This window comes from Panicum virgatum, chromosome 5N (genome assembly GCF_016808335.1).
Source record: "Panicum virgatum strain AP13 chromosome 5N, P.virgatum_v5, whole genome shotgun sequence".
Lineage (NCBI taxonomy): Eukaryota > Viridiplantae > Streptophyta > Magnoliopsida > Poales > Poaceae > Panicum > Panicum virgatum.
In genome coordinates, this window is record NC_053149.1 from 52,494,896 (window position 1) to 52,635,625 (window position 140,730).

General features: G+C 48.4%; 9 protein-coding genes across 25 annotated transcripts; 5 read left to right on the forward strand and 4 right to left on the reverse strand.

The window, feature by feature from the left end:
- Window positions 1-22,259: 22,259 nt before the first annotated feature.
- On the forward strand, window positions 22,260-28,516 carry LOC120675324 (putative clathrin assembly protein At2g01600). 2 transcript variants are annotated; one of them, XM_039956507.1, is made up of 15 exons: window positions 22,260-22,477; window positions 22,600-22,669; window positions 22,834-22,931; window positions 23,806-23,944; window positions 24,036-24,163; window positions 24,301-24,399; window positions 24,540-24,590; window positions 24,836-24,901; window positions 24,992-25,057; window positions 25,162-25,242; window positions 25,337-25,414; window positions 26,431-26,610; window positions 26,683-26,758; window positions 26,858-26,985; window positions 27,848-28,516. In XM_039956507.1, exons 1-15 carry the CDS (start codon window positions 22,388-22,390, stop codon window positions 28,199-28,201), a joined length of 1,704 nt encoding a protein of 567 aa, XP_039812441.1. In that variant the 5' UTR covers window positions 22,260-22,387; the 3' UTR covers window positions 28,202-28,516. The 2 variants fall into 2 exon arrangements, with proteins under 2 accessions (XP_039812441.1, XP_039812443.1); XM_039956509.1 differs by having other exon boundaries at window positions 22,262-22,477; window positions 24,307-24,399.
- A 2,304-nt stretch (window positions 28,517-30,820) lies between these two features.
- On the forward strand, window positions 30,821-59,395 carry LOC120675434 (phosphoethanolamine N-methyltransferase 1-like). Its single transcript, XM_039956655.1, has 14 exons — window positions 30,821-31,202; window positions 31,331-31,477; window positions 32,773-32,910; window positions 33,033-33,170; window positions 34,111-34,254; window positions 34,423-34,533; window positions 34,627-34,768; window positions 34,856-35,136; window positions 35,397-35,449; window positions 56,752-56,836; window positions 56,953-57,006; window positions 57,117-57,191; window positions 58,760-58,787; window positions 59,054-59,395. Exons 1-14 carry the CDS (start codon window positions 31,200-31,202, stop codon window positions 59,119-59,121), a joined length of 1,467 nt encoding a protein of 488 aa, XP_039812589.1. The 5' UTR covers window positions 30,821-31,199; the 3' UTR covers window positions 59,122-59,395.
- A 1,779-nt stretch (window positions 59,396-61,174) lies between these two features.
- LOC120674923 lies at window positions 61,175-65,555 on the reverse strand. The gene is made up of 2 exons (XM_039956021.1): window positions 65,462-65,555; window positions 61,175-62,166 (listed from the first exon to the last, which is right to left on the reverse strand). The coding sequence occupies exons 1-2, from the start codon at window positions 65,553-65,555 to the stop codon at window positions 61,442-61,444; spliced, it is 819 nt and encodes a 272-aa protein (XP_039811955.1). The 3' UTR covers window positions 61,175-61,441.
- LOC120675331 (phosphomethylethanolamine N-methyltransferase-like) lies at window positions 65,398-69,788 on the forward strand. The gene is made up of 12 exons (XM_039956515.1): window positions 65,398-65,708; window positions 65,879-66,006; window positions 66,962-67,099; window positions 67,228-67,365; window positions 67,568-67,711; window positions 67,875-67,985; window positions 68,066-68,207; window positions 68,293-68,573; window positions 68,838-68,999; window positions 69,098-69,151; window positions 69,239-69,313; window positions 69,395-69,788. The coding sequence occupies exons 1-12, from the start codon at window positions 65,663-65,665 to the stop codon at window positions 69,488-69,490; spliced, it is 1,515 nt and encodes a 504-aa protein (XP_039812449.1). The 5' UTR covers window positions 65,398-65,662; the 3' UTR covers window positions 69,491-69,788.
- Window positions 69,789-89,807: 20,019 nt separating this feature from the next.
- LOC120675343 (putative D-cysteine desulfhydrase 2, mitochondrial) lies at window positions 89,808-106,421 on the reverse strand. 13 transcript variants are annotated; one of them, XM_039956535.1, is made up of 6 exons: window positions 106,028-106,420; window positions 105,903-105,945; window positions 105,018-105,335; window positions 104,585-104,714; window positions 103,894-104,070; window positions 89,808-89,862 (listed from the first exon to the last, which is right to left on the reverse strand). In XM_039956535.1, exons 1-6 carry the CDS (start codon window positions 106,349-106,351, stop codon window positions 89,823-89,825), a joined length of 1,032 nt encoding a protein of 343 aa, XP_039812469.1. In that variant the 5' UTR covers window positions 106,352-106,420; the 3' UTR covers window positions 89,808-89,822. The 13 variants fall into 13 exon arrangements, 11 of the variants coding, with proteins under 11 accessions (XP_039812469.1, XP_039812468.1, XP_039812470.1 ...); XR_005675291.1 differs by lacking the exon at window positions 89,808-89,862 and adding an exon at window positions 100,411-100,877 and having other exon boundaries at window positions 104,596-104,714; window positions 106,028-106,406; XR_005675290.1 differs by lacking the exon at window positions 89,808-89,862 and adding an exon at window positions 100,584-103,356 and having other exon boundaries at window positions 104,596-104,714; window positions 106,028-106,406.
- On the forward strand, window positions 92,815-100,547 carry LOC120675347 (glycosyltransferase BC10-like). 2 transcript variants are annotated; one of them, XM_039956545.1, is made up of 11 exons: window positions 92,815-93,084; window positions 93,208-93,324; window positions 93,419-93,519; window positions 94,084-94,155; window positions 94,236-94,317; window positions 94,407-94,487; window positions 98,397-98,438; window positions 99,037-99,069; window positions 99,276-99,341; window positions 99,438-99,584; window positions 100,192-100,547. In XM_039956545.1, exons 1-11 carry the CDS (start codon window positions 92,830-92,832, stop codon window positions 100,387-100,389), a joined length of 1,194 nt encoding a protein of 397 aa, XP_039812479.1. In that variant the 5' UTR covers window positions 92,815-92,829; the 3' UTR covers window positions 100,390-100,547. The 2 variants fall into 2 exon arrangements, with proteins under 2 accessions (XP_039812479.1, XP_039812480.1); XM_039956546.1 differs by having other exon boundaries at window positions 99,925-100,542.
- On the reverse strand, window positions 101,900-103,299 carry LOC120675348. The gene is made up of 2 exons (XM_039956548.1): window positions 102,388-103,299; window positions 101,900-102,333 (listed from the first exon to the last, which is right to left on the reverse strand). The coding sequence occupies exons 1-2, from the start codon at window positions 103,192-103,194 to the stop codon at window positions 101,947-101,949; spliced, it is 1,194 nt and encodes a 397-aa protein (XP_039812482.1). The 5' UTR covers window positions 103,195-103,299; the 3' UTR covers window positions 101,900-101,946.
- Window positions 106,422-112,033: 5,612 nt separating the features above from the next.
- Window positions 112,034-120,591, forward strand: LOC120675294 (ABC transporter B family member 4-like). 3 transcript variants are annotated; one of them, XM_039956432.1, is made up of 12 exons: window positions 112,034-112,409; window positions 115,225-115,279; window positions 115,522-115,697; window positions 115,831-116,052; window positions 116,142-116,380; window positions 116,514-117,036; window positions 117,121-117,394; window positions 117,520-118,159; window positions 118,248-118,476; window positions 118,688-118,954; window positions 119,041-119,304; window positions 119,825-120,591. In XM_039956432.1, the coding sequence occupies exons 1-12, from the start codon at window positions 112,152-112,154 to the stop codon at window positions 120,467-120,469; spliced, it is 3,792 nt and encodes a 1,263-aa protein (XP_039812366.1). In that variant the 5' UTR covers window positions 112,034-112,151; the 3' UTR covers window positions 120,470-120,591. The 3 variants fall into 3 exon arrangements, with proteins under 3 accessions (XP_039812366.1, XP_039812365.1, XP_039812367.1); XM_039956431.1 differs by lacking the exon at window positions 112,034-112,409 and adding an exon at window positions 114,426-114,770; XM_039956433.1 differs by lacking the exon at window positions 112,034-112,409 and having other exon boundaries at window positions 115,249-115,279; window positions 115,422-115,697; window positions 119,825-120,584.
- A 2,771-nt stretch (window positions 120,592-123,362) lies between these two features.
- Window positions 123,363-137,943, reverse strand: LOC120675295 (ABC transporter B family member 4-like). Its single transcript, XM_039956434.1, has 13 exons — window positions 137,415-137,943; window positions 137,239-137,293; window positions 136,779-136,954; window positions 135,891-136,112; window positions 135,680-135,796; window positions 128,912-129,033; window positions 126,477-127,002; window positions 126,110-126,381; window positions 125,381-126,013; window positions 125,060-125,288; window positions 124,689-124,955; window positions 124,337-124,600; window positions 123,363-124,136 (listed from the first exon to the last, which is right to left on the reverse strand). The coding sequence occupies exons 1-13, from the start codon at window positions 137,688-137,690 to the stop codon at window positions 123,495-123,497; spliced, it is 3,801 nt and encodes a 1,266-aa protein (XP_039812368.1). The 5' UTR covers window positions 137,691-137,943; the 3' UTR covers window positions 123,363-123,494.
- Between the last annotated feature and the right edge of the window lie 2,787 nt (window positions 137,944-140,730).

Consider the following 140,730-nt stretch of genomic DNA (forward strand, 5'->3'; position numbering starts at 1 on the left):
TCTGAAAGATTTTTCTTCCCCACATTCCACTGTTTGAGATTCGTGCAAACAACCACAGCCCTTGGATCCCCTCCAAACCCTATCTTCCTCTCTCACCTTCTCTCTTCTTGCTGTCGCCGTTGTCGGCCCCCGCCGCTGCCCGTGCCCGCGCCCCGTCGCGCCTGCCGTTGCGCCGCTGCCGCGCGCCTGCTCCGCTGCTGCCACCCGCCCCACCACAGCGCTGTCGCCGCCCATGCCAGCCCCCACGCCAGCGCTGGAGAAGAAAGTGGGAAAAATGTTGAGGTTCAACACTTTCAAAATATTGGTTCAACGTTTTCAAATACCGTTTTCAACATTTTTTCTAGTAAAATGTTGAATGGACCATCATCTGGGTCTGGTGGGTTTTATAGGTGTATTGCTTAACCATCTTCCAGGAGAGATATATAGGAGCCCCTACGCAGGCTCCACGTTTCCGCTTTTCAGAAGCTTCATCTAGTTATCATTGCTCACCTGGGGCACCGATCCTCCCAAACTCCAGATTTCCGGCACGTTCATCCAGTTACCATTAGCCTCATCCTTCTGCTGCCCTATGGATTTTTATAGAGATTTTAATTTGGAGATCCACAGCAACTAGGAAGTAGAGGAGGTGGTCATGAAGGATGAAGGAGAATCCAGGTCATACAGCATGGTAGAAAGCAAGAGGCCACGACCAATGCAACTGATATAGTCATGTGTGAAATGTTACCTTTGCTTTGTCCATTCCTACGCCTAGCACATTCCATGTATTTCATCGGATGTGTGCGAGTACACTTGTATTAATTGGCCCTCTGATCCCTTCATTGTTTTATACAAACGACATTTACCATTGCATTTCCACTACCATAGCAAGGTCATTTTTCTACATCGCGAATGGTATTAGTATATTAAAATGTTTTACGTATTATATTTCTTTATATTTCTCTAGTTTCCATTGTAATTTTTCGCTAGAGCAATGGATTTTATAGCACAAAATTTATTAGCAGTTGGTCGTTACATAGATCCCCCTTTTATTTTCCCAAAAATATGCATCAACATCAATACTTCCCAATCTTTGAGTCGTCATGTGCCAACTGCCAAGGGCGAGCAATAGCTATTAGCCTTTGCATTATTAGGCTGCATTGTAGAGGAAATAGGGCAAGCATATATTTTAGTATACCATTTTACTTAGTTTTCCTCATAAGTCTTAGTTTTTGGATGGTTTAATTTTATTAACCCATGAACTAGAAATATATGGACCAAAAGGATTGCCCATACTGGACCTTACTAGCATACGGAACTTGCAGACAAAAATGAAAGAGGTAAAGCAGAAGGCACTCCATATGCAGATGATGCATTACTAGAGTCCTCAAGATATCAGATTTGCACAGATTCTGATGACACCAAATAGAAGCAATTGTGGTCTTTTAGATTTTTTTTTTTGCGGGTGAGTGGTCTTTTAGAAGTTTCGACCCTTTTCATGCTTCATTTGCCTTACTGCAGAAACTGAAGGGGTGGAACCTTACCATGACACGAATTCATATTGTATGACAGAGAGCCTAGTTTAATCGTGGGCTTGCAGTGGTGTTGTAATACCAATGCCTCCAAGAGCTTATCCATGGAGACTCTTGTCCTACTAGAGAATTTGTTATTTTCCTACCCTAATTATTTGAGTTCATGACATTTATTTGCCTTTCAAAAGAAGCAACATTATATTCTCCTGATCTAGAAAACTGTGAACCCTTACTTTGCCGGCGAGGAGTTTTTTTTTTAAACTAGTCCCGCAAATGCTAGGTGCTGCTGCTCTAACCACTAGGATAGAGGAATTTTCGCTTGGTTTGGAACAACAAAAACCAGTCTAGAGAATAAAGCTGTGAATCCGGTTAAGCAATGCACTAAAAGAAGAACATGGCTGGTATCAATTATGAAATGATACTTTGAGCTACACATCTTATGGATCAAGTTAAGTAAAATGCTAAATCTTTGTGCCAATCAATGGGTCAAACTTTACTTTATAGAAAATATATCGCTTGGAATGAAAGCATTTAATCTTACGATTATTAATTAGAGAGTCTTTTGAAGCCTCCACGTGAAGTCACTTATCATCCTAGATGGACACTCTAAAAAAAATAGAGCAATCCTAGAAATTTTCATAAAAATCAGAAACTTCCGACCATCAATCCGACCATTCTGATCATAATAGTCATTGGTTCTGTTATTTTTTCTAATAAATGATACACTTCTATCAATATAAAAATAGATTTAAGTAACCAATTAAATATGTATCTAAATTACCCACCTCTACCATTATAAAAAATTAAAGTAACCCGTAATCTTACACTACCCACCTATGTCAATATAAAATAATACAAATAATCCCCTAAATTTGCATATAAATTATCTGATTATGTCATTATTAAAGTAACCCTTAATCTGAATCTAAATTATATAATTATAACAAAATATCAAAGTGCACCAATATAAATTTTAAATTACATCATTATTAATATCAAAGCTCACTAAAAGTGTTGACCTTGAACATCGCCAGGTGATCCTGGAGCTTACTGCTAAACCCTGCCTGAAACACGCCTGCTTCTTTTTATCAGTATCCACGTGATAACCGGCGTACTGTGAGAGCGTGTTGAAGTTCTGGGCATATTGCATCACATTGTTGTTACCCTGCTTTAGGGCCAGGAACTCGGTGAGCTTACTGCGGATGACCCCTGCAGGGATATGGTGTGCTCTAAAAGCTTCCTTGAACTCATTCCAAGAAAACCGAGTGCCAGCAGGAAACATAGCCACGTGGTTGTCCCACCACGTACGGGCGGGACCCCTGAGCTGCTGTGCTGCAAAAGACGCCTTGTCGTTGTCATTGTAGGGGTACAGCGTGAACTTGGACTCTACGGTCTTAAGCCAGCTGTCGGCCTCCAACGGCTCGTCGGCCTTGTGAAACAGCGGCGACTGGGTCCCCAGGAACTCCTGGTATCCAGGAACAGGCGGCTGGTGGTGAGGCTCAGGCTGTGGCGCTCTGCCCTGCTGCACGAGCTCACGGAGGAGTGCGGTCTGCTCGTCGCGCCCGGTGAGCATGGCCGCAATGGCCTGGGCCAACTCAGGAGGGTTCGGTGGTTCTCCCATTCTGCATTCAACAATGACGAGGTTAGTTCCATCTTCCAGATAAATTAAAACAAAACCGATAGTAACTAATCCTTTCTATTCATGACACAATGCAGAATGTAGAGCTTCCAAAATAATTCTGAATGATACTTGCAGGCGGGGCCAGGCGATCGATCGGCGCAACCAGCCGGTCTGACCGATCTGCCCTGGTCCAGCCAAAAATGGTATGGCGGACCGTCCGCAGTACATGGGCGGACCGTCCGCTTTACCACAAATCCAGCTAACCGGACCGTCCACTGAAATTGTGCGGACCGTCCGCTGTACATAATGTCAACCCGACTCAGTTTCAAATGGTTCTGGGAAATTTTCCTTAATGTCCGACGGACCATCCGCTTGTCATGATCGGACTGTCCGCGCAACACATTTGAACTATTTGACGGTGTTCTCCGGTTCGACCGACACGCTTTCACAACCCATTCGCGCCGCGCCTATAAGTCTTACGACCCGAACGTCACCTACAAAGGTCCTTAAGACCTTAAACTCACCCCCTTCAACTTTTACGGAAAAATCTCAAAATCACTATACAATGAGATGCATGCTCGCCCTACGTTCTTTCTAATAAAAAATTTTATAATTTTGAAAAACTTTGAAACTAGTCATGCCCGTACCACCCTCGGTGCGTTTCGGCTCTGATACCAGCTGTGACGGAACCGCCAAATTAAAACTCTAATTAAGCGTAATGGCCATCATTTGAACACATCGGTCTCATTAGCTTAACGGCTTACTTTGACGATCCTTTCTCAACCCACGTCCCGATCGAAACATCACCGATAGTCCCACGCGAAGGTAGGCGCAGATGGCACAAGCACGACACAAATTCAAAAATACAACAGATATACATAAGACTTCACCTTAAGTTTTACAAACCAGGTTTGAATAAATATATAATTTACAAACTTTTGCATTACTGAAATCCGGGTCCGACTAGAGGAAAGGGGCCTACAACTATCAAAAGTGTGCCCTAGGGAGATCCCTAACTAAACGTCTGGCTCCACCACCTCCCATCCCTCTGCATCCCGGCGGATAAACTTGACGCAGCAGGGACAGAAGTCTACATCTGCGTGTCCTGAAATAATTGTGGCAACAAACCCTGAGTATACTAATACTCAGCAAGGCTTACCCGACCAGTGGGTATAACTTAGCCCACATATCTAGACATGCAAGGCTTTTAGCTGGTGGTTAGCTTGCAGAAAACAGCGACTAAAGCAATTTTTCACTTTCCTTATTTTGCCCAAGTTCTATATAAATTAACATATTCTAATATTTGTATAACCAAATCTAGAGCAAACAAGGGGAGCAATAAATAATAATTCATATGTTCATCAACCTAGGTACAACCATCATTCCTTCACAACACTACGCTGCGACGCAGTGACCAAGGTGCTCATATCCGAGAGCGACTGACGGCGAATCGATTCGATTTAACCTTGCAAGGTGGACCTAACCAACACGACACGCATTAGCCCCGTCGGACCACGCGCACCAACTTTTCCCCTCCCTGTCTCGAACTACAGAACCGCCCCACCTGCATATAGTCAGCCGAGCCCTACGAGAGACCACCAAAAGTAAACTCGTGCATCCCGATTCTCCGCGGCCCCTCGACTCGCCCTAAGGGGTGGGTAGAAGTTCTGTACTTTCGAAGCAAGGCAGTACTCGGCTTACCGGTTTCGACTACCTCCTACTCCCGGCATGCGGTTAGTACAGTTCAAACATGATCAGCAGGGCCAACAACGGCTCGGTCCTTAACCGACACTAGGCGGAACTACATCTCTTCCGCCCGGTCTCAGATTCTATTCTTTCTTTCTTTCCAAGACTTTCATCCATATTTAGTAACTCATATCTGGAAACATAAACCATCCTATATCTCGCGAGTAACCAAGAATTACTCGACTTCTACCGAACCCTATCTAGCATAGCATTTCTATCGTCCTATACATACTAGTACAACTCAAGAGAACCTAGGGTTCATGCAACTAGGGTTTCAAACAACTCCTAAACATAATGCACAAGTAATAAATAAATATCTAGGTGTCATAACTAAAATTAATAGGATGTGCACCGGGGCTTGCCTTCGGGCTGCTGCACAGAACTGGGGTCAGACGGGCCTTGGGCCGGGTGCTCACACCTCTCCTCCTGGGCTTGTGTCGGCTGCTCCGGCGGTGCCGCAATCACCTCAAATACGGCGCCCTCAGCTGCGGATGCTACACGTATGCATATGAAATAAATGAGTGCAGCTCAATGATGTAACTATTTTACTTCAACTGGAATACCCTGCGGACTGTCCGCGCCCAAGTGGCGGACCGTCCGCCGTTCCATTCTACCGACCCACCAGAGACAACAACGTCTCTGGAACAATTTCTAATCCTACATGCGGACTGTCCGCCCCCCTTGGTGGACCGTCCGCAGTTCACGTATTCAATCCACCAGAGACGGCAACGTCTCTGGACCAAATCCTAGACTGTACTGCGGACAGTCCGCTCTCCAATAGCGGACTGTCCGCAGTTCAATCCTGCGAACCCCACCAGAGACACCGTCTCTGGACCAACTTCAAGTTTCACGGCGGACCGTCCGCTCTCCTATAGCGGACTGTCCGCAATACACCTATGCTAAACCACCAGAGACAACATCGTCTCTGGACGAAATCTAGTCTGACCGGCGGACCGTCCGCGATACATAACTTCTGACCTGCACCACAGGCGGCAGCAAGTGCGGCGGCGACGGTGGCGGCCGTTCACCGGCACCGGCGACACACCACGGAAGGGGAAAAAGACCGGGGAGCACGGGGAACTCACCACGAATCCATTCCCGCGGTCGGTTCGAACGAAGGACGACCGGAGAGGCGGATCGACGGTGGAGCAAAGCTTCAAGCACCTCCAATGGTGACCGGTGGTGGCGGGGGTGATTCCGGCCGTAAGAAGCCGGTCTAGGGGTTTGGGAAGGTGGAGGAGGTGCCGAGGAAGGTTCCCGCGCAAGGAATCGAGGTTTGGTGGCCGGAGGAGGGAGATCGACGGAAGGGGGCGACGACGGCGCTAGCGCTCGAGCTCCGCTTGGCTCTGGACGAAGTGAGGAGGAAGAGAGGAATGACAGGTGGGTCCCACGACCATCCAGATAAATATCTGGGCGTTGCCTGGCGGACTGTCCGCTGGTCCCGAGCGGACTGTCCGTGAGGCAGGTGTTACAATCCTACCCCCTAAAAGAAATCTCGCCCCGAAATTTAATGAATGGCTAAAGGGAGAGTTAGAAATTGGTGTGTACCTTGATAGGCTTGTAGCAATTCCGGACATTTAGCCCGAACAAATTCCTCTGTCTCACAAGTAGCTTCCCGCTCTGAGTGATTACTCAATTGCACCTTATAGAAGTCACTGGTTTGATTCCGAGTGACCCTGGTCTTGTGATCAACAATTTTGATTGGGTACTCCGGATAGACAAGATCGGGCTCCAGTTACAATTTTTCTATATCAATCACTTTTTCTGGAACACGGAGGCATTTCCGGAGCTGAGAGACATGGAAAATATTATGAACCGCGGATATTTGGGCAGGAAGTTCCAGGCGATATGCTACCGGCCCACACCGCTCAATGATAGGAAAAGGCCCAACATAGCGAGGGGCGAGCTTTCCCTTCATTCCGAATCGCTGGACTCCTTTCATTGGAGATACCCGCAAATAGACATGGTCTCCTACTTGGAATGTGACGGATTGACATTTCTTGTCCGCATAACTTTTCTGTCGAGACTGGGCTATTTTCAAATTCTCATGTATGAATCGGACTTGTTCTTCTGCCTCACTGACCATCTCAGGGCCGAACACACTTCTTTCTCCGGCTTCTGACCAATTCACTGGAGTTCTACACCTCCGCCCATACAACGCCTCAAAAGGAGCCATTTTGATGCTTTCCTGGTAACTATTGTTATAAGAGAATTCCGCTAGAGGTAGGCATTCATCCCATTTCTTGCTATAAGAGAGCACACAGGCTCTAAGCATATCCTCCAGAATTTGATTGATTCGCTCAGTTTGACCATCGGTCTGAGGATGATAGGATGAGCTGCGAATAAGCTGAGTACCCAGAGATGCATGCAACTGTTCCCAAAAGCGGGCAACAAACTGTGTGCCCCTGTCGAAATAATTGTCTTGGGTACACCATGAAGACTCACAATCCGCGCCATATATATCTCAACATATTGATGAGATGAATAACGTGTCTTGACTGGAAGAAAAAGAGCGGACTTAGTGAGGCGGTCAACGATAACCCAAATAGAATCATATCCCTTTGACGTGGGAGGCAAATCAACAATGAAGTCCATACTAATATCCTCCCACTTCCATGAAGGAATATCCAATGGCTGTAGCATACCTGCAGGTTTGAGATGACTTGCCTTGACTCTTCGACAGATATCGCACTCGGACACATTTTGGCGACCTCACGCTTCATCCTGGTCCACCAGAACCGCTGCCTGAGATCGTGATACATTTTGTTACTGCCCGGGTGAATGGAATGCCTAGAAAGGTGAGCCTCATCAAGAATTTGTTTCTGGAGCTCAAAGTTCTTAGGTACTACTAACCGATCTTTAAACCAAAGAACCCCCTCACTATCTCGGTGGAAACATTGCACCTGAGGATCATCCTCACTGAGCCGTTGCCTAATCTTATCCATACCCACATCATTCTTTTGAGCAGCAATAATCTGATCTCGAAGTGTAGGTGTGAGGGTAATATTAGCAAGTGTGCCCTCAGACACAATAGCCAAGTTCATCTTCTCCATCTCTTGGCACAAGGTTTCATGCAGAACTGTAGCGGACACACAACTACAACTTGCCTTGCGACTTAAGGCATCGGCTACAACGTTAGCCTTGCCCGGGTGATAATGAATCTCCAAATCATAGTCTTTGATCAATTCCAACCACCGTCTTTGGCGCAAATTTAGCTTGCTCTGGGTAAAAATATACTTGAGACTCTTGTGGTCTGAGTATATGTGCACTGGATTGCCCAAAAGATAATGACGCCAGATCTTTAATGCATGCACCACTGCTGCTAATTCCAGATCATGAGTAGCATAATTCTCTTCATGCCGTCTGAGGGCTCTGGAGGCATAGGCAATCACTCGTTGATCCTGCATAAGGATGCAGCCTAGGCCCGTACCTGATGCATTACAACAAGTATTAATGGCCGAATAATATCCGGCGAAGACAAACAGGGATGAGAACACAGCCGAGATCCGTACCTGATGCATCACAATACACATCAAAAGGCCAGGTGATATCTGGCTGAGCAAGGGACGTCAGAAGCCTTCTCAAAGTCTGAAAGGACTGCTCACATTTGTCGTCCCAACTAAATCTCACCCCTTTCTTGAGTAACTCAGTCATGGGCCTAGCAATTTTAGAGAACTCCGGTACAAACCGGCGATAATAGCCTGCTAGCCCAAGGAAACTCCAGATCTCTGAAACAGACTCGGGAGTCTTCCAATTTAGGACATCCTGAATCTTGCTAGAATCAACAGAAATCCCCTTGTCTGAGTTGATATGGCCCAAGAACTGGACTTCCTTGAGCCAGAAATCACATTTACTGAATTTGGCATACAGCTTGTGTTCCCGCAGGCGCTGAAGCACAATGCGAAGATGTTCTGCATGCTCTTCTTCATTCTTGGAAAATATCATAATGTCATCAATGAAAATCACGACGAATTTATCTAGCTCTGGCATGAACACCGAGTTCATGAGATACATGAAATGAGCAGGGGCATTGTTTAGCCCGAAAGACATTACCAGATATTCATAAAGCCCATATCTGGTGGAGAAGGCCGTCTTGGGAATATCTTCAGCTCTAATCTTTATCTGATAATAACCCGAGCGGAGATCAATTTTTGAAAATACTCGGGCCCCGAATAGCTGATCAAACAGGATATCAATCCGGGGATGTGGATACTTATTCTTGATCGTGACGGCATTCAAAAGTCTATAATCCACACACAACTGGAGGCTTTCATCTTTCTTTTTCACAAAGAGTGCAGGACAGCCCCAAGGTGATGTGCTAGGACGGATATAACCTTTATCCAGCAATTTTTGTAATTGTTTCTTTAACTCTGCTAATTCATTAGGTGGCATCCGATATGGCCTCCTTGAGATTGGCGCCGTGCCCGGTTTCAGTTCAATAGCAAACTCCACAGCACGGTCAGGTGGCATGCCTGGCAATTCATCCGGAAAAACATCCGGGTATTCACATACCACTGGTATATCCTCTAGCTTCTTGCCCTCGGCGTGGTGCACCGCATGGACCAACGGGGTGGAGTTCATAAGACTTAAGGTCATCGAACCATGAATAGGAGAGTTGATGTGCACAGATTGAGAAACAGTGCCAAGAACGACTTTGTGAACTCCCATCCAATTTATGCCAAGAATAATATCCAGCTTCTGGGGTGGCAACACTATAAGCTGGGTGGCAAAAATCCTTCCCTGTAACTGCAAGGGTACTTGTCTAACAAGTTGATTAGTAATCAAGTGTCCCCCAGGTGAGTGAATATTATATGGCCTGGATATGCTCTCCACTTCTAATTCCAGTCTGCTTACACATTCTTTGCTAATAAATGTGTGAGATGCCCAGAATCAAATAGTACAGTAATGGGATGTCCGTTAATAGAGAACGTACCCGACATAATTGGTGCTCCCTCAGGAATATCCTCAAGGGTGGTGTAGTGCACCTGCCCCAGCTTGAAGTGAGCCACTTGCTGTTTCTGGTTCTGCTGGCTCGACTGCTGGCCTTGCTTAGGTGGCATTGGGCAGTTACGGGCGAAGTGTCCTGATTGCCCATAGTTGTAACAAGGGAACAAATTGGGGCGCACCCCCGGCTGCTGCACCCAGACCTTCTGCTCATTCTGCTGAGGGGCAGGAGGTCTGACTGTCCCCTGTGGCTGAGTGTACGGAGGGGGCCTGTATCCCCACTGCTGCGGTGGCTGGTGCTGAAAGGGGGCACGCTGTGGGCCCGACTGCACCAAGCGAAACCTCTGAGGAGCAATGCTAGAAGACCCCACAGCCGGTGACTTTCTCTTCTTTTCTGCTTTATGAGCTAGATGGGCATCCTCCTGAACGATAGCCCCATTGACTAGCTCACTAAAAGTGTTGAACTTGAACATCGCCAGGCGATCCTGGAGCTTGCTGCTAAGCCCCTGCCTGAAACACGCCTGCTTCTTTTCATCAGTATCCACGTGATAACCGGAGTACTGTGAGAGCGTGTTGAAGTTCTGGGCATATTGCATCACATTGTTGTTACCCTGCTTTAGGGCCAGGAACTCGGTGAGCTTACTCGCAGATGGCACAAGCACGACACAAATTCGAAAATACAACAGATATACATAAGACTTCACCTTAAGTTTTACAAACCAGGTTTGAATAAATATATAATTTACAAACTTTGCATTACTGAAATCCGGGTCCGACTAGAGGAAAGGGGCCTACAACTATCAAAAGTGTGCCCTAGGGAGATCCCTAACTAAACGTCTGGCTCCACCACCTCCCATCCCTCTGCATCCCGGCGGATGAACTTGACGCAGCAGGGATAGAAGTCTACATCTGCGTGTCCTGAAATAATTGTGGCAACAAACCCTGAGTATACTAATACTCAGCAAGGCTTACCCGACCAGTGGGTATAACTTAGCCCACATATCTAGACATGCAAGGCTTTTAGCTGGTGGTTAGCTTGCAGAAAACAGCGACTAAAGCAATTTTTCACTTTCCTTATTTTGCCCAAGTTCTATATAAATTAACATATTCTAATATTTGTATAACCAAATCTAGAGCAAACAAGGGGAGCAATAAATAATAATTCATATGTTCATCAACCTAGGTACAACCATCATTCCTTCACAACACTACGCTGCGACGCAGTGACCAAGGTGCTCATATCCGAGAGCGACTGACGGCGAATCGATTCGATTTAACCTTGCAAGGTGGACCTAACCAACACGACACGCATTAGCCCCGTCGGACCACGCGCACCAACTTTTCCCCTCCCTGTCTCGAACTACAGAACCGCCCCACCTGCATATAGTCAGCCGAGCCCTACGAGAGACCACCAAAAGTAAACTCGTGCATCCCGATTCTCCGCGGCCCCTCGACTCGCCCTAAGGGGTGGGTAGAAGTTCTGTACTTTCGAAGCAAGGCAGTACTCGGCTTACCGGTTTCGACTACCTCCTACTCCCGGCATGCGGTTAGTACAGTTCAAACATGATCAGCAGGGCCAACAACGGCTCGGTCCTTAACCGACACTGGCGGAACTACATCTCTTCCGCCCGGTCTCAGATTCTATTCTTTCTTTCTTTCCAAGACTTTCATCCATATTTAGTAACTCATATCTGGAAACATAAACCATCCTATATCTCGCGAGTAACCAAGAATTACTCGACTTCTACCGAACCCTATCTAGCATAGCATTTCTATCGTCCTATACATACTAGTACAACTCAAGAGAACCTAGGGTTCATGCAACTAGGGTTTCAAACAACTCCTAAACATAATGCACAAGTAATAAATAAATATCTAGGTGTCATAACTAAAATTAATAGGATGTGCACCGGGGCTTGCCTTCGGGCTGCTGCACAGAACTGGAGTCAGACGGGCCTTGGGCCGGGTGCTCACACCTCTCCTCCTGGGCTTGTGTCGGCTGCTCCGGCGGTGCCGCAATCACCTCAAATACGGCGCCCTCAGCTGCGGATGCTACACGTATGCATATGAAATAAATGAGTGCAGCTCAATGATGTAACTATTTTACTTCAACTGGAATACCCTGCGGACTGTCCGCGCCCAAGTGGCGGACCGTCCGCCGTTCCATTCTACCGACCCACCAGAGACAACAACGTCTCTGGAACAATTTCTAATCCTACATGCGGACTGTCCGCCCCCCTTGGTGGACCGTCCGCAGTTCACGTATTCAATCCACCAGAGACGGCAACGTCTCTGGACCAAATCCTAGACTGTACTGCGGACAGTCCGCTCTCCAATAGCGGACTGTCCGCAGTTCAATCCTGCGAACCCCACCAGAGACACCGTCTCTGGACCAACTTCAAGTTTCACGGCGGACCGTCCGCAATACACCTATGCTAAACCACCAGAGACAACAACGTCTCTGGACGAAATCTAGTCTGACCGGCGGACTGTCCGCACCTCCCAGGCGGACCGTCCGCGATACATAACTTCTGACCCGCGCCACAGGCGGCAGCAAGTGCGGCGGCGACGGCGGCGGCTGTTCACCGGCGCCGGCGACACACCACGGAAGGGGAAAAAGACCGGAGAGCACGGGGAACTCACCACGAATCCATTCCCGCGGTTGGTTCGAACGGAGGACGACCGGAGAGGCGGATCGACGGTGGAGCAAAGCTTCAAGCACCTCCAATGGTGACCGGTGGTGGCGGGGGTGATTCCGGCCGTAAGAAGCCGGTCTAGGGGTTTGGGAAGGTGGAGGAGGTGCCGAGGAAGGTTCCCGCGCGAGGAATCGAGGTTTGGTGGCCGGAGGAGGGAGATCGACGGAAGGGGGCGACGACGGCGCGAGCGCTCGAGCTCCGCTCGGCTCTGGACGAAGTGAGGAGGAAGAGAGGAATGACAGGTGGGTCCCACGACCATCCAGATAAATATCTGGGCGTTGTCTGGCGGACTGTCCGCCGGTCCCGAGCAGACTGTCCGCGAGTCAGGTGTTACACTGGTAAGGCCACAACCATTCTTCCCTTGGCTCATGGCATTTTTCATCCTGGATGTGAAATCAGGGTGTTTCTCGCAAGGAACGGGCAGGCCTTTGTTGAGCCAGTCTATTCTTTTGCTATATTAAATGGCTAAGTGTTTCTGCTTCATTGGCGGGCGGTCTTTGTCCTAGCATCTGGTGCACCTATATATACGGCAAGAACCGGGGGGGGGGGGGGGGGGATTTTTTCTAAAGAAGAGAAGGCCTCCTATTGCTTAGTTGTAACTCGTAAGCTTGTGATACTGACATATTTAGACCTGTTTGTTTCCATCAGTTTTTTTAACCACTGTTACATCAAAATAAATCTTACCATTTATGAGTATCAAATAAAATATGTTTATACAATTTTTTTGACAGTTGGGTGCTTATTCATGAGACGAATCTAATGAGCCTAATTAATTCATGATTTGTTACAGTGATGCTACAGTAACTATCCGCTAATTATGGATTAATATACATCATTAGATTTGTCTCGCAGTTTAGCTCCAGGATTCTGCAATTAGTTTTGTAATTAGACTTCAGTTAATACTTCTAAATACTAAGATTCTTTTTTGATGTGATATGGTCTAAAATTTAGCTTTTGGAACCAAACACCCCCTCAGTCCAGTTCGATGTCGCAGCACACTTCTCAAAACACATGCTGCAGTTAAACTTGACAAGTTGCACTCGGGCGAACTTTTATGCAAGTTCTAGGGTGGCAATGTATCTAAAATTTGTGGACCATGAGTCCATGATGCCTCATGGATCGTTCTGATTCCCAGGAGACGCACATCTCTGAGCTTCATTTAATGGCCTAAACATCCATGCTTCTCTGACATCAACTTGGCCATGTCTGGCCCTGGGCATACATATCTTAGTTTCTGTCAGAGTTTGGAAGATCCTGATGGGTTGGGATCATAAGATTCCCTTAAATAATGCTTCCCAAGGCTTGCTTAGACTATCAACGATCTCACCGTGCTATACATTTGCATCGAGTTGTACAGACATGTGCACAACAGTATATTTCAGTATCCATTTCACTATTTGCGGTCACTCCTCGCGTTTCTCATTCTTTTTTTTTAGAAAAAAGTTGCTAACGATTTGTGACCACAGATCGGAGATCACGCATGTGACCACATGATCCTATAGATTTTACGAATTCCACTGCACTGTTATTTATGACACCTATGACTGGGACGCAGATTTCAACAACCAAGGACTCTTCTCTCTTCTTTTTGGGGTTTGGGCGGGTCGAATTGCCAAAGCTTCTGATCCTCAACATGATGATCGTCGGAACCATCTATCTTCAGATGAAGTAACAATGGCTGAATAACCAGAGAGAGCCTTGCATTTGCAGCTGCGCATTTCGTTTGTGTTACCTCCAAGTTTAGGCACTTTGACTGAATGAATACTTCAAGACAGCTAATGGTTTCCGATTGCATCAACCATTCGACCGCCAGCTTCCGTTTGACCAGCATAGATGGCCGCGCCTTTGTTCTGCCAACGTTAGCGTTTGTGTCCTCCAAGGTTTTCAGTCAACTCAACTGGCTTGGGTGCCGATGTAGCGAACGTCTCAATCGCGTAGACGAGTAACCTGCGATGTTTGAGCTTGGTTAACCTTTACCTTCATAAGCAAGTCTCGTCCTCGGTCGTCTCGATGCCCTGAACCTTGCAAATGCAGGTCTTCAATGTAATGGATCACACTGCAGCCGTACCTCAGATCGTCGGATCGGATCTTGCCCCCATACAGGAATGGATCGATGTACCGACCTTCTCTGACAAAGTTAGCATCGACAAGAGACGCCAATCCCCGCCAGATAAGCGAAGCTTAGCGACTCCGATCCTCATGATAAAAGTCCCCATGATTAAATTGCTTAGCCTACTAACCTGCACTCGCACTCGAGATCCTCGGAAGAAAGTTCCTTTGCTCCTGTATCCAGGTGACGCGAGCAGACAGGAAGTATTCGCAAATCTCCCAAGAAACGTCAATGGCTCGCCGCACGACGCACCGGCGATGACCAGCCAGCAAGCGTGGCCGGCCGGCCACACCGCTCTCGCTTTCGCCGCGGCACGGTCCAAATCGTGATCAGGCAGCGGACGTCCGCGCTGGGGTTACCTCGCTCGGATCATCTGGGTCCGCGCGCGCATGTCGGAGCGCCGCCCCCGGTTGATCGATCCGAGAGGTTGTTGGCGCGTCCGCCGGGGAACCCGCCGTCGCGCCGGCCAAATTCCTCGTACGTCCTCGTACGGTGCGGCCGGGGTAGTTGTACCTGGACTGTCCGCGCCTCTGCGCAGCTGCGGATGGGGAGCGGGACCTTCCCCGAACCAACCAGTACCCGAGTGCCGAAGCGACCAGGCGCACGCTTTCCTTTCCACGGGCCGTGCGCGGTGCGCCGGTGCGCGCGGCGGCATCAGGTTGATAAGCGCAGGGGACAGCAGGCAGCAGGTGGTGCCGGCATCACCGAGCCCGGCAGGCGCTCGCCGCCCACAAGGCCATTGCCGCTTTGGCGGCAACCTGCTCGTGCTTTCATGCTCTGGTCGTGTGCCCGTGCCGCCGTGCGTGCGTCGGCAAGGCCTCTTCTCTTCTCCTTTCTTCTTCTTTCCTGACGTGGCCGGCTGCTCCCGTGCGTGGTGCGTCGGCGCGGGCATGGTGTTGGTGTTTCGCGGCCACGGTTAGTATCGAAAAATTCTCGTAAAGGAGGAGATGGCGAGGCGAGGTCTAAGCGGCTGCCGCGGCTCCGCGCCATCTCAAGCTGCGTCGCTGAATTTGGTTTTTTCACGCAAGGGAAACTAAAATCTCGAAAAGCAGCCAGCCTTGTTCGCTCTGACGAAAAGGCGGCCTTTAGAGCAAAGATGACTGTTACTCAAATTAAGCTTTGCAATTTGCCAAAAAAGAAACAAGACAATGAAGTGCATTTTTTATGACTCCAATGAAGCGCGTCGGGGCATTTTTTTTATAGCTAATCATTTTAGTCCATGACATTTGTCTCATCGTTAAATTAGCAGCTCAAATATAGCACGGTTCTTTCTCGGTGCAGTAAATAATTTACGGCCTGTGGTCAAGACCAAATTCTAGTGTTAGTCTGTTAGAGGAATATTAGACTCTTGGATCAACTTTCAGTGTGAACCAAAACTTCAAGGAAGTCCAAACAATTTTTTTTATTGTCGAAGTACATATTCTTAGTAGAGATTATAGGGATGCACCTTCGGTTTTACAGTACAAAAGGCTGGTATGGTGTCTTTTAGTTCATTGATCTTTCAGAATCCATATACACATTGACTAGCACCCGAAACATTGCAGTTAAAAAATACAATGACAGATTCAATACAGCCGTGCAGAGATAAGTTCAGATGGGCACTATTTAGATCTTGGCGTAGAATTAGCGGAGCATACTACGAATGCCGAATGCTCGCTCAGTGAGAGAGCTCTGCGTTTATCCTTTGAGTGGTCATTCAGATACACAACAGGAATTTCAGAACCGACCAAGAAGGTCAAAAAACTTTATGTTAAAGGGTGAAAGAAAACAAGATAAATAACAGCCAACAACATTTACATCAAAGCTTCCTAAAGAAAGTATGCACACCAAAGAATTGCTGATCCTATATTCTGGCGCTAGAAACCAGAAAAAAAAAATGGATCTGTGACGAGAACAGAATGCAGTGATCAGTCGCGATGGCAGAGAAGCATAGCGACGCATCTTCGAATGATGTACAGCCTCGACTTCTGCTCTTTCAACATTCTACCAATGCCGCTCCGGCTACTCTTCTCTTGTCTCGCTGCTCCGCCTTGTTCATCATTGGCTGTCAAGACTAGGAGGGGCTTCCTCTTAATAGTGGGCAGACTGTGTATGTGTTGAGTTGAATCCTTCACTGTTTGCCAATGGGCAAGTGCTTATGTGCCTACATATATAGGGGAGAGAAATGAGATGGACCTTCGCTTTGCCACATTTTTTAAGAGAAGACTTTGTATTGCTTAGTTGTCAGCTAGCTTTTATATAATAGTAACGCACCTCATTTTAATGTGGTAATATATGCCACGTCTCTAGAGTGATCAGCTGCATGCCAGTCCAAAGCACAAAGATGCAGTTTGGCAACTTGCGGCCGGGACCCTTTGACTCGAGTTCGATCTGGGGGACACAATGCTTCCAAAATTTGTGAACTATATAATGCCTCGTGAATCATTCTGATTCACTGGAGATACAGAGAGATCTCCGCCAGGGTTTTGTTAGGCCACATGTAGGGGTGGTAAAGGGCCCAACATTTTGAACTAGAAAATCCAAGAGCCGGGTCTTAAAAGGGCCGGACTCTAATCTTATACTCCCTCCATTCACTTTTGATAGCTATATTTCACCTTGACACAATGACCAAGGAAAATAACCTTACTTATCATATAATAAATGCAACACGAATTTTTTTGTTGGTCCTCCAATGCTTTAACTGGAAACTCCTCGTTACTAATGCTACTTATTGCCACATCCCATGCCAATAGCAAATATAGCTATCATTTATGAACATTTGAGTTTTTGAAATATAGCTATCAAAAGTGAATGGAGGGAGTATAATTTTAAGCTAAAAAATTTAAAGGTCTTGTTGGGCTGTGAAGAGACCACTAGGGCCATGGCCCATTACCATCCCTAGCCACATGTAGGCATACATACATAATCTTAGTTTCTGTCGACGGTTCGAAAGATCATGGAGAGTTATTACTTATTAGGACTTAGGACAATGAGCTCTCTCTAAAGTCTAAACAATGTCCTCAAGACTAACTTGAACCCGTTCACTGATATCTTCTGCCGATCTGCATCGAGTCGTACAGACATGTGTATACCACTCGATCGCCATTTGTTCGATCGGCATCTATCTGCAGAAACTCCAAGCATTTGGTACCTTTTCTGAAGAAAAAGCCAAAATGACTGAAGCGAACCACAACGCCATAGCTGCACATTTAATTTGCATATTATTGTTGATGATGCATATGACCAGTTTGCACTTTTGAATGCCATGGCCCATGGCGTTCTGAACTTCTCATAATCCATGAACATGACGCTCGGTACCTGACAATTAAGTAGGTTTGATTAGCAAGAACCTCGATCGGAATCGGATCCTCACCATGACGGCCTAAATCTTCATCCTCAGACGAAGCGATCGTTGACTAATCAGCGAAGCTGCAAGTCTGTCATGGCCCCCAGGTTTAGAGGCTTTGACTCGAAATTTTATAGGCCAGTTATTAGTTTCAGTCTACATATCAACAGCTAGCGGTTGTTTTGACCGGAATTTAAAAACGGATCCATGTGGCTTTGTTCCGCCAACGTTAACGGCAGGGCACCCCAAGCTAGGTTTGGGTCAACTGGCTTGCGCGCCAATATAGCTGCGAGCCTGCGAGGTGGATCGTGGCGTGGTACAGGTGATTCACGGTGTCAGATCAAGCCGATCTGCAGATGCCAGCCGCCAGCGGCCAAGCAGCGTCGGCAGCCTGGGTACATACCATGCATGTATCCATGCTCGCCCGGCCGGGATGGACGATCATGCATGCACAGATCAGCACAGTAATTACCTCAGGATCGAACAGCCAATAGAAACCCATGGGAAAAACCTTTCTTGAAATGACTGCCGATCCCTGGCAAGTCGATCTGTATCAGAATATCAGACATCACTCTACATTATCCCCTTGTTTAAATGTTTTCAAAATTCCAAAACTTTACAAGATTCCCCATCACATCGAATGTTTGAACGCATGCATGAAGTATTAAATGTAGCTAAACAAAATAACTAATTACACAGTTTGTCTATAATTTGCGAGACGAATCTTTTGAGCCTAGTTAACCTATGGCGAGACAATAATTATCAAATACAAATGAAAGTGCTACAGTGTTTTACAGGCAAAACTTTATGCATCTAAACAAGTGCTGCATTTTGATATGAGACCACAAACTTTTTGCGAGGCAGAGCTGCAGCGAGTTTTCCCGGACGACGTCGATGATGCTAGTCAGACGATTGCAGTGCTTTGCACTACACCACCGAGCGAAAGATTCTTTGCTCCTGGGTCAAGACGGTCAGAGGAAGCAGCATTTGCAAACCCACGAAAGGTAAGCTGGCGGCTCGCGATACGATGCCGTCCGGCCCCGGCGAAGCGGCGATGACCGAGGTCAGGCCGGCGGCCGGACGGCCCCGTCCATACCGCCCGGGCGCCGGCCACCGGCGGGGACCATCGGCCAGAGCTCGCAGCTCGCAGCTCGCACACGTCACACGGGTCGAAACCGCCTAAGCGCCGTCTCCCGGGAATCGCAAGGATCAAGGCATCGCCCCGGACGGATGGTCCAGGTTAACTCGCATAACAACCCGACTTGCAGTTTTTTTGACGTACTGATCCGGGTGGTTCGAGTAGAGGTTGGCGCAACCGCACTGAACTGCCCGCGTGTGCAAAGCGAGCGCGGTCAAGTCGTCGCGCGTGCAGGCACAGCCAGGGAGTACGTTGCCGTGGCTGCGCAAGGAGTGGAGTGGACCGCACCTAGCGCGACCTACATTGAACCATTCCCAGCATCGCTCCCACCGGCCAACCGTCGCCGCGCGTGCAACCCAGGACCAGGAGGAGTGTACTGCTCCTATATAAGCACGGCAGGAGCGAACGCGGAGCGCCACCGGCCCAAGCGCGCTTTGCGTCCGGCCGTCGTGTAGCTGGGATCCAGCTGACCAGCCCGGGCGATCTCGTTGGTTCTCGCCTCGGACGCTCCGGGGCCCGGCATCCGCTGCCCAGTCGTCCCCGTCCCCGGCGCGGCGCGTCCAGGCATTTTTTTCCGCTTCGCGGCTGCGCTAGCTCGAGGCAGGATGGAGCTGGTCGTCGTGCGGAGCCAGCGGCGGGGGAGGCGCGGCGGGGCCACCAGCACCAGCAGTGGTGGCCTCCGCAGGGCCGTGAAGGAGCACCGGGCGCGGCTCCGCATCATCTGCCGCTGCGTCGCGCTGCTCGTCTTCCACCGCGACTGACTGAAATCCGCCGCGCCGCACGGACGAACCGGCATCCGCCTCCCGTAAATCCTACTGATACCCCGTATGTCTCTGTGCCCTTTGCGATGGGCTTCTTGTTTCTGTGTGTCACGGTCGCTGGTGTTCTTGTGTTTGCTCTTTGCTGGCCTGGTGAGTGGCTCGCCTCTCTCGTTGGTTCCTCGCCGAGGGTCTCTTCGTGGTCTGTGCCCACGGTTTCCGTTTTTTGGGGGCGCTCGTGGAGTGGACGAAGTGGGGAGCGTGTGCCGCACCAGGCGAGAAATGCAGAGCTGGTTTTCGTGATATGTAGTATGTATGTACTGTGTTGTTTTCGATTGGGGGGATAGAAGTTGGAAGAAATAACAGGTACTTGAGGTAAAACGAACTGTGGCTTCCTGGTTGATGCTGTATGCCTGTATGCTGTATCTGCTGGAGTTCTCGTCTTATAATAAGTGGCTGTGTCTGTTATATAAGAGTGTGTTGCTGAAGGCTTTCATCATGTCGACCATGACTGGAGCCTCAAGGAAGGAGATGACAAGGTACGGGACCAAACTAAATCGACAGGCCCAACACAGCACTTCTCACCGCCTTCTTCCTCCTCGTTGTTGGGCAGAGCTGCCTCTCCTCCTCCGTCCCAGCTCCACGTGCTGCCATGGGCCTCTTGAGTTCTCTTGGCTCCGCCGGACTTCTTCCAACCAACCTGTCCTGGACACGGGCTGGGCGAGCCGGCCTTCCAATAAATAAATAGGGCCGGTCGTCGTCGTCGAGCCGAGTTTTGACTGCGTGGCCGCCGTCACCTCCCATCGGTTCACGTCTTTGGCCGGACATCTTCCGTTCGTAGCGGCGATGTGCGTGAGCGCCGCGCCGGCGCCTCTCGCCCTTACCTAGGTCCTTTATTTCTCCGTATGATCCGAGTCCGACTTCGTGATCCCGTCACCGTGAGCTCGACGGCTATCGCGGCTGGGACTCGATCGACCCCGGCTCAATGAGAGCGAGGTCCGAGGTAGAGGCGCGGAGGGGCCCCGAGGCGTGCACCGCATGTGCTTGAATTGACCGTGAGCAGCAGAAACATTCGGCGCCAACCGTCTGTTTGCTTCTCACATCCAAGTACGGTGGTGCAGAGCTGGCGGCCCCGGGACGCGCCAGCTACTACCCTGAGCTACCGAAAGAGAGAAGCCACCTCTTTCGTTTCGCTGTTTTTCTTTTAACCATTTCCTTTCCTCTTGAGTCCTGCCCGAGAGGCGAGAAATCTGGTGCTGCTCTGCACACTGCATATGTGGCATGGTATGGAGAAGAGAACAATTACCAAACTCATTTGCTTTGGAAAAAGAATCTGCAAACGCAAAGCGGTTTCAGTCTTTCAGAGACCAACGTCTGTCTGCCACGGGCGAGACGTGCTTGTCAGCCGGCGCCTCTCGTCTCCTGCCAGACCTTTCTCTCTTCTCCCTGAAGGGACCTAATAAGATGTAGGACCATTACATTGAGGACATCAGACTTTTCAAGCGTCTTTACAGCCAAACCACAGCATAGCTTCTTAATTGTGTATGTACAACTGCCTTTTCCCCGGCATGCCCCGATCGATCAACTTAAAGATCGGCCTTCTGCTTCATCACTGGCACCCCGCTTCTTATTATTGGAAACAAGTGGTATCTCAGATCAGGCTTGGAACACTTGATAATCTTCTTAATTTTGTGAACATACAACGTGAAACTAGCTCATCCACGCCATTGACATCTCCAGGCCACATCTAAAACGAATGAGCCCTGCATGTGCAACGGATGAGATTCCTAGCAGGCTACCCACTCATCCTCTGCGGAGTAGGCACCGATATGGCACTGATCTGCAGCCTTGGATGGGAGTTATATAATAATCCAACGAAAAAAGGCCGGCGTTGTATTATAATATAGTCGGAGCCTCGGAGGATAGGAGGAAAATTAAATCTAAAGAAACCTCACATAATCACGATCAACCACTCGTAAGTTCCACTGGTGTGGAAGGTGAGGAACGCGCTCTCTGCAGTCGGCCCACCTCTGATAGTCAAGCGGGGACCCCTATTTTGTGGAGGACTTGGGTCTCGTTTGGTTTCTATTCTAGGGGGATCCTAACACAGCTCTTCTAGCTTCCGCATGAAGGACCAAATGAAATCTATTTGCAAAATTTTTTCAGGAATAGATGTAATTTTTCGCGACGAATCTAATGACAGTAATTAATTGATGATTAGATACAGTGATACTACAGTAACCATTCTCAAATCACGTGGTCAAAGGCCACATTAAAATCTTCAGGGTTCTTAGTGCGGAGATTCTGAAATTGTTTTTATAAACTGACTTTATTTGATGCTGTAATTAGCGGTCAAAATATTACTATTCGCTAGCATTCTATAAACCAAAGCCGAGGGAAATGTTGGCATGTTCGTGCCCCGCGACGCGAGCCCGCGGCCGAAATTTCACGCAACCAAACCAAACCCCAAGGCCCAAGCCAAACCGGAGGAGAGGTAGCAGCAAAGCGAGCGCGGGGCGAGGGCGGCACCGGGCGGCGGCAATGTCAGCGCTGCAGAGCTGGCGCAAGGCGTACGGCGCGCTCAAGGACTCCACCACCGTCAGCCTCGCCAACCTCAACTCCGACTTCAAGGTCCGCCGTCGAATCCTCCTGCCCCCACCCCTCTCGATGCGCTCGGATCTACGGCGGCGTGCGATGCTCGCGCTGCATTGGGACTTACGGCTTCCTTCGGTTTCTGATGATCCTTTTTGCAGGATCTCGATGTGGCGATCGTGAGGGCCACCAACCACGTGGAGAGCCCGCCCAAGGAGCGCCACCTGCGCAGTGCGTGGATTCATCCTTTATTCTCGCTCCCGATTTTTTTGTCGCTTAATTTAGCGGGCGACGAGATGAGGGGGACTAGCCGGATCGTCGAGCGCCGTGGTTTCTCCCCCCATTTCGCGGTTCGGGTTTGGTGTCTGATGGGTCTGTCGGTGGTCGTGTTGCAGAGATTGTGGCGGCGACCTCCATCGCGAGGCCCCGGGCGGACGTCGCCTACTGCATCCATGCGCTTGCTCGGCGACTTGCCAAGACACGGAATTGGATCGTAAGCACTGTTGCTCTCTGGTTGAGATTGTTTGATTCGTTCTGTGTATTCGATGCTTTGGTAGTTGCTTTAGCTGCTGATTTGCTGCGGATGCTGTATTGGGGCTGGGTAACTAAATAGTCTGATGTAGTTTCGTTCAGTAGAATTGTCATCACACTGAAAAATTGAATGCGGCCTAAAGCTCTACTGTTTCATGTGATATACGGATGATGTAATTGTACATTATGTTGTGAGTTTGGCATTGAAATACATATTAACCCTTGGTAATCTCGATTTGCACCAACTTTCGAGTGTATGTAAGGGTTAATTTGGATTTTGAAGCAACAGTCAGAAGTTCTTCCTGCAAGCCTGCAACCTACATTTTGTTCTCTAGAGCTGCAAACATGATTTTATACGGCATCAGAAGTTTGTCCTACAAAACCTGCAAACATGATTTTATATGGCCAAGCTGATATTTCTTTGCATAGCTTAATGAGCTCGGCTTACAAAGGCACCATGAAATTCTATGTTTGGATCATTCTTTTTGTCTTTTACGATAATTTATTTTCTGAAACCTGAGAGCTTTTGATTTAGGTTATGTGGTTGCTTGTCCTGGAACCAGTTTGACATACTGATGTCAAGTTCTCATATTAAATAGCTGCTTTTGATGATTCCTTTTGGGTCTTGAGCAACTTGTTTGGCGGAGTTTAATTGAGATGGAATGACTCTGAATGTGTTTCCTGATTCTTTTCCTTTTCGTTTTCTGGCAGCTATTCGAGCAGTAACCATTTCAAAGTTGCTCCGTGTTTTTGAATTGTTATTCACCTGCTTCCTTTTGCAGTCCTTCGTCTTAGAAGCCAATTAATATAGGATGCGCTCCTTTTATGTTATGTAGGTTGCCCTGAAGACACTTGTGGTGATTCATAGGCTTCTCCGCGAAGGTGATCCTGCATTTCGTGAAGAGTTTCTTACATTTACGCAGAGAGTGCGGATTTTGCAGCTGTCAAACTTCAAGGATGACTCCAGCCCTGTTGGTCTGTATTTCTTTAAACAAATTTCACCTCGTGTTTTATTTGGCCCATTAATTTTCCTTTTTACGGCCTTCTAAATTTCCTGTATATGCAGCTTGGGATTATTCTTCATGGGTTCGCACATACGGTTTGTTTTTGGAGGAAAAACTAGAATGCTTCAGGGTCTTGAAGTATGACATTGAAGCTGAGCGTTTGCCCAAACAAGGTCAAGGACCTGAAAAGGTCTGGACTCTAACATGACCATTTCGTATTTTTATTTTATTACCACTTTCTATGAGAGCGGTTTTGTGTTATCAATTATTTGTGGCTGTATTGTTGATTCACTGGTGCTACTTTAACATAAAATTAAACTACTTTAGTTCCAGGGCCACAGTAGAACTAGAGAATTAAATTCTGAGGACTTGCTGGAGCAATTGCCGGCGCTGCAGCAATTATTATATCGACTTATTGGATGTCGGGTGATTCTCTCTTATGCCTTGCAACTACGAATTAAAATTAGCGAAACAGATGTATTCTATAAACATCTTCATGTTTTCTGGTTTGTATTTATCTTAACAAAGGCAGAGTGACACTGATTTTGATTCCCCCCCTCATTCAGCCAGAAGGAGCTGCAAATAACAATTATCTGGTGCAATATGCTCTAGCTCTGGTAAGCTTTATCTTCAATCATTCTTTTTCCTTCAACGTTTTCAAGGTGATCTCTATATTTTGTTTAACAGCAAATTGATCATTTGTGAATCTGTTTGGTCTTGCCTTGCATTTTATTACCCATTCCGTGGAGGGTTATTTTTGCTGTTACCATTATTGAGCAGTTCAATTCCTCATATGGACTGGTTTTCTCTTAGAATTGGACATGTTTTATGCAATTTGAGTGGATCTCCTGGTTCTATACAGGTTCTTAAAGAAAGCTTCAAAATTTACTGTGCAACAAATGATGGAATTATAAACCTTGTTGATAAGGTATATTAATTTTCAAAATTTTCAAAGAATTAGCGATTTTTTCTATGTTGCATTTAGCTATGTTTACTTATGCTCCCTGTTTCCTGTTAGTTTTTTGAGATGCCAAGGCACGAAGCACTCAAAGCTGTTGACATTTATAGGAGGGCTGGCCAGCAGGTAAACTCTACAAGATAGCATATTTTAACCTAAAGAAAATCAAGATATAACAATAATTTGTGCTTAGTTGCTACTTCTACTGAGGAATATCTTTGTTAATTCAGGCTGGAAGCCTATCTGACTTCTATGAAAGTTGTCGGGGCTTAGAGCTTGCAAGAAATTTCCAGTTTCCCACTCTGAGGGAGGTGAGATCATTTGCCTCTGCATTCTTCATTTAAATTTTTACTATGTACTACCAGATATATCTTTGTAGTGATATTTGATTTATTTCATTTTCAGCCACCACAAACATTCATTTCAACCATGGAGGAGTATGTGAAGGAGGCTCCACGAATGGTACCAGTTACAGAGCCACTGGTTAGTTCCTGGGTTCTAATAAGGAAGAAGTTCAATTTACTCCTTTCAAGTATAGTCAAAGTCTGTATAACCCCTAAAACTATAACTTGGTTCAATTTACCCCCTAAACTATGGCATTTAGTTTATTTTACCCCATAATGCAATTTTTCTTTTTTGTTTCTCCATACACAAGTTGAATTTTAATTTCAAATTTTGCTGGGTAGTAGTGGACATCACAGTGCATATTAAAAAAATGTTATAATTTTTCATGATTAATTTTCAGATGATTTTGAACTCCAATGATTAATTTATTATTAAATATCCTAACCTATCAAAATAATGATAAAAAAATATGATGTATTTTTTCTAGGGAAAATTCGATCCATGCCACCACAACTCCGTGAAATTGGGTGTCATGTTGAAAATCATGCCACTCAATGGCATGGATTTCAACATGAGATCCAATTTCAAGAAATTGGAGTGGCATGGATCCAACTGACCCTTTTTTCTAACATGTGTTGTGATGTGCACCATCATCTTGTAAAATTTCAACTTAAAACTCCACCTATGCATAGTTTGGAGGGTAAAATGAACCAAACGGTAGTTTAGGGGTTTACCGAACTTGGCTGGAGTAATTTAGACTTTTTCCTTCTAATAAACCATTTGGATTTTTGCACGTCACCTGTACAATTCATACTAACAAGTAGAAACCTTGATAAGTGGTGTCTCTATCGTACTTTCTGTGTGTAATGGCATGCTAAAGTAGCATCTCATAACTTCAGTCTTTTATATCTAACATCAGCAAACTACCTGGTGTAAACATAACTGAAGGAGACAGTTAACTTCAATATTTCTGTCCAAATAATGAACAATTTATCCTCTTTTTTCTTTATTATTTTCTGATAATTATGTCTTCAGTGTGATTGTGGCATGTTTTTTTGGGAGATAAATAATTACTATAAAGTTTGTACCACTTAGGCAATCAACTGGTTGTGGAATGGATTCTTAGACACAGGCTATCCTTCTTATTTCATCAGGAGCTTCCTGAACGACTTCTTCTGACATATAAACCCGAAGAAGCAGAAAATGCTCCTGAGCCTGTTCCTATTGTAGAGGAAAAACCACAAGTTGTTGAAGAACCTGCACCAGTACCATCTTCTTCTGAAATAGTGTCATCTCCTCCCAAGCCTGAGATCGCAGATACTGATGATTTACTGGTAAGTAGGGAGAAATTCAGAAAGTGAGTATGACATGAATGTTTTTTAATCTAATATCATATTTTCCCATAGGGGTTGAGTGATCCAAACCCATCTGTGTCGGCAATTGAGGAGAGCAACACTTTGGCCTTGGCTATTATTCCAACAGGTAATTAGTCAAACTTTAATTTGTAGTTTTTTTGTTATTAATCTCTACTATCTATTATGTAGTTCTAAGATGTGTGTGAAACTCTGCATACATTTGCAGGCGTTGATAATTCAACAGCAAACACAGCTACACAGCAAGATAATGGATTTGATCCAACAGGATGGGAACTTGCTCTTGTTGCTACTCCAAGCAGCAATACGAACCCACTGGATATGCAGAGTAATTTGGTGGGTTTCTCAAATCTTTCATTGAGGATATCTACCTTTTGGTGGTTGCCGCAATTTCCCAAATCAAGATTTGGGAACTGCTATGCTGCTACTTACTGGTTTCTTGCAAGTTTGTCAAGCTCCTATACTTCTATAGTTATGCTTCACTCTGTTGCTGTCTGAAAAGTGAAAAGAACTAAGCTAGCTCCCTGCTGTTGAAAACTACTAGTAGCAACAACTTACTAATTCCTATATTACCGAAGTGCATGCGGACAAAAGAAAAATACATTTGCATAAAAAGCAAAACCTTCTCACCGTGGTGTGAATGGTGATTGGTGAATATATCTGATAACTCAATGTAGCACCGCACGCCACTCCAACCACTCCACCGCCAGAAAAAAGGCACCTCAACCTGAAGTTATATTTTGCCCTTGCCACTTGTCAGCCACTTGGGGGCTTATTGACCTTTCTGGAATCTTCCAGTATGGATAATTTGCAGCCAATAATATATATCTTGCACATGTAGTAACTTAAATGTTCCGAATACCAAAAGTTCCAGAAGCGATGATTTTCACATGCATGACAGTTGGAATTTGCTTCCCGTGAATGTTCAGTTTATAGTTGACAGTTAACATATAATATTATAGACTAGGGAAAATTTGGGATTCACAGCACCATTTCTTGTCATTTCATGATTTGCTTGTTGCCACTTGCCAGTTGCCACCCATTGTATCATTGACTTATGTTGTTGCTAGTTTTCTACCTCACTGCATCGTTGTGCTGTAGAAAGTACAAAGTAGACAAAATGGTTACGTATGCAGTTGGTTTCCTCTTTGGGATCTTACTGATGTGCTACAATGTGGGATCTTATTTGCATTTGCAGGGCGGTGGATTTGACAAGCTCACATTGGACAGCCTATACGATGAGGGATCCTACAGGCAGATGCAGCAACAGCAGCTATATGGCTCAGCCCCTCCCAACCCTTTCATGGCAAGCGATCCGTTCGCAACGTCGAATCAAGTAGCTGCCCCACTGTCAGTTCAAATGGCCACCATGGCTCAGCAGCCCCAGCCCCTGATGATTGAAGCAAATCCTTTTGGACCGCCACTACAGCCACAACACGCCGGCATGGCTCCCGCGGCAAACCCCTTCCTCGACACGGGGTTCGGTGCGTTCCCAGCAGCAAATGGGATGCACCGACAGGCCAACCCCTTCGGAGCGGCACAGCTTCTCTAGGCAGACAGTACGTACGAGATGTGGAATGTGTAGAAATCCATACCATACGAGACGAGCAATCTGCTTGCCCAAGCGCGGTTTTCCTTCGTGATCAGTGAGGCTAATCACCTGCCATCTTTGTGTCGCCATCTCTATAGGCTTTTTGGCCGCTTGGCCATTCATGTGTAGCTCTCCGTTTTGATGTGCATTGGTTTTTAACCATCTTAGGAGCGGCCCATGGGACCCCGGGCTCATCCTTGTAAAGAAATTTGTTTCTGCTGATGTATAAAACTACATGTCAATAAAAAGTAGCAGTCCAGGACCCAGTTAACTCGTTCTTTCTCACCCGTTCAATGTTTATATATATTTTTGAGTAAATTACACCGACCATATAATATAACATATAATATAACAGTGGGTGCAAATTGACCCAACAACTTGTAAAATGCTCAATTTAGTGCAATAATTTGACAGGTGGGTGCAAATCGGTTCAACAACTTATAAAATGCCCAACTTAATGCAATAACTTGAAAAATATGTGTATTCACAGTTCAAACATTACACGGTAATGTAATTAACGCAAAGTCTCAATAAAGAGTATATTCATATTAAGACAAATTATTAAGTATTATTTGACCATTGATTTTTGTGCTGCGCCTGCGTGGCAATGTATTTGGCAAGGATAAAAACCCTCACTGTTTAGAGATTAGTGTTATGTCTTTACATTAATTATTTTTGTATAGTGATTTAATTTTAATTAAAACTATTTAATTTGATAGTCAATATTGAAAAATTCACCCTCACTGTTTATGATTTGTTTGATTATATGCACTGTTGAATTAAAAAAAAGTCAATACGTTGATGCAAACTATTGATACCTTTTAGGATCTTAGTACATATATTTTTAAAGTCTCATATATTTGTTAGAAAGGAAAAATGAGCTAAATAAACAGAAACAAACATGAGCATTGTTGAATACATGAGCAAAAAGCAGAAGAAACCTAAGGTTTCAGGGTCTCTCTTATCAACTTCAGTATTTGGGTGATGCTAATGGTGTAATTATAAATTTTTATGCATTCGAACTAATAAAAAATTATACATAGTTGAAAAGCAACAACCGGATCACCATCAATAATTTTCATTTATAAAATTTAAAAATTATTAACGTTCATCTACTTTACTTAATATGTTGCTGTTGTAATGGTGGTTAAATAATATATTATTTTTTAATAAAACCATAATTAATTTATTTTGAGAATAAATTTATTAGTGTCCATTGCGACACAAAAATCTACGGTCAAATAGAATGTTCCGATGTGAATATACTTTTTATTGTGACTTGACGATAGCAAAAATATTGTTGTGTAATGTTTGGACTATGAATGCACTGATTTACCAAGTTATTGTACTAAATTAAGCACTTTTAAAATTGTTGGATCAATCTGCATCTAGCTATCAAGTTATTGTACTAAATTAAACACTTTACAAGTTGTTGGACCAATTTGTACTCACCTGCCAAGTTGTCGTTTGATGGGTGCAATTTTTTTTACACAAACAGGGTAGCGTTTTTGTTTGTTCTTTGCTCCCCAATGCTCGCGAGGATATTCTATACGCACTAAGCCCTTCCATCATAAAGGTATTAGATTGGGCTTTGAGGTTGAAGATTCAAGCAGCGGATTCTTCTAGAATTTATTGTTCAGTGATTAGATTGTATTTAGGTTGCCAATGCCAGTCCAAGGTTATATACGATCAGATTGTCATTTGGCAAATTCAGCCTCAATTTATTGCGTCACGCGACAAGTTGAGACAGAATTTGCCGACAATTTGATTGTGGTCAACTCTTAGCGCAACTCCTTCACGAGTCACATCATGACGCTTGGTGCCACAAGCTGATGCAGAATTTGCCCCCGGACATCATCATTGTCAATCCTCTGCGACTCTATCATGAGTCACGCCAGGTGCAGCTCAGGAAGGAGACACGTCAAGGCACCCGGCGCGACTCACCTTAGCCACATCAACTATGTAGGTGGTACATGGGACCAGCGTGACAGGTTGGTCGCCCGGAGCATGTGGTGTGACCCTTGACTAAAAAGACTATTTTTTTAAAAATTTAGATCTCCACACATTATTATTAAAATACTAGATTAAAAAGAATTAAAATAAGAAAAATCTTGGAACCAGCGACGTTGATTTGGTAGTAGCTGATGAGATATTGTAGAAAGATCGAAGGTCAAAATATACCTCTAAAGGTTTTTGTACATCCTAATACAGTAATACTCCTGCTGAAAATGAAAGGAGGAAGCGTGTACAATTTTCATCAAGTGAATCGGATTTTGGGCGGCATACAATACGTAACGCTACGGAAGTAGATGAGGACCACTGCTGTTTTTTTTTCAAAGAAAATAACAAACGGGATATGGCACATATTTCTTGGTAAATAGATAAAGATACCCAATGAACGATGACATGATACCAATAAAAGTGACACGTATTATAAACGACACGCGGGTAGGGACGTAGGGTGAGCAAAATTAAAAATTTCCCAACGAATCCAGCGATGTTGACAATAATTGCAATCGACAATCGCGGAATGCTGGAAATAGAAAAGGACGCGGACGCAGTGGAGCATCCACTCGGCGAGGTCCCATCGATCGCCCGGCCGGCTCCGCCTCCCGCCTCCAGCCCACCACTCCACTCCACTGAGCGCCTCTTCCCTCCCCAGCGTTCCGCCTAAACAAACGCCTTCGGGCCTAGGCCTTGCCCACTCGCCCCGGTTCACGCTACGCCGCCTTGGCGCCTTGCATCTCTCTTCCCCCCCAACCTCGCCGTAGTCCGCCCGGTTCTGAATGCAGCAGCGCGGCCGCTCCTACAACCGCCGCGACGGGAGCTTCTCCCGATCCCGCCTCGCCGTCGAGGGGTATTAACCTCACAACGCCCTCGCGCCACACTAATCTGAACTTGATTCCGACGAACGATCGCGCGGGCTCGCCCTTGATGGACGCCGCCGCCGCTGCTGCGAATGGTAAGCGATCGGCCCGCTGCGCGCTCATTTCGTCCTTGATTTTCGGTCGGGATAGGTGTCGAGCACGTGGGGCGCGGGTCTTGTGTGCGAAGGCTGGCGTTGACCGTGGGGAGTGATGGTTCTTCCAGGGTGTGTCGGCGTCGCAGGGGGGGGCGGAGGCGGAGGAGAGGAAGGCGCAGAGGAGCTACTGGGAGGAGCACTCCAGGGACCTCACCCTCGAGGGCATGATGCTCGACTCCCGCGCCGCAGAGCTCGACAAGGAGGAGCGCCCGGAGGTGATGCTGCCATTACCTTTTTTTTTCTTTCAATCTTCATTCTGTTTGTTTAGTGACTCTTTTCTGCTTGAATCTGGAGAGCATGAGCGTGTGTCATGTATTTGCCTTTGCCTCCCAAATATCTCGGTGGCAGTCTCTAAGAGGGACGCGTGGTGAAACAACTGGTCTCTGATCTGCGGCGGTCAACGGTTGGGTGCTGTGAATGTAAAATGTTGACGCTGACAGAAGATAGATAGATACACTTCAGATTTTGCGACTGAAACGTGATCTGCATCAAGGAAATTGCGTGTCCATGGGAGGTGACACCTGGTCTTTAACTTCAGTTATGCACTTGTGCTAATATACAAATTTTTAAGTTAAACGGTAACATTTAGCAAATCTGTCTGATGCCATTGGCACTGTTGCCCTCTTGGTGTAAAAATCTAGTTTGCTGCCTAGGACCTAGACTATAGGAAATACGCCCTTTTACTCTGATCAAGTGTGGCAGGATGCAGGAAGACTCGTTTCATTTTGATCAGTAACCTGTTTGTTGACATTTTTTCCTTTTTGCTGTTCACCTCAAGTGTGAAAAAATTATTTTGGAAAAAAATAAACACTGAAGGTAGTCGAACAATACTAAAACCTTTTTCTGGGAGATGATCATTTCCCTACAATGTCTAAAGAAATTCTGAGCACTGTATTTTGATTTGCTGTGTGAGATGGTATGAAATAAATAGAGATTGAGAGCAAAACTACCTTAATAGAAAATTTATTTGGCTACCCTCACATGAAATATTGTAAGCGAGGGACCCCCATAATTTTTTTGTTTCAGTTGTAAATGCTTATTTCTCACAGTCTGGAGGCTGGACTATCAATATTAAGGGACATGGAAGAAGACATAATTTTTCTATAAATCCAATTGCAGCCCGAATTTCTTTAACTTTGTTATGTTTTGGTTTGTTTTATGATAGGTACTAATGCATCTCCATCTTTTTAGCATAATGTTTGAATTTCATGTCTGAAGAAATTCAGATTTGTTTGGCGTTGTGAACCTTACAGGAAGCCTGTGTTGATCTGCCCTGACTTATTGCAGCTACGATATTTCTTGTTTCATGTGGCATCTGTAACCATAAATAAAGTTTTGAAGATGAGAACTAAAACTTGAAATCATACTATTCTTTAATTTGCAATTGAACCATGCTGTATTTGATTTTGAACAACAGTCTGATATATGATAGAATGTATACAAGGCCACTGAGAGCTATGAATATGTGGTTTTTGTGATATTTTGATATACTGGTTCTTCTTTTCTATAGGTACTGGCTTTACTCCCTTCATATGAAGGGAAATCTGTGCTGGAACTGGGAGCTGGAATAGGTCGCTTTACAGGTGAACTGGCTAAAACAGCTGGGCATGTTCTTGCACTGGATTTCATTGAAAGTGTGATTAAGAAGGTAATGAAATTTGCAATTTCTTATGATTATTTTCGTGCTTTACATGTAAATATGCTTTCTTTTCATCTCTACATGTAGATAAGCTTTCTTCATTGATATCTTTTCTGCATTTTTCCTTGTAGAATGAAAGCATAAATGGTCACTACAAGAACACATCCTTTATGTGTGCTGATGTTACATGCCCAGACCTCATGATCGAAGCGAATTCCATTGATCTGATATTTTCAAACTGGTTGCTGATGTATATTTCAGACGAGGAGGTAATTAGGGAGCCATACATTAGAATTCGAGGTTCATAGTTAAAAAAAGGAACAAAAACTCCACTGCATTTTTTCTTGCGTTGTTAGGGTTATACTTTTCATTTGTCCTGAGTTGGGGATATGTTTCGATTACATATCTCATTTTTTCTAACTTTATCTCTTATTGTGTTTCAGACTTTGTAGGACCAAGACCGAGTACATGATGTGCGATTTCAGCGCATCTAGGCATAAGGGTGGTGACGTTAGTCTCGATGGGCAAGTGGTGGCCCATAAGGATATTTTTCGGTATTTAGGTTCGATGTTACAAAAAGATGGCGACATTGATGAAGATGTTAGGCATAGAATCTCAACTGGTTGGTTGAAATGGCGTCAAGCTTCTGGTGTCCTCTGTGACAGGAGGGTGCCACAAAAGCTAAAAGGTAAGTTCTATAGGACAGCGATTCGCCCGGCGATGTTATACGGTGCTGAATGTTGGCCTACAAAAAGACGACATGTCCAGCAACTGAGTGTAGCAGAGATGCGGATGTTACGGTGGTTTTGCGGGCACACAAGGAGGGATAGAGTCCGGAACGAAGCTATTCGGGAAAGGGTAGGGGTGGCACCAATTGAGGAGAAACTTACTCAACATCGGTTGAGATGGTTTGGACATGTCCAATGGAGGCCTCCGGAGGCGCCGGTGCGTAGTGGGGTGCTAAAGCGTGTTGATAAGGTAAAGAGGGGTAGAGGTAGGCCTAAACTGACTTGGGACGAGTCGGTTAAGAGAGACCTTAAAGATTGGGATATCTCTGAAGAGTTAGCTTTGGATAGGAGCGCTTGGAGACTAGCTATCAACGTGCCTGAACCATGACCTTTGTGTCTTTTAGGTTTCATCTCTAGCCTACCCCAACTTGCTTGGGACAAAAGACTATGTTGTTGTTGTTGTTATCATCTCTTACTGTAGATCGACAAGCTAGTAGAAAGAATGGTAAAATGGCTGAAGGTTGGTGGCTACATCTTCTTTAGGGAATCTTGCTTCCATCAATCTGGAGATTTAGAAAGGAAAGTGAACCCGACACACTATCGAGAACCAAGGTTTTATACCAAGGTGAGAACTGAGAATCCAAACTCGCCTACTGCCTTCCCCTTTGCCTCTATGGCTTCAGTATCAGACTCAATGGTGGAAGTTTTGAGTTCTTACCTGCTCCACTCTTTAGTTTTCTTAGTTTGAGTACCACTTCCTTTGAAATAGTTGATAATATCTTTTCCCAAATAGGTTTTTAAAGAGTGTCAAGCCTTTAATCAAGATGGCTCTTCTTTCAAACTTTCTCAGGTTACTTTCAAGTGCGTTGGAGCTTATGTAGACATCAAGAAAGATCAAAACCAGGTACTTCTTTCCTCTCACATGCACATAGACATGCATTTCCGTTGTTGTGAAATTAGTGATGAACATGACTCCATGATGAACATGCCCTTTCAGATATGTTGGCTATGGAAAAAAGTAAATTCATCAGAAGATGGGGGCTTTCAAAGTTTTTTGGACAATGTGCAGTACAAAGGCAGTGGAATTTTACGCTATGAACGTATCTTTGGAGATGGTTACGTGAGCACTGGTGGAGTTGGTGAGTGGTTGCATCCACTTTTGTCATTTTTTTGTGCGATTCTATTAGCAGTGCCCTTAAATGTTGTTATTTATCACTATCCACCAGAGACTACAAAAGAATTTGTGGATAAATTGGATCTTAAACCTGGGCAGAAGGTGCTTGATGTTGGATGTGGAATTGGGGGAGGCGACTTTTATATGGCTGAAGAGTATGATACTCATGTTGTTGGCATTGATCTTTCCATTAACATGATACTATTTGCCCTTGAGCTTGCTGTTGGGCGCAAGTGCTCCGTGGAGTTTGAAGTTGCTGATTGCACCACGAAGACATACCCAGACCATACATTTGATGTCATCTACAGCCGTGATACTATCCTTCATATACAGGTACGTTTTACACATACCATGCATGTACTGTCCATTTGGAGTGTATTTTTCCTCCTAGATGATAGAGCTACAGCCTGATCATAAAAAGTCATGGAAATTATCTCCCGTTGGAGACGACTGGAAAGTTCTCTATTTTTGGAACTTTAATTCACCATCCAACATCACATATTAGGGCATACCTTTTTCAGTGGTTTGATAAAAATATATTTTGTTGCTTTTGCTTCTGGAGGATAAAGTGATAAACCCTCCTTGTTCAAAAGTTTCTTCAGATGGCTAAAGCCTGGGGCAAGGTCCTAATCAGTGACTACTGCAAGTGTAGGGAAACGGGTAAGCTACGGTAGCATCACTACCGCATATACCCAAGATGCTTGCGAGTAGAAGATCATAGATCGTTACCACTAGACGCGCAGCGCAGCGGAAGAAGTCGCGCGTCGATGTAGAGGAAGTAGTCGATCACGTCCCACGAACCGAGCTCCTCGTACTTGATCCCAGCAGCCGATCAGCGCAGCAGTCGCAGCAGCGCCTCCACAGAGTCCACACGTACAGGGATGAAACGCCGGGTGTCGGTGTGCTAGCACCGCACGCACGGCATGGGCGGCGGCCGAGAGAGAGAGGGAGGGGCGGCGGCTAGGAGGTGGCGCGGCTCACAGGGGTCTCGCCCCCTAGCCCCTCCCTCGTATATATAGGGCGTATTAATGGGCTTCTATCTCATAGGCCCATTAGTAACCCTAATCCCTCTTGGATCAATATCCTCTTGGGTCTTTAAACCGTATTGTGATGATGGGCTCTTGGGCATATCACCAACAATCTCCCACTTGTACTAGAGACAATCATACAGGCAAACTTTCCAACATTCCAAAACCCCTTAAGTGTGTGACCCGTTAGGTTCATGTGTAGGTGGTTGTGATCGGAAATCATTTCCGAATCACAAGTCAATAGCGGCACCTAGCAGGGCATAGTGACTCACAAATACACATAAAGATCATATCGGCCGAACCTTAGATATACTCATACACCGATCCCTTTGCCACACGATACCAGTCAAGCTCAAAGCGAGATGCGTGCCACCTTTGTGATAGCTCGACCATTCTCTCGATCTAATAGTGAATTCTATTCATAACTAACCTTTAGTCATCATGATTAACTCTTTAATCACTTTGGCATGGCCATGCACTTTCAAATCCAACTATCTCGAGGGGCCCAGAGATATCTCTCCCGTTATCTAGGAGGGGCAAATTCCATCTTGATCCGCTCACATCCCATTCCATGTTTCATGACACACCTGTAAGTTACTTTTGTAACTACCCAGTCACGGAGTAGCGTTTAGCAGCCCCAAGATGCACCACTACACACAGTGAGAAACAATGACGATCTCAGGTCTAAGGATCCAGTAGGTATAACACTCAAGAACAACTGATGGCACATACAAAATAACAATCCCAACATTGTCTTGGAGTGGGTCAATCCAACACCATGTTCACCAACATGTGTCCACATCATTAATCCGATATCTCCATATCCATGATCCGTGAAACATGATCATCAATTAATGCATGTGCTAGTCTCAACGTTGTTGTTGTCCCACACAACTGTCGGGAACCACGATTAGGGACACCCTAATCGGGGTACTAAGACCACTCAGAAAAACACAAACACATGTTAAGCGACTGAGCCCACGAAGGCCCACGGCCTGCTTCCCATCCAGAAGAAAGGAAATGACTCAAAGAAGCCCAGCGTGCGGCCCATTCGCATCCCCCTCGAACCCGCGGGACGATCTCCGCCTCGCTCGAGGGTCCCCGTCGAGACCCCTCGACTGCGCCCAGCATCTCCGACTCGCTCGAGGGTAGCGCACCTACCCTCGAGCGGGCAAAACATCTCCGCCTCGCTCGAGGGTAGCAAACCTACCCTCGAGGGAGTAACTCATCTCCGCCTCGCTCGAGGCCATCTCTCAGCATAAGGGACAAACGGCCCTGCCGCTCACCCGCCCGTCGTACGAAGGCATTAAAGGCCAGCCACTCCGCCACGGCACCTAGGACAGGCGGCGTGGCCGCCATTCCCACAGTGGATGTGACCGGGGTCCCATCCGCTGACTCCGGTCACCGCTCCGCCATACCGGATGCTGTAGCAGCACTGTGGGACCTGCGACGCGGGACAAGACAGGCTCGGCACTACTCCCGTTACTATTCTGCCAACTCCGATTGACCGGATTCCACCTCATCATACGCACGGCTCCGGACCCGCCTCCTGCTTGGGGAAGGGGCCCGGCGACGCCACGTACCCCTCGAGGGATGCTCAGCACACGCGGTTAAGGCCCCTGACCCCCAGTGGTCCGGAACCTCCACGTGTCCCCCGGACCCCCCCGGTGTGCACGCGGCACGCCCGCACTCCGACCAGGGGGTCCAGGGCCGCCGCGCGCCCCGCTACCGCCACCGCTACCGCTGGAGCATACAGGACCCTAACCTGCAGGGCCCACGGAACGCCATATCAGGAGGACAGTACATCTGATAAGCGGCGACCATGCCACTTGCAGGGGCTGGCAGAACGACCGACGCAATTTTCGCAGCACCAAGGACGATATCCAGGACAACTGCGACGCCCGCCGCCATGCCCCACATTGTACTTCCTACAGTGTCCGACCACTGTACCCCCGCGATTCGGGGGAAAATGACGACTTCCACGACCCCACTCATGTGCGCCGCCCCTCCTTGTGACTATAAAAGGAGGGGGCAGGCTTCCTTTAGACTCTCTCTGGTTTTTTCTCGCTCGGAGGACGCTCAGCACTACTGAGCGCGCATTTCAATCGACTCCACTTCTAGCAGAAACCGGGGAGCTTCCCTCACTTTCTCGCCTTGCTTGTACCCCCTACTACAAGCCCTCCGGGTGCAAGATAATACAGTGCTCTCGCACACCCCCTTTGCTGGACGTACGGCCCCGCGGCCGGAACCAGGATAAACCGTGCGTTACTGTGTTGCCTCTTGCATCATCATTTGGGACGAGGAAACACGCATCATTTACTAGTTGGGATCCAGGCCCCCGGGTCGGGACACCGACAGTTGGCGCGCCAGGTAGGGGGCGCTGCGTGACATTTTCTCTCTTTTTCCCATTTGATCTCCAGGGGATGGCGGGCAGATCCAACCCATACCCCATGGGTGTTTCGGATCCGCTCCCCACAGGACGCGTGATTTGGTTCGGGAGTCTCGAGTTCAGAGCAACCGGTAATGGTTACCTCATGCAGCTCCTCTCGCCCGGACGCAACCCAGTTACTCCGACTTCACCAGCCCGGCGCAACAGGCGCTCGGGCCAACGTTCGCGACAAGCGCGCGCGGAGCGGCGTCGCGCGGCACGCCACAACTCCCCCATGTGGGTCGAGGCTGGCATGTCGCAACTCAGCATCACGGCCAACGAGGCACCACATCGTCATCACGTGCTTCGGCGTCGTCTGCGCCGGCACCAACATCTGCTGCAGCACCAGTGCCTCCCAGGGGGGCTCGACCTCGCCGTCGCCCTTCCCTTTCGGGATGCGCAATGCTGCCGCCTACGTCTCTTCAATCAGCACTAACTTCACCAAGCGTGAGGATCTGCCGGGTCATCATCTTCTGTCGATCCGCAGCCTCGTCGCGTCGTCTCCTGACGAATCCTACCCCGAGATGGCGAGCTCAATCGCCGACGACATCAACTTCTTCATGAACAACTTCACGGCCGAGAAGGCCGAGGACTACTCCGGGGTCCGCGACCTCGATGCTCTTCGCTCGTTCCAGCTGTCGACGGCTTACTGCCTCACCTGTTCTGAAGATTCCAGCGAGGGGGATTATGATCCCGCCCGGGAGTGCTTCATGGCAGATCTTGCGGACGAGCAAAACGACAACGCCCCGAGCAACGACGGGGACGGCGGGGCAGACGCGCAGGCGAAACAACCGGTGGTGCCGCTTGCAGCCCCCTCTTCTTCGTCAAGCTCAGCGGCGCGGCAGGCTCAGCTCGCGCAGCTCAAGGAGCTTCAAGCCAAGCTCGACGAGCAGCGTCAGCAAACCCAGGAGCTGCGCACCGCGCTCGAAAAGCAGCGTACCGCGCGTGGTGCACATGCCCAGGCGGCGGGGCGCGTCGCTCGGGAGCGGATCCTAGCCAACGACAACGTTGACAAACCTCCGGAACTGCAAACGGCCGGCGAAAAACTCGTCGCTGTGGCCTACCTACTCCAAGCTATGCCCGAGCCATCAACGCCCTCGGGCCGCAACCTGCGCCGCGAGGCACAGGAGCTCATCGAGCAAGCTGCCGTGCAGCAGGCCGAGAGTTCTGCGTCTCGTATGCGCTTGAAAGCCCCGGAGCAGCCTGGTGGGACTGCGCACCAGGACCGCTAGGTTTCTGTGCACACACCACCAGCAGGGAAGGGCAAGGCAGCCGTAGCGCCCGGTGCGAAGGCACCCTCGGTGCACGAGCGCATCGGGAGAGTTCCCGCAAGGGAGCGAATCCGTGACATGCGCGGGCATGCCGGCGACGGCGACGCCCGCTGCATCATCGGCGGCAGGAGGTACACCCCTCGACGAGGTGGACGCTTCGACCCCGAGCAAGACAGGGGTGAGTCACCGGAGCCTCCGGGCACCCGGGTGTTCAGCCGGGAGATCCAAACTGCATCTTTCCCCCCGCGCTTTCGACAACCCAACACCCTCGTCAAGTACTCGGGCGAGACTGATCCTGCAGTCTGGCTCAACGACTACCGCCTAGCGTGCCAGCTAGGCGGTGCGACGGAGGACGCGGTCATCATCCGCAACCTTCCTCTTCATCTTGCTGACGCCACACGAACGTGGCTTGAGCACCTGCCTGCGGATCAGATCCACAACTGGGCCGACTTGGTCCATATCTTCGTGGGCAATTTCCAAGGCACGTACGTGCGCCCTGGGAACTCCTGGGACCTCAAAGGGTGTCGCCAGAAGCCCCGCGAGTCCCTGCGTGACTACATGCGACGCTTCTCCAAGCAATGCACCGAGCTCCCCAGCGTCACCCATGTCGAGGTCATCAACGCCTTCCTCGAGGGTGCGACGTGTAGGAACCTGGTGCACGAACTTGCGAGAAGCCGACCCGTCAACACCGGCGAGGAGGCTGTTGGTGCCATCTTCGACGACAAGTCGAGCAAGCGCAAGGACGATACGCCCGCGGAGGGCAGCAACGTCATGCCCAACGCCCCCGCCAAGAAACAGAAGCGGGGGAGGAAGGGAAAGAAGCCGGTCCCACCGAACCAGCGTGGGTCGGGGCAGGCAGAGGACTCCGAGGAGGCCTTCGCTGCCGCCCCAGACCGCAAAGGACCTTGAGGCCCCCCTCGAGGCGGTGGTGGCCAATTCGACGATATGCTTAAGAAGCCGTGCCCTTACCACAAGGGCTCGGTCAATCATACCCTCGAGCAGTGCGAAATGCTCAAGAAATACTACAACCGCGTCGCGCATCGCGACGAAGACAAGAAGAAGGATGCTGGCGACAAAGGTGGAGATGACGAGTTCCCCCCAGTGGAGAAGGCCTTCTTCATCTTTGGGGGGAGCAACAACGAACATGACTTCTCGGCAGCGCAAGCGTGAGCACCGGGAAGTTTTCTCCGTTACCAAAGCCACGCCATCCTACCTCGATTGGTCAAAGGATACCATCACCTTTGGCCGCGAGGACCACCCCGACTACGTCCCACATCCGGGACGGTATCCGCTCGTTGTCGACCCCATCATCGGCAACACCCACTTCTCCAAGGTGCTCATGGACGGAGGCAGCAGCCTCAACATCATGTACGCCCACACCTTGGAGCTCATGGGGATCGGACTGGACAAGCTTCGCCCCAGCAAGTCGCCATTCCATGGCGTTGCGCCGGGGAAGCGAGTCCAACCCCTCGGCCAGATCGATCTGCCTGTGTGCTTCGGCACAACAGCCAACTTCCGCAAGGAGGTACTCACTTTCGAGGTGGTGGGGTTTCGAGGATCCTATCATGCCATCCTTGGTCGTCCTTGCTACGCCAAGTTCATGGCCGTCCCCAACTACACCTACCTCAAGCTGAAGATGCCGGGTCCAAAGGGCGTCATCACCATCGGCTCTTCGTTCGAGCACGCCTACGAGTGCGACGTCGAGTGCGTTGAGCACGCGGAGGCTCAAGCGGAGGATGAGGCCCTCGCAGCCACCCTCGACAAAATGGCAAGCGAGGCCTTGGACTCCACGCACCGACACGCCGGGAGCTTCGAACCCGCCGAGGGCATCAAGAAGGTGCCCCTTGACCCGAGCCAACACGACGACAAGGCGTTGCAGATCAGCGCCACCCTCGACAGCAAGTAGGAAGTGGTGCTCGTCGATTTTCTCCGCGCCAACGCTGACATCTTCGCGTGGAGCCACTCGGATATGCCTGGCATACCGAGGGGGGTCGCCGAGCACTCCCTTGATGTCCGACCCAACTCCAAGCCGGTGAAGCAACGCCTGCGACGCTTCGACGAGCTCAAGCGCCGGGCGATCGGCGAGGAGTTGCAAAAACTTCTGGCGGCCGGATTCATCAAAGAGGTATTCCATCCCGAGTGGCTAGCTAATCCAGTATTAGTAAAGAAAAAGAGTGGAAACTGGAGGATGTGTGTAGATTACACTAGTTTAAATAAGACATGTCCGAAGGTTCCCTTTCCTTTGCCACGAATTGATCAGATTGTAGATTCTACTGCGGGGTGTGAGCTTTTATCCTTTCTTGATGCTTACTCCGGTTACCACCAAATCAAGATGAAAGAGTCCGACCAGCTCGCGACTTCTTTTATCACACCTTTCGGCATGTACTGCTACGTTACGATGCCCTTCGGCCTCAGAAACGCTGGAGCTACATATCAACGGTGTATGCTCCACATTTTCGGAGACCATCTCGGGCGCAGCGTAGAGGCATATGTCGACGATATCATTGTAAAATCCAGGAAGGCGGACGACCTGGTTGCCGATATCAGGATCGCATTCGATTGCCTACGGGCCGAAGGGGTGAAACTCAACCCCGAGAAGTGCGTGTTCGGGGTACCTCGAGGCATGCTCTTGGGCTTCATTGTCTCCCAGCGGGGCATCGAACCCAACCCTGACAAAGTCTTGGCCATCACTCGGATGGGACCGATCCGAGACCTAAAGGAGGCACAGAGGGTCATGGGATGCCTAGCGTCCCTTAGCCGGTTCATCTCGCGTCTCGGCGAGAAAGGCTTACCCCTGTATCGACTCTTGAGGAAAACCGAGCGCTTCGCGTGGACCCCCGAGGCTCAAGAAGCCCTCGAAAGGATGAAGGCATCGCTCACTCGCGCCCCCATTCTCACACCACCCACGGACGGCGAGCCCCTCTATCTGTACGTAGCTGCGACAACCCAAGTGGCCAGCGCGGTGATCGTGGTCGAAAGACAAGAGGAGGGCCATGCTTTGCCCGTCCAACGACCGGTGTACTACATCAGCGAAGTGTTGTCTGAAACTAAGACACGCTATCCGCAGATTCGGAAGCTGCTCTACGCAGTGGTTCTGGCTCGGCGCAAGTTGCGCCACTACTTCGAGGCCCATCCCGTCACCGTGGTCTCGTCTTTCCCCTTGGGAGAGATAGCCCGCAACCGGGAAGCCGAGGGTAGAATTGCCAAATGGTCTGTGGAGCTGATGGGAGAGACTCACCTACGCCCCTGTAAAGCAATCAAGTCACAAATCTTGGCCGATTTCGTGGCCGAATGGACGGACATTCAGCTGCCCCCACCGCAAGTCCAGGGCGAATGCTGGACTATGTACTTCGACGGTTCGGTGATTAAAACCGGCGCCGGTGCCGGCCTCCTCTTCATCTCACCCCTCGGAGAACACATGCGGTACGTGATACGCTTGCATTTCCCCGCGTCGAAAAACATGGCCTCACGAGGCCCTCCTCAGTGGCCTCCGCGTCGCCATCGAGCTCGGCGTCAAACGCCTCGACGCGCGCGGCGACTCTCAACTTGTCGTCGACCAAGTAATGAATGAGTCTAGCTGTCACGACCCGAAGATGGAGGCGTACTGCAATGCAGTGCGCCGCCTCGAAGACAAGTTCGACGGCCTAGAGCTCAATCACGTCTCGCGCAAGTACAACGAGGACGCCGATGAATTAGCCAAGATCGCGTCGGGGCGAACCACTGTCCCCCCGAACATCTTCGCTCGCGACATCACCAAGCCCTCCGTCGAGTTCAAGGATCCGACAGAGTCTGGCCCCTCGTCCGCTGGGCCCTCCGGTGGGAACCCCCCGGCGGACAAGGTCGAGCCCATGGACATTGACTTCGGCACCACCTCTGCGGACGAGGCCGAGGCAATGGAAGTTGACGAGGCCCCCATTTCGCAAGATTGGCGCACCCAGTACCTTGACTGGATGATTCGAGGGGTCTTACCCTCGAACCGTGCTCAGGCGCGGCGCCTCGCTAGACGGGCCAAGTCCTTTGTTCTAATCGACAACGAGCTACACAAGTGCAGTCCCTCGGGTGTCCTGCAACGATGCATCCCCATCCCCGAGGGCAAGGAGCTGATCCGCGATATCCACGCTGGCATCTGTGGCCATCACGCTGCGCCGCGCACCCTCGTGGGTAACGCGTTTCGGCAAGGTTTCTATTGGCCCACCGCGGTCGCCGATGCCACCGACGTCGTGCGGGCCTGCGAGGGTTGCCAGTTCTACGCTCGAAAGATACATCTCCCGGCCCATGCTCTGCAGACCATCCCCATCACATGGCCGTTTGCCGTGTGGGGACTGGACCTCGTCGGTCCGCTGCAGAAGGCGCCTGGGGGCTTCACACACTTGCTGGTGGCGGTTGACAAATTCTCCAAGTGGATCGAGGCTCGACCCATCGGCAAGATCAAATCCGAGCAAGCAGTTCTATTCTTCACCGACATCGTCTTTAGGTTCGGGGTCCCGAACTCGATCATCCCCGACAACGGCACCCAGTTCACAGGCAAGAAGTTCTTGGCGTTCTGCGACAGCTTCCGCATACGTGTGGACTGGTCGGCTGTGGCACACCCGCAAATGAACGGGCAAGTGGAGCGTGCCAATGGCATGATCCTCCAAGGACTGAAGCCAAGAATCTTCAACAAGCTGAACAAATTTGGCCGGAGATGGCTCACGGAGCTACCTTCGGTCATTTGGAGCCTAAGGACGACACCAAGCAGAGCCACGGGCTTCACCCTGTTCTTCCTCGTCTATGGCGTCGAGGCCATTCACCCCACTGACTTGGAGTACGGGTCGCCAAGGCTCAAGGCATACAAAGAGCAACAAAACCAGCGAGCTCGCGAAGACTCGCTGGATCAAGTGGACGAGGCTCGTGACGTGGCACTCCTACACTCTGCGTGCTACCAACAGTCCTTACGAAGGGGACTTGGTGCTGAGGCTCCGACAGGACAACAGGGGCCGCCACAAGCTCTCACCTCCATGGGAAGGACCGTACATAATCGCCGAGGTGCTCAAACCCGGCACGTACAAGCTGGCGAACGAAAACGGCGAAGTCCTCACCAACGCTTGGAACATACAACAGCTACGTCGCTTCTATCCTTCGCATTCCAAGCTATTTGTACATTGTTTGTACTTGCATTTTCAATTTCCCGAAATAATAAGGAAGTTCGCTTTACTTATTGATTTTTGGGAACCTTCCGGACCCTCGAAGGCTCGGATGCGCACTAACACTGAGGTACGCTCGATTTTACCCTCGGCAAAGCCGAGCCTCCCTCGGGGGCTACTACGGGGGGAACCCCCGAACGTCCCCAAAAATCGCCAATGTTTTTTCGAAATATTTCCGTCTCGCCCCAAAGCTTCTCGTATCCTTGGAAGAAACGGACGCGAGGCGTAAGTAACTACGGTACGGGGCCGGCCGAGTCGCGGGGCCGCCTACGCCTCCGGGATACGACACCCCCCTCACCACCCCACGCCTACGTTGCTTATGAACGCAAAATTCCTCGCAGACGTTCATCTAAGTCGCACACGAAGAACACGGAAATAAAGTAAACAAAACATAGGCTCGAACGCACAAGGCCTCGATGGGCCACACAGTCGATTCAACGAAAATAAATCTCTTATATTCATAAGATGCGATTACAAAGTGTGATTACGATAAACACTAATCCATTACATGGGCTTCGAGGCCCAGTTTTCCTACAGGCTACCATCCCCCCTTGCGGGTCTTCAGTGGCGTCGAATTCGGCGATGGGAGGGATGTCTGCCTCGAGCTTCTCGGCGAGGACGGTGGCGAACTCCTCCGCGGCTGCGTCGGCTTCGTCCATGATGGCCGACGCGGCGTCTGCATCAGCATCATCGGGAACGACGTACCCAGACGACACCCTCTGGAGATCCATGAGGTAGTGTGTCGAGGCCACGGCGAGGGCCCGCAGGACACCGAGACGGAAGGTGCTCTTGGCGTGTTCGGCAATCCGACCGCCCAGCGCGCGTAGGCGGCTGAACACTGAACTGCCTGAGACGGCACCCTCCCCCTCGAGCTCTTGACACACGCTCACGGCGGTTTGCTCCAGCTCAGCAAACTCCATTTGCGCCGCCGTGAGTGCGGTGTGGACAGCTTCTTTCGCCGCGGACTCGTCCGCCACCTTCTGCCTCAGCTCTGAGTAAAGGAAATCAACGTCAGCTACGAAAGAAACAAACCGACGAAAACTCGAAGGTACTCACCCGTGATACTTTTCTGTGCCTCCTCCTTCTGAGTCCGGGCGGCCTCTTCAAGTGAGGATAAGGAGGCTTCCTTCTCCCTAAGGGCGCCCCCACATTCTGGAGGGCCACCTCCTTCCCCTCGATGGCCTCGCCCATTTCCCGGAGGGTCCCGGTGAGCGTAGCCACGACCACCTCTTTGTGGAGGAGCTCGGTCTTCTGCTGCTCGAGCGATGTCCCGAGGCGCTGTAGCTCGGCGCTCTGCGCCTCGGCTTCCCGAGCCCTCTCCTCGAGCGCCGTCCGGAGGCAGTGCAACTCGGTAGCTTGCGCCTCGGCCTCCCGGGCCTTCTGCACCGCTGCCGCCTTCTGGACGTCCCGCTCACCGGTAACCCGCGCCAGATCCTCCTCCATCGCCTGTTGACGCGCCACCAGATCCGCCATCCTAGTGTTGGCCTCGATGTTCTTGAGCACTAGCTCGGCATTGTGCTGCCCAAGCTGGCTCATCTGAGAGTACATTCGGGACATCTCGGCGCTCTTTTCGCGCGAGATCTCCCTCAGCCGCTGCGAGTGGAAAGGTGTGGATAAAAACATGTCAAGGATGAATCGAATCCGAGCAATTTTCAGGGGAAAGCATTTACCTGGCTGACCTGGTAATCCGCCCCCTGATGGAGCTGGAACGCGCGGTCAAGAGCCTGTAGGATATCGCGGCAGACGCCAAGCTGCGTGTTCCAGGCATCCTCCTCCTCTTGCTCCTTGCGGAGGAACTCCGAGGAGAGCTCGAACGGGACGATCGCCCCAAGATGACGCCCCTCGGACGTCCCCGCCTCGAGCACGCCCGCACTGGCCGACGCGAACTCGGCAATTTGCGCGGCGGCGCTAGCCGCAGCAGTGGAGTCGATGTCCATCGAGTCCCCGTACTCCTCGTTACTGTCCGGCAGCTCCACCACCGCCGCGCTCCCTTGCGCCGTTGGCGCGGGCACCACCGCGCCGATACCCTCGTCCCGGGCCTCGGTGGGCTCCGAGATGGGGTCTCCTTCCACCACTGGCGCCTCTAGCGCCGTCTCCTCTGCGACACCCTCGACCTCAGCCCTCAGGGGCTCGAGGACGAGGGCCTCCTCTTCCACATGGTCGGCGGGGCGCTCCTGTGCGTCCCCACCAGTTTCTCCTCCTGCATCCAGTCGGGCGGCGCTGGCCGCGTCGCCCTGACCGGTCACAACGTCGACGTCCGGCCGGGCGGCGCCATCCGCACCGCCCCGGCCGGTCTCCTCGGCGTCGTCAGCCTGAGCGGCTGCTTCAGCATCGCTCTGGCCGGCGTCGCCCTCCTCCCCCTGTGCCCGAGCTTGCTGGGCCGCCTGGGCCCCTCGTGCCATGGCCTCCCGTAACTTCGCGGCCGCCGCCACGAGGTCCACGGCAGGCAGGGGCTGCGGCGCCCTGTGCGGTGTGCTGCGTGCCCCGGTCTTGAGGGCCTTAGCTGGGGCAAGCTGCACCGCATCCTTGGCGGCGACCCCGGGGCTGAAAATCGAGGAACACAAGTTGAGGACGACGGGATCGAGAAATCAATTAAACATGCAACTAAAACGAAACCCAAGTTTACTTATCCGGATCGAGCACTCATGCTCCGCTTCCTCGTGGCGCTTCTTCGGGCCCGCGGCACCGTGCCGCCCCTCGAAGATTGCCCCGAGGGCACCCCCCTCGTGTCGGTCTGGTGACTCGAGGCTGCCAGCACGGACGACTCCGTGCCCGCCGCAGACTCGTCGCCACGGACAAGCACCTGGGGTGCGGGCGTCCCCTCACCCGCTGTTGGAGGGGATGGCTCCCGCTCTGAACCCTCGAGGGACGGACCCGCTGATGGCTCCGCCACGACCCTTGTCTCTTCTACCGCTGCCGACGCCCGCTCGTCGGCATCCCACTCATAGGTGGGCGGGGGGCTCGCGCCCGCAGCTGCCTCGTCGCTCCTCAGAGCGTGGTCCTCGGCGTCCGAGGCCTCCTCCTCGTCCTCCTCCGAGGACTCGGGCGTGGCGGGACACGGCTTCCCCTCCGCGCGAGCAAGCTTGCACGCCTTGTCGTGCCTCGCCTTCCTTTTCCTCTTCCTCTCAACCTTTGCCTCTGCCGCGTCCTTCCGCCTTTTCATCTTCTCCGCGTGGAGGCGGTTGATCTGGTGTTGTTCCGGGACTGGGGACTTCGAGGTGCCGCACCTCAACCCCTGCAAAGCACGCCCGAGATGGAGTCAGGAAAAAGGAAGCTACACAACACGCAGCGGATTCGGAATCTAAACTTACCAGAGAAATGTACCCCGGCTCGGGGTGCATCTTGATCCTCCAAAGATCCTCGGGATTTTGGGGGAACTTCGCCACCGCGTACTTCGCCCTCCGGGCGGCGGTGGTGCGGGAAAGCAGCTTGTACGACGTCCTCGAGCCCTCGACCTGGCTCCCGGGGGTCAGCTGGAAGATCGGCAGGGCCCTTTCCACGAGAGGAATCACCCTCTGCCGGTGGAAGTTTGCGATGACGGCCGCTGCCGTCAACCCCTTCCTCGCCAGATGCGCCAGCGCGTCGGTGAGGACTTCGAGCTTGTCTTGTTGTGCTGGGGGCGACACCCCCCAGTCCCACTTCGGTAGACGCTCCCGGAGAACTCTGTTGGTGAACGTCGGGAGCGCGCCACGGTAGTTCCGAAGATAGAACCACCCTCGGCTGCACCCGGCGTTGTTTGTCGTCATCTTGTTGTGGATGTAGAGGTTCCTCCGAGAGTGTCGCACGTGGAACGTCAGGCCGCCGGCGCACGAACCGCCTCGGTTGGCCCCGCCCGCTCTCGACGAAGAGTTCACCGCGGAACAGGTGGATCCAGAGATCCCAGTGCACCTCTATCCCAAGGTACCTCTCGCAGACGGCGACGAAGACCGCCACCTGCGAGATGGCGTTGGGGCTGAAGTTGTGCAGCTCCGCTCCGTAATAGTCGCACAACGCCCGCATAAACTTGCTGACGGGGACACCGAAGCCTCGCTCGTGAAGGCGCACAAAGCTCACGACGTAGCCCTGCGGGGGCTTCGTCTCGGTCTCGTCCGGATGCGGGGAAATCCACGCCGGCGCCCCCGAGTCGGAGATCCTTGGCAGCAGTCGGTCGGCGACCAGCTGCTCTAGGACTGCCACGGTGGCGGAGGACTTCCCCCACGGCAAAGGCTCCTGGATGTCCGACATCTCTTCGATTCAAGGGGGAATGTGGAAGCAAAGGCTCTGGGATGGCTAAGGTGCGCTTTCTCTCTCTCTCTCTCTCCTTCCTCTTCCTCCCGTTGCTCTTGGCTACGGGCTCAGGATGCAGGGGAGGCGGAGAAGGCAAAGGGAGACGGAGGCAAACAGCCAGGTAAGACCAAACACCCCCTTTCTCTTCGTTTTTATTCACCATGACGGGCGAAGCCGCAGCCACAGTGCGGTAGATTTCTCTATCACTGACGGCTGGGCCCCACGACCGTGGAGTCTCCCACGCGCGCACGAAGCAATAACTGCGACGCGGTAACCGGCGGGCGCGACGCGGCTGTTGCGCTATCCCATCCGTCAGCCGCCGCCCACGCCGCTTCGTCTGCCCGAGGCTGCCGCCTGAAAAGGCGCGCCCGCACCGCACCGCACGAATCGGGCCACGTCGCCCACCACCAGCGGAAGACCCGCGCGCGTGACTCGCGACCTTGCGTCGTTTTCGAATCAAGACAGAATATTCCTTCAGGGGTCCCTTTACCCTCGAAGGAATCGCATTTCGAGGCCTTACTGATCAGGGGTTCGAAGCCTGGCCCTTCGGAGGTTCGACAGGCGCCCCAGATCACTAGAGTCAGGGACTGCAGGGATGTGTCGTACAAGCCACCCTTGAACGCGGAGTTCGAGACATCCTACGCAGTGTTCCAGGCCAGTCGAGGGTGCCTAGAAGGGGGATCCCATCGAGGGAGAGCATAGAGCCCTCAGACCCTATCGAATGGGTCTGAGCCCCGCCTAGCGAATCCTCGCGAGCGCTTTATGAGACGTGTCCATGGACCACGAGCTGACCCCTATCGAACGGGGCACGGACGTCCGCTTGAACTACCCGCTAATAGCTCACCGAAGCAGCCATTGCTCGCGGCCCGGGCATGGGTAGCATGGTGCGCTTCACCCCTCCTCCCTGCGGAAGGGCGGCGAGGGTCGTAATCAAAGTCGAGGGTTCCCCTGAACGCCTTGACACGGGCCTAGGCTCGGGGGCTCCTCGCACACCACGGTCCAAACCGCACCCTCGAATAAGTTGACGACCGTCAATTGTGAAGCTCCACGTGTCTAACCAAACCCTCCGCTGTTAACGTGCACTCTCCTGATGGTTAAGCTGAACGCCGGGCCGCTGTACCAGCACTGAGAATTCCGAGGACGGCTGAAAGAGTGCCAATGCCGGCTGAAAAAGACGCTGGACGGTCACCCCAGTAAAGCTACCCAGTGGGACAACGTTTATAGCCCTTGGACGAGCACAAACTCTCCCCCAACGCCTCGGGGGCTACACCCGCGGGTGCGCTGACGCGCCCCCGCGAAGGAGACTTCACACATATTCGAGGGTCGTAACTCTCTGTACACCCCCACACCCTCGGTCATCCTCCCCGTGGAGGGGCAAGGGCACTTTATTGCTCAATGCAAATAAAGATTACAAAGGGTTACCGGCGCAAAGCCATCGAAAGATACAAACACATTGCCACCTACGTGGCAATTTTTCCTGTCTTGGGGAGGAGCGGGCGACGAAGAAAGGCACCGAGCCCCTGGCTGACGCAACGGCCAGGCTGCTAGGAATGTGAGGAATAGCCCCCGGATCGCACGGGTCCAGCGGGATGCTTTCCTCGCAAGCCTTCTTCTAGCGTCTCCTCCACCAAAGACTATGCGGGGGGTCGAGCTGGCAGACAGTGCCCTCCGCACCGTCTCCCCGAGAGCAACCTTGTCGCCGGGGGGGGGACGATGCGAAGAACAGCCGCCAGACCTGGCGCCAGCGCCATGGTCAGGCGCCTCCATCCCCATTCAGGCTAGGGGACATCGCAGGAGCAGGAACCCACGGGCCCAATGCTCTTCTGCGGATCCCCACTTAAGCTGAGGGATGGTGCGCACGCCCACTCCGGTCTTCCCCCACCGCTCGCAAGCATTCTTCTAGCACCAAAGCCTAAAAAAGCCAGGCCACCCCATCTGGGGGCCGGTCACGAAAGGCAAAGGAAAACATTACAAGATTTAGGCAATGCTAGAAGACAGAGCTGGGAGGTTGGAGAAGAAAGGGAACCCCACGACCCTTATTTATAGCTGCGCCGGGCACAAAGCTTCAAGCTTGTCGAAGAGCGGAGGCTTGTATCGCCCGTGACGACGCGGCACTCCACGAGCAAAGGATGTCCTCGGTCACCGCGCCGAGACGCGACCGAACGAAATAAAGCGGAGCAGAGCCCCTGGATGCTAAGTGGTGCAGCATCGGCTCTGGCCGACTGCCCTCAAACGGCGCGCCGCAAAGCAACCAGGAACGCCGGGGCCAAGGCCCTACGTGCGGGACAGCACGATGAAAGCACCAGCTGCCAAGCAGCGGGCGCCATCGTCGACCTGGCCCCCCTCAGTGTGCGGACACGTCTCGTCCTTGAAATAAACAAACAAAGAGGCGCGCGCCTCGAAGTACTCCCCCCGCGCGCCCACTACCCCGACTGGCATGTTGTCACATCCGCCGGGCTGGCGCTCAGGCGCGTCTGGCGGGAGTGCGGCATTGTCTGATCACGTCAAGGGGGAAATCGCCAAATCACCCTTTGGCCGAATCCCCTGACTCGACCAAAGACTCGGGGGCTGCTGTCGGGAACCACGATTAGGGACACTCTAATCGGGGTACTAAGATCACTCTGAAAAACGCAAACACATGTTAAGCGACTGAGCCCACGAAGGCCCACGGCCTGCTTCCCATCCGGAAGAAAGGAAAGGACTCAAAGAAGCCCAGTGTGCGGCCCATTCGCATCCCCCTCGAACCTGCGGGACGATCTCCGCCTCGCTCGAGGGTCCCCGTCGAGACCCCTCGACTGCGCCCAGCATCTCCGACTCGCTCGAGGGTAGCGCACCTACGCTCGAGCGGGCAAAACATCTCCGCCTCGCTCGAGGGTAGCAAACCTACCCTGCTACCCTCGAGGGAGTAACTCATCTCCGCCTCGCTCGAGGCCATCTCTCGGCATAAGGGACAAACGGCCCTGCCGCTCACCCGCCCGTCGTACGAAGGCATTAAAGGCCAGCCACTCCGCCACGGCACCTAGGACAGGCGGTGTGGCCGCCATTCCCACAGTGGATGTGACCGGGGTCCCATCCGCGGACTCCGGTCACCGCTCCGCCATACCGGATGCTGTAGCAGCACTGTGGGACCTGCGACGCGGGACAAGACAGGCTCGGCACTGCTCCCGTTACTATTCTGCCAACTCCGATTGACCGGATTCCACCTCATCACACGCACGGCTCCGGACCCGCCTCCTGCTTGGGGAAGGGGCCCGGCGACGTCACGTACCCCTCGAGGGATGCTCAGCACATGCGGTTAAGGCCCCGGACCCCCCAGGGGTTCGGAACCTCCACGTGTCCCCCGGACCCCCCGGTGTGCACGCCCGCACTCCGACCAGGGGGTCCGGGGCCACCGCGCGCCCCGCTACTGCTGGAGCATACAAGACCCTAACCTGCAGGGCCCACGGAATGCCATATCAGGAGGACAGTACACCTGATAAGCGGCGACCATGCCACTTGCAGGGGCTGGCAGGACGACCGACGCAATTTTCGCAGCACCAAGGACGATATCCAGGACGACTGCGACGCCCGCGCGCCATGCCCCACAGTGTACTTCCTACAGTGTCCGATCACTGTACCCCCGCGATTCGGGGGAAAATGACGACTTCCACGCCCCCACTCATGTGCGCCGCCCCTCCTTGTGACTATAAAAGGAGGGGGCAGGCTTCCTTTAGACTCTCTCTGGTTTTTTCTCGCTCGGAGGACGCTCAGCACTACTGAGCGCGCATTTCAATCGACTCCACTTCTAGCAGAGACCGGGGAGCTTCCCTCCCTTTCTCGCCTTGCTTGTACCCCTACTACAAGCCCTCCGGGTGCAAGATAATTCAGTGCTCTCGCACACCCCCTTTGCTGGACGTACGGCCCCGCGGCCGGAACCAGGATAAACCGTGCGTTACTGTGTTGCCTCTTGCATCATCATTTGGGACGAGGAAACACGCAGCATTTACTAGTTGGGATCCAGGCCCCCGGGTCGGGACACCGACAGTTGGCGCGCCAGGTAGGGGGCGCTGCGTGACATTTTCTCTCTTTTTCCCATTTGATCTCCAGGGGATGGCGGGCAGATCCAACCCATACCCCATGGGTGTTTCGGATCCGCTCCCCGCAGGACGCGTGATCTGGTTCGGGAGTCTCGAGTTCAGAGCAACCGGTAATGGTTACCTCATGCAGCTCCTCTCGCCCGGACGCAACCCCGTTACTCCGACTTCACCAGCCCGGCGCAACAGGCGCTCGGGCCAACGTTCGCGATAAGCGCGCGCGGAGCGGCGTCGCGCAGCACGCCACAACTCCCCCATGTGGGTCGAGGCTGGCATGTCGCAACTTTTCAAACGTTTCAGACTTGTGCCTCATTAAGTAGATATAGTCATATCTACTAAAGTCATCAGTGAAAGTAAAGAAGTACTGAAAACCACCTCTGGCTATTGAGCTCATTGGTCCACATACATCGGTATGTACAAGTCCCAACAAGTCACTCTCCCTCTCACTATGACCAGTGAAAGGCGCTTTGGTCATCTTTCCAAGCAAACAAGACTCACATGTGTCAAATGATTCAAAATCAAATGAGCTTAACAATCCATCTTTATGAAGTTGTTCAATGCGCTTCTCATTTATATGACCTAAGCGACAATGCCAAATAAAAGTGGGATTTAAATCATTTGGTCTAAGCCTCTTAGTATTAATGTTACAGACAGATTTATCCTCAAGATCAAGAACATATAATCCATTCACCAATGGACAATGAACATAAAAAATACCATTGCAAAAAATAGAACAACGTTTGTTCTTTATTACAATCTTAAAATCATCAACTTCTTCCAAACATTAAGAAGAAATAATGTTCTTGCTCAAAGCAGGAATGCAATAACAATTATTTAATTCCAAACCTAATCTGGAGGGTAAAGACAAGTGGTAGGTGCCGACCGCCAACACCGCAACCTTTGCGCCATTGCCGACACGAACGTCCAACTCGCCTCTTGCAAATCTTCTAGTCTCACTAAGACCCTGCAATGATTTGCAAGTGTGAATCATCGATCCAGTATCAAATACCCATGATTCACTGGAAGATAATGCAATATTAATTTCTATAACATTTATACCTGAAGTGGAAGTCTCACTTCCCTTCTTCTTCTTTTCTTCCAAGTACTTCTTGCAGTTCCTATACCAATGTCCCTTTTCATGACAGTGGAAGCATTCATCATCAGAAGTAGGGCCAGATTTGGCCTTAGGTGCTGGCTTTAGCTTAGAGCCCGAGGACTCACCACTGGAACTCTTTTCCTTGCCTTTACCTTTGGGATTAGGAGGCGTCCAACGCTTACTCTTTTTGTTCCCCTTCTGAATCATCATCACATGATTGGGATTCTTCTTAATGCTCTCCTCTGCTGTCTTTAGCATCCCATGCAACTCACTCAATGTTTTATCTAAGCCATTCATCTGAAAGTTCATGATAAAAGGCTCATAGCTCGCTGGGAGCGACTGGAGAATAACATCAGTAGCCAAGTCTTGGTGAAGTTCAGAACCAAGTCTGTCCAAAGTCTCAATGTAACCAATCATTTTGATCACATGAGGACTGACTGGGCTACCTTCTGGCAGCTTGCACGCAAACAAGGACTTTGAGATATTGAACCTCTCAGTCCTGGCTTGGTTCTGAAACATCCCACGCAGCCCCTCGATCATGGTGTGAGCATCCGCATGCTCATACTGCTTCTGCAGATCAGGGGACATGGTGGCGAGCATCAGACAGCTGACATCAAGTGAGTCATTGCAGTGTTTCTCATAAACTCTGCGATCAGCAGCAGTTGCATTGTCAGGGAGATCATCAGGATATGGCTGCTCAAGAACATACTCCTTTTTCTCTTGCCTGAGAACAATTCTCAGGTTGCGGTACCAATCAATAAAGTTTGTTCCATTCAACTTTTCTTTCTCAAGAACAGAACGCAAATTGAAAGCGGAATTGTTATTGGCAGACATGATCTACAACATTAAAGTGAAGCAAGATTTCAACACTAAGTTTATGTAAAGACTTTCATTAACTAATTTAACAAAAGACAACCTACTATATCAAAGTCATCTTCCCTCTAATGACATATAGTGGTTCAAGATCCATAATCACTAAAATCCTAGTGAGCTTTAGCATCACGGCTAGAAAAGTAGTGATACAGGTAAGCAACAAATTACTAATCACATCTCTATGCGACTCTTGTTTGTTGGGTGGCATCTAATGCCCCGGTCCCAATCCTATGCCTTAAAGCCCAAAACTGTTTTGATAGCTTTGTTGAGTAAACCAATACTATGCTTGTGAATGTCCGACATCCACCCTATACAAAAGTGATAGCTGAGGGTACTCTACTTTGGTAAACCTACCACACAACGATCAAAATTTATAGGTGCAGCTATTGGTAAAAGGCATAAAAAACTCAACCTTTTCTGAGGAAAGCTATTCTATCATGATTGAAACATCCACCATATGTAAAAGCATGAAAGAATAGTATGACAGGAAAATAAAAATCACAGGCATATAATCATATTATATTGTGAATAGTATGGCCTCTTGCATCACAATGGGCTCCATCGCCATGGCTCCAATGTGACCTCCATTGCCATCCGTCCTGTCTTGTGGTGATCATCATCGCCATCATGATTGAAGCCTGCATGAAAAAATACTAAGCTACTACATCAAATAGCTAGTGAAATAATTACATGAGGATTCAAACATCACAAGTCGACACGCAGGTTGTTATGCAATAATTGTGCAACCTCAACCCGGTTGTGTTAACTTGCGACACACAGGCCGCACAAATCATCACATACATCATCACATGACATTGAGGCCATACCATTCACATCACACCCTGCAAAAACAAGTTAGGCGTACGACGTGTTCTACCAAAGTAGCGCTTAGGAAGCCGCTATAGCGAGAAAGCAACGGCGGTGCAAACTTTGCACTTGAGAAGACTGCATCTACACATGACTTCGATCTGTTGGTTCAATCTGCTGACTATGCACACAGTTAGTCCCTGATGGTGATTCCAGCCGGTAGGGACATGTCGTATGCATAACAGAGAAAGAACACGAACTAATCTTTTTGTCACATGCCGCGCAATCAAATCGCTACAGTTTTAACCCCTTATGACCAATTGATCTAATCAAACCGTGCAAAAGTAATAGATCCAATCTAATACAACAACATATCACCTATATGCTAATGATTCAGACCAAAAACTACGCAAGATGGCTCTGATACCACTGTAGGGAAACGGATAGGCTACACTAGCATCACTATCGCATATACCCAAGATGCTTGCGAGTAGAAGATCATATATCGTTACCACTAGACGCGCAGCGCAGCGGAAGAAGTCGCGCATCGATGTAGAGGAAGTAGTCGATCACGTTCCACGAACCGAGCTCCTCGTACTTGATCCCAGCAGCCGATCAGCGCAGCAGTCGCAGCAGCGCTTCCATGGAGTCCACACGTACAGGGATGAAACGCCGGGCGTCGGTGTGCTAGCACCGCACGCACGGCATGGGCGGCGGCCGAGAGAGAGGGAGGGGCGGCGGCTAGGAGGTGGCGCGGCTCACAGGGGTCTCGCCCCTAGCCCCTCCCTCATATATATAGGGCGTACTAATGAGCTTCTATCTCATAGGCCCATTAGTAACCCTAATCCCTCTTGAATCAATATCCTCTTGGGTCTTTAAACCGTATTGTGATGATGGGCTCTTGGGCATATCACCAACAGCAAGAGCCCTGGGGAACCATCAGAAGAGTTTGCGGCATATATTAAGCAGAGAGGTTACGATCTCCATGATGTGGAGGCGTATGGACAGGTGTATCTTCTCACCTGATTTTCTTTTGTGGCTAATGCTTAATACAAATGCACACTTTGACTTGTATGAAGAACTCCTGCTACTGAGTGCTGACTTCTGTTCATCAAATAATCCAGATGCTCAAGAATGCTGGTTTCAGTCATGTCATAGCTGAAGATCGAACTGATCAGGTTTGCCCCTCTTTCTGTGCATTGCGCACGCCCATGTTATTTTCCACTAGGACGTTTGGATCAAAAAGCGGTTTCGATGATACTCATCAGTGCTCTGTGTTGCATTCCAGTTCCTCGGGATTTTACAGAAGGAGCTGGATAAATTTGAAAAGAACAAAGACGGTTTCCTTTCTGACTTCAGCCAGGTGATTTGGCAAAGGCCTCAAGAAGTTCAGAGATGAACTGGCCGGCAGTTTAGAAGCCTGCCTGCATTCTCTCTGCAGCTTTCAACTCCTAAGAGCATCTCCAGCCGGAGACCTCAAAATGAGCTCCTATTATTATTTTTTAGAGCTGATTTGCAAAATTTAGGTGCCAAAATTTGTCATCAACTCCAGCAGGAGCTCTCAAACCTAGCATGCATATGTGGGAGACGCTGAGACGCGGCGGCGGGGAGCCTAGTGGGTGGGCGAAACATGGCCGTGGCGGGCGGCGGGGTGGCCGCGGCGTCAGGCGGCGGGCGGCGCGTGGACATGGCTGCCGGTGGGGCGGAGCGCGGCATCGTGCAGAGAGGGGTCGCGGCGGCGGGGAGAACCGGAGAGACGAGGCCGAGGCCCGCAGCCGCGCCGTGGCCGGCAAGACGAGGAGGAGGAGGGAGCCATGGTCGCCCCGCCGCGCCCCCTCGCACCATGGCTGCCGCACCCGCGCACCGTGGCCGCCGTCTCGCACGCGCCATGGTTGCCGTCGACGAGGGGGGGCGTGGCCTAGCTCGAGGGGGGCCGGCGCGCCGAGGCCCGCCGCGCAGGCTGCGCGCCGCGCAAGCCGGGCCGCCGCGCTCGCCATGGCCGCCGCCATCGAGCCGTCTCCGCCATCGCCCGCCACCGAGCCGCCTCCGCCGACCACGGGCTGCCGATGCACGCCACTGAGGGCTATCGCACAAGCCATGGGCCGCACGCCGCCGCGGCCGGCGATGTGCACCCGGCGGTGTCGAAGCCGCGGTACGACGCGACGAACGGCCCCCGAGACCAGTCCGTCCTGACGCGGCCGCCCTGCGTGGCCCACTGCTCGGCGTCCCACACACTGACGTAGACCCGCATCGGCTGGCTCGCCGGGAATGGCACCCCGGCGGCGGCGCGGGCGCGGAAGTCGCGGATGGGCACGCCGTCCACGTAGAAGACGATGTGGCTGGGGTTCCAGACCATGGAGTAGGTGTGGAAGTCCGCCGTGGGGTCGAACCACACTCGGAACTGCTGCTCGCGGCCGCCCTTGCCCTGGGTGTACACGTTGGTGTGCACCGTGTACGGCTTGCCGCTCGCGTTCCCCAGGAACTCGAAGTCGATCTCGTCGTGCTGCGACCCCTGCGACGACAACTGCAAGAAGGCCATGGCACCATGGGCTAGCTTATTATCACGCACGCCATGGGCCGCTCGCCGCCGAGGTCCTCCCGCCAGAGCTTGGGGCGGGCGGCGGGGGCGCCGGAGCGCGGGGCCGGCGACGCATGCCGGGCGGTGGGGAGTAGGGAAAGTGGGGGTGGACCCACATATGAGAGGGGGATAGGAGGATTTTATTCTTGGGGGCTTGAGACTATAATTTGAGAGGACGTGAAAAGTGAGAGCCCATTTAGGAGGCCCACTGAAGTTGGTTTTTTTTGCCTAAACTCTTAAAATTTAGAGTAGGGGCTCAAGTAAAGACTTGGGCTGCAGATGCTCTAAGCATCTCTAACTCTGAACTCTCCCCTCAAAAAAAAACTCTGACCTCTTCGTTCACTCTGTTCCAGGGGGACTATGACGATATCGTGAACGGATAAACCAAATTCCAACTATAGAACTATGACACAATCAAACCCGAATGAACAAAATGTTGAATTAAATCGTACCAGTCTATACTGGGGTTTATTACTCATTTTTGTACTTGCTGTTTTATTTTCCAATTACTTCTTCAATTGAGAGAAAGAAAGAGAGTAGTAAGAATTCTCTTATCCCATTTGGAAGGATACCATCCTTATAACTATCCATGACTGTTTTTGTCTCTAGCATGACCACTTGAGAAAATGTGGAGGAAAGTAGGGGAAGGAAGGCAAAACTGCAGAGGAGCTCCGCTGGTGAGCAGAGGTGGGGCCTGTTCATTGCGAGCCAGTGATGTTGGCCCTGATGCCCGTGTGGGCTTATTACAAATAAAGTGGCTTTCACCATCACCAGAATAAATAAATAAAACAGAAAAAGTTGCTCGAGATGCCGTTGCATTGTTTTTCTGATCTTGCATGGTGAGCGCTAGAGCCTAACTGCCTATCATGTTCCCTTTTGTGCCTGGGACTGGTCCAGTGTCACGGTCCTGTGATTGCAGTGTTGCATTGCATCGTGTGCCGTAACGAGGTCACTTCCCTGTGAAATCTAATAAAGCAACTTTCATAGTATGCGGCTGCGTGGGGGATGCACTGATGTATATGTTCTATTTCTTTTTCTCTAATTCACTCTACTAATTTGCTGTGCAACTTTACAGGGCAGCTAGATATGTTGCTAAGGCTGTCTGTACTCGTCATACTCTAAAATCATTCTCTAAAAAAATATTTTTATCTAGTTATCAAAATTTTCTACTCTATATTCAATTTTGCTACATCCATCGTCCTCTATATTTTATTCTCTATATCCACTACCAGCCGTAGGACCCGCATGTCAATTTTTTTTTATCTCTTTTACCCACCCCTCCCTCCCCCATTCTCTCTCTTTCTCTCTCCACACCTCGTCACCTCTGCTTCTCCGCCCGCCACCCCGTCGCCTCCACTCTCTCTCCCCAGGCCGGCGGCGGCCCTCCAAGCCCCCCTCGCCGGCGGCGGGCTGGACGGCAGGGGCGCGGCGGCCCTCCTCTCTGGCCGTGCCGGATCCCCCTCCCTCCTCCCTGCCTTGGCGCGCGACATCCTCCCGTCTCCCCTCCGCTTCTCCTCCCCTGCGCGCGGCGCCGGCTCCCTCCGCGGCCGCCGCTCCCCGGCACGGCGGAGTTGGCCTCCCTCCCCGGCATGGAGGTCCGCGCGGCGGCGGCGAGCAGCGGCGTGGCCGCTGCGGGGGCTGCCGCACCGGCGACACACTCAAGGCAGCGGCGCGCGGTGGGACGGAGGGCCTTGCGGAGGTGGCGCGCGGCCGGAGCGAGGGACTACAGGGGCGGCCGGGTCCGGCGCCGGCGAGCCCTCAGCCCGGCCTCTCCCCGCCCTCGAGCTCCCGGGCCGGCGCGCTCGACGCGGGGCCGCTGCCCTGCTCCCTCCGCCGCGCGCGGGGCAGGGGCGCGCGCGAGCCGGCGCGTGGCGGGCGGCGGCGGGTGGTGCGTGGCGGGGCGACGGCGGGCGGTCTCCCTGCTCCCTCCGCCGCGCGCGGGGCAGGGGCGCGCGCGAGCCGGCGCGTGGCGGGGCGGCGGCGGGTGGTGCGTGGCGGGGCGACGGCGGGCGGTCTCCATGGCCAGGCGCGCAGGGGCCCCACAAGGCCTCGCGCGGCGAGATGGATGCGCGCGCGCGGCCGCACGGCGGAGGCGGGCTGCGGAGGTGCGGCGGCGAGGCGTGCCGCGAGGCGCGCGCGGGGCTACGGCGGGTGGCGGGCCAAGCGCGACGACGGGCGGGGCGCGCGGCGAACAAGAGCAACGGCAGGCGGAGCGCGCGGCGGCCGGGTGTGGCGCGACGTCAGGACCGCGGCGCCGTTCGCGCCCGCGCCGAGCAGCATCATCACGACGCGGCCCAGGTCTTCGGCGACACGACGCGGCCCGGGTCCTCGGCGACGAGAGCAACGACGAGCGCTTCCTCGCGGGAGGGAGGAGAGCGCGTGGGCGGCTACCCTGCTCCCTCCATGCGCCGGCTCCCCTTCTCCCTCCCCGGATCTGCGCGGGGTCCTGGCGTTTTTATATTTTTACCATTATAACGAATTGCACTCATCAAATTATCACTATTACGATGCCACCTACATCTATACCATAAAAGAGAAATTTGATTTATAAATTTACCACATTTGAGGATGTGGCAGCCACGAGACCGGTCCACGCTGGCGCTGAGTCAGCAGGCACCGACGCCGTTCGGCCCCGTTACTGCGCGCTGGGCCCGGTTGTATTCATGCTTGCACGCTGACAAGTTAGCAAGAGAAGAAACACGCAAGACAGAGACCCATTCTATTAGTGCGGAAGGGAAGTCCAGCAAGCCTTCACTGAATATTCATCAGAACTCAAGTGGCAAACAGGGACTAGCTTAATTCATTCTCATGGTACAATCAAAGCAAGGCAGCTTCCGACTCAGTACACTACTGCAGCGATGACACAACTGAGATCAGAATTTGTTCATCCGCATTTCGAATATTCATCGTATACCAAATCACAAAACCAACTCGCCCGATACATCTCAGATTTCTCCCCCGAAATGCCAGAAACCCAATTCGTCAGACAGTACAGCCAACGAAATTGGAAGCAGTAGCAGAGAACATCTCAATTCTCAAGTGTACAACGCATCCAGCTCGGCCCGGCCGGAGACCCTGGTGGCGATCTTGTTGGTGTCGACGCCGAGCTCCGCCGCCACGCGCCGCATGACCGCGAACTTCGCGGGCCTCGCGCCCGCCGGCCACGTCACCACCATGCTAGCCGCCTTGCCCCGGATCTCGCACTCCGCGAGCACCGCCGCGCCGAGCCCGTCCACCACGCTCCCCGGCGGGGCCAGCGCCGCCACGCCCCTGGCCGCGCCCACCCCTCCTCGCGCGCGCGCCGCGCGGGTCTCCAGCTTCCCCTCCACGGGCTCGTCGGCGGCGAGCCGGCCCCTGTACGACACGCTCCAGACCGCGTCCAGGACCAGCACCTCCGCCGGCTGGAGCTTGGAGACGAGGGCCTTGGCGGTGGCGCGCGCTCGGTGGGCGGGGACGGCACCGTGCGCGGCGGCGAGGAGCGCGGCTGAGGGGTGGAGGTAGACGCGGATCGGCGCGTGGGGCTGCAGGGGCAGGTCGGGGAGGAGAAGGGACGCGTGGAGCGGGGGCGGGGAGGCGAGGAGCGAAGAAGGAGCAGAGGAGGAAGAAGAAGAATGCAGCGGAAGGAAGTGGGAGGAGAGGGGGGATCGATTCGGCCGGATGGGGTTAGCGGCGGCGGCGTCAATCGGGTCCAGCGCGCAGTAACGGGGCCGAACGGCGTCGGTGCCTGCTGACTCAGCGCCAGCGTGGACCGGTCTCGTGGCTGCCACATCCTCAAATGTGGTAAATTTATAAGTCAAACTTCTCTCTTATGGTATAGATGTAGGTGGCATCGTAATAGTGATAATCTGATGAGTGCAATTCGTTATAATGGTAAAAATGTAAAAACCCCCTCGAGCTGCGGCGCGAGGCGGCGGTTGACCGTAGGGAGGGACTGCCTACAGTCGATCTCCCGACCGTTTGTTTTTTTCCATTTTTAGTAATTTTTTTTGTCATTTTCCGATTTTGAAAAAAAAAATTGTAAGAGAAATTTTGGAGAGAGAAAATTTTTTGACGAAAAATTTTGGAGACCAAAAAAAATTTCAAGCAAAAAAAAGGAGAGCAGAAAAAATTCAAGAATTTTTTTATCATTAAAAAAATATTCATCCGAAAAAATCAAAGGAAAAAAAATTGTTGAAAATTTTTGCAAAAAAAAAACTGGATCTAGCGCGGCGATGGGCGGTGGCGCCTCCTCCCCACCCGCCGCCTCCCCTCCACGCCGCGCCTCCCATCCCTGCCGCTGGCCCGGCGCCGCGCCACCCCTCACCTCCTTGCCGCCGGACCGCCGCGCCTCCCCTCCCCGCCGCCGGCCATGGAGCAGAGAGAGGCTTGCTATGCCTCCCCCTCCCCGCCGCCGGCCATGGAGCAGAGGGGCCCGCCGCGCCTCCCCTCCCCCGCCGCCGGCCATGGAGCAGAGGGGCCCGCCGCGCCTCCCCTCCCCCGCCGCCGGCCATGGAGCGGAGAGAGGCCCGCCGCGCCTCCCCTCCCCTCCCCCGCCGCCGGCGACGGAGCAGAGGGGCCCCGCCCGCCTCTCCTCCCCCGCCGCCGGCCATGGAGCAGAGAAAAAAGGAGGGGGAGGAGGACGGCTGGCCATGGAGCAGAGGAAGGGAGGGAGAGAGAGGAAGGGGGAGGCAGAGGGAAGGGATGGGGAGGAGGACGGCCGGCCATGGAGGAGAGGAAGGGATGGGGAGGAGAACGGACGGACAGCACCGGGCGGCTCGCCTGGATCCAGATCTAGAATGAGAAAGAGAAAAAATGGATAGAGGAGGAAGGGAGCAGGTGGGGGGAGGGGATCACGTGGTGGGCCATGTCGACCGTAACTTTTCCTTGCGTGCGGTCATCCGGAAACTCAGCATTGCGGCAGCTGCGGCGGTTAGGATCGGGCGCAAGGACAAAGGGGACCCACCTCCAACAGGATACAGCCTCGTCCGTACCGCGCTGTATTTTCAGTGTCGTGGGCGAGACGGTAAGGTAGCGTCCCTCTTACCGTAGCCCGCTGCGGGAGATTTTAAAAACGCCCTGTAAGATGCCGTAGCGTTCCGGTAGCGGACCCGGTGCAGATAGTCTAAGCCTGCTATCAGTCGATTTCGGAACAAGGGTGTGAGATCACCCGAGCAAATTGTTGTAAGCAAAGATACAGGAAGATTCCCTCGTAAAAGTTTGCTTGATCCCTTGTTTCTGCTACATCTGCTCTGCTGTATGTCCTGCTATAAAAAAACTCGATAGGAAAATGAAACCCTGCGGCAGATACCGAGGTGGATCCAAAGCACATGATCAATGATCTACCTTTTGTAATGCATGATCCATGATCTACCTTTTTGTACTGCCACTTCTACGTCTTGTGCTTGATCTTTTCTTCTCACTCCTCATGAGAAAATAAAAAGAACCCTCACAGATCAGGGGGGTTATTATGTTCGAGTTGGATGCTCCCTGTCGCTCGATCTTCAGCGTGCGCACGTGGGCAGCGGGCGTTGCTCATCCAATGGAGGTGGGGTGTTTTCTATGCGCTGATGGTGAGGTGGATTATGCTTGGATGCATGCATACGCACACGTGAGCGAATCTGCAGCTAGCCTGCTACAGCGTACTACTAGTTCTCTGCGCCTCTACCGCTCTGCGTGGAGAGTGAAGAAGACGTGGATTTCAATCGCACCACCCATGATGGAATCTACTACCGCTACCACTTCTTGCCTTTTGGCCCGCCTCAAAAAAGAAAAAAAAACCGTCACCCCACAACTTCCACTGCCACGGAGGGTAGCAGCAGCTAAGTGGTTCAACGGGGCGGTACCGACTAGCCGGCTACAGGTGTAGCGCGGACGCGGGCGGGTAAGACGTCCAGAAAGGAGGGGCTCGACAGGTATGGGCGAACTAGGTACGACCGGGTCCGCGGCTGCCACATGCGCTCGTGATTGGCAACGGTACCACGTCGTGCGTTGCAATAGCCATCGCAAAAAATAAAAAATCCAAAAAATACAAATTCGTCCCGATTTATTCGAATTTATGTAATTCCGAATTTTAAATTAATAATGGTATTGCCATTAAATTATAAAGAACGGTTATGAATGGTTAAGCTGGAATGAAAGGACGTGGCGCTGATGGCTTGGGCGACAGGCTATGATGGAGCCTGGTCCGAGGGGCTGGCGAGAGCTGATGTGGCGTGATCCTGTGGCCGGCTGGACTGAGACCACTGTGGAACACGCAACGGTGTAGGACGCAACGTCCAGGACAGGCAACTAGTGCGTCCTTCCACTGTGCGAGCGGCGCATATGAATCTCTTCTTGTTGGCGAGCCATCTACATGTTCTTACGCGTGGACATGCAGGACGTGCACGGTGTCGTGACATACCTCAGTGCTTCATAGGATTTGGGCTCTACGTGTGCGAAGTTATACCAAGAACAACTCCAGCAGGGTGACTAAATGGGCTTCCATCTCCACATTTGCTCGGTGGGTGCAAAAATCTGATCTCCAACAGGAGAAGCAAATGGGCTGTCATTTTGGTAGGCTTTCCAAATTTCTCCCTCCACCCTCCTAATTTGGTCTGGTGGCTCTCTATTTGGACTATCAACTATGGGCCCCATCAATTTTTTTTTTCCAACCATTTTCACATAACTGAAATCTGAAGCCGTCTTCAACGGAGGTTGCAGTTCGTGGCCACAATTACCATTTTAACTTTTCACGCAAATGTTGGAGACCGTCATTTTGCCATACGAAATGGTGACTCCCATTCCGGTTGAATCGTCAGGCAGGGCATGGGCGCATGCATCCAATGAGCGCCACGAATCAGCTCAGCAAAACGACAAAAATTAAAAACACAAAAATCCCACGCCGATCGATCCCCTGCGGGTGCTGCGGGAGGAGGCCCCCGCCCCAACCCCGCACAGATCTCACGGTCGATCGCCCGCCCGCTCCCGATCGATCCCCTCTCGATTCCCGCCTATAAAATCCCTCCACCCTCCCGTTCCCAGTAGCCACCACAGCCACGGTTCACGCATCCTGCCTCCCCTCCCTCCTCTCCTCTCACCAACCACCAACCTCGCCGCGATCCGGTGGATGCAGCAGCGCGGCCGCTCCTTCAACCGCCGCTCCCGGAGCTTCTCCCGCGCCCGTCTCGCCATCGAGGGATCTTAATCTCGCGGCCCATCTCCCCTTGACCGGTCCTCTCGGTTCTGAGTTTCCGCCCGACCAACAACGAACGAACGCGCGCACGCATCGACCTGCCGTGATGAACGCCGCCGCCGCCAACGCCGCCGCTGTTGTTTCTGTTAACGGTAAGAGATTGGGCTCCCCGCGCGGGCGGACAAGATCTGCTCTTCGCGTTTCCCTTCTGGTCTCCATTTCGTCTCGTTAGTTTGGCTGGGGAGAAGCGCCGAGCACATGGTGTGCGGGGTCCCCGTTGTTCGTGGGGATGATTTGCTTGCGGATTGTGTGGGCGTTACAGAGAAGATGGAGGTGGAGGAGAGGCATGCACAGAAGAGCTACTGGGAGGAGCACTCCAAGGACCTCACCGTCGAGGCCATGATGCTCGACTCCCGCGCCGCCGATCTCGACAAGGAGGAGCGCCCCGAGGTGATTCATTCCGCGATGACATCCCCCCCTCCCTTTATCCATTCCAGTTTTTAGCGAATACACCACTTTTAGTGTTTTGTTCAGTGCCTTTTGTGATCCCTCTCCTTGGATCTGGGAGCACGTGCCTGCATTTGCTCCCCGAATATCACTTGGACTTGGCAATCTCTCTAAAGGGACGTATGTGGAAACGGAGGCGTGTCCGCGTGTGCACTTTCTTTTGGGATAAATTGGTCGCAAATTTTGTGTTGAATACAAGTGTGCTAGGACTGTGATTCGAGATAGTTACGTTGATAGATACCTTTTTTTTGCGTTTTAATGAGTGAAAAGTGACCTGGCCCAAGAAAATTGCGTGCCCACTTGAGGGGGCGCCACGTCTTAACTTGTCATATGAAATATAAAAATAAATTCTTCGGTAGGCTATAAGAAGCTCAGAGTAAATGTTCTATTTGGCTAGCTGATTTTCGCATCAAGTAAACTATAATGGTTATTTTCCACTTTTTAGACTGTCAAATATTAACCATTATAATAAAATTGACACAAAAGCTATCCTATATCATGTATTTATTTTGTATTTTTTATGATATATTGATGATTCTAATAGGTTGTTTTTTATTTCATTTTTAAGAAACATGTATTTCCTTGGCTTTCAGCCTTGCAGTAAGATGTGTTGATGCATCCCATATTCTGACTATGATATTCCTTCAATGTAACAACTGTAAAGAAAGTTAGAAATTGAGAACTAAAGCTTGGCATTTATAGGGTTCTTTGATTCAACAGTTGAACCTGTTCTATTTTGTTTCCAAGAACAGTGTGATATAAGTCCACTAGGTGCCCTAGTAGCTTGAAAAAACTTTGTAAATTTAGTATTCAGCTAACATCGCTTTGGTTTACCATAGAAGCTGTTCCTGGGCTTTCAGGACTAACATATTGACATGGTTGTGTTCCTTTTCTTTAGATCCTGTCTTTACTTCCTCCATATGAAGGAAAATCAGTGCTGGAGCTTGGTGCTGGAATAGGTCGTTTTACCGGAGAACTTGCTAAAACAGCTGGGAATGTTCTTGCTCTGGATTTCATCGAAAGTGCGATTAAGAAGGTATTTGAATTTACAGTTTTCTTGGTTTTAAATTTTTTCTCTAGCTTGAAGTATTTATGACTTTTATCTGTTTCACACATGTAAGCTATGGTTGGTTCATTCAATTTTTTATGCATTTTTTCTTGCAGAATCAAAGTATTAATGGTCACTACAAGAACACATCCTTTATGTGTGCTGATGTGACATCCCAGGACCTGGTGATTCAAGCTAGCTCCATCGATCTGATATTTTCAAATTGGCTATTGATGTATCTTTCTGATGAAGAGGTAATGGGTGAACCATGCTTTGAATAATTAACAAATCCTAGGTCCGTGGTAATCCTCAATCTTCTCACTGGTTATTGTAAAAAAAATGGACCCACGTTAGAGAACCTGGCCAACACGAGTTAATTTTGTTGTTCAAATATACTGGCTGATATATATTTTGATTATGTGTCTTGTATTTTCTAAGTTTAATATCTTACTGTAGGTTGAGCAGCTAGTTCAAAGAATTGTAAAATGGTTGAAGGTTGGTGGATATATCTTCTTTAGAGAATCTTGCTTTCATCAATCTGGAGATTCGAAAAGGAAAGTGAACCCGACACACTATCGGGAACCAAGGTTTTATACTAAGGTGAGAAGGCATGCTGTCCTACTGCTCCTACCCTTTGCTTCTGTCACTCGAGTATCAGACTTGCCTGCTCTTATGTGAAAGACTGCCACCCCACTTTGTGATTTTTAGTTGCAATACCATTTTATTTGAAATTGCTAATTGATTTTTTTCATTTCATAATTAGGTTTTCAAAGAGTGCCACACCTTTGATCAAGATGGGAATTCCTTTGAACTTTCTCTGGTTACTTACAAGTGTATCGGTGCTTATGTTAAAAATAAGAAAAATCAAAATCAGGTACTTATCTGTCCATGCACATTTACATGTGTTTACCATGGTCAAGTGACATCTGTGATGGACGTGACTCTATGTTTTAGATATGCTGGCTGTGGCAAAAAGTCAAGTCTACGGAAGATCGGGGATTTCAAAAATTTTTGGACAATGTGCAGTACAAAACTAGTGGAATATTGCGCTATGAGCGCATTTTTGGAGAAGGTTATGTGAGCACCGGTGGAATTGGTGAGTGGTGCAGTCCCCTTCTAATTCTAGTTTTAACTTATGTTCTATTTGAAATATGCCTTTTATATTTCAAATTGTCCAACAGAGACTACGAAAGAGTTTGTGGATAAGCTGGATCTTAAACCTGGACATAAGGTGCTTGATGTTGGATGTGGAATTGGTGGAGGTGACTTCTATATGGCTGAAAACTATGATGCTCATGTTGTTGGCATTGATCTTTCTATAAACATGATATCATTTGCACTTGAGCGTGCCATTGGGCGTAGTTGCTCAGTTGAGTTTGAAGTTGCTGATTGCACCACGAAGACGTACCCTGACAACAAATTTGATGTCATGTACAGCCGTGACACTATCCTTCACATACAGGTGTGGATAGAGCTTATCACTTGGTGTCCATTCAAATTGTTTGTTTCTTATATTTTTGCACCCGTATGATTGAACTACAGTCTTATTAGAAAGCATATCACGGTTTAAACACATTTTCTTTGGAAACACATTCTGTACATCTAAATTCTTGATTGTATGAAATGAACCTTGATTTTTCTTTACCTCAAATCAACTTTCCTACGTCAATTCCGTGCTGCACACTAATATTATTTTGACAACATAAATTTGGCTTTTGTTTTCCAGGATAAACCCTCTTTGTTTAAAAGTTTTTTCAAGTGGCTGAAGCCTGGTGGGAAGGTCCTTATCAGCGATTATTGTAGGAGCCCAGGAAAACCATCAGAAGAATTTGCAGCATACATTAAGCAGAGAGGTTATGACCTTCATGACGTGGAGGCTTACGGACAGGTACTTATTAGTTTTACTTTTATATGGTTATAATACTAAATGCAGTTGCTACGATCAAGTTGTAGTACTCCAGCTAACTTTTTCATCAAACCATTCAGATGCTCAAGAATGCTGGTTTTCATGATGTCATTGCTGAGGATCGAACTTATCAGGTTTCTGTCTAACAAACTTCTCCACTAATTTGTTTGGATGAACACAATTTTCTACTATACTAATGAGCATTCTATGCTGTATTTCAGTTCCTCAGTGTTTTAGAGAAGGAATTAGCTAAATTTGAAAAGAACAAGGACGATTTCCTGTCCGACTTCTCCCAGGTTAGTTTCAAAGCCCATAAGGAGCCTGCATACCTTTGTGGCTTTTAGGCACATCTAACTCTGAGATTCTCGTATGTGCAGGAGGACTACGACGATATTGTGAACGGATGGAAGGCAAAACTGCAGAGGAGCTCTGCGGGTGAACAGAGGTGGGGGCTGTTCATCGCGACCAAGTAATGATCCTGATGTTTGTGGATGTGCGAATAAAGTGGCTCCATTTGCATGCGGCCCTTCAGTTGCATTTGACGTTGCATTAGCTATTCTGAACTCGGCCAACCCGAGTCATTACCTGCTACCGTGTTTCTTTGCGCGTGGAGAAAACTGGTCTTGTCTTGCGATCCTGCAACTGCAACCTATCTGTGAATCCTGAATAAACTGCCTGCATGTTTATGCAATTTTCTGTCCCTCTAATAGAAGTTCGGATTTACTGTGAAACTACTGAGTGAACCGAAATGCAATGCTGTTTGTTCATTGAGGAGCTGACGTGTATGATCTTTTGTGCAACTTTTTTTTTTACTCAACTTGGTGGAAGATGCAGTATTAGATAAATGCATGCATGCATGCATCGAGATGTAGTGAAATTGTATTACCTGGTAACGGTATTTCAGCCAGCTTGAGGTTCTTGTCTCCCGGCTTCTCAGGTGTTATGCCTCGCTGTGGCTTCTGAGCATCCGCATATACACCTCTCACGAGGTCTACATTCGGGTGTTGTTGGAGTGTTGGAAAGCAGAAGCGGCCAACGCCACTGCGCCAGCAGCCCAGCACCCTGACCGGACAACACGCAAGGAAAGCAAGGCGAAACGATCAAGCGACAACTGTTCCCGGTCTGAACCGGGCATCACGCGTGCCTCGCTTGCCGTCTCGCACCCACCACCTCGGTCCCCCTCCTTGCTTCGCGCCTTCAAATTCGCCGGAACTTGACGTTTGCTTCCGCGCGCGGAGAGGTGAGGGAGACCGACCGACGCGAGGGGTAGGGCACTCCGATGGTGAATTGGTGATTGAGATTAGCTAGCCTGCGACTGCGAGCGCTGAGAGGAACCGTGCAATCCGACCTGACCAATGGCGCGGCGCGGCGAGTGGATGTGGAACACGGGCCCGTGACAGGTGTCCTGGCCGAAGCGGCAGCGTGCGGAGCGTGGGCGAGTCAGGGCGACGACTTCCAGAGTCCCGCCCGCCGCGCAAGTGGGCGGCGGTTGGTTGCGAGATGCGCGAGCGCGATGTCATGTGCCGGGCAGAACCGCGGCCACCACTTGCGGGCTTGCCTTTCTCTTCACAGCTGTTGAATGAAAACTGTGTTGGATGTAAATGATTCTCTTGATTCATCTCAAATGAACAGTGATTACATATATACTCAAGGGACAGACGTCTGTTCGGGAGGGACATGCCCCTTCCGAACGGGTCATCGCCGTACGGACGCGCCCTGTCATTAGCGGACGCTAATGACGGGATTAACTAATTAAGCCATGTGTTAATCACACAGTAATTATTATTTCTAACACTCTCCCTTGATCAATTGGCTTCAAGTATGCTTCATGTAATTCTTGTTCTTTGTTCTTGAGAATATCCAAAATAATGGGAAAAACTCCTCCAAAAACTATGTAGGAAACATGTGAGGAGAAACCCTATCTTCTATTTATATGCCATGAAAAACTTCTTAAACCTGATAGGAAAATGAGGAGAAAATAATATAACATATACGTAATCTCTTTCTCCTAAAATCCAGTGGGAAAAATGTGAAAAAGATTAATATATCTTTGATATCTCCTTAAAAACCCCCATGGGGAAAATCAGAGATAGATATATGTCCTTGTGTTGATATTGTCTCATTAAAAACCTCTATGAGAAATTGAATTAAAAACTCATATAGAAAAAGAGTACAATACAAGGTTTGTGCGGGTCAAATATAAGATAATTCTCCCCCAGAACATCTAACTTTCATCTCAAACGGATTACTTGTTAGATCCATTTGTCATAAATGATGATATGCAATGAATCACCATAACAAAACAAATTTCTATAATCATGAAAATATGTCCAGTCAATTGTACCACAATTAATTGACCGGTTCTAGTCAAGATTTGACGGGGGAATAAACCATGGTCCCAAACGGGCCCGACTTATATAAAGCAAGGTCCGGCAGATTTATTGGGCCAAGGACGGGACGGCCTGATAAACCGCGCGGGGGACTGCCTTCGCTGCTAAGCGAACGGGTCTGGGAGCCTGACCTCCCAGACACGTGGCGGCCCCCCCGACCTAGCGACCCGGGCCAAGGCCAGGCTGGTGGCCCGAGACGTGCGCTCCAAGGGCGCTGCGCCCCCTGACAGGCGTGCCGGCCAAGACAACCTCCGTGCAAGACCCAAGACGCCGGTTTTCCTTATCTTGCGCCAAGGGCCAAACCAGCAGGCCTCCCTGACAAGGGGACAGCGCCGCTCACGCGGGCCCCTTGATGCAACGGGAGGGGGCCTCCACAGATGTTGCCTCCCCTCGCCGTAATGATGGTCGCCTCTGCGCACCACTCCATTATGCCAGCAACCGTGACCGGACGCCCCTGGCCAGGCCTCGGTAAGACACCCCTCACCAGGTGCGCCATCTGGTGACAGAGCTACGTAAGATAGCCCCCCATTTAAGAAACCCAGGCTCCGGCAGACAAGACCGAAGGAGACCCCCGAGTGACCGACCGAGTGGTCGCACCGCCCCGACTGAGCCCAGATGGGACAGCGCCAGGGGGACACACCGCTCAAGGAGATCGCCAGGATAATTCCTTGCACCAGAAGATCGCCAGGATCAAGCTCGCCCACTCCCGACCGACTGAGAGGGCCCCGACGACTGACAAGGACGATTTGCGCCCCGACGGTGCAAAGGCACAATGCTAGATAACTGTAAATGTGGGCCCCACCTTGGACTATGAAAGGGAAGGCCCCCCACGTAGGAAAGGGTTGAACTACAAGACCAGCTTGTAAGCTCCCCTCTGAACTTTGAGCACCCGGGCTCGAGAGCAATAGAGCAAGAACACCACCCCCATACTGGACGTAGGGCATTTCAGGCCCGAACCAGTCTAAATCCTCGAGTCTTTGCGTGCTAGACCATATCCGATCAAGCGCACAACAATCAAGTAATCGAGTAGTTTTGTAGTCGTCCATTTCCCGCAGTGACAGTTTTGGCGCCGTCCGTGGGGAGCGCTTTGTGCGTTCACTGCTTCGGCGATCGGATGGTTTCGATCACTCCATTCGCCGCTCCGGCGGCCGGCAACGGCGAGGCGATCCGCTTCGGCTCGCTGAAGTTCCCCGCGATCCCTCGCGATGGATTGTGGGCGCCTCCACCGTTCTCGCCTTCCCACACCTTCCAGTTCGGAAGCCTGGAGTTCATCACCGACCAGCTCGGTGCACTGCACCTCCATGAGGAGGAAGCCGCTCCGGCGGACACTGATGAGCCAGCTCCTCCTCCCAAGCCTCGCAACCTGAGACGTCGGCGATCGGTTCACTGGCGCGTCAAGAAGCACGGGCCATCACAACCAACCCGTGCGGTGCTCCGCCGCATCTCGCTCATGATGGCCTCCAACCCCGCCGTCGAGGACGTCAACTTGGTCATCTTCTCTTTGGCCAATGTCTCTCGGCAGCTCGCGGGCGGACCTCCGCTCGCCCCACCTCGCTCGTTCTCAGAGCGACTCCCGTTCGGTCCTCGCAATGCCACGAGCGTCTACGCTCGGGAGGCACGCAAGGCCGTCCAAGCCTTCCAATCCGCGTCACAGTTCGTGGGCATGACGGAGAGCTACCCTGACTCCGTCCACGACCTCCTGTGCTACGAAGATCCCCTGAGCGATTCCTCCAGCACAGGGGATAACCGCCTGGAAGGGACATCTGTGCCGCCACGTATGTGTGCCATGGCCGATGGCGACCCACCACTGGAGGTGGTGCCATCCGAGCAAACGCACACCCCAGCGGACCAACACGAGCACGCGCTCACCAACGCGCTGGCCCATGGCGACGAACTTCGTCATTGCGAGCAGGCGCCTCCGCCCGCGGGACAGCCTCCACGGGCCCCCTCTGGGTCAAAGGAGGTGAACCCCACAAGTTCTGTGCACTGGCGCACACATGCGGTCAACCACGACATCATCAACAACGCCCTCATGTAGCTCCCGCAGGAGTTCCGTGCGGGTCAGAACATCGCAGCAGCCGCGATCCTGCTGCAAACGCTGCCAGCGCCGCAAGATCCAGCCCAAAGAGACCTTCACCATCAGGTGAGGAATCTGGTCGAACTTGCCGCCGTCCAACAGGCGGAGAGCTCCTCGTTCCACCACTGGCAGGCTGCTGCCTCATGCCCGGTTGGCGGCGCAAGCCACGGTGGGCGAGGGCCATCCCAAGAACAATGTACCCCGCCTCCACGGCAGCCCGACGTGGGTGGCGCGCCAGCCCCAGCGGCGGCATCCGATCCTCTCCCGCTGAGGCCACCGATCCACGACCGCGTCAGTCCTAACTACAACGCGCGCAGCGTGATCTGAAGCCGGCAGCAGGCGAGGCACCACACCGACGTTGATCGCATGGCCGCTTGGCCAGAAGATGCGTGGGCATATGCCCCCAACTAGGAACGCTCACCGCTCCGCCGCAGAGGACGTCCCTACGACCGCGACGTGGATCACGACCGGGGTCCAAGTCCGGATCCCACCGGGCCAACCGCCTTCTCCAGAGCAATCCGGGGGGCACCTTTCCGCCAACGCTTCCGACCGCCGGCGAACGTCGCAAAGTACACTGGGGATACGAACCTCGGCGTGTGGCTGGAGGACTACCGGCTTGCATGCCGAGTAGGAGGAGCGACCGACAAACGCTTCATCATCCAGTATCTCCCTATATGCCTGGGAGAAAACATCCGCGCTTGGCTGGACTTCTTGCCCGCTGACTCCATCGGCTGTTGGGCAGACCTCTGCAAGGTCTTCATCGGCAACTTTCAAGGCACGTACGTGCACCCTGGCAACTCTTGGGACCTCAAGTGCTGCAAGCAGGAGCCCGGTGAGTCCCTGCGCAACTACATCCGGCGCTTCTCCAAGCAGTGCAACTCGCTGCCGGGCATCGTCGACGCCGACGTCATCGGTGCGTTCCTCAGCGGGGCGCACTGCAAGACCCTGGTCCAAAAACTCGGGTGCCAGAAGCCGCGTACCACGCACGAGCTCCTGGAGATTGCCACAAACCACGCTTCCGGCGAGGAGGCGGTCGGGGCCGTCTTCGAGCGCGACCAGCACGCGGCAAAAGAAAAGCGGCGCGACCGCGACAGGCCTTTCTCGAGCCGCGAGGATAGGAAGAACAAGAAGAACCGCCGACCTCCCGCCTCCGACGAGGTCGCGGTGACCGAGCGCCAGGACAAGCGTCCTCCGAGAAACGACCACTTCTACCAGCTCCTGGACAAGTCATGCACCAACCATGGCTATCCAGTGAACCACAAGTTCAAAGACTATGATATGATGAAGTGCCACCTCTGCAGGATAGCCAAGACCGACGGCGATGACCGCGACAAGCGGCCTGACGCCGGCCAGGACATGGAAAAGCCGGCGGAAGGAGAGTTCCCAGACGTGAACCGGTGCCTGGTGATCATCGGCGGCCTGGAGGACGAGTGCTTCAGGCGACTGCAAAAAGTGCGACTCCGCGAGGTATGTGCTGCCGCAAGTTTCATTCCTAGAAAGCTGAAGTGGGTGTCCATGCCCATTATTTTCGATCAGGATGACCATCCGGCAAGCATCCCTCGACCTGGGAGCTATCCCCTCGTCATCGACCCCGTCATCAGCAACATGCGCCTGTCCAAGGTGCTGATGGACGGGGGCAGCAGCCTCAACATCCTCTACTTGGATACCTTCATCTCAATCGACGAGACCAAGGCAGTCACGGTCGACGACGCCGACCCAACCAAGACGGTGCGGATCGGCTCCCAGCTACCGACTAAATAGGAACACGCGCTCGTCGACTACCTCCGCGCCAACAAGGACACTTTTGCCTGGAAGCCGTCCGACATGCCGGGCATCCCTAGGGAGGTCGCCGAGCATGAGCTCCACATTTTGCCGGGATCCAAGCCCATCCAGCAACGACTGCGCCACTTCGACGACGAGAGGTGCAGGGACATAGGAGAGGAGATAGCTAAGCTATTAGCTGCCGGCTTCATTAAAGAAGTCTACCACTCTGACAGGCTATCTAACCTAGTCCTTGTAAGAAAGAAAACCGGTCAATGGAGGATGTGTGTTGACTGCACAAGCCTGAACAAGGCTTGCCCCAAAGACCCTTTTCCTTTGCCTAGAATAGATCAGATAATCGATTCAACCTCCGGGTGTGAGATCTTATCCTTTCTAGACGCTTACTCAGGCTATCACCAGATAGCGATGAAGGAATCCGACCAGCTCGCGACATCCTTCATCACGCTGTTTGGCCCATACTGCTATGTATCGATGCCTTTCGGTCTAAAAAACGTGGGAGCAACATACCAGCGATGCATGCAATCCTGCTTCTCCAACCAGATCAACCCGCCGATCGATCCCGACCGATCAGACCCACCACGGGCAACGGTCGCGGTCTACGTCGACGACATCGTCGTCAAAACACCGCGTGCGGACGACCTGGTCGCTACCCTAAGCGCCACATTCACAAATCTCAAGAGATTCAACATCAAGTTGTATCTCGAGAAATGCATGTTCGGCGTGCCTAAGGGCAAACTACTCGGATACATGGTGTCTGAGCGTGGCATCGAAGCCAACCATGACAAAATTACGGCCATCACTAGCATGGGACCCATCCGTGGCGTCAAGGGTGTCCAGAGGCTAACAGGATGCCTAGCGGCGCTCAGCCGATTCATCGCTCGGTTGGGAGAACGAGGCCTGCCCCTATACAAACTCCTCAAGAAATCCGACACGTTTGTCTGGACGGAGGAGGCTCAGGTAGCCCTCGACCGCCTCAAGGCTCTCTTGTCCTCTCCACCAGTGCTCGTGGCACCGGAGCCCTGCGAACCCCTTTTGCTTTACTTAGCAGCCACTAACCACGTGGTCAGTACCGCACTAGTAGTCGAAAGGGAAGAGCAAGGACACGCCCTGAAGGTCCAATGGCCAGTTTACTTCGTCAGTGAGGTACTAACAGACACTAAGTCACGGTACCCTCAGACACAGAAGCTTCTGTACGCCGTCATCATGTCATCTAAGAAGCTCCAACACTATTTCACCGAGCACGAAGTGTCGGTCATCACCTCATTTCCACTCGGAGAAGTTGTCCACAACCGCGACGCTATGGGACATATTTCTAAATGGGCAGTCAAGCTCATGGGCCACGACGTCAAGTTCGTACCGCGCATGGCGATAAAATCCCAGGCCCTGGCCGATTTCATCACCGAGTGGACGGAAGTCCAAGCCCTGACCCCAGAAATCTCCCACGAGTACTAGACTCTCTACTTTGACGGATCGGTCATAGGACCCGGCGCAGGGGCCGGGGTCGTCCTATTCTCTCCAAAAGAAGGCAAGTTCCAGTACGCGGTTCGACTCCATTTTCCTGCATCCAACAACATTGCAGAGTGCGAGGCACTCATCAGCGGCCTCCGCATAGCCATCGACATCGGGGCAACCCACCTGTACGTCTATGGCGACTCCAAGCTGGTAATTGACCAGGTCATAAAGAACTCCAACTGCGAGAGCCCTCTCATGGACGCATACTGCCAGGAGGTCCGCAAGCTGGAAGGGAGATTCCGGGGTCTGGAGCTCCACCACATCTCGCGGAAGCAAAACCCTGACGCGGACGCTCTCGCAAAAATGGCCGCCGAGCGCAAGCCGGCACCGAGCGGCGTCTTTATCAATGACCTGAATGTGCCGTCAGCGCGTGAAAGACAACCGGCCGCAGACAAGGCAAAAACAGAGGAAACAGAGCATGCGCAAAAAACAGAGCACGCTCCTTCCGACCCAGCCCCCGACCAGACACCAGGGGGCCCAACCTGTCTCGCCACGGAGCAATCCGACCCAAGCCAGACAGACAACACAGACTGGAGAGCTGAAATGTTGGCTTATCTCCTGCACGAAGTCCTCCCCGAGGATCGCAACGCAGCCCGTCGTGTCGCCCGACGGGCCAAGACATTCGCTGTAATCGATGGCGAACTCTACAAGCGCAGTCCCTCGGAGACTGGCATTCTCATGAAGTGCATCCCCATTGCCCAGGGCAAGGAGCTCCTTCTCGAGATACACGTCGGGATCTGCGGACAACACGCTGCGCCACGCTCCTTGGTCGGAAAGGCATTCCAACAGGGATTTTACTGGCCAACAGCCCTGCGCAACACGGAAGACATCGTCCGTGTATGCACAGGATGCCAGTTCTACGCCAAACAAACCCGCCTACCAGCCCAGGCGCTCCAGACCATCCCCATAACATGGCCATTTGCCGTATGGGGCCTAGACATGGTCGGGCCACTCAAAAAGGCACCCGGAGGGTTCACCCACTTACTTGTCGCAATCGACAAGTTCACAAAATGGATAGAGGCAAAACCGATAACCACGATCGACTCCAAGGAGGCCGTCAAGTTCTTCCTAGACATCGTCTACAGGTTCGGGGTGCCCAACTCTATCATCACCAACAACGGGACCAATTTCATGGGTCATTACTTCCAAGAGTTTGCGGAAGGGTACGAGATCCGAATCGATTGGGCATCGGTTGGACACCCACGCACGAACGGGCAGGTAGAAAGTGCTAACGGCTTAATCCTCCAAGGGCTCAAACCGCGCATTTTTGACATGCTCAAAAAGTTCGCGGGTCGTTGGGTGGAAGAACTGCTGGCAGTGCTCTGGAGCTTGCGAACCACACCCAACCGATCCACAGGTCTGACGCCTTTCTTTCTAACATGCGGCTCCGAAGCTGTGCTGCCCTCCGACTTGGACTACGGTGCACCGAGAGTCAAAGCCTTTGACCCAGCAACGGCAGCCGAAGCCCAGAGGGACACGATGGATGTTTTGGAAGAAGCAAGGCTAACTATGCTCCTCCAATCGGCTCGTTACCAACAAACTCTACGCAGGTACCACGAGAGGCGCATATGGGAAAGGACGCTGCAGGTCGGAGATCTGGTGCTACGACGGGTCATGTCGACGAAGGACAAGCACAAGCTCTCGCCGCCATGGAAAGGACCCTACAGCATCGCAGAGGTGATACGATCAGGCACCTACAAGCTAAAAGACTCCGATAGTAACATTCTGAATAACTCTTGGAATATAGAACAGTTACATCTCTTCTTTCCGTAAGCGACACTAGCGGCTCAGTCCAAGTGCCCCGACCTGGCCACTTCCGGCTCGGCGCACTCGGGGGCCCGACACCTGTCGATTTTTTCTTCCCGCACAACACAGTGCACTCACTCGGTGCCCCGACTTGGCCACTCACTGCCCAGAATCACTCGGGGGCATGCAACTGTCTTCTTTTTCTTGCATGCTCATAGCACAAATAAACTTGCTGGTTATCTAGCAGCCCGACCCATACACATTTGGCTCGGAGCACTCGGGGACCAGACCATGGTTTTCGACCATCTTACTTTCTGTTGCTTCCCGCCTCTATAGCCCCTTGCCCTGAACACTTTCAGGCCAAGGCGCTAGGGGGCCTCACTGGTGTAGGGTCGAGATGACGGACTAGAGGGGGGGTGAATAGTCCTTTCTAAAACTAATTGCGCCGGCTAACCGAAACTTATGCGGAATTGAAACTATTCGCTTAGCCAAGACTTCACCCCTCTAATTATGACTCTAAGGCACCTCCACAAAGATCCTACATAAAGCAAATGGAGTGCCAAGTTAGTAAGAGCTCTCCTAACAATTCTAATGCCAAGCCACACAAGTCTAAGCACTAGTACTTCACAAACCGGGGGAGCTCGTACACAATTCTAATGAGCAAAATCACAAAGACAAACCTAAGCTCACTAGATGCTCAAGAACAAGGATACACAATCCAAATCCAAGAGCTCAACTTACTTAGCTACACAATCTAAGCAAGAGCAACAAATTAAGCTACACAGGCTAACTAGTTACACTAGAGAGAAACTACACAAGCATAAGATATAGATGAATGTAAATACAAGGCTTGTGATTTGGAGAATGCAAACCACCGAGAAGAGTAGACAAAATTGACACGGTAATTTTTATCCCGAGGTTCACTTGGTTGCCACCAAGCTAATCCCCGTTGAGACAAGCTCCAAGGTTGCCGCCGATCCTCTTGCTAGTGGTGACTCTCAAGTCACACTCTCCCACGTGGAGTGCTCACACCGAGCTCTAGCATATGATCCGGCCGAACCACTTGTTGCTCTTCACGTCTCGCTCAACTAGAGTTGCTCTTCGCAGCTCCCGCGGGGTGAGCACAATACCCCTCACAATCTCTTCTCCGGAGCACCGCACAATCTTCTTGCGGGTTTCAACAGAGCCTCTTGCCACTAAGCCATCTAGGAGGTGGCAACCTCCAAGAGTAACAAGCACACCAGCTTGCAACACGATCACCTAGTGCCACTCGATGCAATCTCTCAAAGCAATCGCACTAGAATCGCTCTCTCACTCGATCGGATGATTACTATCAAGTTAGGGTGAGTAGAGGGTTCTCAAGCACTCTCACACATGGACACCAAGTCCCCAAGGTGCTCAGCAACCTCAAATGGCCGGCCACAGCCTCTATTTATATAGGGAGCCCCAAACTAGCCATTACACTCAAATCCCGTGAAAACAGAGTTTTCGCGGACTGTCCATCTCACAGAGACCGGACCGTCCGCCATTCAAAACCAACGGCTAGAACAACAATGATTATGTGTCAGAGTCGACCGTTAGAGCCCCGGGCGGACTGTTCGCACCCCTGGGGTGGACCGTCCGCGGTTCAAAACTCCGAACCAACCGATTTGCAAACATCTCTGACTAAATCTGGAAGTGATCGGCGGACTGTCCGCTCCCCAGGGGCGGACCGTCCGCCGTTCAAAAGTTCAGCACACACAGAAACCGCAGTGTTTCTGTCCCAGAATTTTCAGTAGGAGGTGGACCGTCCGCCCCCAAGGGCCAGACCGTCCGCAGTACAATTTGAACACCCAAGACAGAACTACCAAGTTTCTGCGCCCGTTTCAGCTTTTAAAGGCGGACCGTCCGCCCCCATGGACCGCATGGTCCGCAGTTCATTTTGGACCACTAACAGAGCCAAAAACGGTTCTGTTCGAGCACATCCGAGATAACGGCGGACCGTCCGCCTCCAAGGAGCGGACCGTCCGTAGGTCTATTTCCAGCAGAAATGTATCTCGGTAAAACGGCCATAACTCTTAGTTCTAATGTCCAAATTTGGTGATCTTGGACTCTATGGAAAGCTTATTCAGAGGGCTACACAACACAACTGAATATTTGATCCAAAACACAATGGATCAAAGCAGTATTTCACTCCAAGAGCCAACATAATCTCCGAAGAACACCGAAAAACCTTTCTTGCTTCCCCAAGTTGATAAACATCAACTCCAACTCTTTCTCCTTTGCAAATGTGCCAACACCACCACGTGAACAACACCATGTGCATGTGTGTTAGCATTTCACAATCATTTTCAAAAAACTTTCACTTGATCTCACCACGCCACTCGATCCTAGCAACATCGCAATGTTAGATCGCTCAAGTGGCACTAGATGACTGATATGCAAACAAGTTTGCCCCTCTTGATAGTACGGCCATCTATCCTAAATCCGGTCATGCACTTCTCTACACAACCTTTGACCGGTGAAATGAAATGCCCTACAAGCCATACCTTTGCCTTACGCATTCCATTTCATCTTCCCAAATGTTGATGCCACACAAGCACCAAACTCCATCAAGCCTTTTGATCATTATCATGAGTCAACACTTGGCTTGATCTTCCTTGAATGATATGATCCACTCCATATCATCACATGACCTCTTTGGTCCATCGATCTTGACCTTGCTCGCTCTTCACCGTTGCCTCGGTCCATCGGCGCCAAATCTTGCCCAAGCTTCACCGCCTCGCGGTCCCTCGCTTCAAAGCCTTGACTTGTCCTTCTCCATTGCAACCGGTCCATCAAGTCAAGCCTTGTCTCGATCTTCTCCACTTTGGTCACATAACTCCATGTCATGTCTCATATGCAATGAGTTCCTCCATCACACTATATGAGCATAGCATCAACCCTTAGCCATTTCTCCTCCATGGCATATGTTGCTCATACTAGTGTCTTTGTGTGGACTAATCTCCTGTGTATCTCAACATAAACACTTATTAGTCCACCTAAGTTGTCACTCAATTACCAAAACCAAACAAGGGCCTTTCAATCTCCCCCTTTTTGGTAATTGATGAACTCTACAAAGATATGGAAATTAAGCATATTCCAAGCTAGCACTTCACACATGTGTAAATAGCTAACTTGGTTTGGATTTTATGTTTCTTATCCACCATTAAGACCACTTGTAAAAGATTGGATAAGCACCATAAAAATCCGACTTGGTAGTGATAACTCCCCCTACATGTGTGCTCAAGAGATTTGGTTTTAAACTCACACACATGCATAAATATGAAATTTGTGGGATTGTTATCACTACTAAGTGATGCTAAGGTATATAGGATAAACCTTTGAAGTGTGATACCAATTTGAGTTGCATCCTTGAAGTTCATTCCTTAGCATCAATGAGTAACTAGACATTCATCAAAAACTCAAGATACCTCATGAGATCAACAATATTAGCAAGGCTCTTGATTCACTTGTAAAAAAATGTCTAGCTACAATCTATGCATGCTAGTTATCAAATCATCAATCAAGTTCTATGACTAGCATACATCACACACAAGCAATGCATATATAAATTTTAAAACTTATACAAATACAAGCAAGCACATGAATATGCACATATCAAATGCAAACAACCAAAGTCATGAGCTTGCTCCCCATACTTGTGTGCTCCTCTTGTCCAAGAATATTGATCCTCCTCAATATTGCTCCTCTTGATCCATGTCCATGATCACACTCTCATCTCATCTCCCCCTTTGTCATCCAAGGATAATTCATATCTTTGTTCATTCCTCTCCCCATTTGTCATCAATGACCATAAAAAGGGCCGAAACCATATGAAATTGTCCATGTGAATATCAATGGCTACCACTTGAAGTTGTACCTCTTGTACTTGTAGGGTTACCACTTGAATACCCCTTGTAGGTAATCATATGAAGCGCTTGTGGTTTGATACAAAGAGTTGGACTTGGGTAGATGGTTGAGTCTTGAATCTTCATTTTTGATGGATACTTTCAAGTTGATTGGAATTGACACCACTTGTAACAACAACATGTGGAAGCATGAAGACCACCTTGAAATGCCACATGTAGGACACTAGTAGGATTCTTGACCTTGATACCTTGTAGTGGGGCTCCTACCCCTATGTCAAAGTATTTGTCAATCTACTTGAATCTTGAGCTCTTCTTGATGAGGGTAGCTTTTTTTATTTGAATTGATCACTTAAAGTTGAGGATCACTTGTGGAACCACCATTGTTGCATTAGATCTACTTGAATGAATACCACTTGTATGACCATGTATATCACTTGTAGAGATACAATGATATACCTTTTGTTGAATCTAGTATCACTTGTAAAATCATGATGGACCACTTTGTTGAATTTGACATTGATAATCAATTCTTGAACGAGATTGTTTCCATGAGCTTCTTTCTCTTTGACTTGTTCTAGACTACTTGCCCAAATAATTCAACTCGGTTTGAACCAATGACAAGATTCTTCACACCTCATTCTAAGGGTTATCTTGATAATGTTGAGTTAAACACTTGAAAGCTCATTTTCTAGATCAACTACTTGGGTTTACTAGCTCATGAACATGTCATATGTTACCACTAGATCATATCAAGCATAGAAGCAATATTGGCATCATAAAATATTTAAAATTATTTTATTTTTCATGAATGATCACTATATATGACTATATGCACTAATCATGTCCTTAGCATAGTATGAATGCATATGTCAAGCAATTTCACTTTGCTATGTTGGAGTAGAGGATAGTCATTAGATTTCAATTTAGCTTTCCAAATTGCATCATGAAGTCCAATTATAATAGCTTGGTGAAGACAATGAATACCAATATGAAAACCATTCTTCACCCATATGAAATGAATACCACTTATCATCAAATGCACTATCTTGTTGTGGTTGGCTTGCTTCATCTCTTTGATTTTTGCTTGCATGAGAGAATACCATTTGAATATCACTTGAATTTTCATGAATCTCTCTACTTTGGGTGTTGCTTGCTTTTCTTGATCAACCCATTTGATATCTTCAGCTAAGCATCTCTAATGACTCTAGATAACCACTTCTATGTTGGCCTTCCAAGCACCTTGCTTGTCAATCCCACTCTTGGGTGGCTCGCCACTCTCCAGAGAGAAGTGATCTCTCCAAGAACCATTATTGACACTCGCTTGAAATGAATTTAGTTGATTGATCAAACAATGGACTTGTCATAATGAGTAATTTTGGAGTCTGCTCTAAGTCCTTTTCTTTCTACTTGAGGTTGGTCTTGATTCTCAACTTGAGTACCAAAAGTGTGCCAAAAATACTTCTCAATCAAATGGCCTTATACCCAATACTCGTCATGCTTCTAGATCATTTCAAAACCAAACCTAGGTTCCTCAGTCACTTGTAAAGATGATTCCAACTTGGGAACCTTTGTAGCTCATGATAAGTAAAGCTGCCAGGATCCTCCTGAAAACAGCAAGAGCGGACGGTCCGCTTGCCTTGGGCGGACTGTCCGCTATTTACATTCTGATTTGGACATAGTAGAGTTTGTTTCTGAGCAGATTCAACTTATCTCAGGCGGACCGTCCGCGGATACTTGGCAGACCGTCCGCGCTTGCATAGTGGACACATCATCGGTGTAACCGAAGCTTAACGGTGCATCTGGCGGACCGTCCGCGGTCCATGGGCGGACTGTCCGCGCTGTAATTTTCTGCTGATCAGAGCCACTGGTGAAACACTTCATGAATGGTGGACCGTCCGCCTCTTACACACGGACCGTCCGCGCTACCAAATTTCAGACAGCCCAGAATTTTGCCAACTTTCACAATTTCAACTTTGAATTGGGATTATTGCTCAAATAAAATTCCAAAAATCTCAAAACTAGCATGAACACCATCCAAAGACTCATATGAGTGAGTAAGAACGAGAAATCAAAAATAAAACAAGTAAAATCAAGGAAACTCATAAATAACCCATAAAAGCTTTGAAAAATAAAAAATTTGAAGCAAAGAGTGCACATAAGAACCAAATGTCATATGTACTAGTTTTCAAGCTACATTTGAGAAGTAAATGACATTTAGCTCATTTTTTAATTTGCAAAATGATTTTTCATCCAAAAGTAAGATTTAACACAATTAAGTTTGCAAGCCATCAAATATTTCCAATGAATTTCTCTCAACAAGAATAAGATACTTGTATGTTGTAGCACTTGGACTTCATTGTTTTGACTTGGCATTGGGTTGTATATATGCAAAGAAAACTTCAATTCCTCCTTGTCTTCCCGGGAATTGTTCAGCACGAACCGCGCGTCACCACCTTCGTCTCGGGAAGACCACTCTAGTGGCCCCTCCGGCAAGCGGTACGGGACCAGAGCGCCCCCCACTGACGACGGCCCCTCCGACACAGCGGTCTCCCCCACAGGAGGCGATAGGGGAGAAATCCCGGCGGAAGCACCCACGTGGCCCGCCGAACGCGGCACGAACGCCGGCACCGTGCCGACCGGCGAGAGGATGGGGCTCGGCATCACCACCGTCACCACCTATGACGAGGACGTGCCCAAAGGCACCCCCCTGACACCTAGCGAGTAGTGTCGCCAATGCAGGGTGCTCGGTCCACTCCACCGGATCGGCTGCGGGCTGGAAACCGGTCGAGACCCTGTATTGCAGGAACAAAAGAACACATCACCAAAAGGTCGCCCCTCTAGAAACGGCAGAATGGAAACAGGAAGGGCACTTACGCTCTCGCCGTCTTCTTCGGAATAGCGACCTCGGCCAACGATGAAGGAGGCGGATGCGTCGCGATGGTCGCCGCAATGGGCGGCGGCGGCCCATCGGCCTCTCTGCGGCTCAGGGTGGGGATGTCATCGTCATCCCGGGGGACGTCACTAACAACCCCCGGTGCACCCAGACCCTCACCTCGGAACCGTTTCACCGGCTCCGGCTTCGGCTCCGCCTCATCATGGGCGCGCTTGGGGGTCCCGGACTCGCTCGCCCCACGAGGGAAAATGTCCGGACCGAAGTGCATGGCACCGGGCAACTCCAGTTCTTCTCCTTCCTCTTCCCCGTCGGACCCAAATTCCGGATCCTCCGGGATCCGGGCGTCGACCAAGTCATGAGCCTCCATGGGGTCCATCCCCTCACGGATAAGCTTGGCCACCTCCTTCTCGCGGCTCTCGTGCACCCGGGCACGAAGCACCCTCTTCATCTTCTTCTCCGCGGCCTTCCTCTGCTGCTCGGCTTGGCGAGCGGCTCCCTCCGGCCCCTTGTTGCGATGAGGAAGAGATTTGGGCTTGCCGAGTCCTTGCCAATACAAATGGTAAATGAAATGGATGGGGACCAGGACGTTACAATGAAGAGTGAGAAATGAAAAACCAGACTGACGGTTACCAAATTAGGGGGTGACCCCGTCGTTTGCAAGCATTCTTCTAGCACTAGAAAAATGAATCATGCCCACTCTCATCTGGAGGACGGGTGTGGGGTGTGAGGAAGAGAACTGCTAAGTGGAACTCCATGATCCGTCTACTTGTGGGGAACCATGTATCCACAATCCCCTTATTTATAGTCCAACGAAGGCACCAACGGTCCCAGCAGTCAGTGGGCCGGACAGAACGGGGCACACCAAGAGCCCTCACCCATTCAAACTCACTCTTAAAGATGCCGATGGAACGGCGCCAACGCGCCCGGCAACTGCCGCGCCACTTGGGGCACGACCGCTGCACGACCCACCAATTGGAGGCGACCCCGAGCGGGGGAAAATGAGGCGTCCGCAGTACAATGATAAGACACGATGTCCGGCCTCGAGATTCCACGACCCGTCAGCCGGCCATTAAGACGGGCCCGACCCCATCATGCCTCGCCTGGCGCACGCCGAAAGCTGAAGGCGCGAGCAGTTGGATGGGACGTCCCGCTCAGGGGCCATCAAAGCCGAGACCAGCGGCTCCACGATTATTTTCAAAATCGTAGAGCTGCTTGGAGGCCTCTGACGGGGAAATAAACCAGGGGTCCCAAACAGGCCCGACTTATATAAAGCAAGGCCCGGCAGATTTATTGGGCCAAGGACGGGATTGCCCGATAAGCCGCGCGGGGGACTGCCTTCGCTGCTAAGCGAAAGGGTCTAGGAGCCCGACCTCCCAGACACGTGGCGGCCCCCCTGACCTAGCGACCTGGGCCAAGGCCAGGCTGGTGGCCCGAGACATGCGCTCCAAGGGCGCCGCGCCCCCTGACAGGCGTGCCGGCCAAGACAACCTCCGTGCAAGACCCAAGGCGCCGGTTCTCCTTATCTTGCGCCAAGGGCCAAGCCAGCAGGCCTCCCTGACAAGGGGACAGCGCCGCTCGCACGGGCCCCTTGACGCAACGGGTGGAGGCGTCCACAGACGCTGCCTCCCCTCGCCGTAATGATGGTCGCCTCTGCGCACCACTCCATTATGCCAGCGACCGTGACCGAACGCCCCCGGCCAGGCCTCGGTAAGACACCCCTCACCAGGCGCGCCGTCTGGTGATAGAGCTACGTAAAATAGCCCCCCAGGTAAGAAACCCAGGCTCCGGCAGACAAGACCGAAGGAGACCCCTGAGTGACCGATCGGGTGGTCGCGCCGCCCCGACTGAGCCCAGATGGGACAGCGCCAGGGGGACACACCGCTCAAGGAGATCGCCAGGATCATTCCTTGCACCAGAAGATCGCCAAGATCAAGCTCGCCAACTCCCGACCGACTGAGTGGGCCCTGACGACTTACAAGGACGATTTGCACCCCAACGGTGCAAAGGCACAACGCTAGATAACTGTAAATGGGGGCCCACCTTAGACTATGAAAAGGAAGGCCCCCCACGGGCTCGAGAGCAATAGAGCAAGAACACCACCCCCCATACTGGACGTAGGGCATTTCAGGCCCGAACCAGTCTAAATCCTCGAGTCTTTGCATGCTAGACCATATCCGATTAAGCGCACAACAATCAAGCAATCGAGTAGTTTTGTAGTCGCCCATTTCCCGCAGCGACAAGATTTGACTTCAGTAAAACACAATATAAATTTGATTTAGAATACAAAATCCAATTAGGACTGATTCTATCTTTGATCCAATAGTTCAATGTCCAAACAGGGACTGATTATGTTTGAATCTGTTAAATTCATTTGATCCATGAAAATAAGTTAGAACATAATTTCCACAACTATATATTTAGGTTCTGCGTGAAACCTTTATGCTACCGGCTCTTGCTTATTCACCACCTTAAAAGGAAACCATATGAGAAATCTCTTCTCACATGTGAAGCAAGCAAAATTCTACTTTACTTGCTTACACAAAATTTGACCAATTAGATTCGGAATTCAAAGCACCATAAGGACTGATTATGTCCGAATCTGCCTAGGATTTTTGATTATTTGTATATGGCAATGTAGTAGAGAAATATATGTCGACATTTAGTAGCCTTTAAGTAATAAAATAAATATTGCTTGTGGAAATATTCCTCATTTAACTCCATGTATTTCCCAAAGGTACGGAGTTAAGCATTCTCATTAGCCTAGCACACATTAAGCGCATATTTGTGCAGGATTTTGATATATGTACAAGATATCCGTAAATTGCTAACTCTTGTGGCATACTTATCCCCCTGATATCTTGATTTGGGGTTTGAGTGGTTCACTTGGTACCTCCACTCTTTCTGGCACAAAGTTATAATCGGATTCACCTTGTTAGTAAATAAAACTAGTGGATTATTTGCAAGTGCATTGCAAATGGTGCACTGCTTAAAGTTAGTACGTGAATATGAGGGCGAATGTGGATACATTCATTCCTGGCATTTTAGTGGTTAAATCTCCCCCTAATGCCTGGATTGCTCCTCATATAAGAGTAAATGAAGGGGGCTAAATAAATTCAACTATAAAAATTTTGAGATGTAATTAGCCCTATCATGTTAACTCTCAGGTGGTGATATCGGTACATATAATATGTAACCGAGGTCCGCAATGGGAAATACTGGCATTCTACCAAAATTTGATCACATAGTAACTCCAACGGAGGGAGCCGTTTGCAGTAGAAATGAATTTATTTATTAATGTATTGTGTTAAAGTATATCATTTTATATGTAGCAAACTATATACAAATAAGAAATTCAAAAGGAAATCTTATCAAGAATATAGAGGTACATATAAACATTATTGAATATCAAATATGCTGATACATAAGTATGATATACAATACCATAGAATATAAATTAGTTACATAAATATATAACTACATGTCTAAGAACATCAACGGATGGAATCTATGGACATAAAATTAGTCCATGTCTCCAAACACATCGTGTGAAGCATACTCGACGAAATCACCTTGTGGGTGATTAGTCAGATTGTTGCTTGGTTCTTGCGAAAGCTGTTGAGAACAACTGGCTTCCTTAGCTAGAGATGGAAGATTGAAGTGTGCTTCAAGTCTTGGTTCTTTAGCTTGTCGTCCACGTCCATACTTTTGGTATAGATCAACCAAATGCTTCAGGGTTCGACATTGTTTAGCCTTGTGTTTATAACATCCGCACTTATTACAAACTACGGTCTTGTCATCTGGAGAGTTGCGGTTGTTATAATTCCGAGTTGATGCACTAGATTTTTATTTCTTGTTACGTTTCTGTCTACACTATGAGTTCTTTGGATTACTTGAAGTAGATCCATCAAACTTTTTATTATTCTGAATGGTATAATTAACTTCAGGCATTGGAGGTGGAGCAGCACCTATAGGTAACTTATGATGATTCTTAATTAAAAGTTTATCATATTTTTCAGCCTGAATTCCTGAATTAATGTCTATATGAGTTCAGAATAAATTTGAAAGTTGTGTTGACGAAACTGTTGCTGTAAGAGCCTATCAGCAGGAAACATAGTTGATAGAGTTTTCTCTATCTTTTCCTCATCTGTAGGTTCTTTATCACAAAATTTCAATTTTGAGCAAATGTTGTGAAGTGCGTGATTGTAGTCATCAATAGATTTAAAATCTTGTAGACGTAGGTGCGCCCATTCATAGTTAGCATGTGGCAAAATTACACTCTTTCGCTGTTCGTAGCGCCTTTTAAGGGCTAACCACAATGTGCGTGGGTTTTCTTCCATGAGATACTCAGTTTTGATATCAGAATGGACGTTGTTTCTGAGTAATAGTAATGCCGATGCTTTAATGTAATTTAAAATTGGTGGTGCATTTTCCGGTTGTTCATTTAGAACCGGCAATAATCCTCAGGATGACAGGCTAAGTTTCATGTCTGATGCCCATGTTGGATAGTTGTGTCCATCAATTGCAAGTTCTTCGGGATCTTTGTTGGCCGTAATGCCTACATTTATAAACCATAGATTTAATTAATTTTCCAAATATGAGGTCCATACTAAAATACAAGTATCAACGTGTTGAATGAAAACTGTGTTGGATGTAAATGATTCTCTTGATTCATCTCAAATGAACAGTGATTACATATATACTCAAGGGACAGACGCCTGTTAGGGAGGGACATGCCCCTTCCGAACGGGTCATCGCCGTACGGACTCGCCCTGTCATTAGCGGACGCTAATGACGGGATTAACTAACTAACCCATGTGTTAATCACACAGTTAATCTAATTGATCACACAATTATTATTTCTAACAACAGCCACCACGGGCGCACTTCTCTTCCTGCCCGCAGACTGGCTATACCCGCGGCGGATGCGGCTCGAGCTCGAGACCTCGAGTGCTCCACCGTCGATCACCGCGGTCCGTCTTCTAGTGATGGTTAAACCATAGCAAAAGGACGCGAGGCTAGCCCGGTTGATTCATCTTCCTGCCTCGCTGTCTTCTCGGTTGAATCGTGCTCGTAGATTCGAGGGAGATCGGTCGGTGTGTTTCTTTTCTACTTGGAAGCACCTCTCCTGGACCGACCACAGCGTGAGACCCACCCACACTTGCACGTGGCCGCTGTCTATCCTCGAATCTTTTCTTTTATGAATAAATTTAAGAAGGAAAGTCGTCTTTAGTTACTAAGAGCAGCCGCAGTGTATACTACCGAGGTACTAAGGGAGCCCATGGAATAGGCGGAAGTAGCAATGCAACGAGCGCACAATATACACCCAATTTAAAGTGGGGCCTGCAAAGAAAAGTTGTATGTCCCTGCGACCCTTTCCCATGACCGTGAGATGAAGAAAGAAGATGCATGTGCCAGCTGCATGACCCGTCACTTACAAATATAATTGTTATTTCCTTCATACCGAGGAGTAGTGCTAGTACCTGAAATTTGTCATTCCTTGCTTCCACAGTGTATCCACTCAGGAGCAAGAATATATTAAGGCCCTGTTTAGTTCCAGCGCAAAAAATTTTTGCATTGAAATCTTACTAATTTGAAGTGCTAAATGAAGTCTATTTACAAAACTTTTTGCACAGATGGGTTGTAAATCGCGAGACGAATCTAATGATACTAATTGATCGATGATTAATCAATAATTAGCAGATAGTTATTGTAGCATCACTGTTGTAAATCATAGTTTAAGTAGGCTTATTAGATTCGTCTTGTGATTTACAGCCCATCTATGAAAAAGTTTTATAAATAGACTTCATTTAGTACTTCATGCATGTGTCGAAATATTTGATGTGACGATTTTTTATATTTACAGGTTTATAGGGTGGGAACTAAACAGGACCTAAATACTTACTATCCTCCATTGCAGGTGCCCTTAGACCGTCCACAGCGATAGGAGGAAATGGAGGAGTAAATTCACTGTTTGGCACTGTAGATGTACTGTTTGGCACTGTAGACAGAGAGAGCGTGGGAAATGAGGCAAGAGCAAATTTGCTCTTGCTCTTGCCATTGTGGACAGCCTTAGGAGAGAGAGCATTTGGGATTTACTATCCTCTATTGCGGGTGCCCTAAGGAGAGAGAGCATTTGGGATTCGTAGGCCTGCTCCAATGGCGGGCGACGTCGTCAGTTTATTTAATATTTTAATCAATAAATAGTGTATAACTGTCCTCGCTAGCGCCACATGCATCGCTTGGCGGGCACGCGCCCCAAGCATCTAGAGTTAGACTGACCTCACCAACTGCCCGGCCAGCCGTCGCCTTCCGCACACGTGGCCCGACCAGCGCCCCGCCGCGTCCGCCCGCCCACCCGCCACGTCACCGTCTCGAAGCATCTGCACACGTTGGTGAGGTCAGTCTTACGGCATTCACACCCTCTCTCCTCCACGTTGCTGGCGACATCGTCCGTCCCGCTCGAGGAGTCCGTATACGTATTTATTCCTTTTCCTTGTGGAAAAATCTCTGTGAAGTCTAAGGAAAAGCAGGTGGCGACAAGCCATATCTGCCCAAAGCCAAAAAGCCTTGAGATATTCGAAGCGCGTCGACGGGGCCTATGACCCCCCGCGCCACCTGATCCTCGAACCCCTCGATCAGAAAAAATAATAACAAGCGAAATCCTGTAACCCCGGTAGTCCCCTTCCCTTGCAAACCGCATTCGAGGTGCAGAGCAGATCCCAACCAGGAGGAGGAGGGGTCCCCACCCCACCCGCGCCCGACACGGGCGCCGCCGTGGCGCCGTGCGCGTCACGGGGCCGAACGCACTAAGGGTCTCGATGAAACGTAAAAAAATTTTGTGTTCAAATTTTACTAATTTGAAGTACTAAATAAAATCTATTTACAAAATTTTTTTACAGATGTGTTGTAAATTGCGAGACGAATCTAATGATGCTAATCAATCCATGATTAATTAATAATTAGCGGACGATTACTATAGCACCACTATTGCAAAACATAGATTAAATAGGCTCATTAGATTCGTCTCGCGATTTATAGCTCATCTATGAAAAAATTTGTAAATAGACTTTATTTAATACTCTATGTATGTATCGAAAATTCGATGCAATGGTTTTTTTTTATGGAGTTTACGGGGCGAGAAGACCTAAAACAGTACGCGAAACACACCACCGCACTCCGCCGCAGCGCCACCGCGGGCACGGCACATCGCTCCTCCCGTTCCCGGCTCCCTTCCGTTCCGCCTCCACCGTGACCCGTCACCGTCTTTCCCACCCACGCGCCTCCGCCGCGCAGCCGCGCCTCGGCCTCTCGTAGTAAACGCCCGCTCCCCCTCCTCTTTAACCCCGCCGCGGCGGGCTCGCCCGCGGCCCGCGGCGCGGCCTGGTCCCCTACTCCCCTTCCATTCTCCCGGTCCCTCCTCCCGCCCCGCTTTTCCGCTTCAGTTGTAGATGCCACGGAGGCCTCCCAGCTGTAGGCCCGGACCCCACCACCACCCCGCTGCCGCCGCGCCCGCAGCCCGCCGATGCCGGTGAAACGGTCGGCGTCGGTGGCGGCGCTCCCGCCGGCCGGCCGCCGCGCGCGGGCCCGCCTCTGCCTCCGCCTCGCCGCGCCCCTGTCCTTCCTGCTCCTCCTCGCGGCGCTGCTCCGCGCCCCGCCCCTCCTGGGCGTCCTCCCGCCCGCCGCGCCGCCCCCCGCCGCGGGGCCCGCCAAGGTGGCTTTCCTCTTCCTCGTCCGCGCGGGCGTGCCGCTCGACTTCCTCTGGGACGCCTTCTTCCGCGTAAGCACCAGGCTACGTCTCTCTCCCTCTCTGATCGATCCGTTTCGTTCATCTGTCGCGCGTTCAGCTCTTACATTCGATTGAGTGACCGATTGGTGGCCTGATCGCCGCGTGTTTTCGCAGAGCGGTGAGGAGGGAAGGTTCTCGGTGTACGTGCACTCCGCGCCGGGGTTCCAGCTCGACCGCACCACCACGGGATCGCCGTTCTTTTACGGGCGGCAACTTGCGAGGAGCGTGAAGGTTGGACCATTTTTTCCCTCCTCGATGTGGGGTTTCGCGGCATGGTTGTCGAGGTGCGATTTTCACTCGGGGAAATACGGGTTGTGTCTCGCAGGTGGTGTGGGGGGAAGCGACCATGGTCGAGGCGGAGAGGTTGTTGTTTGCCGCCGCGCTCCAGGATCCCGCGAACCAGCGCTTTGTTTTGCTCTCTGATAGGTGGGGTGGTTCTTTCTGTCTTTTCCTACGTGTGTTAACTGTACTTAACTGATCTTGTTCGTATGTATACAGTTCAAATTTTGGTTGAAGCGGTCCATGATGAAATGCGTGATATGCTTGCTGTCTTACTCTCGACCAATTTAATAACCGTTAAGAGATGTTTGGTAATGGTAATTGACAAGTGAACTCGACTGGGACCCGAAAGTTCTTTAGTCATGCTGTCATGCATTTCTGCATTCCTTTTCCCCTGTGCTGACGATACTGTTTACATTTCTTGATCTGCTAACTGACGGTACCTTAATAATTGGAAGTTTGCAACCACGAAGGAATTCTGTGAATCCTTGTTTTCATTTTCCTTGATGAGTTCTAAAACACTCCTGATTGTGCAGCCCGGTCTCAGGGCTTAAAAAGAGCATGAAGTTACAGTCTGATTATATTCTCTACTGTATTTATATCACATTCGTGTTTTGCTTTCCTTTGTCGGTACAACTATGTCTTGATTTCTCATTTAAAGTTTGCAGCTTCTATACTAACATTTCAATACTTGTCCTTTTTGTTCTGCAGCTGTGTTCCTCTCTACAATTTCACCTACATATATACTTACTTGATGGCTTCTCCTAAAAGTTTTGTAGACAGGTAAGTTGCTCCTTCCAATTTTCTCATAATCTGCCCTATTTCGATTATTTATTCTCAGATGTAGCCATTTCATGTTGCAGTTTTGTTGACAAGACAGAGAAGCGTTATAATCAAAACATGTCTCCTGCTATTCCAAAGGATAAATGGAGGAAAGGATCTCAGGTTACTTGTTTCTCGGCTTTCTTGTTCTTGTATATATTTCAATACCTACTGAGGGCTGTATTTTGAGTCCATGTACCTACTCATTTCAGTGGGTAGTATTAATCAGAAAGCATGCCGAAGTTGTTGTCAGTGACAGAAATGTATTACAAGTATTCAGAAGACATTGCAAGGTATGTTGTTATTCTTTTCATGTTGCCACCAAAATGTATTCTTAGCTTGATTTAGCCTTTATAAACCTTGAACTTTTTGAAGAAATGTGATTCAACGAAGGAATTTCAGTGCACCTATTTTATTGTTTTATTATCATTTCATTTCTCTAGTAAGTGCTAGATCATTTGGGTGTGAACTTACACAACAACAACGACAACAACAAAGCCTTTTGTCCCAAGCGAGTTGGGGTAGGCTAGAGATGAAACCCAAAAGACACAAAGGTCATGGTTCAGGCACGTTGATAGCTAGTCTACAAGCGCTTCTATCCAAAGCTAGCTCCTCAGTGATATCACAATCTTTAAGGTCTCTCTTAACCGACTCGTCCCAAGTCAGTTTAGGTCTACCTCTACCCCTCTTTAACTTATCAACACGCTTTAGCACCCCACTACGCACCGGTGCCTCCTGAGGTCTCCGTTGGACATGTCCAAACCATCTCAATCGATGTTGGATAAGTTTCTCCTCAATTGGTGCCACCCCTACCCTTTCTCGAATAGTTTTGTTCCGGACTCTATACCTCCTTGTGTGCCCGCAAAGCCACCGTAACATCCGCATCTCTGCTACACTCAGTTGCTGGACGTCGTCTTTTTGTAGGCCAACATTCAGCACCGTATAACATCGTCGGGCAAATCGCTGTCCTATAGAACTTACCTTTTAGCTTTTGTGGCACCCTCCTGTCATAGAGGATACCAGAAGTTTGACGCCATTTCAACCAACCAGCTGAGATTCTATGCTTAATATCTTCATCAATGTCGCCATCCTTTTGTAGCATCGAACCTAAATACCGAAAAGTGTCCTTATGGGCCACCACTTGTCCATCGAGACTAAAGTCACCACCCTCATGCCTAGATGCGCTGAAATCGCACATCATGTATTCGGTCTTGGTCCTACTAAGTCTGAACCCTTTTGACTCTAACGTGCGTCTCCACAGCTCTAACTTCCTATTTACTCCTGCTCTACTCTCATCCACTAGCACCACATTATCAGCAAAGAGCATACACTAAGGGATATCACCTTGTATGTCCCTTGTGACCTCATTCATCACCAAAATAAATAAATAAGTGCTCAATGCCAACCCCTGATGAAGGCCTATGTTAATAGGAAAGTCAGTGGTGTTGCCACCATACGTCCGAACAAACGTCATCGCATTCTTGTACATATCCTTGATAAGGGTAATGTACTTAGTTGGGACTTTGTGTTTCTCCAAGGCCCACCACATGATATTTCTCGGTACTTTGTCATACGTCTTCTCGAGGTCAATAAAGACCATGTGCAAGTCCTTATGCTCCCTATATCTCTCCATCAATTGTCGTATTAGGAAAATCGCCTCCATGATCGACCTTCCAAGCATGAACCCAAACTGATTTTGGGTCACACTTGTCACTCTTCTTAGGCGGTGCTCGATAACCCTCTCCCAGAGCTTCATCGTATGACTCATCAGCTTAATCCCACGGTAGTTAGTACAACTCTGAACATCTCCCTTGTTTTTGAAGATCGGTACTAATATACTTCTCCATTCTTCAGGTATCTTGTTTGACCGAAAAATAAGATTAAAAAGCTTAGTTAACCATACTATCGCTCTGTCATCTAGGTATCTCCACACCTCAATGGGGATACCATCAGGGCCCATCGCTTTACCGCCCTTCATCCTCCTCAAAGCCTCCCCGATCTCTGCCTCCTGAAATCTCCTCACAAAACGTCTGTTGGTATTGTCAAAAGAGTCATCTAGCTCAAAAGTAGTGCCATCATTCTCCCCATTAAACAGCTTGTTGAAGTACTCTCTCCATCTGCCCTTGATCTCATCATCCTTCACTAGAAGTCGATCCGTCCCATCCTTGATATATTTGATTTGGTTGATGTCCCGTGTCTTCCGCTCACGGATCCTAACCATCCTATAAATGTCTTTCTCCCCATCCTTCGTGCCTAGTCGCTGATACAGGTCATCGTACGCCTTACCCTTTGCTACACTCACCGCTCGTTTTGCAGCCATTTTCGCTAATTTATAGCCCTCGATATTGGCTGCACTCTTGTCAAGGTGGAGACGCTTGAAACATTCCTTCTTCTCCTTAATAGCCCTTTGCACCTCGTCATTCCACCACCAGGTGTCTTTCTCTTCCTGTTTGCCTCCCCTACTCACGCCAAGTACCTTTGAGGCCACCTTCCGGACACATGTCGGCATATTTATTCTCATTCTTCCTAAGGCCCCTCACCTAGCATCCTCCTTAAACGTTTGTGCCGCTTCCCCTCTAAGCTTCCACCACTTCGTTCCCATAATCTTGGCACGTTTGTCCCGGTGGACACGTACCCGAAAACGAAAGTCCGCCACCACAAGCTTGTGTTGAGGGACAACACACTCCCCAGGTATCACCCTACTATCTAAGCAATCCCGTCTATCCTCCCCCCTACTATCTAAGCAATCCCGTCTATCCTCCCTCCTAGCAAGGATAAAGTCTATCTGGCTCGAGTGTTGTCCACTCCGGAAGGTCACAAGATGGGATTCTCTCTTCCTAAAAAGGGTATTCGCTATCAACAAGTCATAGGCCAACGCGAAGTTCAAAACATCCTCCCCTTCTTGACTCCTGCTACCATACCCAAAACCCCCGTGCACCCGCTCGAACCCTACATTAGTCGCACCCACATGGCCGTTGAGATCTCCTCCTATGAGGAGTTTCTCGCTGACAGGCACGGTACTGACCATACTATCCAGATCTTCCCAGAACTGCTTGGTGCTCTCACTAAGACCTATCTGAGGGGCATAGGCACTGATCACATTCACAGCCGAATCTCCAACTACTATCCGGACCAGGATAATCCGGTCGCCTCGCCTTCTAACATCTACGACTCCATCTTTAAGGCTCCTATCGATCAAGATACCGACACCATTTCTACCCGATGTTTCCCCCGTGTACCAAAACTTGAATCCAGTACCCTCAACCTCCTTCGCCTTCTGGCCCTTCCATTTAGTCTCCTGAACGCAAAGAATATTTACACGTCTCCTAATTGCTACATCAACAAGCTCCCACAACTTACCCGTTAGGGACCCTACATTCCAGCTATCTATACGAATTCTAGTTGGCTCGGCTAGGTTCCTTACCCTTCGCACCCGTCGAGGGAAGTGCGAAGATCCTTGCTCATTTATCACTACACCCGGGCGTAGATGTAGCGCGCCACTCAGGTGACGACCCGATCCTTGCTCACTTATCATCGTACCCAGGTCACGATACGACGCGCCATTGATGGGGTGGCGGCCCGGCCCTTGCCCACTTATCACCACACCCGGGTTCCGATGTGGCGCGTCGCTCAGAGGGTTACGCCCCAACGATGTTCTTATGAGTTTCATATCCATTTGAGTGACTATTTTTTACACCGGTTCGCCAAACCTACCGCAACCCTCCTCCTTTACCCGGGCTTGGGACCGGCTATGTTGAGACGACTCGAGAAAGTCTTCCAGTCAACACAGGCGGTGTTGAACTTACAACTAGTTCAAAAAAAAGTAAAGATATGGCCACATGTGGTTCAATTAAGAATGGTAGTGGCCTATTGCTCAAATGCTTTCAAGGTCTAAATACTACTCTGAGGTTGCTTTACGAGATCTATATTCTGCTATTCTTTCCCGCAAACAGGAATGCCCTTGGTAGTCTACACATCCAAAACCATCCCCTATACAACGACCATAAGATTGCCACTTCATTAGTGTCAGCACCATTATCTTAGTCCCATGTTAGATTTATTATGATCTTACATCTTGCATGAAGTTGTCAAAATACTACACCAATATAACTAGTTTTTTGTGCGATATAACACAAATAATATAGGCTTCATATTTAACAGCATGTGGCAGTAAAAGTTTTGTTGGGTTTTCACTTCTGCAGATGGTAGTGACCCAGAGGTTACTTGGACGAAGGCCAAATGCTGTAAGTTTTTAGTTTACTTCATTCTTGACTTCTTATACACTGTTATTAGGCCTCTTATGTATTGTCCCCATATAAAGTTTTGGGCCAAATTTGGCATTCAGTCCTTGTTGGTTCTCATTTTCTAGCCAAAACAATTATTCATATGTTTTCCGCTACACTATGTTTTCTAATTTTATCTACTTAACTAGTTGTTCAATACTCCAACGACAAGAAGCCTTTGTTAATGTACATTGGAAAATATCAAATATAAGAACAATCCTTGCCTTGATCAGTGCAGTCTTAGCTAAATTGGAATTCATTTTGCACCAGAGAAGTAATAAACATAGATACATCTGCACCTGCGTCTTATGCTTTTCATATGGACTCATTATCTTACCGATGTGTATGTTATATTCTGTAAATGATCTGATTGCCTAAGTTTTATATTAAGTAGATGCTTTTCGTTTTCGTTTCTGTTTCTTTGGTCCTCAGTCAATCTAATAGGCAATCCCATTTTCCATCCCCTGTTCAGTGATTATTTCGTACACTAACTGATCCTCAAATTCAATTTTCTTGTGTCTGATTATTGTTCTTATATAGTAATTCACTTTCCTTGCAGAGACGACTAGGGTTCAATTTACGAAGAAACCAGGTACTGGTTAAGTTTCCGTTGTCTCATTCTCCACATATTCTCAAGCATGTATTCAGATGAAATAGATCTAATCTGGCATACTTATGCATATGATTGCACGAAGCAAATGACAACCTCTAGCTGTTGCTCACAGCATGCAAGGTTTCTTGTTAATGTGGTTTTCTGTCTGAGACATTATATATTTATATATGTGTTTAACCTTTCAGAAAGGAGCAGCTCTACAGGAGCATGATTGTATTCCAGATGAACATTATGTGCAGACATTATTTTCTGTAAGCTTGATTATTACTTCTATAAATCTCAAAATTGGAACTGATGTAATTATCACACAGATTCATAATGGTTGGCGCGTTGTTTTAATATTCTAGATCAAAGGTCTTGAAGGTGAACTGGAGAGAAGAACTTTGACCTATACCTCATGGAACCAATCATCAAATCCAAAAGACAAAATGACTTGGCATCCTATGAAATTTGAGTATGATTCATCTAGCCCTGAGCATATCAGTGCTATCAAGGTAAGTTCTTGACTTTGTTCTCTGTCTATTGTGTTAAGTTTAGGTACCTCAAATCATTTAAGGTTATAATCCCATTCTATTCTAGCTATAATGGTCATAAAGCATATTGAACGGTTGGAATCCATTGTTTCAGAATATAAACAAATGTCGGATTCAAACTTTGTATCTGCATGTTAGAATCAGACACTGATACCTGATGACAGTGTGCATGCAAATTCAAGCCTTATATGGTTTACTTTATGACAGGTCACTTTTCATAGATAAACACCGTGTTCTGTAGCACAAAACAGTTATATGTATCATTCTGCAACTTATAGTTTGTTATGAATTTTTTTTTTAGAGTATCGACCATGTCAATTATCAAATGGAATACAGGACAGAGTGGTGCCAATGCAATGGTACCTCTGTTCCATGTTTTCTATTTGCCAGAAAGTTCTCTTATAGTGCGGCCATGCATCTGTTGGAGCAAGGAGCCATTGGCCCGCCAAAATCAGCTCAGCTGCTGGTTAACTTTTAACAAAATGTTTATAAAAGCTCGTACCATTTTGACGGGTTAGATACTGTTCATGATTGGCACCAGCATCATTGACCGCTGTAGTATTTGCAGCTGCAGCTACAGAGACATATAGAGTATCATAGAGTATCGACAGTGATCAGATTGCATTTAGACAGTCAGGACTTGAAGAGGTTTGATGTACAGAGCATCAGTTTTGAAGTTTGTTGGCTCCATCACTATGCAATATCCAGGATACATATTTGTGAAGGACAGGCGCGTTTGCAGCCCTTTACCGAATGGCACTACTGACGGAACAGAAAGCTGTAACAATAGCTTAAATACTTTTTTATATATTCTTCCCCTTGTATAATCTAAGAAAAACGCACTAGTTTTTTTTTGTTATTACATACAGTTTTTTATACAGTGAATAGAAACACATCCAAGATGTGTCCATCTGGCTAACTGTTTATGACGGTCACATTGACCAATGTGAGACTATTGCATGTCTGTAGACCAAATTAAACTTTTTTGACTGTTTGCTTACTTTTTTTCTTGCAAACGTGCTCTTATTTATCAACAAAGGTGCGCCAACAAGTTAAATATATCAGGGAAACTAGTGTTTCTGCCATATTTTTGCAGATGCCCAGACCATATGCTACTACTTTCTCCTCTTGTAGATATTTTTGCGAATTGTGTAGAAAGGACTTCAACATCGCTTGTACCTTTTCACTGGGCTCTGCTTCAATGTCTGAAATTAGTTTTCCATAACTCTCCCTTTCATACACAGAGAAAGCCCTCTGGAAATGAAAAAAAAATGTATGGTATAAAGGCCGAGACCAGCATCTGCTCACAGGAAAAGTTTAATGAACTTGGGTAACTATGTAAGCAACTGGTTGTTAGGTAAAAAAGGTTGAATTTTTTTTGAAACTTTAAAAAAAGTTATAACTAGGCAAAAATTACATAGGCAAGTAGGCCCAAAATCATTGATAAAGAAAGGGTTTTTTGTCTACAGGATACTCTCAAAATGTTAATTTGTGCACTGCACACTCCTCCTTGATTTAGTCTGCAGAATACTGTGAGTGGTAAATTTTGTGTGTGGCACATTGGCTTCATTAAACAACTCTTTTGCAATCTGAAAGTTGAGAGGACACGACCTAAAAAGACTAAAATGTCCCTTGCTTCATTGCCTCATTTGGTTCTGCTGCGACCTTATCCATTCGCATGGGGTGGAGGAGCCTGTGAGCTGCGACGGACGCCGCCGCCCTTCACCTGCTCGGCTGCGCGCGCATCCGGGATGCCGCAGGCCTTCACGCCGAGCTCGCGCGCACTCCCACGCGTGTCCACGACGGCGCTGGCCTTCGCGCGGAGCCTGCGCGCCCGTTCGTGTCCGCGAGGCCGCCGGCCTTGATGCGCCCACCGCGCGCGTCCGCGACACCGCCGCCCATCCGCGACACCACGCGCGTCAGCGCCCACGGCCGTGCTGACCCGCCGCGCAGAGCCTCCGCCTATTCGCCCGCAAGGAGGTCACGAGGCCGTGACAGCGCCGCCGTCGCGCGGAGCCTCCGGCCGTTCGCCCGCAAAGCCGCGACCGCGCCGCCGTCGCGAGGAGCCTCCGGCCGGTCCGCGACCACGCCACCATCGTTCAGAGCCTCCGGCCGTTCACCCGCGAGGCCGCGACCCCTCTGCCCGCGAGTCCGCGACACCACCGCGAGAAGACCACGACCGTCTTCCGCCGCCGCTTCAGAATGCTCTTTTACACAGCTAGGGGCATTTTGGTCTTTTGATGTTATGTTCTCTCACCTCCCAAATTGCAGATGAGTTTTTTTTTTTTTGAACAAACAGCGGAGCTTTATTAATTGAGAGCAGTTACATCATTCGACATCGCATCCAAGATGAAACTAGGGGATCATCATCCCAGATACAGTTTTCTTTTGTATACAATGCTCGCCTAGCTAGTTCATGCGCCACCTGATTTGCATCCCTGTTGCAGTGCTCGATGGATATCTCCTGGAAGCCGCACCAAACAGTATGGCTTTCATCATAAATCGCAGCCGCTGAATTAGCTGTGAACCCACCGTTTCTCATGATTTCAACAATATCCATGCAGTCAGACTGAACAATAATACGGTTGCCTCCAATATGTTGGTCTAGCATGATCCCCTCCTTTAGAGCAAATGCTTCGGCCATTGGTGCATCCACCAGATGAGGAATATATGTGTTTGTCGCTGCCACCATACCTCCCAACTCATCCCTGATGATTGCGCCTGTGCTTCCACACCCTTTCTCCTCATCAAAGGACGCATCGATATTTAGCTTCAGAAAGTTCTCAGGGGGCTTCCTCCAGCCTTGACGAAGCCTTGATTCTTGTTTTGTTGCCAGTTTATAATTCTTTGCCAAAGAAATAATTGAGAGGCCTGATCTTGATGGGCTTTGGATGTTCTCACCGTGTACAAATTGCCTTCTTTCCCACCAAAGGAGCCAACCTCCCGTCAGCATGAGTTCTGCAAAGACTATTCCCAGCCCATGTATTTGCTCTCCCCTTCGGATCACCTCTTCTAGCACAATAGAGCCAGACCGATCGGTCTCCAGTAGAGAATTGATCTTTTCCCATACTCCTATAGATTTCCACACAGCTCTTACTCGATCACAAGTGAACATAATGTGTTTGATGTCTTCTGCCCCATTGCGACACACAGGACAAGCTCCTTCATTAATGATGTGTTTATTTGCTAGAATTGCTCTACACGGTATGAGCCCCTGTAGGGCCCTCCATCCAAAAATCTTCACTTTCCCTGGCACTTGGAGTTTCCATAAATTTTTCCACACCTGAACATTACTGACACTGCCACCCTGTGCCATATTGAGCCTTGCTCCAAATGTTCTCTTCCATTGGCCGTGATAAGCTGATTTCACAGAAAACATCCCACTTCTATTATAATGCCACGCAACACAATCTTCTCTTCCTGATGTAATTGGTATTTGCAGAATACGACTTGCATCAACCCCCCAAAAAATAGACTGCACAAGATCAGCATCCCATGTTGAATCCACAGGGTTGATTAAATCATCAACTCTTGTTACTATATTATTGCCTCTTGGCGTTTGTATCTTCATGTTGTGACTGCCCGGGATCCAATTATCTTCCCAAATGTTTATTTGTGTGCCATCTCCAACCCGCCAAATGTACCCAAGCTTGAAGCACTCAAGACCTTCAAGTATACTTTGCCAAGTGTACGAACTGCCCGCTTTCATTTTTTGCTTTTAGCAATTTTCCATCTGGATAATAGCGTGCTCTTAGTACTCTCGCAAAAAGTCGTTATACACGGCCGTTTAAACGGCCTTTTAAATGGCCGAAACAGTTATGTACGGCTTTATATGGCTAGGCCTACACAGCTACCCATTAAGTAGCATTTACACACTGTGTAAACGGTGTAAACAGCCGTGTAGGCGAACACTAGACACTAGAATTAAATTACAGCAATATCAAGGATGCCAACAGCACAAGATTTTTCATACTGTAAAACATATGATTTTGGAGTTTCAGGGAACTTTAGTGTCGAAAATTATTCCTTATAAATTCTATGAAGTGTTCAGAACTCAACATAGCTCTATTGGTGGGAGAGGTGTAGCTGTACAACCCCGGCACCAAAGTTCCAGTCCTCTTCAACTATCCTCCTATAGGTTGCTCGAGATTTTTCAAAGTTTTTAGAAGTTTTAGTAACTTAAACAGGATTGAACAAAATACCAAGTGAAGTAGAGCAACCGTACTAAACAGGGTTTAACAAAATACCAAGTAAAGTAGAGCAACCATACCTTCTAGGTGAAGAACGCTCAACCCATTGAACTAGACTGCCATGAGTATCATTTTCCACCACTCTGTGGAAAATTCCAGGGTAAAGCTTTTCAAAATCAGATAGAAGGGATTTCTCTTGTTGTCTATACCTTTCAAGTGTGTCAGCAAGCATAACAGCAGTAACCCTCCACTGAAGTCTGCATGAGGAGATGTGATGTGATATACTGTAATGCAGCAAAGATGGTGGAGAGAACAGCACTAACAACTTTGGGTGATTTTCTGATGAAAATCAGAACTGGCGCAGTTTAAATTCCTGATACAATAGAATAATTAGTGTTTTTGTGCACCACCCTTTTCCCTTATTTCACAAATCTTGGATGTAAAACTTCTGCATAATTGGCAAGTTCAGGCCAGTCATGTGCCTACCATACTGAGAAATCCTTTTTTTTTAGGAGGGGGGGGGTGCAAATGCCAAAAGTTGTCTCAGTTTGTTTTTCCTTTTTCCCTCTTCAATTGCTGTAAAAAAAATTAAGAACTTCTCTTATTTTTCCTTTTGTGCTCTAGATGTTTGAGCAGGATCTCCAACAACAAAACATTAGTTTTGCAACTGTAAATGATAAGTAACTTTTAAAATCCCGTTTCTATCAACACAAGTATATTTTACTCGCTCTAGTATGGTGACAGTCAGCATATGCAGGTATTCAAACGCACCCTAGACATACCGCTCCAAGAGCTAGCCCCACAGCTGTTGTGCCTGTTCCAGAATCTACCACGATATGAACATTCTCATCCTGTCCAAATAATATCATACCAGAAAGATAGTCCACTAGCCGCATGACACCTGAAGAGACAATAAATCATGTAAAAAGTTGCCAGATCTCCATCTCTTTCATGGTTCAGTAAAACTTTTTTTTACAAAACTCAGGACAAGCATAACTAATGAACATATTCCGGGCAAGGTATTGAATGATTCTGATCTTAATGCTCAGAATTGAATCTCAGTCCTGACAAAACATAGCTTGAATAAATGGAATTAGCCAAAGATGCACATTAGAATGAGTTTATCCTCTTGTTTTGGAAATCAAAAAAATCATGTGAAGTCATGAATGAAAGATGGAAACAAGAAGAAGCAATCCCTTCTTACCTAGCAGCGCCTGAACACTACCTGCCCCTTCCTTAACAATCATTACTCTTCTCAAACAATTTCCATAATAAGTGGTGTCCTCATCTACAACCAAATCCTCTCCAATAATATCATCAGCCCACATCACTGTGCCATTACTACCTGCAATCTTTGTGGCATGTTCATAAAGCATCTCATCTCTTTGGGCATACAGTGACCGTGAAGCATATGTCACATTGCCGAACATCAAAGAGATGAGATTATACCCTGTGGGAACATCGAGTTGCTCGCCTCTCAGCAGTATATGAGACATGATTCCCCGTTCGGCACAATGAACAGCTGATACGCAGGGAGAAATTAAATTGTCAATAAATTAAGGAAATCAAAAGGGTATATGGAAAAACCATTTACATGAAAAACCTTGTCCAGAAACAAAATTTGGAACTAAAAGCATCTCCAGCAGTCCCCCATTCCCCAATAATCTCCTACTATTGGAAAAAAAATGCTCCAGCAGTTCCCCGATACATCTCTCTTTCCCCAATAACTATTGGGATGTCCCAATATTTCGCCTCATCTCCCCCCAAATAAAGGGAGGGTTCTTGCTATCCCAATATGTTGTTGTATTGGGACAAGAGTATTGGGAGACTGCAAAAGCAACTCCCTCAATAATTCATAAACTGCTATTAATAAACTGCTATTAGAACATCTCCAAATACCAGTTATTGGGAAAGGATTATTGGAGAACTGCTGGAGATGCTCTAAGCACGTGAACAATATGCAAATATGTATTAAATGGAACAAGCTATTCAAGTGGTCAAATTTGGCCAGATGAACGTGTTATGTGAAGCATTAAAGCAAATTCGCAGGGGAATCGAGCAACCAAATTTACAGAGACATTGGACTCACCAACGGCTGCGGCATGGGCGCTCTGGCAACCCCCGCAGGTAACCTGCAACTGGAACTGTGAGCATTTCCAGCATGTCAGAGAACGACATGCCTAAAGCAGGAAGAGCACTGGTGAAGGAACGGACGATATCAGTGGCGCCGCGGCGGCGGAGAAGGGGCAGGAGCGCGTCGAGCTTGCGCGCCTTGTTGCCGTTGGTGAGCTGGTGGAGGAGGTCGTCGCGTACCAAGTGGAACCTAGGACTCCCCTCCTCTACCCCCTTACCGCCGCCGTTCCCGAGCGATGTGGTGAGGTTGGAGAAGGCGAACTCGTGCCGAGAGGTGGGTGACTGGGAGGGAAGGACGGAGATGGTGTGGACTTGGCTAGCCGGAGACGGTAGCATCCACTCCGTGGCGGAGAGGAGGTTCGCCACCGTCCGTCTGCCGGCGGCGAGCGCCGGCGTCGGCCGCATGCGACGGGACGGCGGGCGGCGGTGGAAGATGCTAGATGGGCTGTACACGTCGCCCGGTGGTGATTCGCTGTCGCTAGGAAGGAAGTTATCTGAGCCTCCTAGTTCTCAAGTACGCCTCTGTTCAACGTTGGCGTAAACACAAGTTGTATGATGTAAGTTAAAATATTTGAAGTTTGATAATGCTTTCCAACAAAAAAAAGTTTGATCATGCTTAAAAAGAAAAATAGCAATATATTCACTACATTTAATATATTTCATGTTATACCCATATCTTTTACAAATAATCTTTTTAGAGAAAAGTTTCACCCCACTTTATTTCATGAAACAAAGCGTAATCTTTTATAAATGATTACCCATATCTTCTATAAATGATGATACTAATTTCTACAAACTTCATCAAACTTAAGATGTTTGACTTAGGATAAAATTAGAATTGTATTTTTTTTGGACAGACGATAGGGTAAATAGGTTGAAATACTTACCTATCCAAACATTCGTCCCTGGTCTACTGTTGCTCGGAAAAATCAGTGGAACCGTATTGCAATTTACAAAGCACGAGTCCTTTTCAAACCACTGTGATCGAAATGCTCCCCCTCCATAACTCCATGATCTCGAAACTCCTCAGCGTACATATCTGCCACGGATCTAGTACGGCTGCGCATGCGCTGCGCAATGACGTTGATCGAACGTCTGCAATGGCGTGCCGCTACAAAGACCAACCTCGCACAGGTCCCGATCGAGGTCTGCTTGAAAGGAGCCCGGTACCAGTAGTACCTGATAGCAACGGTTGATGTTGTCCGCTCACCAAGAAAAATCTATATCCATGTTTATGATTCTGCAGACGATCTTCTTTGGACACGAATGAATGATAGGCTCCTGCAGCCCTGAGCGCGGTAGCCTGTCCTCCGACGATGTGTCCTTTGGCTTTTCACATTCAGATGCGGGTGCAGATGCCTTTCCCTGGAGTAAGCTCTAATTTACGTCTGAAGGATCTCTGATGCATCGGCACCAACTTGGCCAAGGAGAAATTCAGGAAAACATGTGATGTTATAGACCAGCGCGTGCAGTCCAAGCTGAGTTCGTTCGGCAGATGTTAGGTAGCTACCGTAGGATTCGATCAGCAGCAACGTAACTCCACCTGGAAAGGAGCAGGTGAAAATGCCTTGGCCTCATGCTCGTGTTAAACCTGGGCATCCTCCGGGCCGGGTCGGGTTCGGGTCAGGCTAAAAAAAGCCCGGTGTTTTTTCTAGCGGCCCGTGCCCAACCCGACCCGGTGGCCGGGCCGTAAAATTGAGCCCGCACCCAACCCGACAGCCAATCGGGTCGGGTTCGGGTCGGGTCGGACCAGGCCTATGTAAAATGTCGGGTTCCTTCGGGTTTTTCGGGTCAAAATTTTTAGCCCGTGCCCGGCCCGTCAGTCATACCGGGTCAAAAAATTTGACCCGAGCCCGCCCATCAAACTCTTCGGGTCGGGCTATTTTCGGGCGGGTCCGGTCGGGTCCGTCGGGTCGGGCAGCCCATGCCCAGGTCTAGCTCGTGTTATGTTGTCTCTCTTCATTCCAAGAAAAGAGAGAAATTCTTTGATGCCAGTTCCTCGTCCGTCTTTGTTCTCCCTCCGTCTTTTCAAAATCTGTGGGACCGAAGCCGGCGACCAGAGGGGGGTGAATGGGAGCCGATCAAAAATTTCTTTCGAAATCGATCCGTCGGCCTATATCCCGAAAATCACAACAAGCCCTCAAACCTAGAATATGAGAGAATAGCTATGGACTAGCTATCTCTTTATAAAATGCCCTAGGAAACTGCGCGGAAGCAAAAAGAGGCAATTTGCAGAACTGAACTGCAGGGACCGGTCAGACCGGTTCAGGATACCGGTCAGACCGGTAGGAGCCACCGGCCAAACCGGTACGACACACCGGTCAGACCGGTCCTTTCCAGACAGCTCGAAAATCAACCTCCAAACGATGAATCTTGAGCAAACAACCTTCAAATCCAACGAAACTTGGAGGATGCCTTCACAACTATTCCGTGAACATATCCCCAAGAGATCTTTCCCAGAAGATTAACGGATCGTGGGAAATCAAGGAAAGATCAAAGTGGATTGGGGTTTTCTCAAGAACTCAAGAACAGCAATTCGGGTGCACTCGCGATTCCAGGGGATTTAGCACTTGGCTAGAGAGATCAGAATCGCCACAAAGAGTCCAGCAAACCACGAATCAATGAACTTGTCTCCTCCAAACACTAAACACACCAAAAGAGGAGAGTTCAAGTCCAAAGCGCGAAGGAGGAGGGGGAGGACGAGAACTCAGCACACAAGAGTGAACTCATCAGATTCAAAAGCCCTGAGGGCACGAGGAGGATAGAGCCTCCTTTCCCAAACAAATCCAACACAAGATCTCAACAATCCATGGACTAAATCTACTCTAAAGAGAAGAACAGGGGGAGAGGAACACAGGGGCGGCGGCCTGGGAGATAGAACAATTCACGGACGAAATACAAAAGCCGCAATTAACCTAACACAAGTGAAGGTGTATTTATACCCGCGGGATCGGTCAGACCGGTACGCTGGACCGGTCAGACCGGTTGGTTAGACCGGTCAGACCGGTGCCAGGGACCGGTCAGAACGGTTGGCCTGCAGCACCCCCTGTACACGATCTCATCCGACGGCCGAGGTTCTTTCTTCGGAACGAAGTCTTCTCCACGATGCCGCCGTCTTGATGAAGATCCAGTCCGCGGTTTTGAAGGGTCCGCGAAACCCGGGTAAGTGGCCGGTTTTGAGAAAACCGCCAAAACCTCACGCGCGGGGAGATTCCCGCCTCCACGCCGTGGCCCTAGACGCCGTTCCCGCCTCGGCCTTCTGACGGCCCTAGACGCCGCCCGATGCCCGTCACCTCCTCGCCCGCAGCGAGGCCCTAGACGCCGTCGACGCCCGTCGCCTCCGTCAGTCCCGAGATCGACGCCCGTGCCTCCACGACTTTGCGTCTTCAACCGCCGTCCGCCTCCTTGGTTTTGTGGCGCAAACCAAGAAACCCGCCTTCCGTCGCCGCTTGCGCCCTCGATCCAGGAGTGGACGCCACAGCTGCCGCCCGGTCCGAGCTCCGGTCCCGGCTGCCCTTCACCGCCGTCCACCGCACGATCCATCGGTCACAGCACCTCCACGGCAGCTCCCCGTCGACACTCGACGCCCGTGTACCTGCAATCCAAAGACCAAGCGCACGATCACACCGCACGGTTGACAATTCACTCATCACAGGGAGGATAGAGTACTCTCATTCCTCAGAATCATAACCCTCAACCACCAATTTAGGATCGATGCCACTGTCAGCAGCAATGTGCATACTGTCACCATTCATCAACGCATTAGGACCCTATTCTGTTTAGTGGTATCTATGCAATAATCGGAAGATGTACATTTTGTTCTTCACGCAAGAAGCAAGTAAGGGACTAATTAAATACGCCCATACTTCAGAAATCTTAAACAAGAAGCTGTGTGGAGGCTAACAGTAGGGACGACGACATCACTTAATTCACGTTTCCTACGCCGTTGGTGATAGCTGATAAATACACTTGCTGTAAATCTCCAGGGGAAAAAAAACTGTTGTGCCAATGTAACATTACAACAAAGATGGGTCTTACGCCTACCAACCATCATCCATGCTCCTCGCATCACATCAGGGGTCAAATACATAATTCGTGGCCGTGAAAATCAACCAAACATGCGTGTCCACCTACGCCAAAGCTGACACATCGTTGATTTATAACGCCGATTTGATCTAATCAGATCAGGTCCAAATAAATAAAGGCATTTTCCGATCATTTTCACCGTCCAGTCACCAAATCTTCAAACGGCTGCCTCGTGAAATTCACTAGGTGACAAACGGCAATCAAGCAATACCAATCATGTCGCATTATATTTATCGTTACTAATGACGATTCAAATAGAGTTTCCAAGTTGGTATCAGCTTGCAAGTCCGTGTTTATGTTTTTATAGCTAATAACCATAATATGTTAAATAAACACATGTTTTTTAATTATGCGCCAAGTTCCTAGATCAAATTTCAGCAGTATATTTTTTTGTAAAAAAGGGTTTAGTAATAATAGCATGATATCCCCACCGGTCACAGACAACGGTATTTCGGACAACGATGATCTCCAAGGCGCTATTTTCACCACTAATTATTTGTAAAAATCATATGCGAATCCATAGCAAAAGCAAGTCGTTACATTATATTTTAAACTAATTTGAAGATAAATTTGACCGTACTGTTTCTAAAAGTCCAACCGAAATATTTTCCCTCTCTATCTTTCTGATCATGCTGCAACCCCGTATAATAGAAAGTTCATCAACAGCAACAACACTAGCTATCAACAGCAACCCCGTATAATATTTTCCATTTACTTCACACGCTCTCTCTTTACAAGTCTTTGCTTTTGTTACGAAGAAAGTAGCTGCGGTTGCACACTTTATTTCTTTTTTGACCCAAGATCCATGATGCCGGATGACCTTTTTCATTCCCTAAACAAGCGGTAAACCCCATCATTACTTAGTGACAAAATACACAGCTATCGTCGTCTACGCATACGCATGATAGATTATATATACCGCCCAGGACGCCTTGCTATATGCTAGTGGTTCTGTAACGTCTCTTTATAGACTTTAATTTAGCGTTATTTTAGGGGGAAAACATTGGCCGATTTAGTGGATGTTGCACTACACAAATATGAGAGATGGTCGAGAGAGGAAATGATGACGGGGCCGGTGATGTAACGCTGAATGGCAGGGATTGAACAGCTCCACGTGTGCCGTCCGTCCTCCTCCGCCGGATCCTCACCGACCCAGCAGGTGCATGTCACCAACCAAGCTGACAGCCGCGGATCCACCGCGGAGATGCATGCTACCATTCTACCAACAACGTTAGCTTTGCCTCCTTAAAAAAACATTATCTTTGCTTGCTTTTTTTATAATGGAATTTTCCAACCTTAGTGTACATAACCTTCAATTATTATATTTTTCCAGCTTCAATAACTAGAGTAGCAGGAGAGTCAAAAAACAAAACTAAGACTGACAAAATCTATTATTATGCTTCCATCCATAACTCGCAAATAGTTCTAAGGCTACTATCTCCAAAGAAGTGCTGACCTTCATGAACAAATCATTTGTTCTCTTGCAACATTGACTAAAATCGCAGCTAGTAGGTCCCTTGAAAATAACCTGCATAAATGATTAATGTTTAACATTATCAAAGATAATATTATTTCCACGGCACCATATTGTCTAACACAGAGCCACTGCCCCTATTAGAATAGTAAAGGCCTATTAAACATAATATCTTTGCTTGCCGGTAACTCTTCCAATTATTTTTCTAAATAATTCTCAAAAAAGTTATTTTTCTAAAAGAAACTCTTAGTTATTCACAGAAGCTAGCTAGAGATGCATTCTTTTGTGGGCAGTTGTGGATGAAGTGTCCTACCATGCACCCATCGTCAATCACATCGTGTCGGCCCTGCTGGGCAGTGGCAGACATGGATCACAATAATCAGAGAAAATTAAGGAGTCGACGTACATGAGTCCCCGGTAGCGTTCGGTACAGATCAACGAGAGTGAAAGAACAAAAAAAGAGAGAGTCGACTTCAACACAACAACATCATTGTATCATAAAAAAAGGTGGGTAGCTAATGCACCACACCTTCGCGAAAATATAAGCGCGCCGTGAGCCCCGGCCTTCTCCGATCCCTTGCTCGCCGAAAGAAGGCCACCACGACGACTACTAACAGATAAGAGAGAGGGGAGTAGTAAGGGTTCATGGCTGGGGGCGCGAGAGACGAAGGCGGGGAGGATGGTAAGAGGACGACGGAGGAGGCGGCGACGGCGACGGACAAGGTGCCGCCCTTGGTCATGTTCCGGTACGCCGACCGCGGCGACGTGGCGCTGATGGCGGTCGGCACGGTGGCGGCGGTGGCGAACGGCATGTCGGAGCCGCTCATGACCCTCGTCTTCGCGGCCGTCATCGAGTGCTTCGGCGCCGGCGACGACAGCACGGTCCTCCACCGGATCAGCAAGGTACCTACGCACACACGTGCGTGTGCATCCACAGGTTTAGTTTCTGCGTGCTGCTGCTAGCTAGCTGTTCCATGAGGTTCATTACTCCCTCCACAAGATTGATTTCAAACCAAAAACTCGATCAGCGATGAGTAAAACAAATAATAAATTAAATCAGGCACAAACTGAAAGTCTGTTTCAAACCGTAGGAGGATTAATTAATATCGACAGCTTGTAAATCCATCGTCGTCATGTATCCCTTGGGTAGTTGTGTCGTCATAGTACTCGATCGACGGCGACGTTGATCCAATGTAATTAATCAAACGCCGCAGTCAGCACGTGAAACACTACCACAAAACAAACAGGTCCCAGCCGATGTCCTGTATGATAGGCAAGGAGTATGTACTGATTGGACGAGTTGATGCTGTCAGCTCACCAGACAATCAGACAAAATTAAGGTCCTGTTTCGATCCATGACTAAACTTTAGGCTTTAGTTCATTTAATGATCCAAACAGGAAATGTAGGCAAAGTTTAGGTCCACCCTAACTAAAATGTAGTCCATTAGTCCTCAAAATCCACCTAATTTGGACTAAACCAATCTGTAAACCGTGAAAAGACCAAACTACTCCTTTACTGCGGGATGTAGTTATACCAACAGTATAATCCAAGGGTAAAAAACAGTTTTTCTATGCGTCCCACGTAAAGTTTAGTTACCTAGTCTTTGAAGTTTAGTCCGAACTAAAGTTTAGTTGTAGATGATCCAAACAGGCCACTAATAAATGCTAATATAATCCCTTTTGCTGAAGTAATCTTGACGTTGCAAGAAGTTCGGATGGATCGAGATCTAGTAGTGTGCAATCAAAGTTTAGTCAACAGATTGACGTCTTCAGCTTGCCATACTGCAGGACAAGGTAGCCATCGTTGGATTAGATCGATCAGAAACCGACACCTAAAAAAGGATTTTTTTTTCGAACAACAAAGCAGAAAAAAAAGGAAATATGAGCATCTAGAAATTTAGCATAGAGACATGACGAATTGGAAAACACTCGCTAATTAACTAACAGATCCTATATATGCCACCTGTTCGTTGCTAAATTTTTCTTACTTCCTTCTTTTCTAAATATGTAAGATATTTTACTTTTGATCTAAAGTTAAAATTCTCTAACTTAAGTTTTAGAAAATACATTATCATCAAAAATACCAAATAAATATACTATGAAGATATTTCATAGTGGACTTAACGGATTAATTTGATGTTATAGATATTGATATACTACCTTCATATCTTTAGATGTCGTTTCAGACCAAATAATTATACTAAAATAAACTAAAATTTTATGTTCTAACGACATCTAAAAAGATATGGAGGAAATATTTTTTTTATAAAGTTGATCAAAGTTAGCAACGCTTGATATTGGATAAAACCAAAACATCCTGCATTATTTAGAATTAGAACGGGTGGAGCAATGATGACCGTTACCATGATGCTCTGATCTACTGGATTATATTAAGAAACAAGCTGGGCGTAATAAAGATAGGGAGCGCCACATTTACCTTTTGCACCCTGTGAACAAGGCAAGAACCAATTCCACGCCGACAGAATAACCATACTATTGCGAAGAATAAAGTTGCAAATTTCCTTTCTTGTTGGCCCATGATCGATGGCGAATTTCCTCTTTTTAGCTTTCCTGAACAAGGGGAAGTTGCATCATTCAAATCATTACTGCCACACCATGACTACTTGCATCCCTACATGTCTCACATTCTTCGGGGTACAGAACAAATTTATTACTACTAGCTATCTATCGCGTGTGTTTCACGCTTGAACTTAACCAAAGAGCGATCGAGCGAATAGCCACGACGCAGAGCAGTGCAGCCATTGCCCGCCCTACGTTGTCTAACAAAAGCAATTAGAATCATCAGGGGTGTTGGTTAACCACATGTGGACAGGACGAGAGCGAGTGTGAAAAGAGGAAGGAACCTACTCCAACGTTCCACCATAACATGCACACACACCACCTGTGCAGATTCACGGGCAGTAGTCGCCGGCCGGCCCGCCATCACCCACGAGAACACGCGAAGCAAGACACATACTCAGCATGGCTGGGAGAGCGCGGGACACAACAGCAACAGGCGAGGGCGGCGAGATGACGACGGAGGGGCGACGATCCGGCGGCGGCAGCGCTAGCGCGGGTGCGGCGGCCAAGGTGGCGCCGTTCCTGGGCATGCTCCGGTACGCCGACCGCGCGGACGCGGGGCTGATGGCGGTCGGCGCGGCGGCCAACGGCATGTCGGAGCCGCTCATGTCGGTCGTGTTCGCGGCCGTCATCGAGTGCTTCGGCGCCGGCGACGACGCCACGGTGCTCCACCGGGTCAGCAAGGTACGTGCACGTGCGTGCTACCTGCTGGTCGGGTGTCGTGCCAGCGTTGTGTGCGCCGCCGCGCGCCCCGGGTTCACGGCGCGCGTGCAGTGGTTGCGGCTACCGTGTCGGTCGAGGAGGAAAGTAAAGCTACTATACATGCCGTCGATATTCAAACTTCAAAGAAGTGTGTGGACGTGCGGTAGTATATATGCCTGGTAGTCCTAAAAATTCTGACCCAGATCAATTATCTCTTTGCTCTGAACGCTCTCCTTGCGCTAGGAGTGATTTTTTCCCCAGGCAAGTCCACAGGGTCAGCTGTATGCCAGTATCACGGCTGATCTCACAGATTGACAGTGTTTTTTTTTTTTTAGATTCTGGAAAGATAGGTATACAGCACTTAAACAGTGCTCATCCCCATTGATGCGAAGAAAATTAATCCACAAGGGTTGAACCTAACAGTTGTTTTCTCCAGGTTGTCATGTACTACATCTATCTGGGAATCGGAACAGCAGTTGCTTCCTTTCTCCGTAAGTATATATAATTAAATGTGTAGTATATGTTTGGACTTGGAGCATATACATTTTCGGTTATTCACATTAGTACCAAAATTTCACAACTTCGGTGCTTCAACATGTGGCTAACATTCTACTTACAACTTGAACCAAGTAGAGAACGACCCTGTAGCAGCTGAGTAGCTGACACTGAGATCTCTGTTGAGTTGGATTAGCCCGATCCAAAATGATTGGCTGAAACATTTTACCTGCTCCAGAGGTGTCATGTTGGACAGTGGCTGGAGAAAGGCAGTCAACACGGCTGCGATCGTTATACCTTGAAGCTGTTCTCAGGCAAGACATTGCATTCTTTGACGTAGAGATGACAACTGCGGAAGCAGCTTCAAGAATGTCTGCAGACACTGTACTCATCCAAGATGCCCTCGGAGAGAAGGTAACAAGTCATTATGGGTTTGACAAAAGAAAAACGACAATATATGTATTATTTCCAGTAAAGGGTCTTTCATGTTTAGAACACAAGGAAAAGTTCCTTTGTATAACACTAAAATTTGGCTTCTCATGTTAAGGTAGGGAAGTACATACAGCTTGTGACAACCTTCGTTGGTGGCTTTATCATTGGATTCGTAAGAGGCTGGATGCTGGCTCTTGTTGTGCTTGCGTGCATACCTCCAAGCATTCTATCCTTTGCAACTGTCTCCCGACTGCGAGCTCAAATATCTAGCAAGAGGCAAGAATCATATGGAGATGCAGGGAATATTGTTGAGCAAACCATTGGAGCAATAAGAACAGTGGGTGGTTCTAATGATTTTGAAATATCAGAGCATCTTGATATATAGGAACTTGCAACGGTTTAATATCATTAACATCTCAAAAACAGGTCGTATCTTTCAATGGCGAGAAGAAAGCAATTGCAATGTACAATAATCACATAAAAAGGGCGTACAAGGCTACTCTCATGGAAGGGATTATCACTGGTCTTGGAGTAGGCTGCGTATTTTTTGTTGTCTTCTGCAGTTACTCTCTAGCCTTCTGGTATGGTGCCAGGTTAATCATCAGCAAAGGATATACTGGAGGGCAGGTCATCAACATCGTATTTGCAATTTTAACTGGTTCAGTGTGAGTTTCCTAATTGTGAAGTACAGATGTCATAAATGGTAGAAAAAAATTACCGTTAAATTCTTTCTTTGAAATTTATACAATAAAATTATAATAACAATTACTGACATTAAGATTTGATTATTTGGAACAGGGCTATAGGTAATGCATCACCATCTATTTCTGCAATTGCGGAAGGTCAGTCTGCAGCACAGAGGCTGTTCGAAGTTATCAACAGAAAACCAAATATTGATACCAAAACATCTGGAATTGTATTAGAAGATATCAAGGGAGATGTTGAACTCAAGGATGTATTCTTTAGGTACCCTGCAAGGCCTGAGCAGTTGATACTTGATGGCTTGTGCCTACAAGTACCTAGTGGTACCACAGTGGCTATAGTTGGGGAGAGTGGAAGTGGTAAGTCAACGGTAATTAGTCTAGTAGAGAGATTTTACGACCCACAGACTGGTGAAGTGTTAGTAGATGGAGTCAACATCAAGAGTTTGCAACTCCACTGGTTAAGAGGAAAGATCAGCCTTGTCAGCCAAGAACCATTGCTTTTTATGACCTCCATCAAGGATAACATAACCTATGGTAAAGAGGATGCTACACTTGAAGAGATCAAAAGAGCAGCTGACCTTGCAAATGCAGCAAATTTCATTGAAAAGTTGCCTAATGTACTTATAAGAAACACTACTCAATTATGCATCTAACTCAAGTTTCTGCAATTAATATCTTATCTTGTCTTCCGCATCATACAGGCATATGAGACAATGGTTGGTCAACGTGGTGCTCAGCTTTCTGGGGGGCAGAAGCAAAGGATTGCCATTGCAAGAGCAATCCTTAAAAACCCAAAAATCCTTCTTTTAGATGAAGCTACAAGTGCTTTGGATGTAGAGTCCGAAAGGGTAGTTCAAGAAGCACTGAATCGGATCATGGTAGGGAGAACTACACTCATTGTAGCTCACCGCCTGAGCACCATCAGCAGTGCAGACTGCATAGCAGTAGTTCATCAAGGGAAAGTAGTTGAACAAGGTAAGCGACTCTCCCACACCAATTACTTTGTTTTTTTTTCTTGGAAGCAATGAAACAGTGTGAAGATCTGAAGGTAGTTCAATTCATTTTATTGGAACCCATTCACCAATTGTTATGTCATGCAGGTGTCCATGATGAGTTGATTAAGGATCCTGATGGAGCTTATTCTCAACTCATCAGGCTACAGAAGGCACATACTAAAGATATGCATGAGGCTCCAAATATTGAAGTTTCAGGTTCAATATATAAAAGTAGAAGTTTATCTATGGAACAATCAATAGCCAGATATTCTCCCAGGAACAAAGGACAGCATTCCTTCACAAAATCCATGGGCTTGTCTGGATCTGATGAATTGAGCAGGCAAGTTATTACAGACGAACAGGAAGACAAAGAATCTGGTGATAGTAAGGCTCCGAAGAAAGCACCAATCCAACGACTATTTAAACTTAATAAGCCAGAAGCGCCAGTTCTCATATTAGCTGTTATAGCTGCCTTCGTGCATGGTCTTATGTTCCCATCATTCAGTATAATGATGTCTGGTGGTATAAGAACTTTCTACTATCCACCACACCAACTTCGAAAAGATTCTAGGTTTTGGGCATTGGTGTGCCTTCTCTTCGCTGTCATAGCCCTGATTTCAATCCAACTGGAATTCTTTCTGTTTGGGATGGCTGGAGGGAAACTTATACAACGTGTCCGCTCTTTGACTTTCCAAAGCATAGTGCATCAAGAAGTTTCATGGTTTGATGAACCTTCAAATTCCAGGTTTGCTCTTAAACATTTTTTTTACAATTTTCTTTATTTACTTTCTCGACAGTTTGAACATCAAGTTTACAATTTCATATTTTTACAGTGGGGCACTTGGTGCGAGGCTCTATATTGATGCTTTGAACATCCGACGCCTCGTTGGAGATAACTTGGCCATACTAGTGCAGTGCATAGTAACACTAATAGCTGGCTTTTCCATAGCATTTGCTTCTGACTGGAAGCTCACACTGATCGTCATATGTGTGATTCCTGTAGTGGGCTCACAAAATTATATTCAAGTCAAATTTTTGAAAGGGTTCAGTGAAGATGCTAAGGTGAAAATTTACAAGTTTCTACTGTGAACATGATTGTATTTGTTTTTTAAAAAAATGCAAAGCATTCCTATTACTTTCACAATAAACGAAGATGTGCAATTTTTTAGAAAACACGGTTTTCAGAAATAATATTCAAAGCTTACCACATAAAATGTAGTTTATCAAGAGTGAAAAAATAATGACTTAAGTTTATCCTAACTGATTGCAACAGGTGATGTATGAAGATGCAAGTCAAGTAGTGACTGAGGCAATTGGTAATATACGGACTGTAGCATCTTTCTGTGCAGAGAAAAGAGTAATTACATCATACACCCAAAAATGCAAAGCTTCAATGAAACAAGGCATTCGAAGCGGAACGGTTGGAGGCCTTGGTTTCAGTTTCTCAAACTTAATGATGTATCTTGCATATGCTCTTTGTTTCTATGTTGGTGCACTGTTAGTACATGAAGGCAAATCAACTTTTAAAGATGTTTTTAGAGTAAGGGATACACATTGGACATCATTTATTGACTTGCATAAGGACATTTTGTTGAGTGGCCCACTAACTTGTCTGGTAATTGGCAGGTTTACTTTGCTTTGATTTTCACAGCTTTTGGAGTTTCCCAAACAAGTGGAATGGCAACAGATTCAACAAAAGCCCAGGAATCCACCGTGTCCATACTAGCTATCATAGACAGGAAGCCTAAAATCAACTCGACTAGTGATGAAGGCATTATGCTAGAAAAAGTTGATGGCAATATAGATTTCAGACATGTAAACTTCAAGTACCCTTCTCGCCCAGATGTCCAAGTGCTCAACGACTTTACTTTGGGCATTCCAGCAAGAAAGGTACTGTCAATTTGATGCTTGTCATAGTTTTCCCCTCTTCTAGAAAAAAAGAAAATAGTGGCATGAACAGCTTAATTTCAACAACAGCAATGGGAGAATATAAGGTGTTTGCTAAATATAGAATAGTCATTTTCTTAAATATTGAGTGTCTCTTAAGTATTAACATAGATTTAGCAAAAGTTTTGGAAAGGCGGTACAAAATTCACCTAACAATTTGAAAAATTTCATGTTTAAAGTTCATCTTCACAAAGAGTACAAAGGAGGATAAAGTTACTAAGAATTAAGCATTTTTCCTATCCTTTTATCTCCATGGTATGCTCGATTGCCTCAAGCCCTGCTTCTTACTTTTTTTAATGTTTTTATTATGATGTACATGCCATTCAATGTGACTAGTAGAATTAGAGTGCTGGATACTTCCCGTCAATGAAAATGACCTTGAAAGAATGGAAATTAATTCTCATGTTCATATTTTCCTCCACAATTGCATACTGATGGATTTAAAACCAATTGTCATATGCAGACTATTGCACTTGTTGGAGAGAGTGGTAGTGGTAAGTCCACAATAATTGCTTTGCTAGAGCGATTTTATGACCCAGATTCTGGCACAATATTACTAGATGGAGCAGAACTTAAGAAACTAAAACTGAGTTGGTTAAGAGACCAAATGGGATTAGTGAGCCAAGAACCTGTACTTTTCAATGACACAATTCATGCCAACATAGCATATGGAAAACAAGGAGAAGTAAAGGAGGATGAGATTATTTCTGCTGCCAAGGCAGCCAATGCTCATGAGTTCATATCTAGCTTGCCTCAAGGATATAGCACTACTGTTGGTGAGAGAGGAACACAACTCTCTGGTGGGCAAAAGCAACGGGTAGCAATTGCAAGGGCCATTTTGAAGGACCCAAGAATACTTCTACTGGACGAGGCAACAAGTGCCCTGGATGCTGAAGCGGAGCGTATTGTTCAAGATGCGTTGGATCAAGTGAAGGTCAGCAGGACCACCATTGTCGTGGCACACCGACTGTCCACAATCAAAGGGGCAGATATAATTGCAGTCATCAAAGATGGTAAGGTTGCTGAAAAGGGGAAGCATGAATCCCTAGTTGGCATCAAGGGTGGTGTTTATGCATCGCTGGTGGAACTACACTCCAAATCAGCATAAGGATATATGGGGACTTTGATTAATTATTTGGTATTGCAAGTAGCATTTGTTGTAGTAGGTAACTATGCAACCGAAACAGATCCATGAATGACTAATCCATTCATACTTCTGATTTTGTTATATGTCAGTCGTAAACTCCAGCGCAACAAATATAGCATTGCCACATCACCTATAACAATTATAACTCTAGTGCGCCGGATCAGAGTAAGTTGATGGTGAAAATGAAAACAAACAGACCCATAATTCCAGTAGCCAAATTCACGCGAGGCGCACAACTATATATGCTCAATGCCGAATTCGCTACAACTTCACCTTCACACGCATTAGAAAGAAAGTTGGGATCAATGCAGCTACCAGTTGGTGAATTTATGAAAATAGAATTAAGGCGTACATTGAGAAGTGGCATACCTTTGGGGCACTGTGTGTGGTCGCCTGTTCGTCGTCATGATCCGACCAACGCCACCCCTGCTGCTGCGATGGAGCAGGTACCTGCAGGCGCGGCCTCCGTATCTTTCATCTGGGAGCCGCCTCGATGTCTTTCCGCCTCTCGGCCAACGGAGGGAGAGTCCCCTGCGCCGCCGCCGCCGCTGCCTTCCGCCGTTCTACTGATCGCTGTCTACCACTGCCGATCCAAACCAAAAAGAGAGATACCCAGCCCAGGAGACCATCGGCGATCCCCTAATTAGAAACAAAAAACAGGGAGATCACTGGCGAGCGGCGAACCCTAAAAATAGGAAATAATCCTCTCAAAGAAAAGGAGATAACTAGCGGCTGATAGCTGCGGGGCGGTGGCGGAGAGATGGTGGGTGTGTGGACAACCTCACTATCCCAAAGGTACGCCGTGTTATGAAATTCACTCGCGCTTCTCACTTCAGCTGACGCATAACTGATTGGCTAATTCGGGGTATTTAACTTTTTACTATTATACCGGATGATGGCTCCTCCTATAGCAATTTTAGATTTGGCGCTACGTTCTCACTAGTGGAGAGAGAAAATAGATATAGAATTGCTATTTTGCTCACGTGGCAGTCCAGCTCGGATCCAAATCAGCAGGCTCAGGTAAAATGACCTCCCCTGCCCCTGCCTCTTTCTTGCGCGGCCAACTCCACTCATTCCCCGCTCTCGCCCTCTCTTGTCCGTGCGACACCCGCCCCCACCCCAGCCCTGCAGCGCCGCCGCCGACGGCCGGTTCCTGCGGTTGGTGCCGTGCCGTCCTTCTTCTCCTTGTCGGACCTCCTCTCCTTGTCCGGCGCCGGCGGCGATCACCAGCTCACCACCACCACCAGAGCGGCCTGGCCCTGACCGTCCACCCTCTGTTCATCGCCGCCGCGTCCCCCTCCAGCCTGTCCACGGCTACGTCGCACCGCGCCTTCACGTCCACCGTCCATGTCCGCAACACCTTGCTGAAGCGCAGCCGCACGGGCACTCTCGCCTCCACCGCCAGCGTCACGGCACACGCGGCCCGCTCCGCGGCGAGCTGCCCCACCTGCTCCTCCGTCAGCCGCTCGGCCTGGCCCCTCATCGCCGCGGCGCCTGCTGGAACACGGGCCACGGCCCGCGATGAGCCACTGGCCGGCGTAGGAGACCGTGACGCTCCCGCCGCCGCGGTAGTCGACGCCGACCTTCCTGTTGGTGCTGTTGTCCGCGTCTCCGGTGTCCGGGTCGTCGCCCCCGTGGGCGCCGTGTGGAGCTCGGAGCTGAAGGCGCTCGACACCGCCGGCGTACTACGCAGATGCGTCGGCGGGCTCGTCCCCGGCTCCACACGGCGCGGAGCACGCCGGCCTCCGTGACCGGCTCCGCGCGGCGCGCGGACGGCGGCGGCGCCAGGCCGCTGCCAGAGACTCGGAGGCTGCTCCTCCGGTACCCGCCATCGCCATGGCCGTTGAGCTGTGCAGCTCCACGCCGCCCTCCTCTAGCGCGGCGTGCCCAATGCTTTCGCCATCTCCACCGCAGCTTCTCCACTGCCGGGAGCGACGGGGAGGACGACCCCGCCGCCTCCACTGCCGAGGGGTGGGTGGATGAGCTCCGGCGGCTGCGCGTCGCCGAGCTCCGCCGCGACGGTGGAGGCCGGTTGGGCGGGGTAGGGGTGGGGGCGCCCTGAATCGATGAGGGAGTGGGCGCCTGGGCGGTGGCGCTGGATCCGGTGACCGGAGAGCCTGTAGGAGTGCGGGGGCGGCGGCGTTTGCCAACGAGAGATGTGCTCTGGGCCGTGGGACGGAGGTAGGAAGAAAGAAGCTGTTGTTTGGATGGAGGAGGAAGAAAACCTCTCGACCGTTGGATTGGAATCTAACGGTAAAAAAGAATTCAGTGGAGAAGAAAGGGGACGGCAGGGGCATCGAGGGTCATTTTACATCACTCCGCTGACTTGGATCCACGCTGGAGTGATGATTTGGCATCCACGTGAGCAAAAATGGTAAAAACATATTGATTTTCTCTCTCTAATGCTAAATCTATAGCGTCAATTCTAAAGATGTTATCTGAGGAGGCGTCATCCGGTATAATGGTAAAAAGTTAAATACCCCGGCTAATTCAGTAGCTCTGTCTGCATCGCTGACGCGTAGCTGTTCATATTAGCATGTTTTTTGTTTTCTTTTTTCTTTTTGTGTGTGTGTGGTGGGGACTTGGGTGAAACTTACTGGTTTGGTGAATCATTGCGTGGAGCTCGTCTGGTAATGTATTTTATTTAGGTAAAGCGATACTAACTATGGGGTTTAGGATTTTAATTTAATAGAGAACGTATATTGTCCATACCTCAGAGGCACGATTTGATTGTTTATTCAGAAAAGTGTGCGCACACGGACACACTTTGCTTCTCTCTTTTTTTGAAAAAAAAAACTTAATCTGCTTCCTTTACTACCTACCTGTACCTGGACCATAGGTCTTCCACGCAGCATACTGAGAAGTGCTTGAGCTCAAACTTCTTACTTTAACTTCTAAAATAACGAACAATAATCGGACTCTATGACCAAATAGTACCTGTAAGTCCTTTACAAATGCACAAATGATATAAAGATACATTGTTCTATTAAGATTCAGAACGGAGCTCTACTAATGAAGCGTAGGCTCCATCCTTGATGCGCATCAGGGCTTCGTGCCTTCCCTTCTCTACAATCTTCCCTTCCTTTAGGACCGCAATCATATCAGCCCCTTTGATCGTGGAGAGGCGGTGTGCCACCACAATAGTCGTTCGGCTGACCATGACTCGGTCCAATGCATCCTGAACGATGCGCTCAGATTCAGCATCCAGGGCGCTGGTTGCTTCATCAAGTAGTAATATCTTAGGATCCTTGATTATGGCCCTTGCAATAGCTATCCGTTGTTTTTGCCCACCAGATAGCTGAATTCCTTTCTCTCCCACCAGGGTGTCGTATCCTTGTGGCAAGCCTGATACGAACTCATGGGCATTGGCTGCCTTGGCCACAGCCATAACCTCTTCCTCTGTTACCTCACCGTGTTTCCCGTATGTTATGTTGGCACGGATTGTGTCATTGAAAAGCACCGGCTCCTGGCCTACCAGCCCCATTTGATCCCTTAGCCACCTAACTTTTAGGCTTTTAATTTCAACACCATCTAGTGAGATTCCACCAGAATCAGGATCATAGAAACGCTCCAGTAACGCAATTATGGTGGACTTGCCGCTACCACTCTCTCCAACAAGTGCTACTGTCTGTAAAAAAAAAAGAAAAAAAAAAGAAGGAAAGGGGTGAGCCATACTGTTCCCGTGCTTTGGAATTATAAGACTTCAAATAAGCAGGGTTCCATATGTAACTCTGCTGGAACTAGATACATCGCGTACAATTATTTGGGGCTACCTTACTGCAAGAAATGAAAAAAAAAGGTGATACATAGTTGCAAGTTCAATTGTACCTTTCCAGAAGGAATGTGCAAGGTAAAGTCACTGAATATCTGGACATCAGGGCGTTGCGGGTACTTGAAACTGACATTGTTGAAATTAATGTTTCCAGTGACATTATCCAGTGTCATCCCATCATTGATACTTGAGTCGATTTTTGACTTCCTATCCAGAATACTGAAAATGGATATAGCAGAATCCCTTGCCTTTGTTGCATCAGAAGCCAGTGCACTAGCCTGTGAAACCCCAAGAGATGCCAAAACTAAGGCGAAGAAAACCTGGAAAACATCCAATCAGTTGGTGAATGATTCAGAAAAAGTAATACTTGTGCACTAAATGGTAGGTACAAATTAGTACGTATCTTACCTTGAAAACATCTGGAAAAGTAGTTTTTCCCTGACGTACAAACTGTGCACCAACATAGAAACAAAGACCATATGTGAGATGCAAAATTAAGAATGTGAAGCCATAACCAAGCCCTCCAACAACTCCACTTCGAATGCCCTGTTTCCTTAGAGCTTCACAGTTCTCGTTGTATGTTGCAACCACTCTTTTCTCAGCAGAGAAAGATGCTACTGTTCTGATATTACCAACAGCATCAGTTGCAATTTGACTTGCATTTTCATACATCTCCTGCTTAATAGGAACACTTTGTCATGATAAGGAACTCAGGTATAATTAGAGGAGCTCATGCTTAATAAAGCAGGATATGATGTTTTACAGTTGTCATGTGTCACCTTAGCATCTTCATTAAACCCCTTCAAGAACTTTACTTGAGCATAACCTTGCGCGCCTACCAAAGGAATAACACATGTGATGACCAGGGCAAGCCTCCAGTCTGCAGCAAAGGCTATGACAAATCCAGTTGTTAATGAAGCTATGAACTGCACTATAAGGGACAAATTATCTCCTGCTAAGCGCTGAACATTTAAGGCGTCAACTGAGAGCTTTGTTCCAAGTGCCCCACTGCAAGTAATAAAGAGAACTCATAATACTGATATAAATCTAAATATGTTTGGAAAAGATAGAATAAGTAAAAGGTCAATTGAAAATCATACCTGGAATTCAAGGCATTGTCAAACCAACCAACTTCTTGGTGCACAATGCTTTGAAATGACAAAGTACGTATACGTTCTATAAGTTTGCCACCAGCAAACGCAAACAAAGAATATTCTGCTGGGATTGAAATCAAACATGCAACCCCCATAACAACACATATCAGAGCCCAAAAGCTGGTATCCTTTTTCAGCTTATCTGGTGGTTCATAGAACGATTTTATAGCACCAGATATTATTATACCAAACAATGGGAAAATGACTCCATGTACTGCTGCTGCTATAGAACCTAACAGAAGAACTGGAACTTCTGGTATGTTCAGCTTGAAAAGACGTCCTATTGATGCTTTCTTATGTGCCACAACATCAGAGAGCTCTTCTGTTTTCTGTGCACCCATGATCCTATCTTCATGTAGTTCAGCTGACAATCCTAAGGGGTTCTTGAAGGAATATCTGTTGTTATTACCAAAAGAATTTTTATTCATTGACTGTCTAAATGACAAACTGGTGCTTTTTGATCTGGAATCTGGTACCCCAGAGCCTGCTTGTTTATGCCTTTCATCGACACGACTCTCTTGTAGCCTAATAAGCTGGGAGTAGGCCCCATTAGGATCCTTAACCAATGCATCATGAGGACTTGTATATAAAATATATGTTTTTGACAAATGGATTAACACAACTTGATAAGGGAAATTCTCTGGAAAGTAAAAATAAGTATAAAAAAGAATCAAACCTTGTTCAACTATTTTTCCTTGATGGACAACTGTTATGCAGTCAACATTCCTTACAGTGCTTAAACGATGAGCAACAAGTGTGGTCCTTTCCACCATTATCCTATTCAGTGCCTCCTGAACTATCCGCTCAGATTCCACATCCAATGCACTTGTTGCTTCATCAAGCAAAAGTATTTTTGGATCTTTAAGGATGGCTCTTGCTATTGCAATTCTTTGCTTCTGTCCTCCAGAAAGTTGTGCGCCACGCTGCCCAACCAATGTCTCATAGCCCTGGTATATCATGGAAAACATTGTTAATTGCTTATTAAAATAATCTTTTGTCAAAAAGTTACTGCAAAATATTCTATTTTTTTTCCTTCCCATACATTCGGCAACTTGTCGATGAAGTTTGCTGCATTTGCAAGCTCAGCTGCTCTCTTGATCTCTTCAAGTGTCGCATCTTCTTTACCGTACATGATGTTATCTTTAATGGAGGTCATAAAGAGCACCGGTTCTTGGCTGACCAGACCAATCTTCTCTCTTATCCAACTGAGCCTAATGTTCTTGATGTTAATGCCGTCTATCAGAACTTCACCAGCCTGTGGATCATAGAGTCGTTCAACTAGGCTGATAACAGTTGACTTGCCACTTCCACTCTCTCCAACTATGGCCATTGTTGTCCCACTGGCTACTTGTAATGACAATCCATCTAATATCAACTGATCAGGTCTTGAAGGGTAGCGAAAGTGAACGTCTTTTAGCTCGACATCACCCTTGATATCTTCTAAGACCATGCCACTGGTATCACCTGAATCTATCTTTGGTTTCCTTTCTATGGTTTCAAACAATCTGTATGCTGCAGACTGACCCTTGGCAATTGCAGATAAAGAAGGTGTTGCATTACCTAAAGAACTGTTGCAAAGAATTGAATTGTGTGGTGTTCAGGACATTATTATTTTACTGCATACAGTGATCAAATCTTCTCTATATACGGTCCGTGCACCAAAAAAGGGCCAATGAAGCAGGCCACGTCGCCGGCTATTCCCGACCGTCGGATCAGTCGGGTGGACGGCCCAGACCGCGCGAGTTCTGGTCATTTTGCAAAAAAAACCCCTCAGATTATAGATAAATCAACCCGCAGTTCGGCCTCCTCTCTCAATATTTTTTTTTTGTGAAAAAGCTCTCTCCCTTTAGAGAGATCAACCCGAGTCCGGCCTTCTCTCAAGTATTTCTATAAAAAACCCAATAAATTTTATCAAAATAAACCCGCAGTCCAACCTTCCCGGTTCAGGCATATTTGCAATCAAAACCTTTAGTTTTCATTAAAGCAACCCGCCGTCCTAGTCCTCTCTCCAGAATATTTTTAGAAAAAACCCTCGAATTTCCATTAAATCAAATCACAAACCGTTCCATTCGTTACTTCTTCACAAGCAATACTATACGTACAATTTGAACATCAAAACAAGTTAAATTTAAAAGTTGTTCAATATAAAATTTAATAGAAAATTCAAAAACTACAACTTTATTGTAGAACAAATTTTAAATTTAAAATGCTTTCATAATTAGTTTGCACAAATGCTTGCATACGATCCATTCTACCTATAACTTGAATACAAAAATGTCTTCAAATTAAAGAACATTCAATATAAAAGTTGCTTAGAATTTTGAAAGCTAAAGCTTCGCTACCCAACAAAATTGTAAATTTAAAGCGTTTTTGAAATTCGTTCAACATGAGATTCTATTTTGCTAAAAATATAATATCACACTACTGTTTTTCTATGACTTCTCATGCTACCTCCACAATAACGCAGTATATTTTAAAAGAGAGTATCATCATGTCTATTAATTGCCACATGAGTCCAAATCTCCTCATTTTGCAAATTCATTAACCTTTCAGCTAATTTTGCTTTGCCCTCCCTAGTGCATAATAAATAATTTTACCTCTACTTTCACAAAAAATAGATATAAAAATATCATATATCCATTTCGTTACCTAAAATAATATGCTACTTAAATAATAGCGAAGCTTTCTATCAAAGCAGAGTTTTTCTCCTTAAAAAACTTAGATAATAGCATCACGATAATACAAAGCCCAAAATCTACTACAATTATTATGTGCATAACCTAAAGTCCGCATGAACTATAAACCTACAAAGCGAAATACAAGCCCTGTGCGGCAAAGTCGCGGGTCTTTCTAGTTAAAATTAATGATTTTTTGAGGCGAACTAATAGTTTCATGCGCACTGTTTCATGTCCTGCATGTATGCACACTTTGTTGAGGAAACGTAAGAGATATCATGAAGGCAGGATTATGTGAAAACAAGTACATATCTACAGAGGTGCAACTGTGCAGTTTCGTGCGAAAGGGACCGTAGCCTGATGGTTACAAAGAGTCTCAGTAGTATTTGAGGTCCTGGGTTTGACTCCCTATATGAGCGAATATTCCAAAATTTAATGGCGTTGTGCTTTCAGTGATAGACGACGTTCCCGTCGACAGCAAAACGCCTGTGGTGACTTTGTCAATCTCAAGAATTTTAGTGTGTGTGCGTTGTGGGTCTGTGGTGACTTCATCAATCTCAAAGATTTTAGTATGTGTGCGTTGTGAGTATCTAAATTATACTGTGTCATTGCAAAAAAAATTCTAATGTTAGGGTTCCAGAAACTTAATGCGTCGACAGCGAAGCGTCTCTGGTGACTTCGTCAATCTCAAAGATTTTAGTGTGTGTGCGTTGTGAGTGTCTGAATTGTACTGTGTCATTGCAAAAAAAAAATTGTAATGTTAAGGTTCCAGAAACTTAATGTTAGGGTTCCAGAAACTTACGCAGCGCCAGCTATCACAGCAAACAAAACTGTGATAATTTTCCCTCCAGTGTAGCCTTTGTCAACGATTAGCTTCCCACCATACCAGAAACCTAGCCCATAGCTGGCGAAGAAAATGCAGAATGTTAGAAATCTAGGCAATTTTCGGTATATTTTAATTCCAAAATTAGATGTATAAACTAGCAATATTTCTATGACTTTAAGGAGTAAAATAAAACATGTGAACATGTTTATACTTATCACACATATAAGCATAAACAATATAAATAACCAAAGTTTTAGGGAGTACCCTAAAGCGGGGCCGTTGCCGGAGGCATTGGCTGCGCTGTTACCAACTGGAGTAGACATCTACTCGGTTGGCCTCAGTCGAAGTAGTCGAACTAAATCGGTGCAGGAAGATGTTCGCAGTGCAGTCCCACGAACGGTCACCAAGATGTAGTCGACGTAGTCGTTCGGCCACCAGAATGTAGTCGACGTAGTTGTTCGGCTCGTCCACCAGGAAGTAGTCGTACAATCGGGCAAAGCCTTAGTATTTTTGAGCAGTCACGCTAAAGCGTTACCCAAAAACCTGATTGCCCGCCTATCCCGTGCAGGATCTCAAGGCGAGCAAGGTTTCGGAGGCCTGCTCACGCTAATTCTGTGCGCGCAGAGATTAGCGTTGGGGAACTCAGTTGTTGCAACTGGAGAGGGAGAAGAGAGGAGCCGAGTTGCCTCAGTGCTCTGGTGCAGGATGGATGAGGGGCATGGCACTCCTTATATAGTGACTCAGGTGCTCAGGTTCGTTGAACCTGGACACCATCAGAGTCATTTAGGTGATGCGGTTATGGCCATTAATTACAGATTTAATTGCACGTTTAATCGCACGATTAATTGCTGTCAACGGCAAAATAGCCATCACATCACACCGCGCCGCGCCGCGCCGCGCCGCGCCTCGCCTCGCCTCGGCCTCGGCCTCGGCCACGGCCACGGCCACGGCCACGGCCCGGCCCGGCGAGGCGAGCGAGCGCGCGCGCGCGTGTGGTTCACCGTCCTCCTCTTACCGGCTTCACAAGTGGTGTACAAGAAGTCCACCTTTTAAGTCGGTTGAGATCCTCTTCAATTCCCGGTACGGAATTAAACATTGATTCCCTAGCATTAATAGTGGGCTTTAAATTCTTTTATTGCTTTAGAATAAATGGGCCAAGCCCATTACTCCAACAATCCCCACCAAGAAATTCAAGCCACACTAGAAATACCCTCATTCTCTCTTTGATATACCAGTATTCGACAGAGACTGTTAAGTTGAACTTCCATCTAGGACAAAGGCTACACTTATTCACAACTGTGCAATGGACTATGCCTTGAATTGCCAGTTTTGTGCAAACAAGTTTGACCAGAGCCCTACACTGGTACTAGGCTGCAAAAGCATCCCCGCGGTTTGGAGCTTATAAGTCATACTCCAGGCCCTTCATGAGTTTCTAGAGAATACCCAATTCTCATAGACCATGACCAGTGGTCAAACTCATATAGGTGTGTTCCTTTCAGATGTTCTGTAGGACAACATCTTTTGTTTCAAGAAAACAACTCATTTGTTTAAAAGAAACCACCTGGCACACATTAAGGTATAGACCAACCTGCCATACAGATTAGAAGAGAAATGCACCTTATACACGGAATGAGCCCTTTTCACAAAGGTTCTCTTCTCACAGTCAGACTTTAGTTTTGTTTCACCATCCTAATTCACGGGATCTCCGATCACATAGGACAGGTTTCCACTATAGAATGACTCACGTGGGTCTCAAGCCCAATTCCATAGATGCATTGTCTATCACATTTCGTGAAAGACCCTTTGTAAACTGATCTGCCAGATTTTTAGCCGTCTGAACATAGTCCAGGGCTATAACTCCGGAGTTTCTCAATTTTCTGACAGATTTCAACCGCCTTTTCACATGTCTAGATGACTTCATGTTATCCTTTGAACTATTCACCTTGACAATTACCGTTTGATTGTCACAGTTCATTAGGATTGCCGGTAACGGTTTTTCAACTATCGGCAAGTCCATAAGGAGCTCACGAAGCCACTCAGCCTCAACAGTGGCGGTATCTAATGCTGTGAGTTCTGCTTCCATAGTTGACCTCGTTAAGATGGTCTGCTTGCAAGACTTCCAGGAAACAGCTCCACCACCAAGTGTAAACACATATCCACTTGTGGCCTTTATCTCATCAGCATCAGAAATCCAATTTGAATCACTATACCCTTCTAGTACCCTTGGGTACCCGGTGTAGTGAATTCCATAGTTCATTGTCCCCTTCAGATAGCGCATTACTCTTTCAAGACCCTTCCAATGATCATCTCCCGGGTTTGAAACAAACCGGCTCAGTTTGCTTACAGCAAACGAGATATCAGGTCTTGTAGCGCTCGCTAAATACATTAATGAACCAATGATCTGAGAATATCTCAGCTGATCTCGCATTATCCTTTTGTTCTTTCTAAGAATTAAACTGGCATCATATGGTGTTGAGACAGGTTTATAGTCGCTATAACCAAAGCGACTTAACACCTTCTCCACATAGTGAGACTGTGTAAGAATCACCCCACCATTGATCTCTTTTACCAGCTTTATATTAAGGATAACATCAGCTTCTCCCAGATCCTTCATCTCAAAATTTTGAGATAAAAACTCTTTGACTTCCTTAATCACATTAAGGCTAGTGCCAAAGATCAGTATGTCATCCACATACAAGCACAAAATCACTCCTTCAGCCCCACCATAGCGATAGTACACACATCTGTCAGCTTCGTTCACAACAAAGCCGGCAGAGGTCAAAGTTCTATCAAACTTTTCATGCCACTGCTTAGGCGCTTGCTTGAGACCATATAAAGATTTTAACAACTTACAAACCATTCCTTCTTGACCCTTTGATACAAACCCATCCGGCTGATCCATATAGATCTCCTCTTCTAACTCTCCATTGAGGAAAGCCGTCTTAACGTCCATCTGATGAACGAGAAGACCATAAGAGGCTGCCAAGGAAAGTAACACTCGAATTGTGGTCAATCGGGCAACTGGTGAATAAGTGTCAAAGAAATCTTCTCCTTCTTTTTGTGTATAACCCTTGGCCACAAGCCTAGCCTTGTACTTTTCAATAGTACCATCTGGCCTAAGCTTTTTCTTGAACACCCACTTGCATCCAACCGGTTTACATCCATAAGGACGTTCAACGACCTCCCAGGTTCCATTAGACATAATAGAATCCATCTCACTCCTTACTGCTTCCTTCCAATAGTCAGCATCAGGAGATGAATATGCCTCTTCAATGGTTCTGGGTGTATCATCTATGAGGTATACAATGAAATCATCACCAAAAGACTTTACAGTCCTTTGTCTCTTGCTCTTTCTCGGAGCATCATTGTTATCCTCCTCAGGATTTTCTACAAGTGTATGTTCATTGTGTTCTATCGGCTCAGCAGAGCCATCATCCTTGATGAACTCTTGCCTAGATGAACTTGTTTCATCTCTCATGGGAAAAATGTTTTCAAAAAATGTAGCATCTCTGGACTCCATTATAGTACCAACATGCATGTCAGGTACTCCAGATTTCACTATTAAAAATCTATATCCAACGCTGTGAATAGCATAACCTAGAAAGATACAATCCACAGTTTTAGGTCCAAGCTTACGTTTTTTTTGGTTATTGGCACACTCACTTTTACCAAACAACCCCATGTACGTAAGTATGACAGTGTTGGCCTTTTCTTCTCCCATTCCTCGAAAGGAGTTATCTCTTTATTCTTTGTAGGAACACGGTTTAGGACATGACATGCAGTCAATATAGCCTCACCCCACCATTCCTTGGAAAGTCCCGCTGTATCTAACATGGCGTTAACCAAATCCGTTAGAGTGCGGTTCTTTCTTTCGGCAACCCCATTTGACTGAGGTGAATAGGGAGGCGTCCTCTCATGAATAATACCATGTTCCTCGCAGAATAAAGTGAATAAATTTGAGAAATACTCGCCACCACGATCTGACCTAACTCTTTTGATCTTTCTCTCAAGTTGGTTTTCTACTTCAGCTTTATAGATTTTAAAGTAGTGTAAAGCTTCATCTTTTGACTTCAACAAATAGATGTAACAAAATCTAGTACTATCATCAATCAAAGTCATGAAATATTTTTTACCACCTTTTGTCAACACTCCATTCATTTCGCACAAATCGGAATGAATTAATTCTAAGGGTGCCAAGCTCCTTGCCTCCGCGGTCTTATGAGGCTTACGAGTTTGTTTTAATTCAACACATACATGACACTTAGAATTTTTGACAAAAGTGAACTTTGGAATTAACCTCAAATTAGCTAAGCGCATCATACAACCAAAATTAACGTGACAAAGCCTCGAATGCCAAACATTTGTTTCATCAACGTTAATAACATTGTATGCAATTTTATTACAAACATCTGACAAAGAAAGACGGAACAAACCTCCGCTTTCATAACCTTTTCCAACAAAAGTACCAAACTTAGACAAGATACATTTATTGGACTCAAAGACTAATTTGAAACCATCTCTACACAGTAGAGAGCCGCTGACTAAATTCTTCTTGATGGTGGGGACATGCTGCACGTTCTTCAGCTGCACGGTCTTCCCCGAAGTAAACTTCAGATTTACCGTACCAACACCAAGAACACGCGCATGTGATCCGTTCCCCATCAGCAAGGAGGAAGTCCCGCCGGTCTGGTAAGAAGAGAACAAAGAAGCATCAGCACAAACATGAATATTAGCACCAGTATCAACCCACCACTCGGGTGAACCAAAGACTGAAAGAACAGTAGGTAATAAATTACCGTACCCCGAAGTTCCTCCAGGCTCGCTAATAACCATGTTGGCGGAGTTGTTGCCTTTGCGGTTCGGACACTTTGCAGCAAAGTGATCCGTACTAGCGCACACATAGCAAGCTCCCGTCTTCTTCTTCTTCTTAAAAGTGGTTGTCTTCTTAGTCTTTGGTTGGTTCTGCGGTGGCTTTTTCTTGTTCTTGTTGGAGTTGTTCTTCTGAACAAGATTGGCACTTGAAGCACCAACAACTCCTTTCCCACGTATGTCCTTTGCTCTCGCCTTCTCCTCAACATCAAGAGTCCCTATGAGTCCATCTATTGTGAACTCCTGTCTCTTATGTTTTAGAGAAGTAGCAAAGTCCCTCCAAGAAAGTGGCAGCTTAGAGATTATACCTCCAGCCACAAACTTATTGGGTAACACACATGGGGACTCTTTGCTGCAATTTTTGAGATCTTTTGCCAGAGTATGTATTTCATGAGCCTGTTCCACTACAGAACGGTCTTCGACCATCCTGTACTCAAGGAACTGCTCCATGATATACAACTCACTCCCGGCGTCAGATACTCCATATTGAGCCTCAAGAGCATCCCACAAAGCTTTGCCAGTTGGCAGCCGGATATAAGAATCCACCAGGTTATCACCGAGAACACTAATGATCAAGCCTCGAAAGAGGATATCAGCCTCATCGAACGCACTCCCTTCCTCTGGAGAGAATTGTTCAGGCTTACCCTCTTTCACATGGATCACTCTCGATAGTGTTAACCACAGTATAAGCCGCTCTTGCCAACGTTTGTAATTTGAACCATCAAAAGGTGATGGTTTGATTGATGCAGCAAAGCTAGATACCGAAAGCCTATTAATATCATCAGGTTTTTGGATTGTTAGAAATCTAGGCAATTTTCGGTATATTTTAATTCCAAAATTAGATGTATAAACTAGCAATATTTCTATGACTTTAAGGAGTAAAATAAAACATGTGAACATGTTTATACTTATCACACATATAAGCATAAACAATATAAATAACCAAAGTTTTAGGGAGTACCCTAAAGCGGGGCCGTTGCCGGAGGCATTGGCTGCGCTGTTACCAACTGGAGTAGACATCTACTCGGTTGGCCTCAGTCGAAGTAGTCGAACTAAATCGGTGCAGGAAGATGTTCGCAGTGCAGTCCCACGAACGGTCACCAAGATGTAGTCGACGTAGTCGTTCGGCCACCAGAATGTAGTCGACGTAGTTGTTCGGCTCGTCCACCAGGAAGTAGTCGTACAATCGGGCAAAGCCTTAGTATTTTTGAGCAGTCACGCTAAAGCGTTACCCAAAAACCTGATTGCCCGCCTATCCCGTGCAGGATCTCAAGGCGAGCAAGGTTTCGGAGGCCTGCTCACGCTAATTCTGTGCGCGCAGAGATTAGCGTTGGGGAACTCAGTTGTTGCAACTGGAGAGGGAGAAGAGAGGAGCCGAGTTGCCTCAGTGCTCTGGTGCAGGATGGATGAGGGGCATGGCACTCCTTATATAGTGACTCAGGTGCTCAGGTTCGTTGAACCTGGACACCATCAGAGTCATTTAGGTGATGCGGTTATGGCCATTAATTACAGATTTAATTGCACGTTTAATCGCACGATTAATTGCTGTCAACGGCAAAATAGCCATCACACCGCGCCGCGCCGCGCCGCGCCGCGCCGCGCCGCGCCTCGCCTCGCCTCGGCCTCGGCCACGGCCACGGCCACGGCCACGGCCCGGCCCGGCGAGGCGAGCGAGCGCGCGCGCGCGTGTGGTTCACCGTCCTCCTCTTACCGGCTTCACAAGTGGTGTACAAGAAGTCCACCTTTTAAGTCGGTTGAGATCCTCTTCAATTCCCGGTACGGAATTAAACATTGATTCCCTAGCATTAATAGTGGGCTTTAAATTCTTTTATTGCTTTAGAATAAATGGGCCAAGCCCATTACTCCAACACAGAAGACAGATCCCATGCCAAAACCATTGATGAGGCCTTCCAAAATATCAGTCTTGTATGCCTTCTTGATCAATTTTTTGTACATTGCAATAGCTTTTTTCTCACCATTGAACGAAACTACCTGTATATTAAAACAAGATATCTAACTGACTTACCGCCCTCTGTTTGCAAAGTAATTGATATACTGTGAAATAATTAACATAATTTGAACACACCGTTCGTATAGCTCCGATGGTCTGCTCAACTGTGTCCCCAGCATCCCCATAAGATGTCAGTTTCTTGCTAGAAACCTTGGTTAGAAACTGCGCAGAAACTGCACCGGCAATAGCAATTAGCGGTAGTGATGTTAGCATGACAAGAGTGAGGAGCCAGCCTCTTGTAAATGCGATTACAAAACCACCAAAAAAGGCAGATGCGAGTTGCAGAAGCTTTCCTGCCTGTAAATGATAAAGGTAATAGATTCATGCATAGCTCAGCACCAGCTGCTCAAGGTGAGTCTTGATGCAGAGTATGAAAAAAAATCTCAGTTTGCTATAACACTCAAAAGAACAAACGTCATTCATCTATTTTGCTGAAAATGTAAAACAAATAATAATGTGTGTGTTATCTCATGTTTTTGCAGGTCTGCGCGCTTGTGTTCTTGGTAGGGAAAAGTCTATTCTTTAACTCTGAACTATTACGATCGTCTAATTTTGGTCCTTGAACTACGAAACCGGACATCCTACACCTTCAACTACCAAAACCGTTCGAAAAACAACCCTGACCTCAACCTAAGGCGGTTTTGCTACAGTATAATTTTCGAATTTCTAGAATTTTACACCTCTCTCAATTAAATAATAAAAAAACATAGGTAATATTGTCTAAAAATCATAATACTTTTCTAGGAGGTAGCACAAGAGACAAGGAATCTATATTTTTGGCAAGATGTGCTACATTAGACATGAATTTGAATTATAAAATTTCAAAAATAGGTAGAATTTAAATTTTCTCGAATTTTCAGCTAAACCTTTGCTAAAAATGCATTAAAAATATGATAATTCGTACTTTTTTATTTAGTTTATATTTTTATTGGTATGTGGTGGGAGAAATGAATCTAATAATACCTTCTCGCCAAGCGCGTCCTGAATCACGAGGGTATCGCTGGACATCCTGGAAACTGCTTGGCCTGTTGTCAACTCTGTATCGAAGAATGCAATATCTTGCCTCAGGACAGCGTCGAGGTACAGAGAACGGATGCGGGCTGACTGCCTTTCTCCAGCCATCGTCCAGCACGACACCTCTGGGACAAGTGAAAGGTGAGCCCTGTATTACCATTTGAACCGTGCAAGTAGAACTAAACTCTAACAAAGAGATAGCTAGGTGAATGATACGTAGCTAGTTCCTTTGAGACTACTGAATGCCGTGAGCACAGTGATACTTGAGAAATCGGTTGTGTATATTGGGTAATTCTAGTTCAGTTCGTACAGTATTTATAACTTTTTTCCCCTGTATAGCTTCTTCTTATCCATAGGTTCAGTGAGAGAGATATAACTGAAACTGAAAACAGAGTAACATTCCACTTACGAAGGAAGGAGGCAACAGCTGCTCCGATGCCCAAATATATGAACTTGAGAACAACCTGGAGGAAGAAGGCCCACTGTTAGAATCGGCTGCTCATCAAGCGGAGCCACAGCCACCAGCGGATCGGAGGGCGAAGCTGACGCGCGGCCTCTGGCTGCTGCCGGTTTATGGGCACACACCTTGCTGACGCTGCGGATGACGCTCGGCGCGGTGCTGTCGCCGAAGGAGTCGATGACGTTGCCGAAGATGACGGTCATGAGGGGCTCCGCCACGCCATTGGCCACCGCCCCCACCGCGCCGACCACCATCAGCAGCACGTCCAGGCGGTCAGCGTACCGGAACATGCCGAGCAGCGACACCTTCTTGGCCGCCGCCGCCGCCGAGGCATCCTTCTTCTCCCCGCCGTCTCTGCCAATCCCGTTCTGATCGCCGCCGCCGCTAGCCGTCGCGTCCATGGTGGGGCACGCCAAAGCTCGGCTTGCCGCCTTGCTGGAATCTCTCTCTGTGCTTGCGTGGAGTGCGAAGGTCTAGTGGAGGCACCACGCAATATATAGCGCCGCATCATGGCTGGTGCAGGGGTTAATTAGACTTGTCGCTGCGATAATGGAGGAGCTCGGAAGCGACCCGGAACGATCACTGGATCACGGGAAGATAGGGCGGAGAAAATGCACGGACCGACCGCGGGTCGTGCTTGCATCCTGTGGCTATCACGCGGAGCATCAGTATCGGTTCCATGAGCATGTTTGGTTACAAAACCACGATTTTTTCAACGAGTGCACGACGTATTAAACGAAGTCTATTTGTAATTTTTTTCACAGATAGGTGTAAATTTGCGAGCCGAATTTAATGAGCTTAATTTAACAATGATTAGATATAATAATGCTATAGTAATTATACTCTAATCATTCTCTAATCGTACAGTTAAACAGTGCGTACCTAGGATTTAGAGAAGGATATTCCATAATAATTTTTTTATATATAATTTTCTATAATCTTTATATTTTACTTTAGTAATAAAATCTTAATTGTATGACTAATGAGCTTAGATTAGATTTTTAGGTATGCCATGGCATATGTGGCAACCCACTGGGTACGCCACTGCGGTTAAAGACCCCATTAGATACCATAACTACTACAGTACCATGGTTGCAGAGGTAATTTTGTAATTAGATTTTATTTAATACTTTGAATTAGTGGTCAAAGCTGCGAAAAGTTTCATCAAATTTTTTCACACCCAAACCAAACAATGCAAACTAAGTCGTGCTGCTTCTTTCCGGCAGTGATGTTTAGTTTCGTTCAGCGTGAGGTCAGCTTACTCGTGGTTCTCTTAACGGTCCGAGTAGTGCTCTCTCTGTAAGTCTCTAGTATGAACAAGTGCACTGACTATTATATTCTCACCTGTGAAAACTGAAAACTGGATCACGGGAATATATTTACATTTGCCCCATCCCTCACTATTGTCATGGGCAGAAAAAAAGTGAGTGAAATATCTATAAAAAAATACGAACATTTATTTAATTCCTCTGCTCTCGACACAGATTCATTTTTTGGGCTCGAACATTACAAATCCGGAAAGTATAAAGATAAAATAAAGCTTAGGTACCGGAAAGCATGGACGCCGAGGCAGCTAGGGGACACACAGAGCACGTCCACGACGGTCCACGCGTGGTGTTACAACACATTTTGACCGCGTGCGCTCATGTGTTAGTACTAGTAGTACTATTGCTGATTGCCTTTTCACCGTGGCTTGGGCTGTGTTTAGATCCCTGGAAAATGGGTAGAAAAAGTTACACCGGACACTGTAGTACACTATAGCATATTTCGTTTGTTTGTGGTAAATATTATCCTATCATGACCTAACTAGACTCAAAAGATTCGTCTCGCAACGTACATCAAAACTATGCAATTAGTTTTTTTAATTACCTATATTTAGTACTCCATGCATGAGTCATTTGGTATATTTAATGTTTCGATGTGATGGAAAATTTAGAGTTTTTGTGGGATCTAAACACACATGCAAGTACTTGTCAACCGAGTGGTAGCACTTGTCAACCTTTGACTACCAGAGGAAGGACAGACTCAAGAACGGGGGGGGGGGATTGTGGCTATAGTTGTCCAACGGGCTGAGCCCGGCCCGACCCGGCACGGGCCCGATCTGGCCCGGCACGATCCGGCCCGGCACGATTAGCCCGGATAACTAATCGTGCCGGGCCGGGCCGGCCCACGTGCCTAGCTCTGTGCACGAGCACGGCACGGGGGCCTGTTTGGCGTGCCGGGCCGGCCCGATATGCCGGGCGGGCTTCGTGGGCCGTGCCAGCCCGAGCCCGGCTAGGCATCTGCACCAGCCACCAGGCTGCCACTCTCTCAACTCAGAATGATTTCAAGATTTCAAATCTAAAATTCAAATTCACAAAAGATCACAAAACAGAAGCACATTTCATGATAACAAATTTATTGAGCTGTTTTGGGTGCTGCCTCGTTAAAAACTAGAATGATTGGCGCGCTAACGCCGCGCCGGTTGGGAAAGTGTGAATTGGTCTGTGTTGTCACCATGTATAATGTTTTCCGATTGTATTTAAGTGTATCTATTTTAAACACACATCAATTCAAGTAAAAAGAAAAAGAAAAGGCAAAGCAAGTAGGTATGAAACTTAGTATTATAACCATAACAATTATTCAGAGGCAAAGACGAAAGAAAGATGTATCGGTTAACTGAACTGTAGAGAGTTATATGATTTATAAAGCACAGAAAAAATATTGGGTAGAACATGAAATGGTAGCATCTCGCGTAGGCAAGCAAAGAGTTTTTAACATATTACAACCTTCTTTGTGATAATACAATTGAATGCTCACTTCAACAATAAAGTTTCTACGTAATGCAAATGATATCTTTCACCTCTTTAAAATATAATCATATGTAAAAGGGTTTCAGTTCACCACAGCTGCAAAAATAAAACAACCAAGAACTAACAATATAGCTTGCATATATGGTGGAAGGTAGAGATGAATAAATTTCACTGTACGGCTGCTTCATGTATTTCCTGTATGTGCCTTCATGTTCTTTAATCGATAGACTATAGAGTCAGTAACCATCCTTTACCCCAAAAAAAACATGATCTATATAATAAATAAACGTTGAGGCTTGATTTTTTGACAGTCACGTGATATTTGTAAACGAAACCACATTAATACATTGGCTATGTAAACTAAATCAGGCGAGTTATGAGAAAATTATTTATTTATTATTAGAGGCAGGGTGCTTGGTCGGCTTGAGCAGGACCTTGAGCACCTCGACCATCTGTAGCTATCTTGCCTCCTTATAAATGATGTCTTAAATTCAGTTACCTAATCAGTTTTTTTTATGAGTCACTGCATTATACTTCACTTCAAGCCACTGGCGGAGATCCCGGTATGGCAAGGTGTGGCCGTTGCCATACCTTGTTATACCAGGAATATATCTACTTCTTATACACACTTGCTTTTTCAGTAATATTC

What these genes read in the sequence shown, in the direction of transcription:
- LOC120675324 (XM_039956507.1), top strand. Translation starts at nt 22,388, where the DNA reads ATGTCAGCGCTGCAGAGCTGGCGCAAGGCGTACGGCGCGCTCAAGGAC. An exon ending in CCAAGACACGGAATTGGATC is followed by an intron (nt 22,932 to 23,805) that starts GTAAGCACTGTT and finishes TATGTTATGTAG; the next exon opens with GTTGCCCTGAAGACACTTGT. An exon ending in CTTGGCTATTATTCCAACAG is followed by an intron (nt 26,759 to 26,857) that starts GTAATTAGTCAA and finishes ATACATTTGCAG; the next exon opens with GCGTTGATAATTCAACAGCA.
- LOC120675434 (XM_039956655.1), top strand. An exon ending in CTAATCAGTGACTACTGCAA is followed by an intron (nt 35,450 to 56,751) that starts GTGTAGGGAAAC and finishes CACCAACAGCAA; the next exon opens with GAGCCCTGGGGAACCATCAG. An exon ending in TGACGATATCGTGAACGGAT is followed by an intron (nt 58,788 to 59,053) that starts AAACCAAATTCC and finishes AAAGTAGGGGAA; the next exon opens with GGAAGGCAAAACTGCAGAGG.
- LOC120674923 (XM_039956021.1), bottom strand. Translation starts at nt 65,555, where the DNA reads ATGGCGAGACGGGCGCGGGAGAAGCTCCGGGAGCGGCGGTTGAAGGAG. An exon ending in CGCGGCGAGGTTGGTGGTTG is followed by an intron (nt 62,167 to 65,461) that starts GTGAGAGGAGAG and finishes AGGATGTGGCAG; the next exon opens with CCACGAGACCGGTCCACGCT.
- LOC120675331 (XM_039956515.1), top strand. Translation starts at nt 65,663, where the DNA reads ATGAACGCCGCCGCCGCCAACGCCGCCGCTGTTGTTTCTGTTAACG. An exon ending in ACAAGGAGGAGCGCCCCGAG is followed by an intron (nt 66,007 to 66,961) that starts GTGATTCATTCC and finishes CCTTTTCTTTAG; the next exon opens with ATCCTGTCTTTACTTCCTCC. An exon ending in ACACTATCCTTCACATACAG is followed by an intron (nt 68,574 to 68,837) that starts GTGTGGATAGAG and finishes TTTGTTTTCCAG; the next exon opens with GATAAACCCTCTTTGTTTAA.
- LOC120675347 (XM_039956545.1), top strand. Translation starts at nt 92,830, where the DNA reads ATGCCGGTGAAACGGTCGGCGTCGGTGGCGGCGCTCCCGCCGGCCGGC. An exon ending in TCTGGGACGCCTTCTTCCGC is followed by an intron (nt 93,085 to 93,207) that starts GTAAGCACCAGG and finishes GTGTTTTCGCAG; the next exon opens with AGCGGTGAGGAGGGAAGGTT. An exon ending in ATGTGCAGACATTATTTTCT is followed by an intron (nt 99,342 to 99,437) that starts GTAAGCTTGATT and finishes TTAATATTCTAG; the next exon opens with ATCAAAGGTCTTGAAGGTGA.
- LOC120675348 (XM_039956548.1), bottom strand. Translation starts at nt 103,194, where the DNA reads ATGAAGATACAAACGCCAAGAGGCAATAATATAGTAACAAGAGTTGAT. An exon ending in AGAACTTTCTGAAGCTAAAT is followed by an intron (nt 102,334 to 102,387) that starts ATCGATGCGTCC and finishes GGCGCAATCATC; the next exon opens with AGGGATGAGTTGGGAGGTAT.
- LOC120675343 (XM_039956531.1), bottom strand. Translation starts at nt 106,351, where the DNA reads ATGCGGCCGACGCCGGCGCTCGCCGCCGGCAGACGGACGGTGGCGAAC. An exon ending in GCCGCGGCGCCACTGATATC is followed by an intron (nt 105,946 to 106,027) that starts GTCCGTTCCTTC and finishes TTCCAGTTGCAG; the next exon opens with GTTACCTGCGGGGGTTGCCA. An exon ending in CGCCCATGCCGCAGCCGTTG is followed by an intron (nt 105,336 to 105,902) that starts GTGAGTCCAATG and finishes CCTGCGTATCAG; the next exon opens with CTGTTCATTGTGCCGAACGG.
- LOC120675294 (XM_039956431.1), top strand. Translation starts at nt 114,489, where the DNA reads ATGGCTGGGAGAGCGCGGGACACAACAGCAACAGGCGAGGGCGGCGAG. An exon ending in GATGAACCTTCAAATTCCAG is followed by an intron (nt 118,160 to 118,247) that starts GTTTGCTCTTAA and finishes ATATTTTTACAG; the next exon opens with TGGGGCACTTGGTGCGAGGC. An exon ending in GGTTCAGTGAAGATGCTAAG is followed by an intron (nt 118,477 to 118,687) that starts GTGAAAATTTAC and finishes TGATTGCAACAG; the next exon opens with GTGATGTATGAAGATGCAAG.
- LOC120675295 (XM_039956434.1), bottom strand. Translation starts at nt 137,690, where the DNA reads ATGGACGCGACGGCTAGCGGCGGCGGCGATCAGAACGGGATTGGCAGA. An exon ending in GTTTTGGCATGGGATCTGTC is followed by an intron (nt 129,034 to 135,679) that starts TTCTGTGTTGGA and finishes AGATTTCTAACA; the next exon opens with TTCTGCATTTTCTTCGCCAG. An exon ending in GACAATGCCTTGAATTCCAG is followed by an intron (nt 125,289 to 125,380) that starts GTATGATTTTCA and finishes TATTACTTGCAG; the next exon opens with TGGGGCACTTGGAACAAAGC.